The 144,179-nt window shown below is 36.1% G+C and overlaps 8 protein-coding genes and 3 pseudogenes across 18 annotated transcripts; 6 read left to right on the plus strand and 5 right to left on the minus strand.

The window, feature by feature from the left end:
* Positions 1–15,659: 15,659 nt before the first annotated feature.
* Positions 15,660–18,079, minus strand: LOC142613637 (heat stress transcription factor B-2b). 2 transcript variants are annotated; one of them, XM_075786075.1, is made up of 3 exons: positions 17,740–18,079; positions 17,157–17,533; positions 15,660–17,049 (listed from the first exon to the last, which is right to left on the minus strand). In XM_075786075.1, exons 2-3 carry the CDS (start codon positions 17,445–17,447, stop codon positions 16,222–16,224), a joined length of 1,119 nt encoding a protein of 372 aa, XP_075642190.1. In that variant the 5' UTR covers positions 17,448–17,533; positions 17,740–18,079; the 3' UTR covers positions 15,660–16,221. The 2 variants fall into 2 exon arrangements, with proteins under 2 accessions (XP_075642190.1, XP_075642189.1); XM_075786074.1 differs by having other exon boundaries at positions 17,157–17,514; positions 17,740–18,078.
* A 6,884-nt stretch (positions 18,080–24,963) lies between these two features.
* Positions 24,964–27,859, minus strand: LOC142612611 (protein phosphatase inhibitor 2-like). 5 transcript variants are annotated; one of them, XM_075784721.1, is made up of 5 exons: positions 27,704–27,859; positions 27,044–27,123; positions 25,998–26,110; positions 25,727–25,897; positions 24,964–25,556 (listed from the first exon to the last, which is right to left on the minus strand). In XM_075784721.1, the coding sequence occupies exons 2-5, from the start codon at positions 27,046–27,048 to the stop codon at positions 25,210–25,212; spliced, it is 636 nt and encodes a 211-aa protein (XP_075640836.1). In that variant the 5' UTR covers positions 27,049–27,123; positions 27,704–27,859; the 3' UTR covers positions 24,964–25,209. The 5 variants fall into 5 exon arrangements, with proteins under 5 accessions (XP_075640836.1, XP_075640835.1, XP_075640833.1 ...); XM_075784720.1 differs by having other exon boundaries at positions 27,631–27,854; XM_075784718.1 differs by lacking the exon at positions 27,704–27,859 and adding an exon at positions 27,495–27,551.
* A 24,143-nt stretch (positions 27,860–52,002) lies between these two features.
* Positions 52,003–55,014, plus strand: LOC142612915 (DEAD-box ATP-dependent RNA helicase 47, mitochondrial). Its single transcript, XM_075785087.1, has 2 exons — positions 52,003–52,115; positions 53,033–55,014. Exon 2 carries the CDS (start codon positions 53,157–53,159, stop codon positions 54,831–54,833), a length of 1,677 nt encoding a protein of 558 aa, XP_075641202.1. The 5' UTR covers positions 52,003–52,115; positions 53,033–53,156; the 3' UTR covers positions 54,834–55,014.
* Positions 55,015–55,544: 530 nt separating this feature from the next.
* LOC142612917 (CASP-like protein 4A4) lies at positions 55,545–57,467 on the minus strand. Its single transcript, XM_075785089.1, has 3 exons — positions 56,792–57,467; positions 55,943–56,078; positions 55,545–55,831 (listed from the first exon to the last, which is right to left on the minus strand). Exons 1-3 carry the CDS (start codon positions 57,076–57,078, stop codon positions 55,646–55,648), a joined length of 609 nt encoding a protein of 202 aa, XP_075641204.1. The 5' UTR covers positions 57,079–57,467; the 3' UTR covers positions 55,545–55,645.
* Positions 57,468–58,217: 750 nt separating this feature from the next.
* LOC142612916 (bifunctional UDP-glucose 4-epimerase and UDP-xylose 4-epimerase 1) lies at positions 58,218–61,701 on the minus strand. Its single transcript, XM_075785088.1, has 9 exons — positions 61,150–61,701; positions 60,857–60,906; positions 60,572–60,707; positions 59,954–60,055; positions 59,573–59,800; positions 59,246–59,327; positions 58,985–59,067; positions 58,811–58,902; positions 58,218–58,583 (listed from the first exon to the last, which is right to left on the minus strand). Exons 1-9 carry the CDS (start codon positions 61,342–61,344, stop codon positions 58,499–58,501), a joined length of 1,053 nt encoding a protein of 350 aa, XP_075641203.1. The 5' UTR covers positions 61,345–61,701; the 3' UTR covers positions 58,218–58,498.
* A 7,090-nt stretch (positions 61,702–68,791) lies between these two features.
* LOC142611885 (uncharacterized) lies at positions 68,792–74,384 on the minus strand. Of its 6 annotated transcripts, none has more exons than XM_075784035.1 (9): positions 74,227–74,366; positions 74,029–74,096; positions 73,437–73,588; positions 72,856–72,907; positions 72,384–72,441; positions 71,781–71,875; positions 71,530–71,633; positions 70,965–71,093; positions 68,792–70,189 (listed from the first exon to the last, which is right to left on the minus strand). In XM_075784035.1, exons 3-9 carry the CDS (start codon positions 73,562–73,564, stop codon positions 68,965–68,967), a joined length of 1,791 nt encoding a protein of 596 aa, XP_075640150.1. In that variant the 5' UTR covers positions 73,565–73,588; positions 74,029–74,096; positions 74,227–74,366; the 3' UTR covers positions 68,792–68,964. The 6 variants fall into 6 exon arrangements, with proteins under 6 accessions (XP_075640150.1, XP_075640152.1, XP_075640147.1 ...); XM_075784037.1 differs by having other exon boundaries at positions 74,029–74,111; XM_075784032.1 differs by lacking the exon at positions 74,029–74,096 and having other exon boundaries at positions 74,227–74,384.
* A 23,273-nt stretch (positions 74,385–97,657) lies between these two features.
* Positions 97,658–102,213, plus strand: LOC142612882 (thaumatin-like protein). The gene is made up of 2 exons (XM_075785057.1): positions 97,658–98,118; positions 101,816–102,213. The coding sequence occupies exons 1-2, from the start codon at positions 97,701–97,703 to the stop codon at positions 102,079–102,081; spliced, it is 684 nt and encodes a 227-aa protein (XP_075641172.1). The 5' UTR covers positions 97,658–97,700; the 3' UTR covers positions 102,082–102,213.
* On the plus strand, positions 99,628–101,636 carry LOC142612881 (putative transcriptional regulator tpeD). Its single transcript, XM_075785056.1, has 2 exons — positions 99,628–100,736; positions 100,827–101,636. Exons 1-2 carry the CDS (start codon positions 99,637–99,639, stop codon positions 101,485–101,487), a joined length of 1,761 nt encoding a protein of 586 aa, XP_075641171.1. The 5' UTR covers positions 99,628–99,636; the 3' UTR covers positions 101,488–101,636.
* Positions 102,214–115,435: 13,222 nt separating the features above from the next.
* LOC142614129 (dirigent protein 22-like) lies at positions 115,436–115,978 on the plus strand (annotated as a pseudogene).
* Positions 115,979–121,859: 5,881 nt separating this feature from the next.
* Positions 121,860–123,652, plus strand: LOC142614128 (protein P21-like; annotated as a pseudogene).
* A 2,525-nt stretch (positions 123,653–126,177) lies between these two features.
* LOC142612102 (thaumatin-like protein) lies at positions 126,178–126,772 on the plus strand (annotated as a pseudogene).
* Positions 126,773–144,179: the final 17,407 nt, after the last annotated feature.

Here is a 144,179-nt window from a genome sequence, read left to right on the forward strand (position 1 = left end):
TAGGAAGTTAAAGAATAATGATCCAGTGATAGCAGAGCACATTTGGGCTAGCAAAGAATTGTTGGAAGTTATAGAAGCTATGTCACATCATGAGCTGTTCATCCATAGTTCAGAGGAGCTAATGCCACGTGGATTAGGAAGTTAGTTAGGATGTATGATACTTTTAGCATGTGTGTGATTAGCTGTATCTTGTAACTGCTTTTCCCACCAAAATAGGGGAGTTTGTTATTTTGCTTTGCTTAATCAGATCATGTATATATAGGATAAATATTATTTATCTTGCTCAGTTGCTTGTATTCACACAATTCATTTTCAATGAAACAGTGAGTTCTATTTAGAGTGAGAGAGTTCTAGAAGATTTATAGGGTCACGTGGTGGACACGTGATGAGAAAAGCTGGGCTATTTCAGAGAGTGGGATCATGTGACCTGGTGCGAGGAAGGGGAGGAAGAAAATCTCTAGAGGACGAGAATGGCTGTCCATTAATGTTGTTTGTTTCAGTGAGCTAGCTAGTGAGTGTTGTATGTGTGAGCTAGCTAGTGTGAGTTTCAATGCTTCGGAATCTAGCTGCTTCTCGAATATATAACGGAGGAAGCCAATGCTAGTTAGGCCAGGTAATTCACATTATTGTATTTCTATTTCATAATTTATATATTAGTGATCACTTGGCAACTTTCTGTCTGAATCACAACATCAAATCCCAGCGGTTGTTAAAATTAAAGGATGGAGAGAAATTTTTATCTCATGACGTACTTGCTATTTATATTGAGATCCGTCTTTGAGATGTGTGATTAGTGATTGGGTTTTCTGCAGTTAATTTATCAGAGGAATAATTATTATGGAGTATGTACATCCAAAACAGTAATTATAAACTCTACGTAGTAGATACTCAATCAGATATATATTCACATGCAAATTTTGTTTGATAAAAGATATACACATGCAGCTTGATCATTTTGTAGAACTGTAGGACTTTTAGATTACTTTGCTCCCCACCACGAGAATTTCTGAGAAAGATAAATATTCCATGACAACCAGCGTCTCTTAATATCCATGCAATCCATAACAACGCAAATGATACATAAAGCTTTAATGCATGTTATATATATTAAAACTTAAAACTGAAACAAAGAGCTGGTTATATAACAGCTTTCGAGACGCTAGCTGCAGAATCAGAATTGGTGACCACGTACAATTAATGTTCAAATGCAAAGAGCTGCTTAAGTTAAGATGCTCTGAGTTCTGTCAACTACCTGATGTTCGAGTTATTGAGATTTTATATATTCTGTTGATCGAGCTAATATCATGTATGTGACTATATATGTGTGAGAGATAGTGCTGATGAGTTTAATTAGGTGGCTTGTTATTCTCTGGCAGCGCACGCATGAACTTGTAACACGTACATTTGAAGATTCATTTTATCAAAAAAGGTTTACTGATAATGTTACTAGCAGGGTCTCTAACTTGCTGCTGTGAGTGATGAGCTAGCGCTGTACCTTGTGTTTTGCTTCAATGAAACTCATCTTATTTATATAATAATAATATTAATCCTTTATTTATTAAGGGAGACGCACAACAATAGATCTAGATCTTTTTTACATCCACTGAAGTTCAATTTTGTCATATCGATCACCACGGTTTTTAAGTTCAAATAAAAATTTCCTACTAATTATATTTAAAATTTTCACGCACTCTGATTCAAAGCAGTGGGTCCATATTTTAAAATTATGTTTTATTTTTTCATGACACTATACATCCCTCCTTCCACTGATTTTTCTCCCCTTAATTTCTTGACTCTTTCACTGTTTCAAACTTTAAGTTTTGACTATATATATACTTTGAGGTTTTTCAGCAATTAATGGTGTTAAAAATCGATTATACAGTTGAAATGTTATCAGGACAACTGAGTAAATTCAACTATGTGTGAAAAGTACTTTACACTTTACATATTTATTACATTTCTTTTGCCATACATTTATATTACATTTTTGTATAATGGTTATATATTGTACTATATTAGTTTATATATTCTTATTAATGTCAGTTAATTTTATTTGTTTAATTTTACTTCAAATTTAATTTGTCTTTTGTGGCAAAGTGACCGTGACATGTGTTATGTTTTGGATACGTTAGTAGTGGCGGCTTCAAAAATTTTGTTTAGGAGGTTATTAAAAATTTTTAATAAAAAAAGAACTTCAATATATCGAGTTATCGACAAAAAAAAATAATAATAATAATATATGAAATTTTACAATTTTCTTCTACAAATTCTCAAATTTTTAATTGTTATATGATAGTTCATTATGAGTATCTATTACCAATATGAGTAGCTATGAGTCTATGACTATTTTATTTTGTTAAGTTTATCTAACATTTTTATTTTTATGCAATTGTTATTATTTATTTATTTATTTTTTTATAAAAATATTTTAAACTAAATGATTAAACTAAACTCATTAGCTTTGTATTAAATATTGACACACACAACCACACTCATTCATATATAAAATTATAAATTAGGTGTCTACTTAACCAATCAAATGCTTGGACAAACACTAACGTTACAATTTTTTTTCTTAAATTTTACTAACTTTATAACAAAAAGTTATTATAACATGATAACAATACACACATATGTAACAAACCATTTCTATTTCCTTATTATTAAATTATATAAATTTATATTATATTTATATTATACACACAAACGTCCACACACATCATAATTCACACAAATAGCATTATAATAAAAAGTAATGTAAACAATCAATATTAGACACTCACACACATAATATAAATTTATAAAAAAAAGTGATACTTACAATTCACAAACATTTACTTTTAAAGTTTAAAATACTTGTAATAAAGATATGTAAAGTTTAATTCAGGCTGTGTAAACGTATTTTTAAATTTGAAGTAAAGTTTGAAGACCAGCTGCTGTTAAAAGGATGGTGAGAGTCACATCGTGAGACATTTTTATTGAGACCAGCAGGGGAAAAATTAATTAGTCTTTGAGATGTGTGATTAGTGATTAGGTTTTCTGCATTTTCTCAGAGGAGTTTGTGGTAGTTGGGAATACATCCAAAACCGCAATTATAAACTTTTTGCAGTAACGACGGTTTTAGGAATTTTGTTTAGAGTATTCTTTAAGAAGCATAAATTATATAAATTTATTTATTTTTAGTTTTTAAATAATTAAATTTGATTCAATGTTATTAATTCCATTCCGTTCCAGCCATAACGACCGGAAAATACTGTGCCGGTAAACAAACCGGAACAGTAACCCACCCTATTCTACTTCAGAAAAAATTTCAGATCATTCCGATCTATTTTGGGTGTTTCGGTAAATACCGGCCGAAATTCAAGATTCGGCCGGTATGAAGTTTGTGCTTAAATTTTTTTTTTTAAAACCAAAATAAATTTGCATTCTGTAAACCAAAAAACCTCAAAAAGAAAAAAAATAAAAAGAAAAGAAATGAACAAATGTACCTGTACAGCTAAAAAAAAAATTCGTATTGAAAAATTTGAGACTCAAAACTTGAGAAGAGACACTGCTGCACTGATACTGATAGAAAACACAGAAGTTATGAACAAAAAGGAAGGCAAAATGTAGATGTAAAAGTGTAGATGAAGATGTGATAAGATTTAAAAGTATGAAGTGTAAAAATTGAGGAGATAGAAGATGTCTGTGATTAAGAATAAACAAGAAAAAATAATTAAAAATGAGAAGTAAGTAATATATGTCTGGTGAGGAAAAAAATACTGTAATAAAAAATAATAAAAGGTTGAAGATTGTGTTGTATTGGGCAGTATGCTTAGTTGAAGGAATCAACCCACTGTCCAGCTTGTAGTAGTTTTATTATAAAATTTTTTTTCTTTAGATTTTAGTTCAATTTATTTTTGAGTTTTTCCTTTTTGCTTGAAAGACTTCAATATATTGTTAAGTTGCTTAAATTATGGATCAAAATTTAATTTTATTGGCATAAAAAAAATCAAGGTGGTCTCAAATTTTTTTTAAAAGGTAAATAGATATAAAATTTTAAATTATTATATATAAATTTTTTTTTCAAGTGGTGCCGGCCACTGCTTCGTAGATACTCCATCAGATATTTACCTGCATTATATATATATATATATATATATATATATATATATACATATTATAATATGCACATGCTATTTGATCATGTCAAGGTTGTTGTATAATTATGTGTGATTAATGATGAGCGATAGTAAGAAGGAGAGAATACATACAAAAATTTATGTGATACTGCCTAACAAATCATTTAATTATAGGCGAGGAATTTTTCTTTTGGAGGGGGACGAGATTTTTTTTTAATAAATAAATGGTAGAAATCTTTTATTGCTCTTTTAACTGTAAATGGGGCGGTATACAAATAACAAATGAGCTTTCAAAGGGTGGTCCCTATAGACAGGATTGACAGCCCCCCTTCTGGAGGAATAGTCTGAAACCTAAAGATATATCCACACTTGAGCTCCCTGATGATGAAATTTTTATTGCCCTCAAATCTCTTAAACCCTACAAAGCACCGGGGCCAGATGGCCTTCGTGCCAGTTTTTTCCAACGTTTTTGGATGATTGTGGGGAATTGGGTGAAGGCTGAAGTTAAGCAAGTTTTCAATGCTGGAAAGGTTCCCGAGTATCTTAACAGAACCTTGATAACTCTCATTCCCAAAACCTGGAATCGCTCAACAACTATCGCCCTATTGGTTTATGTAATACGGTATACAAGGTCATAACCAAGCTTATTGTGGCCCGCATCCGACCAACCTTGGATTATTTAGGCTCTCCTTTCCAAACAGCCTTTGTGCCTAATCCAAAGGGAATCGACAATGCCATCATTGTTCAGGGGTTAATTCACCCTATGTCCAACAAGAGAGGCAGTGAAGGCACCATGGCCATCAAAATTGACTTGGAAAAAGCCTATGATCGTCTTGAATGGAGCTTCATCCGAGATATTTTAGTGATGTTTAAGTTCCCTAAACATCTCATCTCTCTTATTATGAGTTGCGTTTCATCCTCTTCCATCTCGGTGTTATTCAATGGTGGGGCTACAGACCCGTTTCAGCCCTCAAGGGGAATTAGGCAAGGGGATCCCCTCTCCCCCTATCTCTTTATACTTTGCATGGAAGTTTTAGGGGCTTTCATATTAGATAAGTGTGATGACAACCTTTGGGATCCTATCTCAGCTTCTGGAGGTGGTGTGGCCTTGTCCCACATTTTCTTTGCAGATGACTTGGTTTTATTCGCCAAGGCCGATGTTAAGGATTGTCGAGCTATTAGGTATGTGCTAGATACTTTTTGTGACCTTTCCGGTCAAAAGGTGAGTGCAGAAAAATCCCGGGTGTTTTTCTCCCCTAATTTGGCCCAACATCATAGAGAGGAACTCTGCAATATTTTAAACATCCGGTCTACTCCTTCCTTAGGAAAGTATCTTGGTTTTCCCATAAAACATAAGTCACTTCCTCAGGACTTTGGGGCTGTAGTTGAACGCATCCAAAACCGATTAGCAGGATGGAAAACGCACCTCCTCTCCTTTGCTGGGAGACTTGTCTTGACACAAGCCACCTTATCCACCATCCCAAATTATTCCATGCAATGTGTTGCCCTCCCCTCCAATATTACTCAGAGTGTAGACAGGCTTTGCTGTAATTTTATTTGGGGCACTACGGATAGCAAGAGGAAGCTCCACTTAGTTAGCTGGAAGAAAATCACGAAGCCAAATAAAGAGGGTGGGCTCGGTCTCCAATCAGCCAAGGAAAGGAACTCAGCTTTACTGGCCAAACTTAATTGGCGTTTCCGTTAGGAGAAAGATTCTCTTTGGGCTAGAGTTCTCTCCCATAAATACCCGAGAAGACGAAGGCAGCCCCGATCTAAACCCGGATCTTGCTCATCCATGTGGGCAGCTCTTAAGAAAGTCGAACCAATATTTAAGAAAGGTATTAAATGGATAGCCAGCAAAGAGAGCGGGCTATCTTTTTGGCATGATAAGTGGTTGAGTGATGGGTCGATAAGAAGTCTCATTGCAAGCCCTCTTCAGAGAAATGAAGATTCTATCCTCCTCAAAAATGTTACACAACATAACTTTTGGAATTTGGGGGGTCTTTCCTTTGTTTCCATACTTCCTTAAGTCAGAAAATCAAAGCTATCCCCATTCCCATGGTTGCTTCGGGTGTGGATCGAATTTCTTGGGCATCTTCTCCCAATGGAGAGTTTGATCTTAAGGAAGCGTACAATCTGGCCTGTGAGACTCATGACACCCTTCAATGTGAAGCTTTCAAAGGAAATTGGGTTTGGAGAACAACTACTATTCCAAAAATCAGGTGTTTCTTATGGCAGTGTCTTCATAAAAGCATTCCTTCAAGAGAGGTTCTCAATGTGAGAGGTCTAAACATTCCTCTCTCTTTCCCCCTTGGCTGTAATGAGGTGGAGCCAATCATCCATATTTTGAGGGATTGCCCTCAAGCCCGGGCTTTTTGGGACTCCTTTTCCCCTCCTCTTCCTCCCAACATATTCTATGGTACAAATTTGCTAGATTGGCTTTATATTAATTGTACCTCTCATCAAAGATCCAGCTCTAACATTCCTTGGAGCTATCTCTTTCCATTTGGTGTTTGGTGCTTATGGCTTAGGCAAAATAGAGTGATTTTTAGGGAAAGTTCCACTTGTAAATCTCTAATGGAGGAGATAATATCCAAAGTTGTTGAATTTGTTTTCCTTGGTGTGAATGAAAGGGCGGGACACCCACAAACTATCATCCAAGTTCGGTGGTTTCCCCCTCCAGAGAGGTGATTCAAGCTGAACACAGACGGGTCATCTTTGGGAAATCCTAGCAGAGCAAGAGGAGGTGAAATTATTCGGATTTCTCATGGGGAATGGGTGAGTGGTTTTGCTAGGGCCATTGGATACACCACCAGTGTGGCAGTGTAGTTATGGGCGTTGAGGAATGGAATCAATCTATGTATTGATTTAAATTTGACCAATGTTATAATTGAGTTGGATGCGAAGCTTGTAATAGACCTGTTGCAAAATGAAGACGGTAGAAAGAATGACAATGAAGTTATCATCGTTGACTGTAGAGAAGGTCTGGAGAAAATTCCGACGGTGAGAATTTAGCACTGTTTTAGAGAGGCAAATATGTGTGCCAATGCCCTTGCTAGAAGAGGCGCCTTTCTTTCCCACAATTTTGTTATTTTCTAGTCCCCCCTTTTTGGTGTTTCCCTTTTGATTAGTCTTGATGCTATTGGTACCGTGTATGAGCGTAAATGCTCTGTTTTTTTTATGTTTCTTAGTGAATGAAATGCTCTTGTTTACCAAAAAAAAAAAAAGGGTTTAAGGTTGGACTAGAATTCTACCACATATCCACCTCATCATTACTGTACTCTTTAAGATTACAATATAAAACATGAAAACCAGAGATAACGACTGCACTCTTTAAGATTATTACAATATAAAACATGAAAGACAAGATAACTCAATAATAGCATACACTTTCAGGAAAAAAAAATAGCATACACTGATGACTGATCTAAATAAAACCACCTCATATTACTGTACATTTTAAGATTACAATATAAAACATGAGACTGCTTAAGTATCTTTTATTTATTTTTATTAATGTTAGACTTGACTACACCGCTTCACAGTTGAAATTACTCACACCCCATCAAATTGGTTGATAGTTTTTTTTTTTGGGAGGGGAAATCTTTTAATACCTCTAGATAATGCTCAAAATATGAGACACTGATAAATTTATTAACAGAAAATAAAAAAATTGCATTTTTTTAATTATGTAAAAAAGACTTTATTAAACAGAAAAACAGACTACAAAACAGACTAGCTTCCTCCCTTGTAACATAAACAAAACAGGGGGATGACAGCTTCCCCAAACAAAGGAACCAAAAATATTATAAGCTAAAGACCACTTAGTTAGGGAGTGAGCTGCCATATTAGTTAGCCTAGGAACCCAAGAGATAGAAACAATAGAGTATGATATCAGAACAGACCACATGTCAGCTATGATTGAAGCACTTCTCCAAGGCGGAGGCAAAATCAGCTCAAGAATTGCAATTTGAAGTTTTGAACCTGGACTATGCGTATTTTTTATTTATTTATTTATTTTAAATCTTTGTGCAAGTTTATTTGTTCTTCCTTTTGAATTATTTTTTATGTTTCAAATTGTTGGAGCATTTTAATATTAAATAATTAAAATGAATAAATGTTACAACATAAATGTAAAGATGTGGGAGTGAATATGGAAGATAGTAAAAATGTTTAATCCCACATTGAAAAGAAGAAAGACTATTTTTTTTTATTTAGTTGTGGTGATTAATAGGCTAATATGAATTGTCTTAAATATTGGGCTAAATACGTGCGTAAGGGGGAGGTGAAGGATGGGGTATCAAAAATGGTCAGACGCCAACACATATTAAAAAGGTTTTAACCCAAGCTGCATGGATGTCTTAAAATTTTGTTCCTAGGAGATAAGCGGATCCTATAATAGGTATTTGTTGTTCAAAGATTTTTGAAACCCATCATCATGAGATATTAAAAATGCACTCCACACCTTATTAATCATTAGGAGTGTATTAAATCATACACTAATTATTGTTGCACATGCTAAATTATATATTGACATATACATTCGAGACTCCACAATAGAGAGTATTTTTTTTTGTTGTTGATGTGCACAATAGAGAGTATTGATAAAATGAAGGGAGGAAAATAAAGATACCTTTAACAGAGACAAGTCGATCGATGCCCTACAAAAGATCCACATGATACTTAGATTGAAAAATGCTAATGTCCACCACCCCATCTTATCTTGAAAAAGTGATGGTGTGAAGGATAAAGTGAATTGAAGGAACACTGGATCACGATCAATAGTGAATGAATTTTCTTTAATCTTTATTGATGATATATATATATATATATATATATATTTTTTTTTTTTGATGATATTTTGAATGTAGCTAGATTTCATTTGGTCTAAGTTTTATTTACACTTTGTTTGTTTCGAAGTAAAATATTTTCAAATGTAAAATATTTTGTATGTAAAATATTTTCTTTTACCGTGTTTGACTCTGTAACTGAAAATAACAAGATTCCATTTTTAAGTGTCTGTTTCACAGTAAAATAATTTTTTTCCCAAAATCTCACACCCCAACAAATCCAAGCAACCGTCACCAAATTGGCAAAACCCAACCCACCACCACTCCACTGACCACCCACACCACCAACAGATTGGAAAAAACCACCCTCCACCAACCACTCAAATGTTGGGTCCCAAATAATGTTATCAACAAATTAACAATCCAAAATAAAAATCACACACAAGAACTCAAATATCTACATGGAAAACTCTTTCTTCTTGAAGGGGAAAACCGTTGGACAAACTCCAAATAATTTCACTATTATCAAATCAATTATAATAATTTTTGTGCATGTCTCACGGTTAAAGAAAAAATCTCTCTTATTTTCTTTGCTCTCACACACACACTAATTTTCTTTCTTAAAGGCGGCAACACTTTGCTCTCTCCTTTTCATTTTCTTCTCCACGCACAACTCTCTTTCTTGACTGTCTTATTTTTCTCTAAGCGGCTTACTCTTGACTACTCTCTTTTTTCTTGTGTGGCAATCCTTGTTGCTACTCTCACCTTTTCTCTTTGTGCGGCAATCCTTTTTCTCTATCTCTTCAATATGCGGCACACTCTTTCTTTTTCTTCACTATGTAGCAATCTGTTTCTTTTTCTTATGCAGCACACAAAACCTAATGAACCTTATTTATATAAAATTTTGCCGCCTCACACTCCTAGGAACATATGGATTCCTAAATCAACTTTGTAACGACCCAAGGAAAAGCCTTAGCCACATCTGCACTATACCTCAAAAGGACTAGTCACAGTTGAGACTCCTTGTAGTTGTTAATAAAGCGCAGTTCAACCCAGTAAATAACCGATGTAGGACTCATCACACACCCACACACATCACACAATCAATCAAATTGGGGCATCACAATCTCCTCCACTTAAATCTCTAACGTCCTCATTAGGGCCCACTTTGTGGAGTAGTGTCTCCGAGCCCGACTTTGATACCATATGTAACGACCTAAGGAAAAGCGCTAGCCACATCTGCGTTATACCTCAAAAGGACTAGTCACAATTGAGGCTCCTTATAGTTGTTAATAAAGCTCAGTTCAACCCAGTAAATACTCGATATGGGACTCATCACACACCCACACACATCACACAATCAATCCAATTGGAGTATTGCAAACTTATATAAAAGACTTCTCATAGAAATAGAATTCTATTCATGTCCAACAAGCTCTTTATATGGGCTATTATAAAATTGTGGGCTGGATTTAATTGGTGTTGTGCACCTAACATCAAATCCATGTGTTGGAGAGGGAAAAAAAAAAAAGTCGGTCAACCACCCATCGCAACCCACAATCCTAGCCACCATCGTGTCCTAGCCACCCAACAAAAATCGACAAACCCAGCCTTAAAATCAAGATTGGTAAGTTGTAAGCCCACGCAACATTAAAAAACTAAAATTAGTAACCTCATGCAGTAAAAAATAAAAACCAAATCTGAGCTAGTGGGTGAGCTATTGAAGGTGGAGGTAGAAACGATGGAGGTAAAGCCGGTGGAGGTGGAAGATCACAAAAAAAAAAAAAAAACTCAGGAAGTTCAAACTTGAGAATCAGTGTGTTGTGTTGACCACGGTGGAGGTGAGGCTGGTGATGGGTGGTGCTAATGATCGGATCGTGGCCGGTGATGAGTGTCTTGGTGGTCTGTTGTGGGAGAGAAGGGCTGGATGGTGGGTTGGGTTATGGAGAGGAAATTAGGAGAGTGTGACTGCGTGAGAGTGAGGGAGAGGCAGGGGTATCAGGAATGAGAAAGTGCAGAAATTGTAAAATAATTTACCAATATTTCAAGTGAAAAACATTTTACACATATTTGCCTTGGTTGATTTGGTTGATTGAAAATATTTTACTTCAAAACAAACATACTAAAATGTGAAAATATTTTCCTGAAAATATTTTACATTTACGCTCAGTTTATTTTAGCGTAAAATATTTTCAAATATATAATATTTTACATGTAAAAAATTTCACATGTAAACATTTTCAAGAAAATTTTTTCAAGTGTTTGGATTGTACTCAATACTAGAAAATGCAAATACAAACTGACAATTACCAACCACCACCTACCCAATCACCATAGTCACCACCAACTACCTAAATCACAAATCGGAGAGAAAAAATCAATAAAAGCTAGCCAGCCACCACAGCCCACACACCCAACCGCTATCCACAAACCCACCGCAACCCCTAAGCCATCCCAAAAACCTAGATCGTGAAGAAAAAAAAAAACCCCACTCACTCTCAGTGATTCCAGATCAGAGATCTTAGCGGTGGCGTTTCTAGTGAAACCAAATCCGAGCAACGAGCGATGGAGTGGCGGTGACAAGGCTCACCTCGGTCCCCTCGCAGCGACTTCTCCGACGACAAAACAGGCCAAGATCTGATGGTGGTGCCACCAGAATGAAGGTGAAGGGTGCTAACGGAGTGGAGGCAAAGAGCGGTGAAGGGTGCTGGCGGAGTGGATCGAAGAGTGGCGTCACTGATGGGTGTTGTCACTGGTTTGGGCAAGTGTGACAGAGGATAAGTAAAGTATGAGAAAGGGGGAGAAAGAGTTGGGTATGAAAGACAGTTAGCTGTGATATTTTTGTAAAATATTTTACACTTGTTTTTTTGGTAAAATATTTTACAAATTTTTACTTACTAGGTTTTGGTCAAAGGAAAATATTTTACAACTTTGACTATATTTCACATGCAATCAAATATTTGAAAATAGTAAAATATTTTACAGAATATAATTTACATTGAAACAAACGGAGCGTAAAACAAATAGATTAGTAAGAAGACTTTGCTGTTCTTGTAGATATTATATAGCTAATTACTAATATAAGAATAAAAAAGTACCTAAAAGACAATACCCTAAGGATATGGCATATATTTCTTGGTGATTGAGGACGTCTTACTTCATAATTGTCAAAATTCTCCAGAAACAATGCCGAATAACAAGCAATTACAACAGAAACAAACGTGATTGTAAAGTAGAGAGAAGATACGCCCTGGAATTATCATCTAGTGGGGTCCTATTCATCAAAGTATAACCACAAGATTGTTGGGGAGAGAGCATCTCGGAAAAATTAATATAACATGTATTGATACTATTTTATCTAAAAGCTTACACTTATGAGTTTGACTTTGGGCCCTACTATTTTGTATTATCTACTTATTATTATTATTATTATTATTATTATTATTATTATTATTATTATTATATGTAAGACCTTGCTCATACTTGTATACCAACAATTATTTGAAATTTTACATGTCATTTTTGACTTTTTAGAAGTAAATTTTTGACATATCATTATACAAAAATGGACTATCACGACAATACTAGTAACACTTGCCAATGTAGCATCATGTTACTATGTGGCACAAATTGCACTAATCTGCAAAATAATTTAAAAACATTATTTTTGAAAGATTACATAACAAATGCATTAATTTTAGAAGACAAAAATAAAATATTAGAGCAAGTTCTGAATGTATGGGAGCCGAACAAGTTAGCTTAGTATCTTGAATTTGGCCTTAACTAGGTGCTATTAAATTAGTAAGTTATTATGGCTTTTGAGAGGAGTTGTGGTATGCCTTTGTGTTAGAATCCATTTTTCTTTTTCCTATGTGTGTGTGTTTGTTTTAAAAAAAAAAAAAAAAAAGCAATTTAGAAGTTAAGAGGCTTGGAGTTTAACTGGCACCTCTTGATATTTCAAACCTAGATATTCAGGGTTCAAATTCCCTCCTCCTCTATTATGATTATTGAATTAAAAATTAGTAATTCAGAAATCAATAACAACTAAAACTCAGTTATCTAACTTAGGGTCGAGACTATAGTCGTCCATGGGCTGGGGAAATTCTAGCTTCACTACCTGTGAACTCTCTTAAATGGTTACACAATAACAACCTTTGTAAAGCAGTGGAGGAAGGTACAGAATCAAGCTCCAAATAGCATTTTATTTTTATGTTATTAGTCTTTTCTTGTAAGGCCAGACCGCCGAACATAGCTATTCATCTACTACAAATTGGCAAAATAGTGAGATGAAAACTCATTAGCCTGGACAATGGATCTTAAGTTGCCAGCAAAAGGTGCACAACTGATAATCCCCATGTGAGAAAATCATCGCAACAAAAAAAAAAAAAAAAATGACAGGTGAAAAAGAATTGAGTGCCTTTTGGAAAAGTATGTTACGAGATAATCTCATAGGACCTCTCTTTTACGGTATATATAGATCTTACATATTATGATCTATTCATGCCTTTGAACTTTTCTACATGCATAAGCATATAATTGTAGATATGAGAGTCTTACTAGATAGTAAGACATTTTTAGCCACACATTTTACTATTGACTTACAGCCACACATTTGGCTATTTAAGGAGGATTGAAGAAGTCTCTTGGTAAAGGACTTTTGCTCTCTCTCTCCAAGGCTTTTTCTCTTTTACTATCTTTCACACTTTGTTCCTATTGTTAAAAATGGAACTAAGTTAAATATTAGAGGGCTTTCTTCTTTTAAAATGTTTTGCCGAAAAGCAGTTAAAGCTAACGATATATAATCTAGGAGTAGTTGAGGTATCAAGAACTAATCTTTAGTGGATGGGTGCTTCAAACAAGTTTCACATGCCAAAGTACATGAATCATATGCGAATAGAGAACAATTTGTTTGATACTACTATACTAGTACATTGGACATTCCATGGACAATATCATTAGGTAGGGGGCCACTGGAGCATAGGCCAGAATTGAGCGGTTAAAAATACTCGTGTTCTTCAAAACAAGCATAATTTGGATATGCTCCATGACTCTGTCCTTCAACAACAACTTCAAATTGAAACAACTTGATCCGATTTAAATCTTTTGGCTCAACCCGTCTAGCCCATTTTCATGAGATAATTCAAGAGAATTTTGCAAAGCGTATGCTTGTTAAGAATATAAAGTGAGAGAGAGAAAGACTAAATAGTCTATATATTGATGTATATTTTGTGTTACAATGACTAATATGATTATATATAGGCGATTAAACCCTAAATTACTAGTACAAGCAAGAGTGGGCTTGGCCTATTACATTGGGTTAATATGTTTAATATATCTCTAACACCCTTCCTCAAACTCAAGATGGAAGTTCAATGAAGGCTTGAGTTTGGATATGTATGAGAAGATTCCTTAAAGAATGTCTTTAAAGAAACCACATTGAAGAATGTGCTAATTGATCAATTTCGGAGTTTCAAATGAAGAAATGAAGTCCAAATTGAAATCTATGTGAAAAACTGAGTAAGATAGGCCCTTTTGAAAATTTTGACTTTTGGTTATTGGTCAACGCATAAGTCAAAGTTAAACAATGGAAAAGGTCAACGGTCAAGCATGGTCAATGAGTCAAAGTTAGTCAACAGGCTACACTGTTTGGGTCAGTTCCAAGTTTTCAAGTTGGGTCACGGATCGAACTGCAGAGGCGTTGATGTCATCCTATGACGTGGTGTGCTAGGACTTGCGTGGCGCTAATGTGGATAGATGACGTCAGATTACATTAGCAGTAGATTTTAGGCGCGTGGTAGTGCATGACACACTCACTGGCACATGGAGGCGAGATAGAAACTGAGGTAGTACATGGCGGCGTGTAAAGGCATGAATGAGCACTGGAGTCCTTGGGTTTGCAAATCAGCAGATGACAAGTCCAAATAGGTGGCGTGTGTGTTTGGAGGAAGATTTGGGCCTGAGGATCCTAAGCGGCGCGTGGAGGAGATTTCATAGCCTTTGGCCGCGTGTGGAATCGTGTGAAATGTCCTATGGAGATCATATTTTTGGGTTTTGGTCGCTGGAGGCCGTGGACCACATTTGTGTGGTTGGTTTCATCAGGAGAAGGCTCGATTTGCACAGATCTGAAAAAGAAGGCATGGATTGCATGGGCTGTGATCTGAGACACAGCGTCTAGACAACAGTGGTGATCTGTGGGAGCTATGTGATGCTGTGGGGTTCAAATCTTAAGACAAGTAGGGGCATTGTGGATTTGTGCTGTGCATATATGAGTCTTCTTTATTGTGTAGAGATGTTTGTTTGATGCCAAAAACAAAGTTTGGCTTTGATATCATGTTAAAAATAAAAAAAGAGAGAGAAAGACTAAATAGTCTGTATATTGATGTATATTTTGTATTACAATGAACTATAACATGAGTATATATAAGTGACTAAAACCCAAGCTACTAGTACAAGTAGGAATAAACTTGGCCTATTACATTTGGGTCAATATATCTAATATATCTCTAAGAATGCTCAAACTCGTACTAAATTTATACTTTGGAACTTGTAATAGTGTCAATGAGGTAAAAACAGGAGGATCACTAGATTGAGTTGCTCACATGTGGCCCTAGAATCCATGAAGTAGTTACTTCCAACTTTTGAGCAATTTCAAATTCTTTTTAGAGGTTACACCCATCCATTAGCAACCCGAAGCAAGTAGGAAATATATCAAATTAATCACCATGGAAATAGCGAAGAAAAAAAAAAAGATCATCAATGAAAGATTAGCATTGGATAAGAATTCTAACATACAAGTACAACATTGGACCAAATTAATGTCTAGGCGTGTTAGCCTAGACTCATAAAACAAGCTCAAGCACTTAGTACCTGAACAAGAACTAACAACAAAACAATATGTAACACTCTAAACTACAACTCCTCCTACATCAGAGTAGTACTCAGCTCATTGTTTGCATTTTTGCACTCCTGATTCCACTTGTAACCATAAATTATCATCTTCATTTTCCATTCTGGTCTTTGCTGTCCTTCATTACTTGCACAATCAGCCCCCAACTTTCTACTCCTTAATTGTCTTTTCAATAAAGCCTCTCTTACTACCAACTCCCACTCCCTCTTGCTTTTATGGGTTCCACCATATGCGGATTGAATTTGCACGCCGCTTAAGCAACAATGACCTCTTCTTTCCCACACAAGAAGGAACTTCTTACATAACTTTACAACATTCAGTCACGTGACGATTTTCGATCACGTGATCAGTTCCCACGTGTTGTTTATTTTACAACCATCAAATGAAACCAACACTGTTTTAATCATTTTTTCCCAAGCTCCAGCCAAGGAGGGTCCCGATGACCAGAGTTCCCATTCTGATCCAACGGCTCCGATTTCACCTCAGACCCAGACTCTTTCTCCTGCGAATTTTCCACTTTCTCCCCATTTTGCCCTTCTCTCTCTTCCTCTAACTCCACCTCCTCCTCCTCCACGCTTCTCCTCACGCGCTTCACACCGATTCGAAACCCGAACAGACGCGGCGTCGTTTCGTCCTCTTCTTCTTCTTCTTCTTCTTCTTCATCATCATCTTCATCCATGTGAGCCCCACCACAAATGCCAACGCCAACGTCTATGTCCTCCGTTACCGTTACCTGCTTTGACGGCAAAAGATCCAGAGGCTTCCCTTCAGGTATCGAAACCGCAACGCCGTTACGGTTAACATTACCGTTGACACCACCCCCAACGTCCAACTGACCAGATGCGTAGGTCGTCATCATAGCGAATATGTTATTGCAGAGTCCCCTCAGCTGAGTCAACTCGTGACTCAGCTGCGTGTTCTCCTTCCTCAACCGCTCGTTCTCCTCCAGGAGCTCCGGCGTAGTCGTGCAGCTCGTGCTCCGGTGAATCGCCGCCGCTGGCGACGAGTTCGACGATATCACCTGCTCGTCTCCCGAGTTCGACGGCGACACAGTTCGAACCCCCGCTAGACCCGCCGCCGCAACTGTCACCCCCGCTGCTGGCGGAACCGCTACTGCCCCAGTCGCCGGCGATATTTTACGGCGCTGTATCTCTCGGAGGAGAGCTTTCTCTCCTCTCTTGAAACAGTCGTTCGCGAACTCCCATCGATCCGGCACAACTTTCCGAAACCCCTATAAAAAAAAAATAGAAAAAAAAAAAAAAACTAAAACATTCAACACCGTTTGGTTTCCGAGAAAGCGTAAGAAAATGAAATAGGAAAATTTTAATTTAGGCTTACGTAGGTGTTGAGTTGGCGAACGAAGCTAGAGAAGTTGTTGTGCTTGAAGTACTTAGGGAGCAAATCGCGAGCGAACTCAGCGGGACGCCAAACTATGAAGGTCGATCCGTCGTCGTTCCAGGAAATGAGGTCATCAACGGCAGGGTCGTCCACCAGTTGATAAGTCTTGGTGAGGAATGGTGTGGGTATAGATCTCTGCGAGTCTCCGGATACGGATACGGATACGGATCCGGGTCCTGGTCCTGGTCCAGGTCCGGAATCGCCGCTCTGTTCCACCGGTGATGGTCCCATGGGCTTCGGTCTCGGATCCGAGACCCAAAACTAGAAGCCTGGTTTTCACTCGGCGTGGTGGCTCTATCTAATTTGTATAAAATTTACTGTTAGATCAGAATGCGATTAACAAAGGCAAAAATAACTATAATTGTGTTTAATATATACATATGTATCATAAAACTTAAAAAAAAAAAAAAAATTAACAAATATTGATTATGCTTATGGCAATAGCATGAAATATGAGAATGATAAATGAATACTGTAGAGAAACAGATAAAAAACTGAAGTCTTAGTTTTTTTTAATCGTTACCTGGAAAAAGACAAGGGTGGTTTTAGCTGAAACAGAGTGCTATGACTTTTCTCATCAAACAAACAAGGAAGTACAGAGCAAAACCAATTAGGCTCTCCGGTGAACCAAACACCACAGCAAAGGAGCTGAACTGAGAGAGAGAATTAAGGTTTTAGTTGTTTCTAGAAGGTTCTGGGAGGTGGAACTTGAAAGTAAATGATGATATGCAAGAGAGAGAAAAAAAATTTATAAAAAATAAAAATCGTGGGTTCGAGAAGAGAAGGAAAGGGAAATAAAAGAAAGATCAAGAAAAAGTAGTAAATATGAGAGTGGGCCCACAGAAAGAGAAGATGGGAAGGCGCCAGAAGAAAGTGTGTGTGTGCGCGCGCGTGGAGAGGAGAGAGGAGAGAGGAGGTGGAGTGTGTCGCTTCTTCAATCTTCTTTTGTTAATTGTTACGTGGGTCTTTTCCAGAAGCTTCTCTCTTCTTCTTCTTTCTTTCAAATTCAATTGTTTCTCCTTTTTTTTTTTTTTTTTTCAATAACGTTGTTTACTATTTTTGAGGTATTTTGTAATTACCGGTCTGTCATATACGTGTCGGTAACGTTATGGAATACCAATCCGGTGCAGGAGATAAGGATTTTATCATCATATTGCCACGTGGCTAATCTATTTATGGGATAATAATAATAATAATTATTTTATTAGGGGTTTTCCACTTTAAGACGTGGCAAAATATGGTTGGTCTAAACAAAGAGCATTTCATTTCTCTTGATTTGCTTCTTAATTAGTGGTAGGACTTTAGACCTTTGTTAATGAAATATTTTTAAAAGTTTTGATATTAATTTATAAAAAATTGTTTTTTTATAAATTTTTTTTTAAAATATTTCAAGATCCAATGCGTTGACTTTGCTCTTTTATATTTTCCTTGGTGAAGATTAGGTGTTTATTTGGCAAAGATTATTTTTATCAATTTATTTTATTATTCAACTTATTTTTACTACTGTTTATAAGTATTACTGCACTTTTTAGTATTATTCATGCATCATACAACAATCTTACACAGACTCAACGTGAGAAATGAAAGCAACTAGTGAATTTCATTAACACAATTTCATATTTAAGACTTGCGCAATGAGAACTCATCATCTGGTATGGTAAGATGATGACTAGGCATGGCAATAGAACCCCAACCGTTCACATATCCTTGATAGCCTATACTCGATCGTATTCTAGCTTCTCTAAGAATTAACGACATTCTCCTTAATTGCTTATTTATTGTCAATGTAACCTAAACAACATTGCAGTTTTTCAGCTGGTCCTAGGTAGAATTTTGAGAGTGTTTCTTTCAAAATTCAATGAAAACATTTCTCTCCACCTCTCGTTCCTGTGTTTAATCACATCAAGTACTAGTATTTCCTAAATCTATTTGTGCTTTCCAATCTATGTATTAGCCCATGTTTGACAAGTCAAGTAGACAAATGGCCTCTTCTAAATTTAAAAAAAAAAAGAAAAAAAAAAAGAAGACAAATTTGAAATGTTCAGACATCTAGGATTTAAATCACTTTTTCCATATTATTGTAACTATAATAAAAAAAAAAAAAAAAAGAAGAAGACAAATGGTCAACATGATTAGCATAATTAGAATTGGCCTAAACTCCTATAAGAGGCAGTGAGGCAATAAAGGAGATTTGTTTTTGCATGAAACGTATAAAAGTCTGATACACAATGATCAACATGTTTTTTTTTTTTTTGAAATTTTTTTTAATGAAAATGGCCAAAAGTCGTTTTTATTTTCTATATTCAAACTCACTTTTTTTAATTATTTTTTATATACTGTAAATGAAATCTTAGTACAAAATTTTAAATTAGACCAATTTTTTGTGGTGAGTTCCACAAAATACTGAAAATGAATATAAAAAACACTTTTTTTGTTTCAAACCAAACACCCTATCTTAATCTCTTTTTATAGTGTATAAATGAGATTTCTTTGTTAGGCATGTGTTAAATGTGATTCATGAAATGGTACACTTTTTGTTAGAGAGATTTTTTTTAGAAAGATAAGGTGGTACACCGTACACTTAGGTTGCGTTTGGGATATGCTGAGAAAAGATAGTTTTCTATTACTATTATTTAACTTATTTTTGTTACTATTCACGAGTTCTATTGCACTTTTTTTTTTTTTTTTTTTTTTATTTTTGGTGGGTTCCGCTGTATTGTTTTAGCTAATTTTTATCTTTATTTATGGTATTTTTAACAATTTTTTTTTTATTTTAGTTAAATAAACTGTTTCTAAATGGACCCTTAATTTCTTTATAAATAATTTTTTTAATACAAAAGTTGACGATGAACCCAATAAAATTACTTTAAGAATGCATTTAGGTGCTTGTTTAGGAGTTAGCATACACACACATGAATGACAACATACTAGACAAGGTAGAATCATAGGTGTCCTGCCCATCTTAAAACTTGATAGATTGATTGCTTTTTTTTTTTTTTCCATTTTTTACCTGGATTTGCTTTATGTATTTCTTTATTCATTTACTTAATAACTAATATAATGAACCGTTATTTCTTTTGTATGCAAAAGTAAAAAATAAAAAATAAAAAATTTTATCAAGGACTTTTAAAGATTGTAACCTATAAAAGAAAAACAAAAGTTGAAAAAAAAAAAACAAATAGAGAAGCAAGAGTTTCAATCGAAATGATAATGAAAAAGAGCACTATTATTACATTTAAAGTGATACAAAAATGATAAAAGAAACTCAAATTCTTAATGTAATAATTTATTCTTCTCTAGGAAAATTTGTATAAAAGAAACAAAATATAAGTATAATTGCATAATAAACTCCCCATGTTTATTATTTTTTGTAAATTAAATTCTGAAATTTCAAGTGAATTTATGCTTATAGTACAGTTTTAAAAATATTTTAATTTGGTTTTTTCATGAGTTTATATTAACTAAATATCAGAATTTATATGAGCTGTGGTTGAGGTTTGTCTAGCTATTAAAACTCTTTTTATGTGAATTGTAGGTGAAATTATGTATTAAAAAAATCACAAAAATAAAATATTCATATATAATCAAATCCTTAAGAGATAAACAAAATATTTCAAACAAGTTATTTTGTCCTTGGATTTTGTATTAAATGTGGCTTAATGTTTACATGAATGAATTTTTATTATTCAAATTGTCCAAAGTGCAAAGCTTGTTGTGAAACATGATCCAGAAGAGCTGAAACATGTCCTGCCAAATTAGATTACGGTATTCCCATTCCCATACGGAAAAGAAAATGTTGCCATCATAGTTGATAGTTGCTTTGCCAAAAATGAAAATGAATAAAAGTTTCCATCATGGATTACCTAAGACTTCATTGTTTGGAAGTGATCAGTGAATGAGTGATGACATATAAATCGTTTAATATAATGAAAGAATTACTTATATACATCTCCATGATGAGTGATGACATACTATTTTACACTAGTTTTTTTTTTTTGATAATCATTTTACATTAGTTTATCAATGACCACAACGGTCCTGATTACAAAGATTCAATATAGGACAGAATTCTCTTCCATAAGCCTTCTATTAATTTGAGAATTTTCATTATTTCCTATTTGGCGACCTGCAGGGTGGGACAATTTTCTTGAGCTATTTCCCCTTTTTTTTTTTGCTGAATTAGCTCTTTCCCATTTACTTTGACAACATCATAATTCTTTAATAAGTTCATCGGCCCTTTAATTTCATAGATTCATGCCCATTAGTACGGACAGGACAAATATGATGGAGATTTCATGCTAGTAGCTAATTGTTGGGTTTTTTTTTTTTTTTTGGGTACTGGTCATACGATCGCTTAAGGACTGGTCTTATCAGATTGAGATTTGTTTTTGAGAGTCAAGTTCATAACTTAACGCAAGCAGAAAGAAGATCAATGGCTATTGTTATGCATTTTGGTCTACAAAAGAAATAAAAGCCTTGTTAACGAGTGTGTGGGCCTTTTTTGCAAATGTTGGGCTGGGTTGCCTGCCGTTGCACTAGGCCCGAAGATTTCTGGATCAAGGAGTTGGGACCGGTCCAAGAGCAAATCTCCTTGGTCTGGCTTGTGCGCAAACAATGCTCCTATTAATCAGGCTTTGATCACATGCCCATGGCAAGCAGGACTGTTATGTTAACTATGACAGACATATATAATAAAGATAATAATAATAAATTCCTTTATGATTTAGACAGAAGCAAGTGATGGGCTTTGATAAGAGATGCCCGTTTAAAGGAAATGAATGGATAACAGTAAGTTTAAAGGAAATGAATGTTAGTCTGCCACATCAAGTTGTGTTGCCAAGCCTAAGTCAAGAAGAGGAACCACTTCTTCAACGCGATTAACCTCTCTGAAGGAGAAATTAGCTGCTTTGAAGGGGCGAGCCTGAATGACTTGTGTTTAAGGAGGTCTTTTCCCGTTACCAGAGAGCATGGGTTGGAGAGGGAGAGGGAGAGGGAGATTGACACATTCGGTGCATACCTACCACTCGGTTTTCTCTATTTTCTTTTTACTTCTTCTCTCTATTCCTTAATTCTTTCATTTCTTTCCTTTCGTTTTTTACTCTCCTTGTTATTTTCTCTGATTCTTTCTCTCTTTTTTCTTACTCTCACTGTCTTTGTGATTCTAGTGATTATATCCTAGACATTGCCGTCCCCTTGCCATGCACAGCAAAGGTCCCTTATATAGGGGCCAGCCGTAGTGGATTTTTACCATTTTAGCCCTTAATCGTTTTTGTCTGGTGTGGGTGTTCCCAGGCAGCGCCACTTGCCTGCGCTGGCCATGCCATTCTACGTCACTAGATAAAGAAAGCTCTTTTGTTTGCTTGCTTGCTGTGACACTTTTACCTGCCACGGTGTAAGTACTCTCCTTCTCTCCATCCCTCATGACATGCACCTAGTGGTTCCAACTGAGTTTTGACTCTTTTAGGTGGCATGTCATCCCAGCAAGATATTGCCTCCAAAAGGACTTGAGCAGGAAACACGAAAATGAGTTTTTCCCCCTCCCCACTACCAGACCTTACCCCCTTACCTCTAACTCATGACCTCATCATTTTCCTGTATTGGCTGGGTACAGGCTGGTGGTGCCTGGGCCTTGCGCGTGCCTTGCCTCATGCTCATCCAAGTTCTGCCCGCTGCTCATGTGTCTGCCGCGGTCTGAAAGTCAATTTGCCCTGTCTGCCGTTCATCTTTGGCTTCTTATAGCGTGGGTTGCTTTCCCTGACTTCGCATTTATGGTTTGCTTCTCTTAAGGGCTGGGCCTTGCCCGATTGTGGGCTGTTCTTATGCTTCCAGCTCTTGTTATTTGTTTCCTGCCGCATCATTCTGCTATGCCTGCCGTGAGGTTTGCTTGACCCAAGTCTGCTGGGCCTCTCCGGGTTATTCTATTCATTCTTTCTCTAAAGGTTCAATAAACTCATTGGGCCCTTTATTACTTGCGGGCTCTCTTGTCCCACCTACTTTCCTTTGGGGCATCTTTGGCCCATTTACTTTCTTGGGGCATCCTTGGCCCATTTACTTTCTTGAGGCATCCTTGACCCTTTCCAATTCTATGTTTCCCATGGGCTTTTACTAATTCCTTGGGCTTTCCTGGCTCAAGTGCTTTTTACTTTTTCTTTGGGGCTCATGAATTCTCCATTGCCCTTTACTTTCTTTACTTACATTGCCTTGGGCCTGCTGTGATAGCTGTGGCTCATTTTCACTTTTCTAGATCCATACAGCCCATGGGTTTGTTTTTTCTGGGTCTTTTTAGGCTCATTTACTTCTTTAGGGTCCATTTATTTGCTTTATGGATCCATTATCCATTATTCCTGCCACTTAACTTAATGACATTTCCATCCCACTCTCTTCTACCCACATCTTTGGGCATTTCCTCTTACTGGGCTTCCACAAAAAATGAGCATCTACAATGAGTAATTTTAGAACAATTGTTAACTAACTATTTTAGAAAATTGTTGACATTACTTTTATGAAAAATAGAAAAAGTTGTTAAAACATTTTTTTTTTCTATAAAAAATTTCCTAAAATTGTTAATTTACAAATCCTCTTGGGTCCGATAACATTTTCCAAGAAATAAAATCCAAAATCCAAAAAGGGAGAATGGACAATAATAAACTTTCGTTTATATTCAATGCTGAAGGTAAAGAATAGAACAATATGTCCAACAGTAGAATGAAAACGATACAACATTGAGATCTATCCTTTACAGTGAATGCTTTGTTTGTTGAGGTCGTAGCTTTATAGTGAGTGACTCAATAAGGATGGATCTTCTGTGGGGACTCAATATGTCCAACAGTTGAATGAAAATGATATAGCATTGAGATCTATCCTTTACAGTGAATGCTTTGTTTGTTGAGGTCGTAGCTTTATAGTGAGTGACTCAATAAGGATGGATCTTCTGTGGGGACTCGGGCCTTATAATGAGTCTTAATTTGAATCTTTTGGCCATAGAAATTGATCTTGATGCTAAGGTGGTGGTAAATTGGGTCCAAGGCCTTATTTGCACTATCACTACTCACTCTTCCCTTGTCACTGATTGTAGGGAAACTGATGGCCAAGTATTTCTTTCGTGGAGCAAATAAATGCACAAATGGTCTTACAAGAATAGGAACTAGCTTATATAGCAGGATTTGTGGTTTTTGAAAGGCCTCTGGTTGATGTTGTTTTACTGTTATATATATTATCACTCTTTGGATTTGTTCTATGATAGGCTTTGTCCTAACTCATCTCTGATGTTTATTTAATGGATCTTCTGTTGCCAAAAAAAAAAAAAAAAAAAAAAAAAAAAAAAAAAAAAAAAAAACAAGAAGAAGAATTATTTTTTCAGACCCTAGCATCCTCAATTGGTGTCACATGACAATTGAATTTTATGACAAGCAGAGCACGAATCCTAAAGCCCTTTCTTTTTTGCCCTTTTATTATTTTTTTTCACAATCAAAATTATGCCTCATGGTTAGGGCAAGCTGAACTTGGGGTGGATCATGGATGAGACAATTAGGACCTTCTTTTAATATTAACTTAGGAAATAGATGAAAGACATTGATTTAGAAAGTACATATTACAAAATTGAAAAGACAAAGCTCTAAGAAAGGAGAGCAAATGACAAATGTTTTGAGTGATTCATTAAAGTATCAAATGTATATGGAGATCTTGAAACACATAAACAAACTCTTGATACTGAACAAACAGTTCGTAGATACTGAAACGTGCTAAATGGTGTAAAATGTGAATGATTTCATTTAGAATACTTAAGAATTTTAGAGTTGTTCAAAGTTAATCACAAGTACTTATCATTTAGCAAATCTCTTTCCCTTTAAGTTATGTTGAAAGTGTTTTTTTTTTTCTTTTTGGTTATAAAAAAGAACAAGTCCAAAGTTCATAACATTTCAACTATAAAACACATGCAAACAATATCATCTAAAATGAAAACTTCTTTCAAGTCAGCTTCGCATCCTAGGTGCTAAGTTCTCTTATGTGGAAGAAATCGTCCTTGAGGCAGACTCTCAGCATCTTCATGAATGTCTATTGTTCGAGGCAGACTCTCAGCATCTTCCTGAATTTCTATTGTTCGCAGAATCTCATCATCCCCATCAATGTGTATTGTTCTCACCCCATTGCCATCAATTTGTATTGCTCTCACCCCATCGCTAAGCAATGAAGGTGAATTATGCTTCCTTACATTATGATCCTCATAATCTTCATCTTCAAAATATCCCTTTTGCTTAAGCTCTTTCACCCTCAAGAATTCGTCATAATGTGCTTTCCTGTGACTATTAAAGCTCATGTCTCGATTAATCTTTACAGAACCTGATAAAAGTTGCAACAGAATGGTGCAAAAGACAATGAGATATATGCTGAATTCAAAAACAGAAACATGAAAATAGTAAATGGGTAGAGAAAAAGCAAAAAAAAAGTCACTTGTATAATACTTCACTCACAATCATTTAGACCTTTCGTAATTAAGATAAATCAAGTACCTTCATCTTGTTCCATGGCATCAGCGTCGTCCTCAGATGATGATGATACAGATCTCTCTAAAGGTGCAGAATGCTTTTGAGTCGAAACCACATTTAAAGCATTTCTTATAGCTTCTGCATGTTCAGCATAACCAACGCTTGCAACAGATTCTGGTATAGGGGATGGTGTATCTATAAGAATCAACCGTTATAATTATATCATTAGCATAATGTTCAACATATTCTCAAAACAGAGCTTTAAAGGAAGAACAAAAATTACCCTACTCCTTACCATCTTCCTCGATCATTTGATGAAATGGTGTCTTGGGTTCAGAAATCTTTTGCCTTACAGGTTTGTTTGCCTCATTTTCAACAAGATTAGCTTCATTCCATCTTACACGTCCCCTAACCATAACAAAATTGATATTAGTGAACATAATTTGTTCTCATGAATAATTTTTTTTTTAAAAAATGAAATCTAACACTAAAAGTTCATGAGTTTTTACATTGCATTCAAAGCCCAACTTTGTGATACGCTCAACCAATAGAAGATCTAATTTAGTTTCTTCAGAGTATACATTTTTTGAAAGGTCTACAGGCTAGCCACTAGTAGCTGAAGGCAACATAGCTCATTACCTACCTTGAGTACCCATGTCATGTCCTTGTCTGTGTTTGTGCTTTATAGACTAATTGTAGGCAAATGCATCCAATAATCTCTCTCTCTCTCTCTCTCTCTCTCTCTTCTTGTTGTATCATGTGTGTGAATAGAATGTGTAATGATGCTAATCCATTTCTACAGTTTTAATAAATGACAGATTCTAATGCTTCCATCTCCATATCTGAAAGTTCATCTTAAGTATCAATATGAATAAAATCAAGAGTTCATGCGCATCCATTAGATGAATATCCATTTTGCAGCCTCCACTCTCTAGGGATGAAGTCAGCAACACTAAAAACTCGTGATCATCTAAGATACTCTCATAATTGATGCACAGTCAAAACTAGTCACACTGCCAATATGGATTCTTTTACAACACAAAGACCATTAAAAAAGAAGAAGACAAATGTATGATTAATGCATTATATATATTGACGTATTGATGGTTTCTTAAAATGCTGCTAACAAATTTTCATATTTCACAGTTTTCACCATTAGTCCCACTTGTATCAGGATAACCAAATAAAAAAAATCACATCTGCTAAACAATAGTCATAATATTTTTCTAAAATATACAACTAAAATAAGCATCATTCCCCTCCAAACCAAATGTATAAATAAATTTTTTTTTTATAAAGTTGATCAGGGATTCAGACATTAAAAGTAAAGGCTTGAATTACTTCATATTTTCATACTGGGTATGATAGTCGCCTTTGATGTCCAAATCACGCAGATAACACGTTGGCTTGACCTGATTGCCCTGAAAAGGAATTAGAGTCAGAGAATTGTTTGTTAGTTTCTTAACACCTATGGTGATCAGCAATGAATGCTTCGTTATAAAACTTTTCCCATATTCTAGATTAGCAACAATTTGGTCACTGAAAGTGAACCTTATGTGCCTTAAAGGCTAATACCCAACAAAGGCAATAAGCCGTGTTAATATAATGCATCACCAAAATGAAAACTTGATATATATATATATATATATATGTGTGTGTGTGTGTGTGTGTGTGTGTGTGTGTGTGTGTGTGAGCGCGCGCGCGCGCGCTGATAAGAAACCAAACTAATATGCAGAGTGAGAGATGTAAAAGATAATAGAAATGCGAATTCAATAACTAATAAATCACAAACCCAATAACTTTTCATATTGTTCTGGGCTGATAAGCAGGCAAGACAAGAAATGCAATTAAAAGTCTAACAGCGTTGTTTATAATATCTGATTCACAACTATTGATAAATAAAGCCATAGATTGAAAAGAAATCAAACCTCTAATATGCAGAATATATTCAAAAGAAAGACGAATGAAGGATTGAGAAATAAGGGAGAATGAAATTCGTACTTTGAAATGAAGAAAAAGATATGCCTTTGTAATAGATAGAAACACGTATCAACAATACATCCTTATCAAGTGGCACTACTGTGATAACTCAATACTTTTGCTTTTCATGGATTCAATGCTTGACGCACTATTTTTATTTTTATTTTGTTAATATTATTATTGTAAAGGTCCCAGGTCCCCCACAGTGTACAACTTTTATTTTTCCCCTTCAAAACTAAATAAGCAAATTTAATAAGTAACATTGGAGGAAAAAAAAAAGTTATCTTGTCCGAAAGCTTCGATATAAGACTGAGTCTGGATAGGAATATGCTTTGGGTGTTAGCAACGTACGTGTGGCACGTCATCGCGTTAGATGATGACCGAACATCTGTCTTTAGCTCTTAGTTTGTTGTTGTCATTGGTTGTCACTTTTATAAATTCTAAAAACTAAAAGGTAAGGGGTTCAACTATGTAGTTACAACTAACAATTCCCTAAAAAAAGATAGTTACAACTTACAACCCCTCTTCGCCTCTCACTATTTATCTATTCAAACTAAAAATAAAAAAAGTTAAAAATATATCAAAATCAGGACAGCCAAATTGTCAAATAGAAAATAACGCTCTTATTTCTTTGGCAAAAATAAAAATAAACTCTACTATAATTTAGGAAGGGCTTCAAATTAAACCTAATAATTTTATAAGTTACAAATCAAACCTTATAAGGATGTTTCAAATTAGACCGTTAGTTTTTTCTTTGATAATTAATTAGACTTAATAGTTTCATAACTTATAAATCAAGGGTAGAATCAGGAATTTTTGTTTAGAGGTTGGGGTTAAACTATCTTGTATTGAGTCACAATCTAAGAAAAACTCAAAGTAGATACATGTCATTGTGTATTATTTTAATCAATGTAATTTTTATTAACACTCAGCAAAATTAAATGACCAATTGAATATCCTAAGGTTATTTCCCCCTTAAGTTTCTCTTATTCCTTTTAATGATCGCAAGTCCGTAGTATTCAAAAAATTAAATATGTGAATATGACAACACTTGACAATATCTACAAGAAGACATAATATAAATATAACAAAATTATTATAAGCCAATATGAAACTATATATAAAAAGGCAAGATGACTTCTAAATCTGGTTGTTGGAGTAGAATAGAAGTCAAAATGAAATTCTGAACAAAGTCTACCAATTGCTTTAATAAATTGAAGGAAATGAAAACCATGAACCATGGGATAAATAAATACATAGAACTGAAAAAAGAAAAGAAAAAAAAGGTGAATGAGAATTTAGTACCTCTGGAGATTTATGTCATTTTTGCTAAGTTTCAAATAAGTTCAAAACTCTTTTAAGGAAAATAGAGGACCTTAATACTGTGAGGTGTTAGTATATAGCACACGGGTGGAAGCTTGAACAAGTGTTAGTACTAGTGGAAGAGCAGTTTGAAAAGGTGGGAATTTTGAGCGACATATTACATATGGAAGCTTGGGAATTGAAAAGGTAAATATATCAAGCTAATGGTATAACATGTCACTATGTCAGGGGGTTCCAATAGTCAAGGCAAAAGACTAATGGTGTAATAGGAAATCAGTGAAAATATTAAAACATGAAAAATAAGTTTTAAACGAAGAGAAGCTTGGACAACTCAAAACAAGTTTCAGGGGCCAGTTCCTTAAAAATAGCCCAAGTTTTCAAATTTAACAATTTTAGACAAATTTTAAACAATTTTGTGGGGGTTATGGCCTCTCACATATCAATATATAGTTTGCCTCTGTTATAGATTAAACTATAAAATTTAAAATTCATTTCAGTTCTCTCTCTCTCTCTCTCTCTCTCTCTCTCTCTCTCTCTCTCTCTCATTTTAGGGTTTATTTTGTTGCATAAAAAAATATATGACAATCTATTTGAAATCTCTCCTAAACTATAAAGTTTAATTTGTAACATAAAGTTTCAAACTTTAATTTGATATCCTATAAATTATATGAAGTGTACTTTTCCTTTTTAATGCATTACTTGTTTACTACTTATAATGCTTTATCTGTTTTGATTGATAATGTTTCTCAACAAATTATGATCATTTAATTGCCAGTCAAATTCTTGAGAATCTACGTCAGTTTTCTTTCCAAGTTATATATATATCAGCCATTTCACTATCGTCTACATTGATGATGTTTTGATCTTCTCCAAATCCATTAGTGAACACTGGAAACATTTGTACTCGTTTCTGGACACTATCAAAAGAAATGGTCTTGTTGTCTCTGCTAAGAAAATCAAACTGTTTCAAACCAAAGTCAGATTTCTCGGATATGATATTTTCGAAGGACAGATCCGTCCTATTGATCGAGCCATTCAATTTGCTGATAAATTTCCTGATGAAATTCTTGATAAAACTCAACTTCAAAGGTTTCTTGGATCCTTAAATTATGTTGCTGATTTTTACAAGAATCTGAGAAAACAATGTAAACCACTTTTTGATCGGTTACAAAGTAATCCTCCTCCTTGGTCTGATATTCATACTTCTCTTGTTAAACAGATCGAATCCCATGTTAAAACTTTGCCCTGTCTTGGTATCCCAACTGTTAATGCCTTCAAAATTATTGAAACTGACGCCTCAGACATTGGTTATGGGGGCATTCTAAAACAAAAAGTTTCACCTGATTCTTCTGAGCAAATTGTTCGCTTCCACTCTGGTGTCTGGAATGCATCACAATTAAACTATAGCACTATCAAGAAAGAAATTTTATCTATAGTACTATGCATTTCAAAATTTCAAAGTGATTTGTTAAATCAAAAATTCTTATTAAGAATTGATTGTAAAATTGCTAAGTATGTTATTAAGATGTTGAGAATATTGCTTCCAAACATATTTTTGCAAGATGGCAAGCTATTTTAAGTGTTTTTGATTTTGATATTGAATATATTAAAGGTTCTCAAAATTCTATTCCTGATTTTCTTACCCTTGAATTCCTGCAGTGCCACAATGGCAAGTAGAGGATCCAAGGATAAAGGTCCTGCGGCCACACATAACCAAATTGTTAAACGAGAACTTGTCTCCCCAGGAGACATTGCTAACCGTCTTACCACTTTAGGATCAATCCCTAAACCTAATTATTCCTCTGTTCTGGTTTCTGCCTATGACCCTTATGCTTTAACCCCTGTTAACCAGCTTATCTGAACTATTTACCCAAGAAAATCCAATGCTTCCCAATATGTTAAAAAACAATACTTCCAAAACCTATTTTTTGTTGAACCAAACCGAGCAGCAATTAAGAATCCTCTTCAGATTGCAAAAAGCTATTTCCCTCCTTTATGTCACTGGGTTCCTGAACATGGTGCTAAAAAGTTAGAAATATATTCTGACATTTTACGCCAAGAAGATGCTACTGTTATTAAAACTATTTTTGATTTAGATGATAAAACCAAAATTATCTACCACAGTGTTTACCTAAAAAATATTGCTACTGAAGCCAGCTGGGGACATTCCCCTACTTCTACAAAAAATCTCCCTAAGCACTCTGTTCCATATTCATACCATGATTATATTGACGCTTGGTTCAAATCTATGCTTCACCAAAATGAGACAATGACTCATTCATGGTTTATTAACTTTGATAAAGAGTTTGACAACAATGCTAATTTGCCTCTTTGGTTCATCCGTTGGTGGAATCAATTTGGTTCTGATATTGAGATCTTCTCCAAACCTCTTGTTGACTGTTTCAATTTTTGGAAGCAAGGTTTTAAGGTAAATGCTCATAATGCCAAATTTCCTGCCCTTCTCTACTTTGTTAAACGTTTTAGAGTCCCCTGGATTCTAAAGTGGCAATATGAGAAAGAAGGTGATATTCTTACTAGACATTGGTATATTAAATGGTGGGACAAATTTGGATATGTTTCACAAATATTGGATAATGTTTACCGGAGACCACCTCCCAAGCATCTAATCTCTAGTGCCCAGTCTACTTCAAAGGCTCCCTCTACTTCACAGGCCTCAGATATTGATAATTTAGGTAAAGATGGTTTATATGCCATTCTCAAGAAAAAGATTGAAGAAGAGAAGGAGGCTGAGAACAGAAATTCTGAAGAAGAAGGATTTGTTGCTGAAAGTCCTGTTGCCGAAAGCCCTTACTACCCTTATCCTCAACCTTATCCAAAAGATTGGTTTGCACATGATGAAGAATATGATGAAAATACTTTTGACCTGGGAGCCTGATTTGTTCAAAGGCTACTGATGTTATAATATTCACTCAAGAGTAAAAGTATTTACTGAACCTACCATGATTATATTGTTGACCACTTTTGGCACTACCAGCCAACCTACTTTCGGTCTCAAAAGCTGATTTGATTCCTTCCGGATATTGCGCTCCTAATGCCCCTCACGGGTCCTGATATGCATAGTAAAATGTCACTATTTATTTTGTACTATTCACTGCTTTATTCACTTATATAAGGGGGGTTGTCCCTTATTGTTAAACTCAGAATCTTTTCTAGGATTTTCCTTAGAACTCTCTCTAGGACTTCCTTAGATCAAGATATCTCACTGATTACACAAAGCTTGTAACTAGGAACCAGGACTACCTTTCAAGCCTTGTATCTGTTTACCCAACCTGTTGATCACTGTAATCTTGTTGCTACTACTACTACTGTAAGTATTTTGATGTATATTCAATAAACACTGCTGTTTTCAATACTTTGAATTATTTTGATATACAACTGCTTGGTTGGTTCTACCGCCTTACTTTCAATTATAATTTACTTTGAATTATTCCATATATTTGCTATCTGATGAGCTTCCGCCTTCTGCGCTGTCGTCCTTCACACTTTATGGTATCAGAGCCATTCTTTCCTTGGCCGATAGTGTTGTTGTGTCTTTCATATTCTGTCCGTGTCTGCCTGACCTTGTGATACTTCGTTGTTGTGTTCATCTTGCCGTCGTTGGCGCCACCGCCATTGTAAAAAGTCCCAGATTCGAACAGTAAGGCCCGTGAAGCCAGGAGAGCGTGAGGGCGTGAGAGGAATAGGGTTGATGACCGGTATGTGTTACGAAATGCAACGGCTGTGAGAAAAACATGATAATTGAGTGTTATAGCTAAGTTAGATATTGATAGGATGTGGAGATCCGACTCCTCTGTTAGCTCTAGGACTGGTTGTCCTCTTGATATTGTGAATGAAGAAGACCTTACTGTTGGAGAAAGTGAGTACCCAGATTTTAGAAAATGGAATATTCCTAAGATTTCTACTAAATCTATTTATGATCTTAATTGGACTGAAAAAAGTATTTTCTCTGAATATAGAGCTAGAACTGTTGAACAAACCTTTTCTATTTCTAAAACTCATGAAAAATGTTGTTTATTTTCCAAGAAAAATATTAACGAGTTTTTATCCAAGAAAAATCTTAAATATTTACACATTGGTTTGGTTCAAGTTGCTGTTAAACCTTTAACAAGAAAAGGAATTGATGCTTCTGTGCTTATGTGTTTACATGATGCTAGATTTAAGAAATTTAATGATAGCATTCTTGGCATGATTACTGCTTCTTTGTATGATGGTCCTGTTTACTTTGATTGTTATCCTGATCTTGATCTTGCTCTTGCTTTAGATGTTCCTAATATTATTAAAGCTTTAACTTTGAATATATTGACTTCTGGTTATGATATGGATGATGGTAGTAGACCTTTTACTCTTATTTACCGAATTTTTTATAGATTGCTTGATTCCCAGCTAACTCCTCGGTCTAGAGGACGTGATCCTGCTGGAAAAACTATGTTGATTCAATGTTCCACCCCTGATGCTAAGATCCAAATCCCTAAAATGATTCAATGGCAAGATATTACATTTCCCAAAGAATGGACTTTGGAACAAGTAGCACCACCTGTTAAACCTGTTTTTGATGAACTTGATCCTACTAAAATTGCACAATACACTGATGGAATTGTTAAAATATTTTTTGATGATACCAAATGTTTTCCTACTCACAAACCTTTAAGAATAAATGAAGGAAGAAAGTCCTTTGTTGGATATGAAAGTGTTGTTAAAAGAAATGCTGATGTTGACGAATTTTTGAAAAAGAATTTTGAACCACTTGATTTAAAGCTAAAAGGAGTTGCTAGCAACAATTCCTAGGTTAGCAATACTTATTATTCAACTAAACCTGAGTTTCTCCCAAAATATGATCAAGAAGAAGAAGAAGATGCAAAATCTGAGGCTCCTTCTGGATCTGATTTTCCACCTATTGAACCTCCTCCTCTTTTTAAACATCTGTGTGTGATAAATTTGATGGATATGGATGTTGAAACCCCTGCTTTTCAAATTGATATGGTTGCTTTAAGTAATGAATTCTTTTCCAAAGCAAACCGTGATAAAAGAAAGTATTACCAAAGTACTTTTGCTCAGTCTGAAAAAGACAGAATCAAAAGGAAATGGAGAGAAAAAATGAATTTGTTAAAGCAACATATTTTGTTTTTTGATTATCTTGAGAATTATTATGTTTCAAGAAATGAGGTTCATACCAATTATTTGAATGTAATAAAAAAATCTGCTTTTGTTAAACATGACAAAACTGTTGTTAAATCCAATCATCCACCCCTTAAAACTGTTTTGATTACTTGCAAAAATGATAAAGAAAGCACTGAGGTGAAAGCTTCCCCTTTCAAAATTGCTGATGATAAAACTCCTGTTTTTGCCATTATTGAACAAAACAATTTTACTAATGAATCTTTGCATATTATTGGTCAACAGCTTGACCAAATTGAAGAAAAAATTGTTGAAAAACCTGCTGTTTCAAAACCTGAGAAACCTTTGATTGATTTACTCAGTCAAAGAAAAAATATTGATTTTAAATCTTCTCAGAGTAAGACTTTTGATTTAGTTAATTCCCAAGGATCAACTGTTGAAAAGATTGAAAAAATGTTTGCTGATTTAAAGGTTAAAACCAAGCAAACTTCTACTTCTAGAAGCGCTGCTTGTGCTATTTTAAGAAATGAGAAAGAAATTGTTTCTGATGACGACACAAATTCTGACTCATTATCTTCAAAATCTTCTAAAAATGCTTTTGATGATGGCATCAGTTTACCAGAAATTAAAAGATTTGTTGGAAAACCCAATCCCACAACTTTTACAAAAAATTGGTATTCTAAGCCTACTCCTCCTGATGTACAGTTTGAAGAAAGATCTTCTCAAACTCAATTTTCTGTTTCTGCTGATAAACTTTATGAATGGAATATTGATGGTTTGTCTGAACAAGAAATTATTAACAAAATGGCTCACAAGTCTATGGTTGGTATTGCATACATAAATACCCATGACAATCTTGATCATCCTGATATTGTTGATTTGCTTGCATCTGGTTTTACTAGTTCTCTTCGAGGATGGTGGGATTCACATCTCACAGAAGAATCTAGAGAATCTATTAAACATGCTGTTAAAAGAGATACTGATGGTATGCCCATTTTTGATGAAAATATTAATCGTGGTGTTCCTGATGGTGTTAATACTTTGGTTTACACCATTCTTAAACATTTTATTGGTACTCCTTCGAATATTTTGTCTCGAATTTCTGACTATTTGAATAATTTGAGATGTCCTACTATGTCTGATTACAAATGGTACCAAGATATATTTACTTCCAAAGTCATGCTCAAAAAAGACTCTACGAAACCTTATTGGAAAGAGAAGTTTATTGACGGTTTACCTCCTATCTTTGCTCATAAGATAAAAAATGAATTAATTAGTAAAAATGATTCTATTGATTTTGATAATTTAACCTATGGTGATATTTTCAGCACTATTAAGTAAATTGGAATTAATATGTGCAATGATGAAAAATGATTAAAACAACAGTTAAAGGATAAAAAGAAAGCTAAATATGAAATGGGTAATTTCTGTGAACAATATGGTTTACTTCCTATTGCCCCTTCTAGGCAAAAAGGAAAAAGTAAACATGATAAGGTTTACAAAAGTTATTCCCATAAAAAGCATAAAAGATACAAAACCCACTTTGTTAAACCCAATGATTTTTATGCAAAAAACAAATCTGCTTTTCGAAAACATGATAAACAGAGATCAGGTAAAGGTAAGTGTTTTAACTGTGGCAAATTTAGTCATTTCAGTAAAGACTGTAACCAAAAGCCTGGTAAGTTGAAAAATAAGTTGAACATGTTAAACATTAATAATAATGATCAAAATGAGTTATTTCAAATTCTTGAATCTGCTGCTTCAACTGATTCCTTTAAAGATGATTTTTCCTCCTCATCTGATTCTGATTATCACTCCCGTAGTGATGTTTCTAAATCCCCTAATATTAAACTTGGCTGTAGAGATTCTTGTTGTAACGTGATTAAATATGTTAAAATGTTAACCAAAAGTAAAGAGAATGATGATCTACTATTAACAATGATAAGTAAAATTGAAGACCCTAATTTGCAGAAAGATTATCTTGACAAGTTTTTGAAAAACTTAACAAAAGAAGATAAGGTTAAAAGACCTAATTCTACGATAAGTTTTGAAGAAACTCTTAAAGGATTTAATAAAAATAAATCAAAAGAAGTAACTATTAATGATTTTCAACATGAAATAAAAACTGTTAAATAAGAAATAATTCAATTAAAAAATGATGTTAAAACTATTAAACATGATAATGATCATCTTAAACAAGAATTGTTAATTCTAAAGATTAATAAAACCATGGATAAACACCAATCTGATGATGATGAGCAAAAAGACGGAGATGAATCTGATCAACAAGCTTCTCCTTCTGGTAATGTTTCTGATCGTACCTTGATTAATTTGATTGATTATCAATTGTCTCTTGTTAGACATATGCTGCCCAAATGGTACACTGAAGTCAAAATTGTTATTGCTCATGATTATGCTTTTGATGTTGTTGCTATGATTGATTTTGGTGCCGATGTTAATTGTATTCAAGAAGGACTGATTCCTTCTAAATATTTTGAAAAATCTACTGAAAGATTAGTTTCTACTAATGGAACTAAAATGAAAATCAAGTATGAATTAAACAATGCTCACATCTGCCATGATAATGTTTGCTTTAAGATCCCCTTTGTACTTGTTAAAAACATGACTGATAAAGTGATTCTTGGTTTGCCTTTTATTAATTCTTTGTATCCTTTCCTTACTGAGAATGATGGAATTACTACTGATCCCTTTGGACAGAAAGTAAAATTCAAATTTTGTCCAAAGCATGAAACCCCAAATACTTTTAATCTGATCCATGCTAAAGTCAAACACCTCAACTTCCTTCAACAAGAAGTTAGCTACAAGAAAATTGTTGAACAACTTTCTGATAAACTACTCCAATCCAAAATTGTTAATTTTCAGAAAAAATTAATGAATGATGTTTGTTATGAAATTCCTAATGCTTTTTGGCACAGAAAGAAACACATTGTTGACTTGCCTTATGCTAAAGATTTTAATGAAAAGAATATTCCTACTAAAGCTCGTCCTATTCAAATGAATGCTAAAACTGTTGAATTTTGTAAAAGTGAGATCAATGATTTGCTCAAGAAAAAACTTATTAGAAACAGCAAGTCTCCTTGGTCTTGTGCTGCTTTCTATGTTCAGAAAAATGCTGAGCTTGAGAGAGGTACCCCTCATCTTGAAATTAACTACAAACATTTGAACAAAGTCTTAGAGTGGATCAGGTACCCAATCCCCAATAAAAATGATCTTGTTTATAGGCTGAGTGATGCTGTCATATTCTCCAAATTTGATATGAAATCTGGATTTTGGCAAGTTCAGATTAGCGAGAAGGATAGGTATAAAACTGCTTTTACTACACCTTTTGGTCACTATGAGTGGAATGTTATGCCCTTTGGTCTAAAAAATGCTGCTAGTGAATTCCAAAACATTTATAATTGAAAGTAAGGCGGTAGAACCAGCCAAGCAGTTGTATATCAAAATAATTCAAAGTATTGAAAACAGCAGTGTTTATTGAATATACATCAAAATACTTACAGTAGTAGTAGTAGCAACAAGATTACAGTGGTCAACATGTTGTGTAAACAGTACAAGGCTTGAAAGCTAGTCCTGGTTCCTAGTTACAAGCTTTGTGTAATCAGTGAGATATCTTGATCTAAGGAAGTCCTAGAGAGAGTTCTAAGGGAAATCCTAGAAAAGATTCTGAGTTTTCAATAAGGGACAACCCCCCTTATATAAGTGAATAAAGCAGTAAATAGTACAAAGCAAATAGTGACATTTTACAATTCACATCAGGACCCGTGAAGGTCATCAGTAGCAATATCCGGAAGGAATCAGATCAGCTTTTGAGACCGAAAGTAGTTTGGCATGATGTGCCCAAAATATCAGCAAAATAGCAAGTAAATAGCTTTATCTTTTGGAGAAGTCTTCATCTTGGAAAGTCAACAATGGAGGAAAGTTAGTACGTAGTGATGGTGCGAGAATGGTTTGTCTTATAGATAAGGAGAAATCATTATTATCAGGAAAGCATCTTCGGCAAATAGTAACTAGTGAATATTGTAGTATCATCTGGCTAGACCAATAAGAAAGTCTTAAACTGGGATCACTATGCTTCTAGGTAGAAGCTGCATCAGATGGGTAACCAGCATAAGGGTCCCCTGGAGAGGGATCCCATGGGGGATCATCATTGCATTCATGTTCATGATAAGTTGAATATTGGTTACAGAAATCACAATACATTAATGGTTCGTAAACAGGATCTCTTGTGAGAAATATTCTTGGGTCATCATGTTCTACCCATTGTAAGTGCCGGACCGCAGAAGCATAAGGTTTGTTAATAAAAACTGAAATTCTGTTTGTACAACCAAAGAAATGGTAGTCTTTCCATAATTCTTCAGAGACATCAAGAATTCGATTATTAAAGTAACTTCTCCAACATTCAGCAAGAGCATAGGGGTGCCTATGTGAAACATAAGCATTTCCTTTATACCATTGGCCTTGGTGAGTATATCCATTGATTAAAACAAGATGCTTGGAAGGTTGAACATTCATCCAATTATTCTTTTCCCATTTGGGCAAAGTACTCCAACATCGGGTGGAAACATAAGGGGTTACTGTAACATCTACAACAGCCTTTTGGATAATATCAGGAAATTGGTTAATTTGATCATGGCTTGTTAATTTGATGAGTCTGATAAAACCAAATTCAAACATTTGAGAAAGCCAGAAGGGATCATTATCAGAACCATCTTCATAATTAATCAAAAGGCCAGGGAAAGGATGGGTTTTTTCATGTACTCTGAGACTACTCCCAAAGTATTTTCTCCATTTCTTTTTCAGGTAGCTTTTGTTGGGGCCATCAAGTTCAACAATGGTAGGGGCAATTGAGACAAGGGTTTTGAAATGTTTTAACCAAAGATCAAGATCTTTAGTCATAGCTTTGCTTTCAAAAATACAAGTTTGTACTTCTGGAGGCAAGTTGGCAATAGCACTTTTAAGCAAAGATTGGTTTTTTAGACTCAATATAGCAAAATCAGTACCCATTATAGTCTTTCTATCCATTGAATGGATTTCCTCTTTGCCAAAGAGTTGACTAATCAGGCTTGATTCATCATGATGGTTTTGGGCGTAAACAAGGCAATTAAAAAGTTGGTCGGCAAAGGCTGAATTTTCAGTAGTAGGGTCAAAAATTTGGGTAGTAATGTTAACAAGGTGAATTTCAAGTGCTCTCATGGTTTTGTTGAATAGTTTGTGGTGGTTTGAAGAATGGGCAGCTTGAAGGTTATCTAGAATGAATTTAATGGAATCTAGTAATTCACTATAGACTCCATTATGGAATTGCAAGTCTTTGTTCAATACTTCCTGTAGGGTTAATATGATATCACCACTGGAATATGTCACCTCCGCCGGGACAAATTCCTGAAGGGATGTTGCATTACTGGATTTTACTCCAGAAATGCGCCTTCATGCATTACAAAAGGGTATCCTGCTGGGAACCTTTCGTCTTGAGGAAAGTCCTGTGCAGGTGCTTTCCCCTTGTCCCTCTTCTCTGCCGAAGAAGTCATAATATTCCACTTAGTAGTGGTAGTATTAAATCTTACTTTGTGCTGCCAAGTAAGGGAGAGGATGTTAAGCCAGTTGGCTATAGTTAATAATATGATTGAATATTTTTTTTGAAAGGTGAGAGTAAATAGTATCAATAAAATTCTTTTGAAAAGTATGTTTCAAAAGCCAAAGGTCAATAGTAATATATATTGGTTGTGCCGGACAATGAGTGTTAGGATGACAATGATTAGTTTGGAGAATATTGGAGTAAGAGGAGAACATGCTATGGACAAATTTGGACCAAAGCAAAGACTTGGTCAAAAGCCTAATGCAAAGAATGCTTTTTTGAGTTTTAGCATCCGTAGGGCATACTTTGGTGAAGATATGCTTTTCACTAAGGTTTTTGTCATCATGCAAGTAGTCAACAAAAGAGATATTCATATTGTCAGGGTAGCTATCCTTCATTAGGACACTGTGACAATTGGCAATAATTGTTGGCAACAAATGAGCATAGAGTTGTCAACTAGTCTTCTTAGAGCTATCCTTTTTAATGAAGCTAAGATGTTTATTATTATCAATATGAGTTTCACATTTTGAACAATATTTGAATTTTACTTTCTGTCCAAAAGGATCAGTAGTAAGTCCATCATCTTCAGTAAGAAAAGGGTACAAAGAATTAATAAAAGGCAAACCAAGAATTACTTTGTTAGTCATGTTTTTAACAAGTACAGAGAGGATCTTAAAGCAAACATTATCGTGGCAAATGTGAGCATTGTTTAATTCATACTTGATTTTCATTTTAGTCCCATTAGTAGAAACTAATCTTTCAGTGAATTTTTCAAAATATTTAGAAGGAATCAGTCCTTCTTGAATACAATTAACATCAGTACCAGAATCAATCATGGCAACAACATCAAAAGCATAATCATGAGCAACAACAATTTTGACTTTAGTGTACCATTTGGGCAGCATATGTTTAACAAGAGACAATTGGTTATCAATCAAATTAATCAAGGAACGATCAGAAACATTACCAGAAGGAGAAGCTTGTTGATCAGATTCATCTCCGTCTTTTTGCTCATCATCATCAGATTGGTGTTTATCCATAGTTTTATCAATCTTTAGAATTAACAATTCTTGTTTAAGATGATCATTATCATGTTTAATAGTTTTAACATCATTTTTTAATTGAATTATTTCTTGTTTAACAGTTTTTATTTCATGTTGAAGATCATTAACAGTTACATCTTTTGATTTATTTTTATTAAATCTTTTCAGAGTTTCTTCAAAACTTATCGTAGAATTAGGTCTTTTAACCTTATCTTCTTTTGTTAAGTTTTTCAAAAACTTGTCAAGATAATCTTTCTGCAAATTAGGGTCTTCAATTTTACTTATCATTGTTAATAGTAGATCATCATTCTCTTTACTTTTGGTTAACATTTTAACAGATTTAATCACGTTACAACAAGAATCTCTACAGCCAAGTTTAATATTAGGGGATTTAGAAACATCACTACTGGAGTGATAATCAGAATCCGATGAGGAGGAAAAATCCTCTTTAAAGGAATCAGTTGAAGCAGCAGATTCAAGAATTTGAAATAACTCATTTTGATCATTATTATTAATGTTTAACATGTTCAACTTATTTTTCAACTTATCAGGCTTTTGATTATAGTCTTTACTGAAATGGCCAAATTTGCCACAGTTAAAGCACTTACCTTTACCTGATCTTTGTTTATCATATTTTCGAAAAGCAGATTTGTTTTTTGCATAAAAATCATTGGGTTTAACAAAGTGGGTTTTGTATCTTTTATGCTTTTTATGGGAATAACTTTTGTAAATTTTATCATGTTTACTTTTTACTTTTTGCCTGGAAGGGGCAATAGGAGATAAACCATATTGTTCACAGAAATTACCCATTTCATATTTAGCTTTCTTTTTATCCTTTAACTGTTGTTTTAACCATTTTTCATCATTGCACATATTAATTCCAATTTTCTTAATAGTGCTGAAAATATCACCATAGGTTAAATTATCAAAATCAATAGAATCATTTTTACCAATTAATTCATTTTTTACCTTATGAGCAAAGATAGGAGGCAGACCGTCAATAAACTTCTCTTTCCAATAAGGCTTTGTAGAGTCTTTTCTGAGCATGACTCTAGAAGTAAAAACATCTTGGTACCATCTGTAATCAGACATAGTAGGACATCTCAAATTATTCAAATAATCAGAAATTCGAGACGAAATATTAGATGGAGTACCAACAAAATGTTTGAGAATGGTGTAAACCAAAGTATTGACACCATCAGGAACACCACGGTTAATATTTTTATCAAAAATGGGCATACCATCAGTATCTCTTTTAACAGCATGTTTAATAGATTCTCTGGATTCATCTGTGAGATGTGAATCCCACTATCCACGAAGACAACCAGTAAAACCGGATGCAAGCAAATCAACAATATCAGGATGATCAAGATTGTCATGGTTATTTATGTATGCAATACCAACCATAGACATGTGAGCCATTTTGTTAATAATTTCTTGTTCAAACAAACCATCAATATTCCATTCATAAAGTTTATCAGCAGAAACAAAAAATTGAGTTTGAGAACATCTTTCTTCAAACTGTACATCAGGAGGAGTAGGCTTAGAATTCCAATTTTTTGTAAAAGTTGTGGGATTGGGTTTTCCAACAAATCTTTTAATTTCTGGTAAACTGATGCCATCATCAAAAGCATTTTTAGAAGATTTTGAAGATAATGAGTCAGAATTTGTGTTGTCATCAAAAACAATTTCTTTCTCATTTCTTGAAATAGCACAAGCAGCGCTTCTAGAAGTAGAAGTTTGCTCGGTTTTAACCTTTAAATCAGCAAGCATTTTTTCAATCTTTTCAACAGTTGATCCTTGGGAATTAACTAAATCAAAAGTCTTACTCTGAGAAGTTTTAAAATCAATATTTTTTCTTTGACTAGGTAAATCAATCAAAGGTTTCTCAGGTTTTTCAACAATTTTTTCTTCAATACGGTCAAGTTGTTGACCAATAATATGCAAAGATTCATTAGTAAAATTGTTTTGTTCAATAATGGCAAAAACATGAGTTTTATTATTAGCAATTTTGAAAGGGGAGGCTTTCACCTCAGTACTTTCTTTTTCATTTTTGCAAGTAATCAAAACAGTTTCAAGGGGTGGATGACTGGCTTTAACAACAGTTTTTTCATGTTTAACAAAAACAGATTTTTTTACTACGTTCAAGTAATTGGTATGAACCTCATTTCTTGAAACATAATAATTCTCAAGATAGTCAAACAATAAAATGTGTTGTTTTAACAAATTTATTTTTTCTCTCCATTTCCTTTTGATTCTGTCTTTTTCAGACTGAGCAAAAGTACTTTGGTAATACTTTCTTTTATCATGGTTTGTTTTGGAAAAGAATTCATTACTTAAAGCAACCATATCAATTTGAAAAGGAGGGGTTTCAACATCCATATCCATCAAATTTATCACACGCAGATATTTAAAAGGAGGAGGAGGTTCAATAAGTGGAAAATCAGATCTAGAAGGAGCCTCAGATTTTGCATCTTCTTCTTCTTCTTGATCATATTTTGGGAGAAACTCAGGTTTAGTTGAATAATAAGTATTGCTAACCTGGGAATTGTTGCTAGCAACTCCTTTTAGCTTTAAATCAAGTGGTTCAAAATTCTTTTTCAAAAATTCGTCAACATCAGCATTTCTTTTAACAATACTTTCAGATCCAACAAAGGACTTTCTTCCTTCATTGATTCTTAAAGGTTTGTGAGTAGGAAAACATTTGGTATCATCAAAAAATATTTTAACAGTTCCATTAGTGTATTGTGCAATTTTAGTAAGATCAAGTTCATCAAAAACAGGTTTAACAGGTGGTGCAACTTGTTCCAAAGTCCATTCTTTGGGAAGAGTAATATCTTGCCATTGAATCATTTTAGGGATTTGGATCTTAGCATCAGGGGTGGAACATTGAATCAACATAGTTTTTCCAGCAGGATCACGTCCTCTAGACCGAGGAGTTAGTTGGGAATCAAACAATCTATAAAAAATTCGGTAAATAAGAGTAAAAGGTCTACTACCATCATCCATATCATAACCAGAAGTCAATATATTCAAAGTTAAAGCTTTAATAATATTAGGATCATCAAGAGCAAGAGCAAGATCAGGATAACAATCAAAGTAAACAGGACCATCATACAAAGAAGCAGTAATCATTCCAAGAATGCTATCATTAAATTTCTTAAATCTAGCATCACGTAAACACATAAGCACAGAAGCATCAATTCCTTTTCTTGTTAAAGGTTTAACAGCAACTTGAACCAAACCAATGTGTAAATATTTAGGATTTTTCTTGGACAAAAACTCATTAATATTTTTCTTGGAAAATAAACAACATTTTTCATGAGTTTTAGAAATAGAAAATGTTTGTTCAACAGTTCTAGCTCTATATTCAGAGAAAATACTTTTTTCAGTCCAGTTAAGATCATAAATAGATTTAGTAGAAATCTTAGGAATATTCCATTTTCTAAAATCTGGGTACTCACTTTCTCCAACAGTGAGGTCTTCTTCATTTACAATATCAGGAGGACAACCAGTCCTAGAGCTAATAGAGGAGTTGGATCTCCACATCCTATCAATATCTATCTTAGTTATAACACTCAATTATCATGTTTTTCTCACAGCCGTTGCATTTCGTAACACATACCGGTCATTAACCCTATTCCTCTCACGCCCTCACGCTTTCCTGGCTTCACGGGCCTTACTGTTCGGATCTGGGACTTTTTACAATGGCGGTGGCGCCAACGATGGCAAGATCAACACAACAACGAAGTATCACAAGGTTAGATAGATATTGATAGGATGTGGAGATCCGACTCCTCTGTTAGCTCTAGGACTGGTTGTCCTCCTGATATTGTAAATGAAGAAGACCTCACTGTTGGAGAAAGTGAGTACCCAGATTTTAGAAAATGGAATATTGGTGGTTTGTCTGAACAAGAAATTATTAACAAAATGGCTCACATGTCTATGGTTGGTATTGCATACATAAATAATCATGACAATCTTGATCATCTTGATATTGTTGATTTGCTTGCATCTGGTTTTACTGGTTCTCTTCGAGGATGGTGGGATTCACATCTCACAGAAGAATCCAGAGAATCTATTAAACATGCTGTTAAAAGAGATAACAACTGCTTGGCTGGTTCTACCGCCTTACTTTCAATTATAATTTACTTTGAATTATTCCATATATCTGCTATCTGTTGTGCTTCCGCTTTCTGTGTTGTCGTCCTTCCCCCATTATGGTATCAGAGCCATTCTTTCCTTTGCCGATAGTGTTGTTGTGTCTTTCATATTCTGTCCGTGTCTGCCTGACCTTGTGATACTTCGTTGTTGTGTTGATCTTGCCGTCGTTGGCGCCACCGCCATTGTAAAAAGTCCCAGATCCGAACAGTAAGGCCCGTGAAGCCAGGAGAGCGTGAGGGCGTGAGAGGAATAGGGTTGATGACCGGTATGTGTTACGAAATGCAACGGCTGTGAGAAAAACATGATAATTGAGTGTTATAAATAAGATAGATATTGATAGGATGTGGAGATCCGACTCCTCTGTTAGCTCTAGGACTGGTTGTCCTCCTGATATTGTAAATGAAGAAGACCTCATTGTTGGAGAAAGTGAGTACCCAGATTTTAGAAAATGGAATATTCCTAAGATTTCTACTAAATCTGTTTATGATCTTAACTGGACTGAAAAAAGTATTTTCTCTGAATATAGAGCTAGAACTGTTGAACAAACCTTTTCTATTTCTAAAACTCATGAAAAATGTTGTTTATTTTCCAAGAAAAATATTAACGAGTTTTTATCCAAGAAAAATCTTAAATATTTACACATTGGTTTGGTTCAAGTTGCTGTTAAACCTTTAACAAGAAAATGAATTGATGCTTCTGTGCTTATGTGTTTACATGATGCTAGATTTAAGAAATTTAATGATAGCATTCTTGGCATGATTACTGCTTCTTTGTGTGATGGTCCTGTTTACTTTGATTGTTATCCTGATCTTGCTCTTGATTTAGATGATCCTAATATTATTAAAGCTTTAACTTTGAATATATTGACTTCTGGTTATGATATGGATGATGGTAGTAGACCTTTTACTCTTATTTACCGAATTTTTTATAGATTGCTTGATTCTCAGCTAACTCCTCGGTCTAGAGGACGTGATCCTGCTGGAAAAACTATGTTAATTCAATGTTCCACCCCTAATGCTAAGATCTAAATTCCTAAAATGATTCAATGGCAAGATATTACTCTTCCCAAAGAATGGACTTTGGAACAAGTTGCACCACCTGTTAAACCTGTTTTTGATGAACTTGATCTTACTAAAATTGCACAATACACTGATGGAACTGTTAAAATATTTTTTGATGATACCAAATGTTTTCCTACTCACAAACCTTTAAGAATCAATGAAGGAAGAAAATCCTTTGTTGGATCTGAAAGTATTGTTAAAAGAAATGCTGATGTTGACGAATTTTTGAAAAATAATTTTGAACCACTTGATTTAAAGTTAAAAGGAGTTGCTAGCAACAATTTCCAGGTTAGCAATACTTATTATTCAACTAAACCTGAGTTTCTCCCAAAATATGATCAAGAAGATGAAGAAAAGGCAAAATCTGAGGCTCCTTCTGGATCTGATTTTCCACCTATTGAACCTCCTCCTCCTTTTAAACATCTGCGTGTGATAAATTTGATGGATATGGATGTTGAAACCCCTGCTTTTCAAATTGATATGGTTGCTTTAAGTAATGAATTCTTTTCTAAAGCAAACCGTGATAAAAGAAAGTATTACCAAAGTACTTTTGCTCAGTCTGAAAAAGACAGAATCAAAAGGAAATGGAGAGAAAAAATGAATTTGTTAAAACAACACATTTTGTTTTTTGACTATCTTGAGAACTATTATGTTTTAAGAAATGAGGTTCATACCAATTACTTGAACGTAATAAAAAAATCTGCTTTTGTTAAACATGATAAAACTGTTGTTAAATCCAGTCATCCACTCTTGAAACTGTTTTGATTACTTGCAAAAATGATAAAGAAAGCACTGAGGTGAAAGCCTCCCCTTTCAAAATTGTTGATGATAAAATTCCTGTTTTTGCCTTTATTGAACAAAACAATTTTACTAATGAATCTTTGCATATTATTGGTCAACAGCTTGATCGTATTGAAGAAAAAATTGTTGAAAAACCTGCTGTTTCAAAACCTGAGAAACCTTTGATTGATTTACCCAGTCAAAAAAAAAATATTGATTTTAAAACTTCCCAGAGTAAGACTTTTGATTTAGTTAATTCCCAAGGATCAACTGTTGAAAAGATTGAAAAAATGCTTGCTGATTTAAACGTCAAAACCGAGCAAACTTCTACTTCTAGAAGCGCTGCTTGTGCTATTTCAAGAAATGAGAAAGAAATTGTTTCTGATGACGACACAAATTCTGACTCATTATCTTCAAAATATTCTAAAAATGCTTTTGATGATGGCATAAGTTTACCTAAAATTAAAAGATTTGTTGGAAAACCCAATCCCGCGTCTTTTACAAAAAATTGGTATTCTAAACCGACTCCCCCTGATGTACAGTTTGAAGAAAGATCTTCTCAAACTCAATTTTTTGTTTTTGCTGATAAACTTTATGAATGGAATATTGATGGTTTGTCTGAACAAGAAATTATTAACAAAATGGCTCACATGTCTATGGTTGGTATTGCATATATAAATAACCATGACAATCTTGATCATCCTGATATTGTTGATTTGCTTGCATATGGTTTTACTGGTTCTCTTCGAGGATGGTGGGATTCACATCTCACAGAAGAATCCAGAGAATCTATTAAACATGCTGTTAATAGAGATACTGATGGTATGCCCATTTTTGATGAAAATATTAACCGTGGTGTTCCCGATGGTGTCAATACCTTGGTTTACACCATTCTCAAACATTTTGTTGGTACTCCATCTAATATTTCGTCCCAAATTTTTGATTATTTGAATAATTTGAGATGTCCTACTATGTCTGATTACAGATGGTATCAAGATGTATTTACTTCCAGAGTCATGCTTAGAAAAGACTCTACGAAGCCTTATTGGAAAGAGAAGTTTATTGACAGTCTGCCTCCTATCTTTGCTCATCAGGTAAAAAATGAATTAATTGGTAAAAATGATTCTATTGATTTTGATAATTTAACCTATGGTGATATTTTCAGCACTATTAAAAAAATTGGAATTAATATGTGCAATAATGAAAAATGGTTAAAACAATAGTTAAAAGATAAAAAGAAAGCTAAATATGAAATGAGTAATTTCTGTGAACAATATGGTTTACCTTCTATTTCCCCTTCTAGGCAAAAAGGAAAAAGTAAATATGATAAGGTTTACAAAAGTTATTCCCATAAAAAGTATAAAAGATACAGAACCTACTTTGTTAAACCCAATGATTTTTATGCTAAAAACAAATCTGCTTTTCGAAAACATGATAAACAAAGATCAGGTAAAGGTAAGTGCTTTAACTGTGGCAAATTTGGCCATTTCAGTAAAGACTGTAACCAAAAGCCTGGTAAGTTGAAAAATAAGTTGAACATGTTAAACATTAATAATAATGATCAAAATGAGTTATTTCAAATTCTTGAATCTGCTGTTTCAACTGATTCTTTTGAAGAGGATTTTTTCTCCTCATCTGATTCTAATTATCACTACCGTAGTGATGTTTCTAAATCCCCTAATATTAAACTTGGCTGTAGAGATTCTTGTTGTAACGTGATTAAATCTATTAAAATGTTAACCAAAAGTAAAGAAAATGATGACCTATTATTAACAATGATAAGTAAAATTGAAGACCCTAATTTACAGAAAGATTATCTTGACAAGTTTTTGAAAAACTTAACAAAAGAAGATAAGGTTAAAAGACCTAATTCTACGATAAGTTTTGAAGAAACTCTGAAAAGATTTAATAAAAATAAATCAAAAGATGTAACTGTTAATGATCTTCAACATGAAATAAAAACTGTTAAACAAGAAATAATTCAGTTAAAAAATGAAGTTAAAACTATTAAACATGATAATGATCATCTTAAACAAGAATTGTTAATTCTAAAGATTGATAAAACTATGGATAAACACCAATCTGATGATGATGAGCAAAAAAGCGGAGATGAATCTGATCAACAAGCTTCTCCTTCTGGTAATGTTTCTGATCGTTCCTTGATTAATTTGATTGATAACTAATTGTCTCTTGTTAAACATATGCTGCCCAAATGGTACACTAAAGTCAAAATTGTTGTTGCTCATGATTATGCTTTTGATGTTGTTGCCATGATTGATTCTGGTGCTGATGTTAATTGTATTAAAAAAGAACTGATTCCTTCTAAATATTTTGAAAAATCCACTAAAAGATTAGTTTCTGTTAATGGGACTAAAATGAAAATCAAGTATGAATTAAACAATGCTCACATTTGCCATGATAATGTTTGCTTTAAGATCCCCTCTGTACTTGTTAAAAACATGACTGACAAAGTAATTCTTGGTTTGCCTTTTATTAATTCTTTGTACCATTTTCTTACTGAAGATGATGGACTTACTACTGATCCTTTTGGACAGAAAGTAAAATTCAAATTTTGTTCAAAATGTGAAACTCATATTGATAATAATAAACATCTTAGCTTCATTAAAAAGGATAGCTCTAAGAAGACTAGTGGACAACTCTATGCTCATTTGTTGCCAACAATTATTGCCAATTGTCACAGTGTCCTGATGAAGAATAGCTACCCTGACAATATGAATATCTCTTTTGTTGACTACTTGCATTATGACAAAAACCTTAGTGAAAAGCATATCTTCACCAAAGTATGCCCTACGGATGCTAAAACTCAAAAAAGCATTCTTTGCATTAGGCTTTTGACCAAGTCTTTGCTTTGGTCCAAATTTGTCCATAGCATGTTCTCCTCTTACTCCAATATTCTCCAAACTAATCATTGTCATCCTAACACTCATTGTCCGGCACAACCAATATATATTACTATTGACCTTTGGCTTTTGAAACATACTTTTCAAAAGAATTTTATTGATACTATTTACTCTCACTTTTCAAAAAAATATTCTATCATATTATTAACTATAGCCAACTGGCTTAACATCCTTTCCCTTACTTGGCAGCACAAAGTAAGTTTTAATACTACCACTTCTAAGTGGATTATTATGACTTCTTCGGCAGAGAAAAGGGACAAGGGGAAAGCACCTGCACAGGACTTTCCTCAAGACGAAAGGTTCCCAGCGGGATACCCTTTTGTAATGCATGAAGGCGCATCTTTTGGAGTAAAATCCAGTAATGCAACATCTCTTCAGGAATTTGTCCCGGCGGATGTGATATATTCCAGTGGTGATATCATATTAACCCTACAGGAAGTATTGAACAAAGACTTGCAATTTCATAATGGAGTGTATAGTGAATTACCAGATTCCATTAAATTCATTCTAGATAACCTTTAAGCTGCCCATTCTTCAAACCACCACAAACTATTCAACAAAACCATGAGAGCACTTGAAATTCACCTTGTTAACATTACTACCCAAATTGTTGACCCTACTACTGAAAATTCAGCCTTTGCCGACCAACTTTTTAATTGCCTTGTTTACGCCCAAAACCATCATGATGAATCAAACCTGATTAGTCAACTCTTTGGCAAAGAGGAAATCCATTCAATGGATAGAAAGACTATAATGGGTACTGATTTTGCTAGATTGAGTCTAAAAAACCAATCTTTGTTTAAAAGTGTTGTTGCCAACTTGCCTCCAGAAGTACAAACTTGTATTTTTGAAAGCAAGGCTATGACTAAAGATCTTGATCTTTGGTTAAAACATTTCAAAACCCTTGTCTCAATTGCCCCTACCATTGTTGAACCTGATGGCCCCAACAAAGGCTACCTGAAAAAGAAATGGGGAAAATACTTTGGGAGTAGTCTCAGAGTACATGAAAAAACCCATCCTTTCCCTGGCCTTTTGATTAATTATGAAGATGGTTCTGATAATGATCCCTTCTGGCTTTCTCAAATGTTTGAATTTGGTTTCATCAGACTCATCAAATTAACAAGCCATGATCAAATTAACCAATTTCCTGATATTATCCAAAAGGCTGTTGTAGATGTTACAGTAACCCCTTATGTTTCCACCCGATGTTGGAGTACTTTGCCCAAATGGGAAAAGAATAATTGGATGAATGTTCAACCTTCCAAGCATCTTGTTTTAATCAATGGATATACTTACCAAGGCCAATGGTATGAAGGAAATGCTTATGTTTCACATAGGCATCCCTATGCTCTTGCTGAATGTTGGAGAAGTTACTTTAATAATCGAATTCTTGATGTCTCTGAAGAATTATGGAAAGACTACCATTTCTTTGGTTGTACAGACAGAATTTCAGTTTTTATTAACAAACCTTATGCTTCTGCGGTCCGGCACTTACAATGGGTAGAACATGATGACCCAAGAATATTTCTCACAAGAGATCCTGTTTACGAACCATTAATGTATTGTGATTTCTGTAACCAATATTCAACTTATCATGAACATGAATGCAATGATGATCCCCCATGGGATCCCTCTCCAGGGGACCCTTATGATGGTTACCCATCTGATGCAGCTTCTACCTAGAAGCATAGTGATCCCAGTTCAAGACTTTCTTATTGGTCTAGCCAGATGATACTACAATATTCACTAGTTACTATTTGTCGAAGATGCTTTCCTGATAATAATGATTTCTCCTTATCTATAAGACAAACCATTCTCGCACCATCACTACGTACTAACTTTCCTCCATTGTTGACTTTCCAAGATGAAGACTTCTCCAAAAGATAAAGCTATTTACTTGCTATTTTGCTGATATTTTGGGCACATCATGCCAAACTACTTTCGGTCTCAAAAGCTGATCTGATTCCTTCCGGATATTGCTACTGATGCCCCTCATGGGTCCTGATGTGAATAATAAAATGTCACTATTTGCTTTGTACTATTTACTGCTTTATTCATATATATATATATATACACACACACACACACACACACACACACACACAAGTTTTACTTACTACAAATTTACATTTTTTTTTTGTCTCATTTTTTTAAAACAACTTATTTTTTTGGGAGGCATTTTGAAAATATGTTCTTTTATCTTTTATCTCTAATTTCTTTTTATTTATTTAAAAACGACGTCGTTCCTTTCAATCTGTTTGTGGGGTATATAAATAAGGGAAACCGATTTGCCAACCCTTTGCCTTTGATACTCGACGACGCTCAGCTGGGCTCCGCTCTACTATCTGCAAACTTCGGCCACAACATGTCAACAACAACGAAAGCAACAATGAGCTTCTAACAACGTCATAGGTTTGTTTCTCACGTCACTTTTCTCTCTCTCTCTCTCTCTTTGTAGTTATTGAAGTATGATAATCTTGCTTCTTAATTGTACCAACAAATTTAGTCCTACTATGTTATCTACTTTTATTTGACTACTTCGTTGCTATGGAAAAAGAAAATTCACAATTTGAAAATTTCATAGTTTTTTTTTTTTTTTTTTTGGGAAACCAAACAGGGCCTTATTGTTTGTATGGCTAAAAGTTTCACTTTCACCTCAGTTCTTTTCCTCACTGAAATACAAAATTTCTGTTAGTTGGTACAGCCATTGTTCGACAAAATGCCTCAATCAGTGTGGAAATGGGTTTTGTTTGGTTTCAAGTGTTAAATAATAAGAGATTTCATTGTAATTATAGTGGTCATAATAAGAAACTATATAGTGAATGATAAGTTGTAAAATTTGCGTTTTGCATGAGCTCCACAATCTGGGCGTTGAAGAGATGAAGCCCTGAAAGTTACACATTGAAAAAATGATGATGTTATTACTTTGTTAAAATAATGAATATATGGTAGCTTGATTCTGTTGTTATAAGAGGATTGTAATTTCATGGAAACTTTTGGATTATATATTTGTAATGAAAATGCTTAGCATTGTCTGCTCTAGCTGATCTACATTTATGAATTTCTTGGTTGAACATGAGAGCTGAAATATTGAGTTATTAGTGCCCATTACTTAATTTTCATTTCTTTATTGAACTTAATTGGTGGGAATATATTTCTTTTTAATTGGTATTCATATCTTACAACCATTTCAGTGTATTTTGTATGTGCTTTTGGGTCGTAGTTGAATAACTTGCTCTTGCATGCATAGAAGCTAGAAGACATCTATTTTGTTGCATTATTGTAACACTGACTCCTTTGTATTTGCTGTTATCCATTTAAAATTGCAGCTTGAGGGGTTCTAGTCTCTGTTTAGGTTCAAAGGCTATTAGCAGCCATTGATTTTCATATGCTGCTGGGATAAGCTATTGCATACAGGCAAAATAATTACTGATAAGGAAAACTTTACAAAGGATGCCAACATTAGCTGCATCCAGGTTGCTCCTTGTTGGAGAGTCATTTCCTTTCCAAAAGTTATCACATGTGTCTAGGACAGCTTGGTTACACAGAAGTATACGTTTTCTAAGTAGAGTTGAGCGGGACCATGGGCCCCTCACTCTTACGAACCTTGGGTTCAAGAGTGAATTTGAAACAACAGACAAGAACAATACCCAAAAACCTAAGCAGATGAGTTCTCCTGTTGAATTTCCTAACAGAAAGCGCAATGCAGTTGGAAGCAAGGGAATCAAGGCAGTTGGGACAAAAAAGTTGCTTGGAATAGAGTCTGCTCCATTTTCAGCAAAGTCATTTTCCGAGCTTGGCCTCCCACCTCCATTAATTGAGAGGTTAGCAACTGAGGGCTTTGCAGTTCCTACTGATGTACAGTCTACAGCAATTCCTACCATACTTAAGAATCAAGATGTTGTGATTCAGTCTTACACTGGTTCTGGAAAGACATTAGCATATCTTGTTCCTATACTCTGTGAAGTAGGTCCACTGGGGAAGAAACCTTCTGATGATAATAGCAAATCTGTGAAGAAAATGGAGATAGAAGCAGTAATTGTGGCTCCCTCTAGGGAGCTGGGCATGCAAATAGTAAGGGAGTTTGAGAAGATTTTGGGACCTATAAACAAAAAAGTGGTTCAGCAGCTTGTAGGGGGTGCAAATCGATCAAGGCAGGAAGAAGCTCTCAAGAAAAACAAGCCAGCCATTATTGTTGGTACACCAGGTCGGATTGCGGAGATCAGTGCAGCTGGAAAGCTTCACACCCATGGGTGTCGTTTCTTGGTCTTAGATGAAGTGGATGAGCTACTTTCATTTAATTTTCGAGAGGACATGCACCGGATACTGGAACATGTGGGTAGGAGATCAGGTGCAGATCCACATGCGCCAAAAAGCCCACTTGCCCAACGGGCTGAGCGTCAGACTATCATGGTGTCTGCAACTGTGCCATTCTCAGTAATAAGAGCAGCTAGGAGCTGGGGGCATGACCCACTTCTTGTCCAAGCCAAAAAGGTCATCCCACTTGAATCCGTCCTTCCCTCTGGTCCGGTTAATTTGACCGAGCCTACTTCCAGTTCAAGTTCAAATTCAAATTTGCAGGCTCAGGCAACTGTGGAAAGCCTACCGCCCTCCTTGAAACACTACTATTGTGTAACAAAGTTACAGCACAAGGTTGATACATTGCGAAGATGTGTACATGCGCTTGATGCCAAGTCTGTAATAGCTTTCATGAACCACACTAAGCAGCTGAAGGATGCTGTCTTCAAGCTAGAGGCACGTGGGATGAATGCTGCCGAGCTACATGGGGATCTTGGAAAGCTTGGTAGATCTACAATTTTAAAAAAATTCAAGAATGGGGAGGTTAGGGTTTTGGTGACAAATGAACTTTCAGCCAGGGGTTTAGATGTGGCAGAATGTGATCTTGTGGTTAATTTGGACTTACCCACAGATTCCATTCATTATGCACATCGAGCTGGCCGGACGGGTCGGCTTGGCAGGAAGGGTACTGTGGTGACCATGTGTGAAGAGCCAGAAGTTTTTGTCGTGAAGAAGCTGCAGAAGCAGCTCGGAATTCCCATTCCAGCTTGTGAGTTCAAAGAGAGCCAGCTTGTTGTCACTGAAGAATTGAAAAATCCAGTTGTAAGGTGACCATACATTTTACCCTCTCCTTGAATCATTCTCTCAGTAAAATCTAGGGGGTAGTCCATTCTTGTATCAGTTGCTAGTTGCAAAGATCAATCCACCAAACAGAGGCTCCATATAATTTACAATTTTGTGTAGAACTTGAATTTCATAATGACTTATTGAATACCATTGATTCAGACAAAAATTGTTAGAATAATGGTTAAATGATTAGTTCGCCATTTTCTAATACTTAAAGCTTTTGGAACAAGTGGTAATTTATAATGATATCATAGTAGGTGGTTCTAACTTTGAATCCTGTCTCTGCTATTTCCTAATAGCTTATGCTTTTGAGGCAAGTGGTAAAAATACACTGGAATTAGATTCTGGTCACTGTTTGACTGTCATAACATAGAAGTTACCATATAACTTGTTTAGCACGTTCTAAACTTCCTAGTTGAAAGATAAGGTTCTAACTTGCTGTTTACCCTGAGATGACCTAGATTATTTCTGAAAGGTAATGTGATTTTTTTTTTCTAGATCTTTCATTTTTATTTTTTAATTAAATTGATTTGAATGAATGAAAAACAATACATTGATAATTTTAGCAATTTCTTGGACGATGAGACAATGACGAATCAGCATTCAATTGTATTGAAAGCTATTCCATTGGAGAAGTATCATAATTGATTAACATTACAACATAAGTAAGAAGAAGAAGAAGAAGAAGAAGAAGAAGAAGAAGAAGAGAGGATTATTCTGCTGTTTTCTACTAAAGCAGAGAAGTTGCTCGAGAAGCTGATCGGGTTATACAATATTTGCACAAGCAACCTGAAGCATCACCAGATGATCCTCTTACAAAGCTTGTAGCCTGAGAAGAGACCGCAAGTGGCAATTGCAAGGAAAGTTACAAAGGACATACTCATGGCAATGATGGTTGCCTTCCAGAGTGATTCAGTGTGCTCAATGCGTTGAATAGCTGGTATTGCTACTGAGGATGACGAAATGAGAAGGTAACCCACCAACTGTCAAATGCTACCAATGAATCAGCCTTCTCAGGGAGATATTTTATGCTTAGAAAATGGATATTTTAATTATTGGAAGAAACTTTTCTTAATTGAAAGCATTCCAACTACCTGATCAAGAATGAAGCTAATGTAGTCTGAGATAATATCTGGGATGAGAATGCCTCTATAGGTAATGTCACAGACACCTTTGAAAAGTTGGAAAGCCGAGTAGATGAAAGTAAATATGGTTACAATAAAGCAGTACCTACATAGAGATAATCAACGAAATAATATTAACTTGTACTATTATAGCAAAGATATTCCCATGCACTGTTATGCGGGGTTCACCTAGTGAAGTAACAGCGAGCTTATATGGTAGCCTGATCGTTTTCTTGTGAGTAGGATTTGAACCAGCTTGATTCTTGTTATAAAAAAGGTGTCGTTAATTTATTATTGTACCTGGTTTTGCTATTGATGTGCTAGATGTAAGGTAGTAGGATGTTAATCACTAACCTCAAAATCTATCACCCAATATGGTACTTTATACCGGAATCATTTCTGTTTTACAATTCTACACATAATTCAACATCGATCAGAAAACAAGGATCTAATTGGACGCTGGATTGGACCAAATTTTACATATATTGGATTTTGATTAGAAAGTCTTTTAACTTTCAAAAAAGTTTGGCCTTGTGAAAATGGACTTGGCTTGGGTCTAGTGTCTAGTTGCATTGAACACATAAAGATAATGACACGCTTTCACTTTGGACATGTGTCATCATCTTGACAAGTTCAGTGTAACTGAACACTGGACCTAAGCCTTGCGAAAATAATCCTTGGAAAGTAGGTTTTTGCCTAACCATAGGTCAAATTGGCTTCCACGTCCCAACTCCCCAAATACACCAATACACACCTAACAAGAATTAAATGAAAAGAAGCCTCTCTCTCTCACCAAGGAAGTTAATCATTTGTGCTTACATTAATTCTGGGTACTCATTGAAGCTAGAAGGTGCTCTGCCTTTTTTCTTTGGTGTTGATGTGGTCAGTGAGAAAGCGCACGCAAAGGAGAAAATAAGTGCTGAGAACCGAAGGATGAGAGAGCAAAGATGGATAGAAGGTCTAGTGTTCGACCTGGCAGAGGCAGTTGAGAAAGTGAATGGCGATGGCGTTGGGAATGGCTGTTGGGCAAGAGAACTAGCTGCCATTGGTGAAACACCGGCCATTGATCTAGAATCAATCACTAACACATCACTTTCTTTCTTCATTGTATTCTTCTTTTTCTTTGCTTCTGATGATTTCGGGGACTACTCTCTAAGTTTGATTTATGTTAGAGCTCTGTTCTCCCAATAATGGGTACATTGATAGCCATTTCCATACAACTTCAAGGAAATCAGCTTGTTATAATGGTTAATGGTCACTTGTCCAAGGTTAATAAGAAAATATAAAGTTAAGAATCTTTTTAGAAAAAAGCTCTGAAAATTCTAAACAAAAGAAGACACATGAGCAAGAAAAGACTGCTTTGCCAATGCTAGCTTACATAAGCATGCTAGAGATGGGATGGGATCGCCAAATCACTGCTTAATTTAAAAAGGAGGCAGGTTGTGGATTGGAAAGAGAAATTTAATGTCGACTTTCCTTGGTCAACTTTAATTTATCGTTTATATTGTAATGTGAGCCATAAACTTCTTGCACTCAATATTCTACTCAACATTATTATTATTTTAAAGAAGTTTATCCATGCTTCGTCATCATCCTAATCTATCGGTTTCCTGCAAGAACATTATACTAACAAGAAATACCGATAAAAAGGTAGGTTTATCCAAAGTTGCGTAGAAAAAAGAGACCTGCCATGTCAGCTTTGTAGTTTTTTTTTTTTGAGAAGCGTTAGCTTTGTAGTTTGTTACGCAATTTGCACGCACAATTTCAGGATGCATTCAGCTACCTACTTCCCCAAACAATAGGGCATAAGATAAGATGAGAGGTTTTGCTATGTGATTTGCATCATTACCAAGAAGCTTATTTTTGAGTGTGAAATTCAACCTCCATGGTCAGCAACTGGGACCGAATGCTGATAAGGTTTTGGTAGTGGACAGAAGCTAGGAGAATAATTATAAAGATATACCTCAATCACACACCTAATTTCATAATTTTTCATAACTTGTTGACTTATGTGATTGCAAGTGGACACTTTCTGCCCATATAGACCCACCACTTTTTGTCAACTACTCACAGTTGCAAAAGTCAACAAGTTGTGAAATTGTGCATGGAATGGTTTGTAACATAGTATTGTTGATTCATGTGTGGGAATGGTGTGTGTGAAATTGCACAATGACAGAACTCTGAGCAGAGTTCTACAATCTCTAAAAACAATTTAGCATCTGGTTTGAAGTATTTCACTGAAGCATTTGGGTTACTCAGATCAATTTATAAAAATTAAAAAGAGTCTAGGAAGATTGGTGAAAGATCATACAGCATCAATTTCATTAAAAAAAATTGAATTTCCTATCTGTTTGCTAAAATGAAGTTTATCCTCAACATTGGCAGAAATAGAGAAGTTGATACAGTTGAATTCTTTATTTTTTGAGATGGCAAGGCATGTAGCTCAATAAAATGTGGGATGCGGTTTTGCTAGAATGTCATCTAAAGAATTTCTACAATTGCTTATTACGCCCTTAAGCATGCCATTCAAGGCTTGGACTGGTATCCCCACGGATTTTTGCTTGCCCAATTCCATTGGTCTCTGCACATCTCCGCAATACCATATTTTGCCCTGTAAAAAGGCACCAAAGTGGCTGTAAGAACAAGCTAAGACACAGAGATAAACATTATAAGCCCTTTTGTCAGCTACGTAAACACAGCCATAGCATGGTTACGATAGTACAATCAGGTATGTTATAAAGGATCCATCTCATAGTGAAAGTTGCATCAATAGAAACATGATATAATATCAATGTAATGTACTTCTAACATATAAAAAAGAATAGAATAACAACATACTTCCAACCAAGTTCTCGCTCAGCTTTCTCTGTAGAAGCATAAACAGCTGTAGCATCTCCCGCCCTCCTTGGACATAGTTTGGCGGGGATTTTCTGAAACATAAAAAGAGAGAAGTTTCAGCATATACCCAATAATTACATGAGAGAGAGATCTGCAGGGGCATGTGAGAGTCACCTTGCCAGAAGCTTTCTCAAATGCAGCCACCATTTCAAGCACAGATGTACCACATCCAGTTCCCAAGTTGTAGGCTGTACAACCTAAGAGAGTAAACTGTCTTTTAATTCACTTTTACCCTTCCTAGATATGCTAAAACAAGATTTTCATAGAAATCCCACGATAAAAGCATGAGTGTGTTAAATAAATGCCTAATAAACTGTTAACAGGTGACAGAAAACTCATTGACATACAAATACATATGCAAGGAAGAATGATCACCTATATCCTCTTTAGTAAAAAGCTTCCGAAGTGCAGCAATGTGACCATCAGCTAAGTCCATGACATGGATGTAGTCTCGGACCTGTTTAACACAAAAACATTTGATATTTTGTAAGCGCAAAAAAATTGTCAGTTTAATTGAATTTTATGTAATGACAGAAAGTCAAATACTACTGCCATGGTTATAAGGGATTATAAGTGGAACACAAAACTATACACAGTCTGTGTCAAAAAGGCCCATGAGATGGGACTAATGGATATTACTGAAAAAATAGGGAAATTCCTATCCACTACTACTCAACAATATTTACACAAAAAGGAACATACCGCACTACCATCCTTTGTGGGATAATCATGACCATACACGTTAAGCTCAGCCAATCTGCCAACAGCTACTTGCTGTATGTATGGCATGAGATTGTTTGGGATGCCCTTTGGGTCTTCACCAATACTACCACTCTCATGAGCCCCAACAGGATTGAAGTATCTGAGTAATATAATTTTCCAATCCGGCTCCGCCTTCTGAATATCTCGAGCAATTTCTTCAAGAAAAAGCTATAAATATAGAATATATTAAAAGTCAGGAAAGAAAATAAACTGCATTCCTATGAACACAAGAAACAGCAAATGGGATTATCCAACTTCATAGACGAATCCTATGTGTGGTATGCCCAAAAAAAACATTACTAAGCACCCAGTGATACATACCTTGGTCCGTCCATAAGGATTCATAGCTTTCAATTCGAAATCCTCAACACAGGGTATTTTTTCAGGTTGACCATAAACTGTTGCAGATGATGAGAAAACCATCTGTTTGGTCACAGGATAACATTACTTGTGTCAGTAGTGGGCAGAGCATGCCAACATGTGATGTAATCAATAAAAAAATGGCGCACATTCTAAGACTAAACAATTCTCTGTTAAAGATTCAACTGGAACTTGAATGCAATAACCACTTTCGACAAACAAATAATTAGACATATTTTTTTATGATTTGATGATTACAATGGTGGGTGATTTACAAGGCCCGTGGTGACAAAAGAATTAGACTTCAAACATAAAAACTTCACAATTTAGCAGTAAGACACCAAAAACACCAATATTACTACCACAGATATACAGCTACATATACAAATCATAGTTTATGCAGTTATGATTTGAAAGAAATATACTGGAATCAAAGATTTAGCAAAATCAAATACAACTAAAATGAACATTTAATACATAACTCAACAGCAAAAAATTCTTTAAGACAGATTATTTGTTACAAGCGCAAGATTCAGAAACAAAATCAAATGAGTTCAAGAAATTAAATTGCGGGCACACCTTTTTGCAATCATGTTTTGCCATAACCTCATAAAGATTAATAGTGCCAATCAAATTGTTATCGAAATAACGGCGAGGGTTTGCAACACTCTCCCCAACAGCTTTTAGGCCAGCAAAATGGATCACAGCATCGAATCTGTCTCATACAAGCCAATGGCACATAATTAAGCCAACTCTTAAAAAGTCTATAATTCTGTTTGTTTCCGCAGAAAATATGTAACAGTAAAATTGAATGAAAACAGCGAAAAATCATAGCACTGCTAATGTAATTGAAATTAAACATACTGTGTTTGAGAAAAGAGCTTCTCCAAGTCCTCCTTATTCCTAAGATCACCCTGCAATCAAACCAACACGTAATGTAACCAAAAGCCAAAAACCTCAAACGCCACCGTTTGGTTGCCAAGAAACTGTTAAAAAAAAATTAAAGAAAATACAAATCTCCCGAAACTAAAACCAGCATTGCTCAAGATATTCAAGAATCTCTAATTGATAACCTTCTTTTCCCTCATTTTCTCAGCAACCAAACAAAACAGAAATGTACACACACACACACACACACACACACAAAAGAAAGATACCAGATGGAATTCAAGATTCTGAGAACGCTTAGGTCCGACCAAATCACGAACCCTATCAACAGCTTCGATGACGGAATTATCAAGATTGTCGATGATCGAAACCCTAAAGCCTTCATTGAGAAGCTGAACCACAGTGTGAGAGCCAATGAAACCGGCTCCTCCGGTAACCAGAATCGTCTTTTCCGAGAAAGTCATTTTCAACTCGAACTACAAAGAATTTCAGAATTCCTTTTTCTTTTTTAGAGAGAGAAGGGATTTGTCTGGAATGAGAATTTAGAGAGAGAGAGAGAGAGAGAGTGAAATATGTACGCAAGTGTAAAAGAAAAATAGAAAGGGTAGTGAGTCAGAAATAAAAGAAAGAGAGAGAAATATATATATATATATATATATAGATGGAATTGTGATTCAGTTGTTTTTATTTTTTGGTTAGCTGTGGTATCGAATTTTGGTCTGTTTTGTTGGCGCGCTTTCCATTAATTTCATTTCGGATCTGTCAAAATCGAAATCGCGCGTTCAATTATCTGGTGAGGATGACTGTGATACCGTTACCGTAGGAAAAGGAGGTGACACCGTCACACGTCAAATTTTAAAGCCTAAAATGGTTAGGGAGAGACATCTGTCAATTCCCCATAATGTTGCCGTCATTGATTAGCTTCCTCTCCTAATTATTGCCAAATCCCATATAATTAGATTTTTTAAAATGAATATTTCTTTGTTTTTTTGGTGAGAATCTAAATTCAATCAGTCTATATTTAAAATAAGATAAATGAACAAGGTGATAACAGAGAATCCTAAAAAAGAAATATCTTAATCAAGTTGAGATTGTCTTAAAAAAAAAAAAATTTCTTTTCGTCATGTGTGATAAAAAGGTGGGAATAGAATTTATAAATCTAAGTTCTTTTATCCACATATTTTTTCACTAGTTTTATTACCTGGTGATATCTTTTTTTTCTTTTGATAATTCACACCTTTTCTTTTTGAGTAAATAATAATCTATAACTTGAGGATATGGTTGATTGTAATTAATGAATTATTATTTTCATATGAACCTACAACTTTTATCTCTATCGTTCACCGCTAATCACATTAGAGTAAGGCTAAAAAATTGTGTTCACAAACTTTCACATAAATCAGGAGATTGAAAAGTTAATTTTCTTTATCGTTATAATATAATAAGTAATGTGATAGTTGTTGTGGGGAGTAAAAAGACCCTGATGGGGATGTGGGCCTTTAGGCCATGCTAAGAAATGCCGACCTGCTCTTGGGTTTAGAACTTGTTAGTACTACGGGTCGGCCCATACGCCGAGGATCCGAGGATCCAGCTGAGGGTGAATTTCCCTTCGGACGGACACCGGAGAATTCGAGACTTCATGATAAAGGTTAGGGAATGACACGGTCAAGACTAATGGTTAAAGGGGGTGAACCCTTGAATGTCCTAGAAGCACCGATATTAGAGAAATACCAAAGATAAAGGCTGCACCTCTACATTAAAGACCCTGCACCTACTACCCTGGCCGCATTAATGGGGAAGTGACACCTGAACAGTGGAAGGGAAACTTCTGGTTACTATTCAAAGGCACTGAGAAAAGAAATATCTAGGCTAAGGGGGAGTTGGGGCAACACGTGTACAAAGTATCAAAAAGAGGAGTATTTAAGAAGCAACCTAGAACAGGAATGTGGGCGCCCTTCTTTGTAATCTAAAAGAAAAAGAAAAAAGAAAAATAGATAATATAAGAACAGCTCTCGGCTTACGTCCAAGCAGGTTGATTTACAATATTCCTTGTTGTTTTCAAGTGTTTGCAATCTTTGGCTTGTCATTTAATTCTCAGACACTTCTAACCTGGGTTTCAAGCCCACACTCTACAAATTCATATTGTTTAAGGCTCATTGGGCCTGAGCCCGTAACTGTTCTTGGGGCCAGGTGCAATTGTGCACTTACAGTTGTTTATCACTTTATTGGTTTAGTAGTTTTTAATGTCGTTATTTTTATTTAGTTTTTATACTAATTAATATTATGAATTGTTTGAGAACCATATGCAAAAAGGTTGTGAGTTCACATAATTATGCATTCATAAACCAGGTGTGACAATTTTTTTTTTTAGTTGTCACAAAATATGAATGTCCAAATAAAATTTATCTTTGTATTAGTTTTTATTTTTAGAAAGTATTTTTGTATTAGTTAAAACTTAAAAGTCTATATGATACACTATTTTGATTATGGAAAAAACTTAGGTAAGTACCTTAGGTGCTATTCCTTAGGTTCTCCTCTTAAGATTCAACTATATGGCTTCTTAACTAAAAAATACACTTCTATCCCATGAGAAAAAATTCATATGATTGAATCTTAAGAGGAGAACTTAAGAAACAACATCTAAATACTTTACTTAAATTTTGACCTTTGATTATAAACTTATAAAATATATAATTTTATCGAGACATTATAACTAAATTAATAATAATTATTACATAATTTCAAAATATTCATAACATTTGCAGTCTTCTAATTAATATTAAAAAATTATCCCAAAAAAAAAAAAAAAATTGAAGGCATAGCTAAATGAAAATCCCAATTCAATAATTAAAAACAATCCAAATTTTTAACCTTTAAAATTATGGAAGAGTTAAGCGAGGCTGACATGGTGATTATTCTATAAATCTAGATGCGGCTCCTATTGGACATGAGTTGGTTGTTTAACCTTGTAGAGAATGAGGACTAATATGTGTTCATTAAAAACTGAACACAAGCCAAGCCCTATAATCAAAAGAAAAGAACATCTTCATAAGCAGGAAAAACATGCGGAAAAAAAAATGCAATATAATAATCAGGTGTAATGTTGAAAAAAAGAAGAAGGAAAGAATGAAACAAAATTATTTGTAGTTGAAATTTAGTATAATGTTGTTCCTTCAATATGTACTTGAGCACCTTTAGTCGGTAACACTTCAATCAATTTGAACCGTCCAATCAGCTGAGCAAAATAAAGGAGTTCATGAAATCAAAATCAGAAAGTAAAATAGGGGAATAATAATATTGCATCAGTGAAAAACTCTCACCGACATTTTCGGCAAGTTCTTATTACAGTGAAAAAAATTTGATGCAGGAAGAAATTCACACAACTATTGACAAACAACGAAAAAATAAATCAAAGAGCATCTTTTCGTTCATCTTCTAGTGCTAACTAATAGTGGCGACTTTAACTATGAGTTTTAGGTTGTTTTGTAGCGGCTTTCCTATAGTTTAATTCCTGATGTAGATTCTAGATATCAACGGCACCTTTCACTTCATTGTGTAATTTACAATGTAATTTTCAATCCGAGGTCTCTCATCAATGGTAGATTATTCCGCATTTATGATTATGACCTGCGAGAGAGAGAGAGAGAGAGAGAGAGAGAGAGAGAGATAATCAGATGTAATTGAAATTCATGAGGGCTTATGAGATCGAGTTGGAGGGTTCTATTGGATCTTAGGAATGTGGAAGTAACCCTCTTTATGGTCTGTTTGGAAGTTTAGAGAGGGAGGAGAGTAGAGGGGAATTGTTATCCTCTACCTTATTTGGATGTTTATAAAATTAGTGAGGGGGAAATGAGTAATTAGCCATTCCTCTTATTTGAATATTTTAAAAATTAGGATGAAATGAAATAAAATAATTTAAATAGACAAATTTACTCCTATTTGAAAATAGACTTGCAACATTAGTCTATATTTAATTTGTTAGATTAAATAATTATTTAATCAACATTATCATTCCATCAAATACCACTACTAATAAAACTACTATTAACTATTTTTATTACCTCAAAAAAATTATAATAAAAATACAAATAAATTTTCTTTATTTATGGAAAATTTTCCAGAAGCTTCACATAGGAAGCAAGTCAAGCAACCACGACCCAAACTAATCAAACGAAAACCCTAACGTCACATCCGCCACGACATCGACGCCGCCATCTTGTGCCCTCGATTAACGGCCGGTTTATGTGCAGAGTTTTGGCGTTGACAAACGGTGCGAATGTACAACTACAAAAGGTGTGAGGTCCTATTTATTAGCAAATTATTTTTATTTTTATTTTTTTTATTCACCTTAAATTTTCTCAGGGAACAAACAAAGATTATTTATATAATCGGTTTGTAATTTTATTAATTTAGAAAGGGTAAATTAGAGAATTCATTTGGTCAATAATTTATCTACTCTACTCTCTCTCCAAATCTCTCCAATTTGGGGAATTAAAAATGAGGAGACCCCTCCAAACCCCTCCCCCTTCTTCCTTAAAAAACTTCCAAATAAGGTAATTAAATTACTCTCCCTCCCTTTACTCTACTCCCCCTTATTTTTTAAACTTCCAAACATGCCATTAATTTTAATAATTGATTGTTGAGGGTGGGGAGATTTGAATTGTGAATATTGGAAATATCAGAATGTGAGTTGAGTTACAAGATTTTTGACAATGAGATGGAGATTTAAATGCAAGAAAATCATTCACCAGAAATGTATTAAGCGTGATAAAAGCCAGTACTCTAAGGTGGTATTGGAATAAACTGTAAAGGACTACCCCATGGGGTGTTCAAAACAGGGGGTGAACTAAATCACACCACCACCGAAATCTGACTCTGCTAAGGATAAGGAAATCTGACTCTGCTAAGGATAAGGATAATATGCAGTCTACTGATTCAAGGAAAAGGAGATTACAATCACATTCAAAATGACAGGGATAAGATAGATATAAAAAGACTGTACAGACAATCATGTATTCCATCCATACTTTAGACACATACAAAATGCAAGAATCAAAACATTTAGAACTATGAGATACAAAGACAAGTCGCGTGAGGACTGCTGTGCTTGATGGGGCACACACATAGAGATGGCAATTTTGCCTCATCTCGCTTGACTTGTCTCTCTCCGCTTTGCCCCACACAGGTTTTCCTCCACCCGCAAAGATAGTGGGGCGGATACGGTGAGATTTTAGCCTTGCATCATGGGGTGAGATAGGGATGGGTTTAGACTTTTTAGACCTGTGTTGTCTCGTATTGATAAAGGTTAAATTGTAAATTTTTCATATCTTAATATTTAAACAAACATATCATCAACTTATTTTATTCTACCCAACAAGGCTTTCTGCCTCTTTTTATTAACAAAATAGGTTTTATTAAAAACAATTGTAATAGTTGTGGGCAAATTAACAAAAAGTAGAGTTTTAAGGAATGGGGTGAGCTTCCCTGAGCCCCAAGGGACGGGAATAGAGCAAGAAAATTTTCATCGTCATGTAAGGCGGAGAAGAAATGGGGTAAGAAAAAACCATGTGGGTTGGGGGTAAAAAATCTATCCTTTGGACTCACCCCACCCCATTGCCCCATATATATATATATATATATATATATATATATATAAAGAGTATTGTTAATTACACACCAGTTTGTACAATATGTATGCACTACGTCTATTGAATCTTGGGTTCAGAACATGATTTTAGTTAAATTATGCAATTGTGTTTTCAAGATACAATTTTATCATTTTAAAATTATATCGCGTTTTGAACACAATTTCCAAGGTTGTGTGTAGGAACTAGGAATGTATGCAACAAAATTAACATTTTAAAAAAATTTCCAATCAACATAGATTCTAAGAAGAATATAGTACAGTCGAAGTCCCATTTAGCTTTTATAAAACCACACTAGCACTAGTAGCACAGCATATACCATATTTAAGCACCATATGTGAAAGCACTGGTCAACTTGGCAATGTTGGCATACATGATATCCCTGCTTTGAGACTCAAGAAACAAATCTGCAGCCTCGATATAATTAAAGGAGAAAAGACTTTCCTTTCCTAGTAAAAAACAGCAGTCTCATTATTCATATAGAAATGTCGTTGTTTACAATGGGTAAAAGAGAGGAGGGAAATCCTCTAACCACCTGAGGCCCCTCTCTCAACTGAGCCTCCATGGCTAAAGCATGGGCAGCTCCATTACAATATTTAAACGTGCATATAAAAGAAATCTCCCTCATACTCAGCCTCATGAGTCATGCCTAATGTCATCAACCAACAATCCTAAATAATAAAAAGCATGGATCGTAGAGTTAAGCACAGCAACCAGTTCTGCATGCACTATCACCTCCACTACCAGCTTTTGCATACCAATAAGGTCCACTGTTTATTTGAAGTTAATCTGTCAAACCTGCTTTCATTTAATACAGGCTTATGAGCTTTGATACTGTTGATGTTACCTCTTAGAGTCTTACATTTATGCATTAGTACAAAACAAAAGTCAGTGTCATCTAAAATGCCCATTAGACGTTGAGGGCACACGTCCACAAATCTAAGAGTGCAGAATAAGGAGCAACTCCTAAATTTCAATATGATGCTGCAGGCGCGCGCGCGCACACACATACATACACACACATATATATATATATATATATATATGTATATATATCTTTTAAAATTACCTTCTCTCATTTGGGAAATCAATATAACATAGCAAAAAAATTAATTTACTTTAACTTTGATTGTATAATAAGGCAATATGAAAAAGTTGAACTAAGGTCCACATAACCAAAATGGATAAAAGATTATCTACTAAACTCTCAAGACTTACTAGCATATATTCATTATGAAGATATAATGGATACACAACCATGACACACCTGGTGATAAAGATGATGAGCCCTTCATGAGAACAAAGGCAAGAGGGCAAGGTTGCCGGAGCAGTTAGAATAGTGTGCGTGTAGTGTGGAGAGTGAACTACTACTATTCACTTGCTATTCTCTCCACACACTCAGTGCCATCCACCAACACAATATATGACGTGAATATATATGTGTATGAGAGCACCATGATATATTGGATTTTAATGTGCCAAACCAAACCTTTGACAAGCAGAGGATAGGGACCTTTTCATGTGTGTGAATCCAAAATGCGTTCTCATCCCATTAAGAGTTTGTTTATGACCAGACAAAGACATATTAAAATAAAATACATAATGTTAATTATAAGTTGCAACAAAAGGACCCAATGTTGTTTATATTAACATGTTGTAATCACTATCCACTATTGGGTCTAACATATGCTCAATAAAATACATTTCAACCAATCCAGATTTATCAAATACACAGAAATGACTATGCTAGCCCACAAAACAAAATAAATAATAATAATAATAGTAGTAGTAGTAGGCAATTCTGTTTAAAAGATTATTATAATAAAAAAGTTAACAGTAGTTTCAGGTGACACTTTGTGGATAAATGCCCAGTTTCATAGAATAGAGGAGCAAATGCAATAAAACCCCTCCATACCCGTTACTATCCATTGAATGCAGTTCACGAGCCTATCGTAGCTTTGATAGAATATACAAAATCTCTACCAAGAAAAGAGATCAATTGCATCATGACACAATTCTTTTTTTTTTTTTTTTTTTGATGAACGACACAATTCTTTTTCGATTTAATCATAAAGGACACTTATAGAACCAGAAGATAGGATGATCAACTTAAAAAATAGGGATCTCCATTTCACACCAATCAAATCTCCAAAGTTTTGGTTTTTCTGTCATATAAATGTAGGGCTAGTAAGAAGACAAAGGCACCAATTTAAGACCTAAAATATATATAAATGTCATCTCTCATTCCCAAGCATGCCTATGAAAATGCAATTCAACATGCCTACCAAATTGGGAATATCATACGCAATCAAATCTTATGCACTAAGGTAATGTACGTATATCTCTGTAATACATGTTTTATGCTCCATTTCATAGCCAAAAAAGATGGGTAAGAAATCTAAAAAGAAGGTTAATTACAACTCAATCAATTCAAGGAATCTACATTGTATTTGCACAAATATCAATATTTGGAGGAATGCTTGCAGAAACAGATTTGCCACATTTAACAGCAACTGATTCCTTTTCCAAGTCAAATGCATATTCCAGGCATCTTTCCAGAGATTTAACAGCATCTGATGTTTCAGTTTCACCAAAGAAAGAGAGGAAACCCCGCTTTGTGTTTAGGAAGTTGGTACTATCGACATATTGCCTATCACAAATAGATGGGACTGTGCTCTCTGGCGTGCAGGTAACATCAGGAAGGTTGGCAATGCCAGTCTTTCTTGAAGTTCTCTTCCTTATTATAGAAGGAGTATTTTTGAATGTCATGGCCGAATTTCTTAATGTAGATTCTGGACTGCTACCATTAGCATACATACTTTGTCCAAGGTATGTTGGAGTAGAATAGCAAAATGGAGTGTTTGGATGCCTAAAATGAACATATGTGCTAGGTGATCCACCACTATCTTCTATAGCATTAACCAAATCATTCACCAGAGGTGACTCTGATGGCAAGTAAGCATGATTTTTATCCACTGCATGTCGCGAAACCCTATGGACTTTGTTTTTCTTGCCAACTTGACCCATGTGCTCACCAAGTCCCAATGTTAAGGAAGTTGAACATGGATTACGAGATCCATTGGCCATTCTTGAATTCATAACACCTGACGCATATTCCCGTAAACTCTTAGGAGTTTCAAGTATTTTGTGAGCAACAGGAATATGATTTTGTTTGGTGTAAGTGGATGAATCCAAGAAAACATCCAAAAAAGTGGCTACCAAGGGCCCATCTGTTTCATCATGGCTAACATTGTGTATGTATGATCTAGTGGTGATACTGCTTGTAGCAGCACCTTTGTGGTTACTCTGTGTCCCATTTAGTGGATCTACCAGTTCAGTTTCCCCTCTTTTTGCCATTAAATGAATTTCTCTTCCATAAGCATTTCCAAGAACCAAATCTGTAGAACAAGTGTCAACATTGTACTCCGACTCCATGCTGTGATTGAGAGAGAACATTTTATTGAAATTCAGTTTCTCTACTTTAATCTTCGTGCATTCATGTTTTGTACTAGAACTGCAGAAATCAGGAGATGTAGATTTTGATTCAGGACTGCTGAAATCAGGAGACATAGTTTCACATGTCATGTCACAACCATCAGTTGAGTATGAATCCAGTTTCTTCTTCATTGAGCAATTCCAATGATTCTTAATCGCATTATCAGTCCTGCCAATTCTCGACATCAATGAATTATGAGAAGATTATGATATATCCAATAGTCGGCCTCCATCTCTCTATTTGATAATTGCAAGCAAACATATTAACCGATGCGATGGTACAAATGCATACATAAGTGCAGTAATTTTGTCATTTTTCAATTCAACAAGGGAATGTTAAATTAACCCACAAATACCTAAGTAATGCACATTTAGTTATTCAAGGTCCAAACAATAAAAAAATGGACACCAAAACTATAACAACGTTTTAAAGCTTGGTGCAAGTTAAGAAGGTGGAATTCATTATGTAATGGTCCCTACCCAGAAAATATCTTTTCCAGTTTATTACTTTCTTTCTGCACTATTTGCCATATTTTTAGGATCCCTAAAACTGTCATGGCAAAGAAAGTAAAGGTTATCCCGCTACTGTGAAAAAATATGCTTGACGTGCTTAATTGGGCGAAAAGTTTGAATTAAATTGTGCTACACTACCACCAAAACTGACTAACTAGTGAACACCTGGCCACAATAACTCAATCCAAAGAAGAATTCTGCCACTTAATTTTAAAGACTAAAAGAACTAATATAAGCTGCATTTTTTTCCCTTTGTTATTAAAATATATCCAAAAGAATTTACTTTTTTGAAGCTACAAAAGACAGAATTGGTCAATCTCAATGGGTATCTTTCAACAGTAAATTCTTTGCAATGATAATGTGTGTATTCCAAGAATGTTAGTACTCTATTGTAAGTGATCTATTGTAGTACATTGATCTCAGATACGTACCTTCCAGGTAGAAACCTTGCTATTTGTGCCCACTTGTTACCATATTTATGGTGGTAATAAGCAATAACTGACTCCTCCTCTTCTGTCCATGCATCTTTGTTTATAGCTGGATCTAAATGATTGAACCACCTGGAAAATAAATTACAATTTACAAGCTTCATAATCCTCTAAACAGATATAGCCAGTGAGCTCTAGCTCTAATGGCACCTCCTCCCCTTGTCAGGGTAAGGTGGAGGATGAGGTCATTGGTTCAAAACCCACTAGGTGCACATGTAACTTACCAATAACACACACACACACACACACACAACTGACATGCATCACAACATAACATGCATACAAATTGGATTTCTAAAAAATAGGTGGATAAATATGAAGGTCTCAGCCATCGAGCTGCCTTGAGACTGAAGCGAGTTCTATTGTACTGAAGTTTCTATCCTCATAAAGGAAAACTAACAAATTGCACATGACAGTAATGATGTGAAACAAACAAACAGGACATGTGCCTTTCAATTAGCATGGCCTCCCATAATTGATGCACTAATTAGATATCTACAGAACCTACCTCTCTCGACATTGCTTGCCTATGCGACCAGGTAAGTTCTTCGCAATAAGAGACCATCTCTTGCAACCATAATTTTTCACAAACTCGATTATACAATCATCTTCCTGAAAATCCCAAGATGAAATCCGCCGGTTGGGGGGGGGGGGGGGGGAGTTAATATAAGTGCCGTGATAACTTATCAATGATATAAAAAATGAGCACACGTAGTTTTAATCTGGCTACCAAAACAAGTAGCAGTATATGATTTATACCTCCTTTGTCCAAGATCCCTTGACAACTTCAGGATTCAAAACCTTTTGCCAGTGATGCAAGCACTGAACATCTGTCCGCCCAGGTATATGTGCAGCTGTACAGGAAATGTAAATAATTAAATGAGGAGCTTTGAATAAGGCAATTAACAACTTATATTACTTCTGTTGTATCCTATCCAATGATGCCTTATGATAATAATGACAATCAAGGAAATTCTTGCAAACTGAAACTTAATGAGGAAATTTATGTGCGTATATATATATATATATATATATATATATATATATATATATATATATATATATATTTTTTTTTTTTTTCACATTTGAGAGTAGCTCTAAGCCTCATTCCATTTATCTAATAATGCAGCAAATAATTTTAACAGGAGGATTGACAAAAGTGCTAGTGCCACTAATATTTTGATCATTCCGGCTAAAGAACAGATCAAAGCAACTGAAGCCAGATGAATGAGGGTTATGACTAGCTCTTAAAACATTCTCCTTAAAGATAAAAGACTATGGTTGACATCAGAAAACAAATAGATAGGCCACTTAATACAAGCACAAAGTTGAAAGCAAGGGAAAAACATGTCATGCCAATACCTATTTGCTTCCACTTCTTCCCATTGTACTTTTTGACTAATGCGCTTAGAAGATTATCCTGCCCATCAAAAGTCATGTTGTATTTAGGTTAGAAAACTTTTACAGCCGCAAATTCCAGAGATAGCTTAGGCCAATGTTGGGAGAATGTGCACTCAATAAAACTATGTAATACCATTTTTATTTTTTTAAATCCCAAGAGATGAAACTATATTTCAAGAGAAATTCAGGGGAAAAACCAAGGAAACTAAATGTTAAACGATTCAATACTGTGGCTTGTTGGCTTCCGAAATACCAGCAATTTATTATGAACAAGCAAGCTTTGCATTATAGTTCCTCCAAGAAGTAGTATCAGTGCTAATTCAATATTCTCCAAGTCATAGTACAAAGTTTATAAAGCTATTGGTAACCTCTAACTATTCATTTTGCATATAAAAATAGAATAATAAACTAGAGTTTCCTTTGATTGACTGACCTCTTTTTCTGACCAGCCTCTCCTTGAACGTCTGGTTGGACCAGTTGGTCTCCTTCAATAACATGACAGCTTGTATCAATATACAAATTGAAACTGTTTTACTCATAAATTAAGGTTGATGGCATTATCTGCTTTGCATGCCGATTGTTCCCATTGTCTTTCAACAGCCAGATGGCCATATTAACCTTTGCTTCACTCCAAATGTGCTAGAACATAGTCCACATGTGGAAAATCTCTATGAACCAGCAGTACTACAATATTTTTTTTCCCCTTTCAAGGGTTATAGTTAGATTTTAGAGACCCAAAAAAGTGAGGTGATATCTTGCCTAATGGTAATGGGTGCATGAGTCACAGTCTCTCACATATACATGGAATAACCATTGTTGCTGGTACCACTACAATGTGGCTTTACCAAAATATGCTAGGTGACATGTTCACTAATAGGATAAACTTGGTAGTATTCAACACAGTGAATGTGACAAATTCCCATATGAATCCTATGCTTCAAATGTAAAGAACCTAGATAACCAATTCAGAAATGAGAAATTATTGTAAAAAAAGCCATAGCCAGAACAACATACCCTATAACAGAACTTCTTAGAACAGGGGTATCACAATTGCCACAGGATGACAAAGAACATGATGCGAATCGAACTTCTTTAGCTGAATTTGCAGCAAGCTCCTCTTTCTCCTTCTTAACCTTCACCATGATCAACCTCCTCAACCAGTTATCCTATCGCATTCACCAAAATTAAGCAAAATCTTAACCACAAAACAAAGCAAAAATCCAGCAGCAGATAAGGAATATCAAAACAAATCATCAAGAAAAAACAACACAAGCCTCAAAAATCACTCCTGTTGACCAAAAAAAAAAAATTCTGGTTTTTTTCCCGGGAAAATTTATGAGAATTAAAAAGCTACTAACTTTATGTTTGCTTCATTTCAACTACACCTTCTTTAGTCTGATTTCGAACATTTGACTTCCTCAAGAGTCAAATTGTTCAAAACCTAGAATCTAAAGCTCAATTTAGTCTCATTATCTAACATTTTCTAGGTAACCAAACAGAGCAAACCAACAAAAAATATTTTATAAAAAAAAAAAAAACCATCAACAAGTAAAGGGCAGCGTAGTGAACAGAAAAAAAAAATGATCATGCATAAAAGGAAACGAACCACAAATTAAGAAAAACCTTGGAGGGTTTGTAAGAGCGTTACTCTTTCTCTCTCTTAAAAATGAGACTCTGAAAGTGTAACCGCTGAGATAACAATAAGACCAATATACAAAAGTAGTAAAAAATAGAAAAAACAAAAAAGAAGAAGAAGAAGAAGAAGAAGAAGAAGAAAATGTGAGAGAAGGATGAGTTATATTACTATAAAGGAACGACGTCGTTTGAGGAAAACAATAGCTTGCGAGGGAAGGAATTGCTATTAGTGGAGAGTGAGAGAGAATAGAGTTATTATAGATATATGGGACTGGAAGAAAGTGTGTGTGTGTGTGTGTGTGTTTTTATGCGTTTGAGTTTGGTGAGAGTGATGAGGAGGAGGAGGGGCTTTTTTAAATGCTGTTTGTAAATAGTACAGACTACAGAGAGAAAAGTAGCTTACGTTGGAAGTTAAAAAACGAAAGGGACTGACTAGTAAAGTGTGCTCACACTCACTACTACACTACACTACACTACTCAATGGGATCAAAATCAAACGGTGGGGGTTATGTCACGGCTGGTGTCATAAAAACGGTTTTGAGAAAAAACGTTTATTTTATTTATTTATTTAAGAATCACTTTTTGGTTGTTTACGAAAATCACCTCTGGTTTTTGTTTATTTACGCAAATGGACTAGGGCCTGCGGGGCTCACGTGATGACACTCCCTCGGTCTGGTGTTGGTGAAACATTTTGAGAGTATGATTTTTGGGCCTAGCTAGGATGATAACTGGAGGATTGCCTTATATATAAAATTTAACATAGAGTTAGGGTTATGCTATAATTTCATCTCTCTATCTCTCATTGCATTTTCATCTGTTTCTTTTGGAATATTGAACTAAGGAAAGGATAGGAACACTAGCTGTTTGAAAGAAAAAACTGTTATCTACTAACCCTATGTTTGGATGGAGGAAAAAGAGGAGAAGCCACCTCTCCTCTACTCCCCTCCATTCCAAACAAACCCTAAATAAATTTATCATTTCAGCTAGCTAGCATATCACAATTCATATCTATGTTGTTTAATTAATGAGTGACATGTTGCATATAAGTGAAGTTTTTGATAGAATATTGGATGCTTTTTAAGACCATGCCTTTCTTATCTCAATATTCTAGTTGGTTTACATACTAGACAAATGAAAACGAGGTTGTCTCCGAGGGGTGATTCTAGCTATAGTGTCTTTTATCTTTCCCTCGGAGACAAGTTGTTAGGACCTATGTAGACATATAGATAATCATTGTTGTAATGTTGCATTTAGTTAGTTAGTTAGTTGTAGGATTGCACCAAGTTGAGCCAAGTTAGTTACAAGTTGTAAGTTGGTTATTTGGCTAAGCAACTTGTATAAATACTTGTAATTCATAGCATTTTGGATATTGAAGTATAAACCAATTTCTTAGTGCATTAGTGCATCTCTCTCTCTCTCTCTCTCTCTCTCTCTCTCTTAATCGCTCTCTCAATATTTCTCTAAAGAGGGTGACTACCTCGAATTAAGTCAATTTCCCTACAATTCATATCAATCCCCTTATAATTCCTATCCAATTCTATTAGAAACCACTAGGTTCCTAACATTTGATATCAGAGCCGTTGATCTCAAGACAGGTGAATCTGATAGACAAGAAATCTTGAAGGACTTGCAACAAATGGTGAATGAAGTTTCAGAGAAGGTCAAGGCCTTGGTTGAATCTAACATGGCCATGAAAGAAGAACTCTTAAGATTGCAAGAGGATCTTAAGAACATGACGGAAGAGGAGTTACAATCTCTTAATTCAATGGAACTTATTGAACAAATCAAGTTCCAAGAATCTACTCTATTGTTGCAAGCTAGGACATTGATTTCTATGTAAAAGTGGATGATAATGTTCATTTGCGCATTGCCCATGAAGGCCAAGTGCAATCACGCTCATCCTTTATTGTTCCATTGCAGCTGTTTAGTGAATCCAAGAATGAAATTGCTTTTGCATGTCTAGTTCAGTCCATAAAGCCAACAAAGAAGGTAATAAGAATCTTTCAAGAACAAAAAAGGCCACAAGAACAAAAAAATGTTGGTCTTGAACAAGGACCAATGAATGCAAACTGCACATATGCTACAAGGGAAGTCATAGATGACATTTTTTATTTTTTGTCATCCAGCTCTTTCAAAAAGGGGGGGGGGGGGGATCTATTCTACTGTGATGGCTATCCATGAGAAAGAGGACGAGTTCCTGGTGGTAGCAGTACCATAAATATCAGGTTCTATAGCCAAGCTGATCACAATTTTTTTAAGGAATCAGGTATGAATTGGGATCAACATTTTGAATTTGATCGTAATGAGATAATTACTTATGACGAAGTTGCTCTCGTCAAAGAGGAGGAATTAAAGAAAGTTTGTTGGGGTCCTAACCATCAAGCTAAGGTCCCTAAATGTACTGGTGTGGTTTTAAGAAATGACTCAAAGTCATTAGGGACATGTGTATGGACTTCGCAACAAGAAAAGTGTAGTTTCTTAATTGGAACAGATCCTGTTTTTAGGAAAGGATCAGATTTATATGGTTATTAACTTCTAAGTTCTGTTGAATGTGTTAGAGTTCATTTGGTTAAGAAGCGGTTGAAGATTGAGCTGGGAGTGCCATTTCCAATGTTTAATGGTGATGTTTTGGAAGAAGACTTAGTGGGAAGGATAATTAGAAGTGTGATACAACTCATTTCTTCCAATTGGTCTTACAGGAATTGGACAGAAGGAGCTGATCAATTTTTCATAAAAACAAGGCTTTTTCCCAAGGAAAACTCTTGGCATTGTGAGAATTGTACAACAAAAATTTGTGATTACAAGTGTCACAATCTTGAGCTTATGGTGCATTGTTGTCCAAAAAATATTTGGCCATTTGCATATTTTTGCTTGGATGGAAACTTTGATCAGGCGTACTGTTGTTATCATGAAACATATTATCTTAAAGCAACCCATTCAATTAGTGGCTGTCCAAATTGTGTCAAACAAATACTTCAGGTCTTGAAAGAACTTCCTAGAAGATCCAACCATGAATATTCATGTGGAGGTTTGGACAGTAATTGACAAGGGTGTTTTTAGGAAGAAATAAACTTGTTGCATACAAAGAAGCCGACGACTCCATTGAGCCCGTCAGCTTCATATACGTGTGAAGTAGTACGAATTTGACAACGCTATAAGTCGATGACATCACCTCAATACCCGGTGGCATCTACATGAGGCGACTAGAATCCCCAGGCCGACGAGAAAAGAGAGGCCTATAAGAGTAAAAGAAGCTGACGGGAATAAAAAGCATGACGAGTCCAGCATGGCTTTGCTTGACCTCCACAAATATCTATACAAGGAAATATCTTGTACCCCGTGATTAACCCTAATCAAGGGAATCCCTATAAGGAAAGGATCCTGCAAGATATGTGTATTTATAAGGGTCTTCCCTACAAGGAAAGACCCTCTCTGCCAAGAAACAAATGCCAGTTCTACGCTACTATAAAAACTCCAAAACCCTCACAAACCAAGGTATGTATAATTCACCCTAACTCTAGCACTCTAGAGTTGTGAAAGTTCTCTAACTTAACCTTTGGAGGGTATTTGGCCGGTACCACACCAGTACTCTTTGTATGGTCTTCTTCTTCTTCTTTTTTGTGTTGCACAGGTTTTGTCTAGAGCACATGAACATTGTGCAGCTTACTGATGATTTTCGGCATCATTAGTTGGCGCCGTCTGTGGGAAACTTGTAAGCCATACTAGCGCTTCCTAGACAAAGAGTTGCATGGTACTTACTCACTCGATGACGACCACCAACAATAATCAAGGAGAAGAACCACGTACCACCACCCTCGAGAAACAGGTTCAGACTTTCGTCGTGGCCGTAGAATGCCACACCAAGCAAAACCATGATCTAGAGGAGCAACTGCGCCAAAAGAACGCAGGGCTTAACACTCAAGAGGAGGACCAAGAAGGCATCAGTGTTAAGAGAAGGGACCAAGAAGGGTCAGAGGGCAGCAACGCCCCAAGTAGACAAGAGCGACAGGATACAAGTCGTCCATCCACCGCAGATACGGCTCCACCATACATGGTAGCAGAGATGCAGATGATGAAGGAACAAATGGACTTTATGATGAAAGCCCTCACAGTATGGGTGTTGAACGACCTCGACGAGTTGGTCCATCGAATGGATTCACCCTTTACTGCATCCGTCACTTTATTCCCCCTTCCGTCGAAATTCCGCATGCCACAGGTAGAGGCCTATGACGGATCTAAGGATCCTTTAGATCACCTAGAGTCTTTCAAAACCCTAATGCACTTGTAAGGCGTGGCAGACGAGATCATGTGTCGAGCCTTTCCCACTACATTGAAGGGCCCCGCAAGGGTATGGTTCAGTAAGTTGACACCAAAATCCATGAGTACTTTCAAGAAGTTGAGCGCCTAGTTTGCCTCACACTTTATTGGGGGGCACAAGTATAAGAAGTCCATTGCATGCCTGATGAACATCAAGTAATGGGAGGATGAGACGCTGAGGTCTTACATAATCCTCTTTAACAAAGAGGCCCTCTTGATTGATGAAGCTGACGATGAGATACTCGTGGTGGTATTCACCAATGGGTTACAGAAGGGGAGATTTTTGTTATCCTTATACAAGAATGACCTGAAAACCATGACAGATGTATTTTATAGGGCTTCTAAGTACATGAACGCGGAAGATGCACTGCTTGCCCGAGAAGAGGGAAAGACAAGAAGAGGCATGGCAGGACAGGGGACGGAAAATAACTAGGAGTGGAGACTGACGGGAGGATAGGCGCTTCAAACTCTCCATTGGGAGGTTCGCAAGCTTGACCTTGCTCAATGCCTCAATTGATCAAGTCCTGATGCAGATCAAGGACGAAGAGCCTTGACATTTCCTGGCAAGCTGAAAGAAACCCTAGTAAGAGATCTAGAGACAAGTACTGTCGTTTTCACCGTGATCATGGTTATGATACATTTGACTGCTATGACTTGAAGCAATAAATAGAAGCTCTTATTAGACAAGGAAAGTTGCAAAGGTTCGTCAGTAAGGAAACAACTGACCCACCACAAGAACAGGCTGCCTGAAGGGAGAACGAGCGTCCTATGCCACCCTTAGGAGACATAAGAATGATTATGGGAGGCACTACAACTTCTGGCTCATCTAAAAAGCCCCGTAGGACTTACCTCAGGATGGTTCAGAATGTCCAATTGATGGGCCTCATCCCGAAAATGGTGCGAGTCGACAACCCCATAATTGGTTTCTTAGAAGAAGATGCTCGACGTCTCTACCACCTGCACGACGATACACTCATTGTTAGCATACGGGTAGGGGACTACAACACACACTGGGTTCTAGGTGACAACATAAGCTTTGCTGACATCCTCTACTACTTGGCGTTCTAGCAGATGAGGATAGAGAAAGAACGGCTGGTTCCGACCAACGCCCCGCTCGTTGGGTTCGGAGGAATAAGAGTACACCCCTTCGGCGTGGTCATATTGCCTCTATCGGTTGGTGATTACCCTCAGCAGATCACTAAGGATGTTGCATTCCTTGTTGTCGATTGCTCATCTGCCTACAATGCCATCTTGGGTCGACCTACTCTCAACTCGTAGAAGGCCGTGACTTTGACCTACCATCTAATGATCAAATTCCCCACCGAGTACGAAGTAGGAGAGGTATGTAGGGACCAAGTGGTAGCACGCGAATGCTACATAGCGATGCTAAAAATGGACGACCATTTATAGAATATGAGAATAGAAGAACAGCAGACGGTTGTAGAGCCCGTCGAGGGATTGGAAGAGATACTCCTTGATAATGCAAGGCCTGAACGAACGACTAGAATCAGCACTCTCATTAGCCCGCCAATCCGTCAAGGGTTCACCACATTTCTAAAAGAAAACCAAGACGTCTTTGCCTAGAGCCATGAAGACATGCTCGAGATCAACCCTTCAGTCATGGTGCATAGGTTGAATGTGTCGCCCACTTTTCCCCTATCCGTCAGAAGAAGTGAGTGTTCGCCCAAGAACTAGATCGAGATATTGCAGAAGAAGTCCGCAAGTTACAAAATGTAGACTTCATTAGAGAAGTATACTACCCCGACTGGCTGACCAACGTGGTGATGGTCAAGAAAGCCAACAGGAAGTGGAGGATATGCGTAGACTTTACAGACCTGAACAAGGCGTACCCCAAGGATAGCTACCCCCTCCCATGGTTGACGTCCTAGTAGACTCTACAGCTCGACACCAATTATTGAGTTTCATGGATGCTTTTTCTGGCTATAACTAGATCAAACTGGACAAAGTTGATTAGGAGAAGACTTCGTTCGTCACCAGCCATGGCCTCTTCTGCTACAAAGTAATGCTGCTCGGCCTTAAGAACGCGGGCGTAACATATTAAAGGCTAATGAACAAGATGTTTACACATTAGATTGGAAGAAATGTCCAAGTCTACGTTGATGACATGCTGGTAAAAAGCAGAAGGGAGGACGACCATTTGGACGATCTCAGGGAGACTTTTGACACCCTCTGCTCTTACAACATGAAGCTCAATCTAAGCAAGTGTGCATTCGGGGTAATGAATGGAAAGTTCTTAGGGTTCATGGTGTCTTAGAGAGGTATCGAAGTCAATCCAAACAAGATCCAGGCCATAATGGAGATGTCACCACCAAGGAACGTGAAAGAAGTACAAAGCCTCAACAGCAAGGTAGACGCGCTAAATAGGTTTGTATCAAAGGCAACGGACAAGTTCCTACCTTTCTTCCGCACGCTGAAGAAGTCTTTTGAGTGGACGGCTAAGTGTCAATGAGCATTTGAGGATTTGAAGGCCTACCTCTCTTCATTGCCATTGCTAAGTCTCTCCAAACCAGGGGAAGAACTATTCCTTTACTTGGCTGTATCCCCAGCTGTGCGCGGCCTTAGTTAGGGAAGAAGACAGGGTGTGGAAGCCCGTATACTACACTAGTAGAGCACTCTGAGGCGCGAAGGAAAGATACCCACAGATGGAGAAGCTCGCTTTCGCTTTAGTTACCATGACCCGTAAGCTCAAGCCATACTTCTAGGCCCACACTGTGGTCGTCTTGACTGACAAGCCTCTACGGTGAGCAATGAGTAATCCCGAAGTCGCCGGACGGATGGCGTTATGGGCGATAAAATTGAGTGAATTTGACGTACAATACCGCCCACGTACTACTATAAAGGGACAAATAGTCACCAATTTCATTGCAGAGTTCACTAATATGGAAGGCTAGGGGACAGAAGAACATCATTAGTGGAGCGTCCACATGGATAGATCGTCTAACAGGCAGGCTGGCAGAGCCGGTGTAGTGCTCTATTCCCCAGAAGGGAATGAGATCGAATGTATGGTTCGTCTCGACTTCCTAACAACCAACAACAAAGCATAGTATGAGGCCTTAGTGGCGGGGCTAGATCTTGCGAAAGCCGCAGGGGCTATAAGTGTGATTGTATATTATGACTCTCAGGTGGTCATCAGTCACGTGAATGGTGACTACGAATGCAAAGGGAATATGAAGAAGTATCTGGAGCAGGTGCTAAGACGAGTAGGCGAGTTAAAGGCCAAGTCCCTAGCGAAGAGAATGAGCAAGTTGATTGCGTTGCCAAAGTTGCCTCAACGGAACACATGTTTATCCCCAGTAAGGTACTTTCTTTTATTCAGTTATCACCTTTGATAGATGATGTTGGCATGCAAGAAATAGACTCGAGAAACAATTGGACCATACTGATAGTTTCCTATTAAAAAAACGGCTCACTACCTGATGGAAAGGAAGCCGCAAGAAAGCTGAAGGTCCAAGCAGCACGATTCATTCTTTTAAAGGACGTCTTATACAAGAGAGACTTCTCCCACCCGTACCTAAGATGCTTAAGCCCTAAAGAAGCAAACTATGTCATGAGAGAAGTCCATGAAGGGATTTGCGGGAACCACTTGGGGTCACGGTCATTGGTGCACAAACTATTCGGGCTGGATATTACTGAATCACTATGTAGAAGGATACCCAAGCTTATGTCAAATCCTGTGACAAATGTCAAAGGTTCAGCAACGTCATCAGATAGCCAACAGAAGAGCTCACTCCAATAATGGTCCCGTGGCCTTTCGCTCAATGGAGTTTGGACATCATGGGCCTATTCCTAACAGCAATGAGATAGCTGAAGTTTCTAGTGGTTGGCATAGATTACTTCACCAAATGGGTAGAAGCTAAAACTTTGGTCAGCATCATAGAAAAGAATGTACGAAGCTTCATCTGGAAAAACATCATTTGTAGGTACGGGATCCTTAGAGTCTTGGTTTTCGATAACAGAAAGCAATTCGACAACAACTCATTCAGAGACTTTTGCTCATAGTTAGGGATCAAGAACCACTACTCCTCCCCCACCCACCCTTGGGCCAACGGGCAAGTTGAGGTCACGAACCGATTCTTGCTCAAAATTATCAAGACTTGGCTCGAGAGGGCAAAGGGTATATGGCTAGAAGAGTTTCCAAGTGCACTATGGGCATACAAAACAACAGTTAGAACGCCTACAGGAGAGATGCCATTTCGGCTGACATACGGAAGCGAAGTAGTTATCCCAGCTGAGGTTGGACTCACAAGCTATAGAGTGGACAACCATGACGAGAGTAGAAATGATGAGGCCATGTGTCTATAGCTTGACCTAGTGGACGAAGTCAGGGCAACAGCTGAACAAAGGCTAGCATGATACCAAGATCTCATGGCTAAGCACTACAACTCCAGAGTTAGACACAGAGACTTCTAAGTTGGAGACCTCGTCTTGAGGAAGGTGACGGGCCCCGCTAGAGATCCCTCCCAAGGAAAGCTCGGTCCTAACTGAAAGGGACCCTACAGAATCACTTCATGGCAGAGAAAAGGCACCTACCACCTAGAGACGCTAGATGGATAGAAGTTGCACCATCCATGGAATATTGAGCATCTCGAGAAATACTACTAGTAGATTACAGCATGAAGGGCACTACTCCTCATTTCCAGTTTATTTCTTTTAGTTAATTTTTATCTACAGTACTTTCTAAGCCCAAAGGGTAGGTTTTTATTTTTTTTAAGAACAATTTTTTACTTATGCACGTATTTATCACAATAAGAGGAGTTATTCAGATATAACATGTGTATGTATTCCTTTCTACAAAACTACGTCCAAAAGTGGATAGAGCATTCCAATGGAGGCCTACGAAATAATTGAGTCTACAAGTGGACGAATTTACTAAGTCCACAAGTGGACGACTTCAAAACCACGTCCACAAGCATGAATCATCCTAAGGGATGCCTACAAAATAACTAATTCCACAAGTGGACGAATTCTCTAAGTCCACAAGTGGACGAGTTTAAAACCATGTCCACAAGTGGATGAATCATCCCAAGGGATGCCTAAATGGACAAAGTCCTTAAGTGGACAAGTTCATTACGAAGTTCACAAGTGGACGAGTTTAATACGAAGTCCTTAAGTTGACAAATTCATTACCAAGTCCACAAGTGGACGAGTTCATTACGAAGTCCACAAGTGGACGAGTTCAATACTGTTAGGACATATGTGATTGATGTTAGGAATATATGTCAACATTTTTATGTATTGGCTAATCTTTTGACAAAACGCACTTTACTTGTATTTGTGTAGATCTAGGATGTGTTTAATATTTCAAGGAACAAGGTTTTAAATTCAAGTGTTAAAACCATGCAAGTCTGTTCAAGAATCAAGTAAGGAAATTCTGTTCATTAAAACTTGATAACTAGTATCATCAAGGTTTAAAAGAGCTGTTTCAGCCCTAGGCTCGACATCTGCTCGATAGATAGGGTATCTATCGAGATTTATGAAGTTTAGTTTTTCAAAGCTGTTTTTCATCCAATTCATAAGTATGTGTTTAGGCTTTCTTTTCTCACAACCCTAAACATATATAAGGATTATTTTAAGGGCTGTCAGAGGTAGCACAGTTGCACAAGAGCTCAATTGCACAAGTGTGAAGAAAAGTGTGACCGAAAACCTAGTTGCCCTAGTTCATCTTGAAGAAGTTGCTGTGTTTGTACACCGTAGGGTTTTGTGATCAAGCAACTTCATGATCTTCATTAGTTGATGAACTGAAGAACTTTGCAGCCAATATCCTTCTTAAGTTGGTGATCAAGTCGCGTACTGGGATCCGCGCATCTATTGGTTAGTCACGTACTAGGAGTCGTGCATTGAAAATGAGAGATTGTCACTACAGAACAAGTCCAATTAGGCATATAAGTAAGGGTTCAACTGTAGGTTGATATAAGGTATTGTGATTCATTTACTTGTAACCACTTATTTTGATAATAATAGATTCTCGAGAGTGGTGACCTTAAAATCACTAGTTGGGGTTTTTGCCCTACAGGTTTTCCCCATTCGTAAACAAATCACCGTGTCATTTAACTTCTGTTGCATATTTAGTTATTGGTGATTTGTTTGTGCTGCCACGTATTTTGTATGTTAATTTGATCAATTAATCAAAATTGGCTAATTAATCAATTAATCCATCATAAGGGGTCAATACATTTTTGGCCTATCAAGTGGTATCAGAGCAGGCACACTTTGATTAGGATTTAATCATTTCTGTGTAATCCATTGACCCCAGTTTGTCATGGATAGAGGATAGTCACTCATTGTACCTCCTTTATTTGATGGAACTAACTATGCATATGCATGAGAGCTTTCTTGCAGTCATTAGATGAGAAAGTGTGGCAAGCTATAGAGATAGGCTGGACCAAGTCTAAGGAAGCGCCGGCTAACTGGGATGATGCAAAGATCAAGGTGGCAAACTTCAACAGCAGGGCATTGAATGCTTTATTCAGTGCAGTTACAAATAAGGAGTTTAAGAAGATATCCTCCACTAAAACTGCAAAGGAGGCGTGGACCATTCTCCAAAAAACCTATGAAGGAACCAAGACTGTCAAGGATTCGAAGCTTCAGAGGCTCACTACTAGCTTCGAAGAAATCAAGATAGAGGAGGATGAGTCATTTGATGAGTTCTATGCCAGGCTTAAGGACGTAGTGAACTCAGCTTTCAATCTTGGGAAAACCATTCCCGAACCCAAGATTGTGAGAAAGGTGCTCAGATCTCTGCCCGAGAGATTTCATGCCAAGATCACCGCTATTAAGGAATCAAAATATATTGACAAGATACCTTTGACAGAGCTCGTTGGAAACCTACAGACCTATGAAATAGGTTTGACAAGTCAGGTAAGGGCAAAATCATGGCATTGAAGGCCATGAACAGTGACACGGATAAGTCTTCAGACGATGAAGATTCTAAAATAAAGTCCTACATCACTTGGTAGTTTAAGAAGTTCATGAAGAATACAAATGCAAAGGGCTTCGACAAGGACCGTAGGCAATCAAGTTCTTTCAAGTTCTTTTCAGTCTAAGAGCCAAGACAAAGGGAAGAAGGATGCTAGGGATGGCGGTCAGTACACTGTTCCCTCAGGACCTAAGTGTTTCGAGTGTCATGGATTCGGCCATATGAAACAAGAGTGCCCTACCTATCTTAAGTTCATTGGGAAAAGTAAGGCACTTGCTGCAGCATTGAGCGACACTAAACCTGACGATGATTTCGAAAATGAGGATGACAGAATCCTAAATGCCTTCACCGCCACTATCAATCCTACTGAGGGGATTGTAGAAGATGTGGATGAAGAAGAAAACTTGGTGGAATCAAAATTTGAGAAGATGGATGAGCAAGATGACATCCATATTGCCTATGCAAAGCTATATAAGGTCTCTGAAAAATATGAGAAGTTGTATAGGTTGGCCACCAAGAAGCTCAGTGATGTGGAGCTCGAATGAGAAAAACTCTTTACAAAGTTTGATGAAATAAATTAGACTATTTAAGCACTAAGATTTGAGAATAATTTCTTGGCTGAGAAGACTAAGAAACTTGAGGCGGAACTATTCCAAGTGAGAGCTCAATTGGAGAGGACCTTGAGTGCAAAGTTTGATGAGATGCTCAGCATGTAAAAATCTGCCTCCGATTGATCTGGTTTAGGGTATGATTTTTCTTCTCCTAATATTGCTTCTTCTAGTACTACTGTTTTTGTTTCTTCAGATAACAATATTGATTATGAGAATAATGATGCTAAAACTGTGATAGCTAGTGAGAACATAGATAAGGGTAAATCTATCTTAAGAGCATATTCTAAGCTTGCTAAGAAAGAAACTAAAAACCCTAGGGCTAAGAAGAGTAATGCTCAAAAGTCTAAAGAGAAGAAGTAGCAGCTCTGTCATCACTGTGGAGAAGCTGAACACACTTGACCAAATTACTACAAGTGGCAAGCCACTTAGCAGAGCAACAACATGGTCTTAGCAGGAAACCTGAGTCAGTTTCTATCCTCTCTTGCTCCTCTTGGAGATCTCCTCAAAGCCCTCATGTTCCTTATGAACTTGAACGGTTGCAATTCTTCCCCCTCTCCTCCGATTCAAGGGTTTGCCAAAAGGAAAGGTTCTTTCAAGGTGTGGAAGGAAAAGGGTTCCAAGTGATTTAGCCACTTTTTCTCTCTCTTCCTCTTTTTGTTATGTTTGCATTACTTGTGTGTTTTGCTTTTTTATTTTGAGACAGTCTAGTTTTTATACATTGCTTTATTTGACATGTTTTTGTTTGGCTGTTTTTTAGTTTTTTTTTTTTATTTTGTTTTTTCATTCATAAAAAAAAAAAAATACAAAAACAATGTGTGTTTGTGTACATTGGTACTTGTGTACTTTGAGTGGCCAATGACACAAAGTTTTCTAAACTTTGTATTATTTATAACTTAGATGAGCATCTCTCTGCACAACTAAGTAAGTGAGCTTTGTGGCTCGTGTTTGTGATGAATAAGGTTAAGTGATCTCTTGTACTTAACACTCGTATCACTCTTTTTGACAAGAAGGACTAGAAAATTCTAAGAGAAATGCATAAATAATCATTTCACCACTGTTGCCTGCCAATCATGAAATGACATCGGTATGTTTCGGCATAGCAAAAGTGCAATGTCAAAAAGTTCAACATAATTGGGTATTTCTTTTCCCTTTCTTATATGCCCATGCATGGTATGCTTAATAAAAGAAAAATAAGCAAAGAAAAATGAAAGCAAAAAGATCAAAATGCTTTACATATGATTGTAAGCGTGTATTCTAGGAGATATGGGAGTTATAGGATGTACCTCTAAGGTGATAGTCCTCATCAAATAATTATGATTTTGTGTGAGTTAAAGTGATTTTCTCATACCTTAAATCGTCATAACATGTAGGCACTTATGCAATCTTGCGATGTTTTCACACACAACACGCAATATTCTTTGCTACTTTTGATACATGTGCAGGTACAATGTGATTTGACTATCACAAGGTTTACATGTGTTAATGTATGCTCACTAAACTGTCTTAAATTATTTTTGAAATATAAAATTGGTTAGACGTGTTTAGTGTGTGTGTGTGTGTTTTTGGATCTATGTGATTACATTTTTCTTGATTGAGAGATGATTTTGAGAGTTTAAAATGTTGTTTGGATCCTTGGTTGAATTGCATGCTTGATTGCATTCATGTTTGTGTTTTTCTCTTCTTGAAAAACTATTTTTTAAAGCAATCTTGACAGCTCTTCGACACCTCTCGATAGCTAGGCTATCTATCAAACTCTTCAGATTTTCTTTATCGCAATCTTGGTAGCTCCTCGATCCATCGAGAAAGTCTCTGTCTCCTCGATAGATGTTCGACAGCTCCCTGATCCATCGAACTTATTCTTGATATGGAAACCTCTAGACAGCTGCTCGATAGCTATATCTCTCCAAGCTTTTAAAGCTTGACACCTCTCGACACCTCTCAATTTGTCGAGATTTAAGAGGTTCTATAAACATATTCTTCGCGATACCAGACTCACTTCTCTCGATCTCTCTCAATTGTTTTCTATCTTTTCACCTCCCAAACACCTCTCTCTCACTTAAAACTTCATTCCCAAGAGATTTTCGGCCTTAGATTGATCTTTCTTCTTTTGGTAAGATCTTGTTTGCATTTCATGTTTTCTAACCTAGCTTTTGGGATTTTGAGAAAATTTTGGGGTTTTTTAAAAATTGATGAAGTTTTGTGAAATTTTTGGTATGGTCTTTGTGTAAATGATTTTAAATCATTATGCATTGCATCACATTTGCATTATAACAATGTTTTATGCATCTTAGATGTGTATTTACCTTTTTGCAATGATTGTGTGCTGGTTGGTTTGGATTGAGCCCATGATGTATTTAAATTTGCATGTCACATATTCATGCATTTTCACGCATACGTACCTTCAAGTTTCTATATTTGTTACATTGTATCTTGTTGGTGCTTTTCTGATTGTCTCTCCCTCTCTCTCTCTCTCTCCTTCTTACATTAGTTGCATCATGGCATCTAAACGTAAATCTATTCCGTACCGAAATCCTCTTTATTCTGGGGCATCTACCTCTTCTAATCCTACCCCCTCTCATATTCGGTTCTGTGATGATAAAGCTCGCAAGGACTTTTCGAAGAACTTTTCTAGATTAGGCATTCATTCCGAACGCCAAGTCATTTTGTCAGACTTCTCTGACACTGACCTACCCATTGTCATTCACAGTAGGAGTTGGGAGTCACTGTATGACATCCCAGTCACTTGTTCATCTGTGCTTATACAGGAGTTCTACTCCGACACGTATGGATTTGATTATTCCGTACCGCATTTTTTTACTCGCGTTTGAGGTACACACATCGTGATCACTCCGGATATTGTATCTGACGTGCTCCATGTCCCTAGGGTAGCGCATCCTGACTACCCTGGTTGTGATCACCTTAAGACTGTGTCTAAAGACGAGCTTATATCCTTTTTTTGTAAGCGTTGCTCTGATTGGGGTGAGTGTTGGTTCACTTCTTGTTCGACCTTTGCTAAAGGTCCTAGGTTCATTAACATGGTTATGACCTTTGTTTTGCATCCTCTCTCTCATTATAACTCCATTACAAAGCCTCGTGCTCGATTTTCTTTCACTCATAGATGTGTATAGGGATATGGCAACCCGTGATAAGCTCATCTTCCCTTCGGTTATCACGAGGATCCTACGCAATTTGTCTGTTCCCTTTCTCGTTTTCGACCATTTCCATGTTATGTGTGTCATAGAAACCGCTACCGTTAAACTGAGCGAGGCGCAGCTACATTCTAGGCGGTCTGAGACGGTGGTTCCTCCAGCTTCTATTGCTCCATCCACATCCGTTCCCTTTTCTTCTATGGGCGGTGTGACTCTCGAGGACATCATGGCACAACTTGTGCGAATGGATGCTTGCCTCGACACTCTCAATGATGAGTTATGTCAGGTGAACACTTGTGTTGGTCATATTGCACGGCGACAGGCTGTCATGGGTGGCTTCGTTGCTTCTCCTCCTTCTACTCCAAAGGCTTCTCAGAACGAGGATGATGATGGTGATGGTGATGCTTTTGATGCCGAGGATGGTGATGCTAGCTCTTCCAGTGCTGATGAGATGTCTACTTGATAAAAGGAGTGTTCATATCTTGAGAGATGTAGTGAGGATTTCTATGTATCTATTTATTTTCTTTCTATTTTAGATACATTGTTCATGTACCTTAGATCTTATGATCATATTGTGATAGCACACCTTGTACTTATTGATATATATATATATATATATATATATATGTACATTTGAGGTTGTTATTACAGTCCTTTCACCTATCTCTCCATGTGTTGTTTTTTTTCTCTCTTTATGCACATACTTCTTATATCTTGTATGCAATCTTTTATTTCTGTTTCACACTAAGATGCCTTGATGAGTTTTATTTAAAGTGTTTCAGAAATACAGGTTGTCAAAATCTACTTGCCATGAATTCTCTTTTTGCAAAGTTTTTCAAGAGTTTGTATTAGGTTAGTTTTTATTGTATTCAACAAGTGAGTATGAGTTGAGTGATTTATGACTTCTTTCATATGTTCATTTGTTTGTTGTCGTTTTGTCACGGATTTTCAAAGGGGGAGATTGTTAGGACATATGTGATTGATGTTAGGAACATATGTCAACATTTTTATGTATTGACTAATCCTTTGACAAAACACACTTTACTTGTAATTGGGTAGATCTAGGATGTGTTTAATACTTCAAGGAACAAGGTTTCAAGTTCAAGTGTTAAAGTCATGCAAGTCTGTCCAAAAATCAAGTAAGGAAGCTCTATTCATTAAAGCTCAACAGCTAGTATCTATCGAGATTTAAAAGAGCTGTTTCAGCCTGAGGCTAGACAGCTGCTCGATAGATAGGGTATTTGTCGAGATTTATGAAGTTTAGTTTTTCAGAGTTGTTTTTCATCCAATCCGTAAGTATGTGTTTAGGTTTTCTTTTTTCACAATCCTAAACATATATGAGGATTATTTTAAGGGCCGTCAAAGGTAGCACAGTTGCACAAGAGCTCAATTGCACAAGTGTGAAGAAAAGTGTGACCGGAAACTTAGTTGCCCTAGTTCATCTTGAAGAAGCTGCTGTGTTTGTACACCGTAGGGTTTTGTGAGCAAATAAATTCATGATCTTTATTGGTTGATGAACTGAAGAACTTTGCAGCCAACATCCTTCCTAAGTTGGTGATCAAGTCGCGTACTAGGATCCGCGCATCTACTGGTTAGTCACGAACTGGGAGTTGTACATTGAAAAGGAGAGATTGTCACTACATATCAAGTCCAATTGGGTATTGGAGTAAGGGTTCAACTGTAGGTTGGTAGAAGGTACTGGGATTCCTTTACTTGTAACTGCTTGTTTTGATAATAGTGGATTCTCGGGAGTGGTGACCTTAAAATCACCCGGTAGGGTTTTTCCGTGTAGGTTTTCCCCATTCGTAAACAAATCACCATGTCATTTAATTTCCACTGCATTTTTAGTTATTTGGTAATTTGTTTGTACTAACACATATTTTGCATGTTAATTTGATTGATTAATTAAACTTGGCTAATTAATCAATTAATCCATCACAAGGGGTCAATACATTTTTGGCCTATCAATTACGAAGTCCTTAAGTGGATGAATTCATTACGAAGTCCACAAGTGGACAAGTTCATTATGAAGTCCTTAAGTGGATGAATTCATTACCAAATCTACAAGTGGACGAGTTCATTACGAAGTCCACAAGGGGACGAGTTCATTATAAAGTCCATAAGTGGACAAATTCATTACTAAGTCTATAAATGGACAAGTTTGATCTAAATCCTCAAAAAGAACGAATTAGGTCCAAAGTGGACGGGTTCACGCCTACAAGTTATTAAGTACTAACAGACAAGTTACTAAGTACTACGTGGATGGGTTCATTCCTAAAATGCATCAAGTCCTCAAAAGGATGAGCACAACAAGGTGGACGAACATATGCACATCTCAAAATATGAAATCAACACATAACAATAGCATACTAAAAGCAATGGATGTAAAAATATTAAATAGAAGCCACATATCAAAGGAAGTATTTACAACAAAGCCTAAAAGCCCAAGGGGTGCTTAACATCGTTTGAAAATAAGATACAAGAAAGTTAAATTTTTAAAAGAAAACTAGGCTGAAGGATTCTGGACATCCTAAGCAAGAGGGTTCTAGTAATCTTTGGCAGGAGAATTCTGGGCATCCTGGGTAGAAGGGTTCTCGGCGCCTTTAAGAGGAGGATCTTTAGTAGACGGGATCACGGGAGTGATGGGTCTCTCCAGAGTAGGTTGGGCAAGCACCACACCGTCGTCTTTTGAAACCTGCTCAACATGAGTAGAGTCGTCAGTCTCCTTATTGGTGGTATCGCCACTAGCAGGGGTTGTTGGCAGTGGATCATCCATGGTGACTTTGGATAGGTCAAGATTTGGGTGGACGGACTTGACCTGCTTCAGGCAGTCGTCAAACCTGTCACCATAGTAGACTGCACATGCATCAATGAAGGGCTGGGAAGCCTTATACTCTGCTATGGCATCAACCTTGGCTGTCTCTACCTGCTCACAAAGAACTGTCAGCTCTTTCTTCATGTTCGCCTTTGCCTTTTGCGCCTTTTCTTGGAGACTGGCTTCCTCCTTTAGCTTCTCCTTCAAAACCGTCACCTCCTCGTTAAAAGTACGAAAGGCCCCCTTATATTGCTCATGTTCATTGGTCAAGGTCTCATTTTGCTCCCTAAGTCGACTGATCACCCCTTCCTCGGCAAGGCACCTATCTTGAAGCGCCTTTATATGCATCGACGCTTGAAAATAAAACAACCGTCAGCTAATGAATGAACAACATAATGGAAGAGAGTCTAAGAAAAGGACATACCCTAGAAAGGTCAAAAAAACCCGGCGCCTTCAAATCTTCTTTCTCTTGCTTAGCACAAGGGTCCAAGTTCGTCTCCTTGATGATTGACTCAACCATCTCAACGACATATCCCTTATGTGTGAGAAGATGACGAGAGGTTCCCTAGGTGACGGGGCCCGTCGCAGCCATTAAGCCTTTACTAGCTCCATGACTTCTTTGACTGTTTGTCGCCTACAAAAGTCACTGGTCCTTTCTTGAGTGGATAGTCGTCCTTCCCTTCACTTTTTCGTTTGGACACTCCCTTGCCAACGACCTTGGGAGTCGACGATGATGCTCCCTCCTTCTCCTTCTCCTTCTCCTTCTCCTTCTCCTTCTCTTTCTCCTTCTCCTTTTGCTTTCGAGTCGCGACTGACGCTCTTACCAAGGCTCTTTGCCTCCCTGCCTCCATTTTTGTGAAGGGTAAGAGACCGACATTAGATAAAGCAGACAAAAAGAAGATGACGGGAAGAAAAAAGCAAAAAGAACTTATAAGGACGGGAATATGTGTTTAGTCTGCGAGCTGCAAGCGTCGGCAACGGACCACCACAATAGATGTGTAATGTGTCAAGGGCGATCCGGTCCTTGTACTTCTATTTGTCAAAAGGGATATCAAGCACCTGATGGATGAAAGCCTCCTGCTCGTCGGTTATACTTAGACGGACGCTAGCTAAAAAAGAGAAAAAGTAGACGATGTTAAACCCTTGAACAAATAAATAATTAAAAAGTGAAAATGTAGACGGTGCCAAACCTGAATCCATGACAATACCCCAAGTAATGTCAAAGCCATGAGGCATCGTCACCCACTCTTCCAGTTGGCATACCCAATTTGTTCCCTGAACGAAAAAATGTCTACTCTTCCAATTTCTATTGGAGTCGGGCATGTCCGGCACCAATCTAAGCGACTTCTTCCTCACCGAAAAATGATATATCCCCTGAGATGAGGTGATATGTTGGGGTCTGTAGCACCAAAAGAACTCATCAAGGATTTCAGCCTTCGCCAAAAAATGATATATCCCCTAACGGTTTCCCCCACTTAGACGACCCCAAAGGATTTCAGCCCCTATAAATATCCTCCAAGCATTGGGGGCTATCTAACTGAAAGACAAACCTAAATAATTGGCTAGTTGACGGTGCAGTTCCATCAGTGGCAGTCTCAATCCTGCCACAAACATAGCGTTATACATGCCAACGTCCGCGGTCTTCTCAGAATAGCATCGTTTAAACTTCCTAGGCAAACAGATGGGGATGTTTTCAGGGATTTGATAATGATCCCAAAGTTCCTTGAATATTCTGGTCGTCATCTTTGGGTAAAAGTCATTGATTGTCCACATTGCAGGAAGAATTAAGGGACGGGTTCCGTTGTCCTCTTGACTTCCTGAACCTCCCTTAAAGGATGTTTCCCCGTCATCCTCACTCTCGTCCTCATCACCCTCCTCTACGCCTTCCTCTTCCACTCCATCCCCTTCTCCCTTGTCGTATTCGTCCTCCACATCTCCCTCTACTTCCTCCCCATCATAATTTTCCCCTTCATCATTAGGAGAATGGGCAGATGGTTCCCTCTCTAACGACCAGGATAAGTCCTCATCGGGCCTATGACTTGACGAGTAGACTTCGTCGTAGCTCGCTCCCTCACGGACTGACGACGACTGCTCATTCTTCGCTTCTCTATCACCTGACATCTATTCGCCTACAAGCGATAGAGTTATTCTAAGAACCTATTTGATGGGTCTCTTTATAGAAGTGACGACTGACTAGAAAATGGAAGTAAAAAAAAATGAAAGAAGAAGAGAGCTTACAGGATTAGTTGACGGCTCTATAGAGGTGACGGGATCTGCAAGTTGACGGCAGCAAAGATGACGGAACGACATCTCTCCCTTTGAAAGACTTGTAATGATGAAAATAAGAAAAATGAGAGGAGGAAAAGAGCTATTTATAGGATGAAAGAGCACGGGAAATGAAGCGACGCCTTTGTTCAGAATAAAGGCCAACCAGCCTGTGCCATGTGTCCTAGCATTTAATAAAAGTTGTTCAAGGAGCCATTAATGAACACCCTTTTTTCCAACGGATAAATAATAATAGGAAAGCTACACTCCACGACCCGTCAGCTAAAACTGACGGAGCCATGGAGTAGGGGGCAGCTGACAAGGGTGTTTTTAGGAAGAAATAAACTCGTTGCATATAAAGAAGCCGATGACTCCATTTAGCCTGTCGGCTTCATATACATGTGAAGTAGTACGAATTTGACAATGCCATAAGCCAACGACATCACCTCAATACTTGGCGGCATCTACATGAGACGAAAGGAATCCCCAAGCTGACGAGAAGAGAGAGGCCGACAAGAGTGAAAAAGGTCGACGGGAGTAAAAGAAGCCAATGGGAATAAAAAGCATGACGAGTTCAGCCTGGCCTTGCTTGACCTCCACGAATATCTATACAAGGAAATATCTTGTACCCCATCATTAACCCTAATTAAGGGAATCCTTATAAGGAAAGGATCCCGCAAGATACGTGTATTTATGAGGATTTTCCCTACAAGGAAAGACCCTCTCTGCCAAGAAACGAATGTGAGCTCTACGCTACTATAAAAACCCCAAAACTCTCACAAGCCAAGGTATGCATAACTCACCCTAACTCTGGCACTCTAGAGTTGTAAAAGTTCTCTAACTTGACCTTCGGATGGTATTAACCAGTTCGACACCGATACTCTCTCTTCTTCTTCTTTGTGTTACACAAGTTTTGTCTAGAGCACGTGAGTACTGTGCGGCTTACTAATGATTTTCGGCATCATCAATAATGAAAAATACTTGCTCAAGTTATGGGTTGTGATTAATTGTTGTGGAGTTCTTGGTGTGTTTGATGGTCAAGATGCCTTTGTGTACTGGTGTTGTGGCCGATCACCCCTCATGAATATTACAAAAAAAACTTTGAGGACAAGGTTTTGTAAAGGGGAGGGAAATGTTAGGAACTCTATAGACATATAGATAATCATTGTTGTAATGTTGCATTTAGTTAGTTAGTTAGTTGTAGGATTGCAACAAGTTGAGCCAAGTTAGTTACAAGTTGTTAGTTCGTTATTTGGCTAAGCAACTTGTATAAATACTTGTAATCCATAGCATTTTGGATATTAAAGTATAAATCAATTTTTTAGTGCATTAGTGCATCTCTCTCTCTCTTAATCTCTCTCTCAATATTTCTCTATGGAGTGTGATTACCTCAAATTAAGTCAATTTCCCTACAATTCCTATCAATCCCTCTATAATTCCTATGCAATTCCATTAGAAACCACTAGGTTCCTAACACAAGTTGTCTCATCAAAGCTTAGTCAAAATCAGAAAGCAACATCAGCTTCTTAATCGTCTCCCCTACTTATCTCTTAGAGCTTCCACAGCAGATGTGGTATATGTGCTAAATGTTATAATATGGCACATTTGGTACACCAAATACCAAAAACGGAGCTTTGTCAGATGTGCTAAATGTGCCAAATTTTTGTAACATTGAACAGTATCCTTAAAATTTTGGCATGGTACGAACAGGAAATGGCATATGGTTTATTATTTTTTTATTCATCTTTCTCTCTCCTCTCACTTCTTTAATTGTTTTTTCTCTCTCCTCACAATCTGTCTGTCTGTCTGTCTGTCTCTCTCTCTCTCTCTCTCTCTCTCTCTCTCTCTCTCTCCTCTTTAGATGAGATTCCTAGCTCCTCCCTCAACCTCAAACTTCAGCTCCTCCCTCGACCTCACAATTTGCCGATCTCGATCTCGGCCAGCTCGATCCGACGGTTCTCGCTTCCTTTCCCTTCCACTATCAAAAATTAAGGGTCCAAAATTCCCCACGCGAACTTAGACCCATCAAATTTGATTCTACACCACAAGACCATCCGACAGCCAAGATTTCTCGGTGCTCCCGTATGACGTGTTGACGAAAATCGTGGCGTTGTTTAGCCTCCAAAACCTTTGAGCCGCGTCGTTGGTGTGCAGGTCGTGGAGCGAGGCACTTAAGTCGTTGAGAGAGGCAATGCTGTTGTTGCATTAGGGGAAGCGGTTCAAGCACGGTCAAGGTGGAGTAACCAAACACCACAAATGGGACGGCGTCGTTCTTGCCTCGATCTCGCCTCTGTCAAACTCTGCGCGATCTAACCTGCCACTGTCTCGCCGTCCAGGTCTCTCTGATCTCGCTTGCCACCATCTTGCCGTCTAGGTTGTCTAGGTCTCTCCGATCTAACCCTCCACCATCTCGCACACTGCAAGATCTCTCTTCTTTCTCTTGCGGTGGTTGTGGCGGTGTTTTTTAGGGTGGTTGTAGTGGGTTGTGTTTGGTTAATTTGAGTCGTGGTTGGCTAATTTGAGCGGTGGTTGGTTGATTTTGGGATTTGTGGTTGTGCCAATCTCTCTGGTTGTTTTAATTTTAATTTTAATTTTTTTTAAGATGGCATTGGTGGATGTGGGTTTGTGCCAGTGGTGGCTGGTCGGTATTGTTGTTGTTGGTGGCCGTTGTTGCGGCAGTGGTGGATGTGCCGTTGTTGTTGTTGATGGTGATGACAAGGGGAAATAATATATTATTTTAATGTGTAGTAAATATTATTTTAATATGTAGAATTGAATGATAGAACATTTGATAAATGAGATGATGTAAAATGGTGTGGTAAAATAATAAAGTAAACTTTTGGTGTTGTAAAATGGTATTTTTTATACCACATCTGCTGTGAATGCTCTAAGGTCATTCTATATATTGGACCAAAGAAGTTTACGTACCTTGAAGACATACTACAAATTTTCAGTTCTAATTAATACTGCATCAAACATAATTTAAATTTTAATCTGACTCCAACCTAGCTAATTTTCGAAGTGGGGAATGAAAATTCAAAGGATCAAATCAGTACTCCGTGTGCAATATGTAAATTAATTAGAAGCATATATATAAATTCAATATACCACCTTCTCAGCTAAAAAAAAAAAAAAAAAAAAATCAATATACCGCCGATTGAGAGTAATAGTCCGTAAAAACTGCATAGCAGCCCTTGCGTTGGACTTGGATTTCCAACTACTCTCTTAAAATTGAACATAATGTTGGAAGTTTGTGAGTTTATAGTAAAAGATAAAGCCTAAAAACAATGCCAAGTGTAACTTCATGCTGAATTTAGATAGGTTGGGCACGTGAACAGTGTAAGATATGAGCTCCATATCTTGACTTCTTCATGTCCAGCCGAATGAGACCTCATCATCATGAAAAATTTTCAACAAAAAATTTGGTCACGTAACTACTACACTTGTGTGTCCTATAGCCGCATCCCAAACCCATCCTCACCAGTCACCAGTATATAAACCTTTGCCATTTTCTCACAAACACATATATCCAAGCACAAATTAGCAATAATGAGTCTTTTCAAAAACCTCTCCGTAATCTCCTTCCTTTTCATCACTCTTTGCTTTGCCTTGGCTGATGCAGCCAGATTCGATATTAAAAACAATTGCCCTTACACTGTTTGGGCTGCGGCTGTGCCTGGTGGTGGCAAGCAGCTCAACCGAGGAGAAACTTGGACCCTCAACGTCAACCCTGGCACGACACAGGCTCGCATATGGGCTCGAACCAAGTGCACCTTTGATGGGTCAGGACGTGGCAAATGTGAGACTGGTGATTGTGGGGGGCTCCTACAATGCAAAGCCTACGGTGTACCCCCCAACACCCTAGCTGAATACGCCTTAAACCAATTTGGCAACAAGGATTTCTTTGATATCTCCCTTGTTGATGGGTTTAATGTCCCAATGGAACTTAGTCCCACATCTAATGGGTGCCTGGGATGCACGGACGCGGCACCGGAGGTGCCGCACCCGCGTCCGACGCGGCGGGACTCGCCGACGCGCGAGGGACGCCGCTGCTCGCGCGTCGGTGCGGCGTCCGGCCGCGTCGGCCACGTGGCAGATGGATTTTCACGCCGACTCGCGCCGACGCGGCGTGGACTCGGCGCGATTCGCGCTGACTCGGTCGGAATCGCGCCGAATCGGCCGGAATCGGCCGTATCGGCCGTATCGGGCGAAACCGCCGAAATTTCCGGTTCAGCCCGATATGGCCGATTCAGGCCGAAATTCAAAAAAAAAAAAAAATAGAAAGGTGCGAAACGCACCGTATGAACTAAACCTAAACCTACTTCAGCCAAAACAGAACACTGCATTCTCACTTCACCAAATTAACAAAAATCTCATCCGTGCTCTTATTAGCTCTCTGCCTCTCTGCCTCTCTGCCTCTCTGCTCTCAGCTTTGTGCTCTGCCTCTCAGCTGTGAGCTGTGTGCTCTGCCCTCCATCTTGGTCTTTGCCTTCAAGCTTCAGCCCTCCATCTCTGCCTTTACTCTCTCCGTCTCCCCTGTTCAAGCTTCAAGCCTTCAACCCTTCGGCCTTCACTTTCAAGTTTCAAGTTTCAATCTCTCTCACGCATTCTCAACTCTCTCTCACGCATTCTCAAGTCTCAACTCAGGTATTAATAAAGCTTTCACTTTCAATCTTAGTTTGATTTAGTTTGATTTGTGATTTGTGAATCTTAGTTTGTGATTTGTGAATGTGATTTGTGAATCTTAGTTTGATTTAGCTTTCACTTTCAAATTCTTAGTTTTATTTAGTTAATAGTTATCAAATAATAGTTTGAGTTGAGAATAATAGTTTGTGAATCTGTAAACTTGGTTAATATCATGAACTGTGAATCTATGAATCTGTGACACTGTGAATTTGTGAACTTGGTTTGATTTATTCTAAATTTATTTAGTTAATAGTTATTATTTGTAGGTTAAATTCAATTTATTGAATTTGCAATGGACGAAGTTACTAGCACAGAAACTTCACCTTCGTCTAATCAAGAAGTGCCAAATGATGAATCTTCTCTTTGGCAGTATGTGACTAAAGTAGAAAAACCAGCTGGTGCATCTGTTAAATCAGGGGGAAACACATACTTTAAGTGCAATTATTGTGGTGTAGTTTATATGGGATCTTATTCTAGGGTTAAGGCTCATTTGTTAAAAATTCCTAATAAAGGAATTAAACCGTGCCCTAAGGTGACACCGAGTCATAGGCTGGAAATGCAGCAAATGTATGATAAAGTTGAGAATGATAAATTAGAGAGGGAACGGAGAAGTCAAATTCCCTTACCCCCACCTCCCCCAGGCCGTGGGCCTATACCTATTTCCCAATTTCGGAGACATGAAAGGAGTGATAGTACAAATCCGATTGATGGTAAGAGGAGGAAGGTGGCTGTAAATAATACTTTGGAGAAAGCATACCAGAATAATGCTAGACATGAGTTGGATAGTACAATTGCTAGGATGTTTTACACCGCTGGGCTTCCGTTTAACTTTGCAAGGAACCCATATTATCGTAATTCCTATGCATATGCTGCTACTCATAGCATTCCGGGTTATGTTCCTCCTGGATACAATGCTTTGAGAACAACACTTTTGCAAAAAGAAAGAGCTCATGTTGAAGGACTTCTGAAACCAATTAAGGACTTTTGGCTTGAACATGGTGTAAGTATAGTTTCTGATGGATGGTCTGATCCACAAAGGAGGCCTCTTATTAATATTATGGCTGTATCAGATGGGGGTCCAGTGTTTATAAAGGCAATTGATGGGTCAGGTGAATTCAAAGACAAACATTATATTGCTGGGGTGTTGAAGGATGCTATAAAAGAGATTGGACATGAAAAAGTTGTCCAAGTCATCACTGATAATGCTAGTGTGATGAAGGCTGCTGGATCTCTTATTGAAAGTGAGTATCCTAAAATATTTTGGACACCCTGCGTTGTCCACACTCTCAATCTAGCTTTGAAGAATATTTGTGCAGCAAAAAACACTGAAAAGAATGAAGTTACATATGAGGAATGTAGTTGGATTACACGTATTGGTGATGATGCATCCTTCATACGTGTTTTTATCATGAACCATTCAATGAGGTTGGCAATGTTTAATGAATTTTGTCCATTAAAACTGCTCCAAGTTGCTGATACTAGATTTGCTTCAGTTGTTGTAATGCTAAAAAGGTTGAAGTTGATAAAAAGATGCCTTCAAGCCATGGCTATTAGTGACCAATGGGCTTCTTATAGGGAGGATGATGTTGGAAAAGCTCAAAAAGTGAAAGATCTGATTCTAAGTGATCTTTGGTGGGATAATATTGATTATATCCTTGAATTCACAGCACCTATTTATGATATGCTACGAATGGCCGACACAGATAAGCCTTGTCTTCATCTTATGTATGAAATGTGGGATTCAATGATAGAGAAGGTGAAAGCAGCAATATATCGGCACGAAGGCTTGGAAGATGATCAGCATTGCTCATTTTGGAGTGTGGTGTATGATATACTCATTGATCGATGGACTAAAAACTGTACACCACTACATTGCTTAGCTCATTCCTTAAATCCTAAGTAAGTACATTTATTTTTTATTTTCTTTAGTTCCCCTTTCTAGTAAAACACACCTTTTATTTATATTTGTTTTTTAATCTTTAACTCTAGGTATTACTCCATTGAATGGCTTTCGGAAAATCCAAAACGCGTTGCTCCACATCGAGATTATGAAATTTCTATGGAAAGGTGCAAGTGTTTAGATCGATACTTTGAAGATGGGAATGAATTAAGTGTGGTGAAGTTTGAGTTTGCAGCATTTTCAGGAGGGAGGTTTCCTTCACCAGCTGCCTTGACAGATAGGTGGATCTTACAACCTTTGGATTGGTGGCAATACCATGGTACCGCATTTCCAACTCTTCAAACCCTTGCCCTTAAGCTTCTTGGACAACCTTGTTCATCCTCATGTGCTGAGAGGAATTGGAGCACATACAAATTCATTCATTCCTTAAAAAGAAACAAAATGGCTCCTGCACGTGCTGATGATTTGGTATATGTGCATTCTAATCTTCGACTCTTGTCAAGGCGCAATGCGGAGTACATACATACCGCAACAAAGATGTGGGACATTGGAGGAGACTCTTGGAATGAGAGCGACATACATGGAGGAGCTGGAATTCTTGAGAGTGCAACCCTTACTCTTGATGAGCCAGAGTTGGAGGCCATAGTTATTGGGAATGTTAGCACTAGTGCTACTACTAGTGAAAGTGAAGTTCGAAGTGAAGTTCGAAGTGAATCTATTGATCTTGATGATGAAGATGTTGGGATTTGATTGTCTTGTTGATTGTCTTTTATTTAGTTTTAGTTTCAAACTTATGAGTTGTATTCTAATTTCTGAACATCTTGGAATGTTTTAGTTTCAATCTTGTGGGTTGTATTTAATTTATGAACATCATGTTTTAGTTATTATCTACTGTTGTTCTTAAATTTGGTATATGTTTATATAATGTGAAAAAGTATGCTTAGTAATATATTAAAAATATAAATAAATATATTTTTAATAATTTTTTAATCGCCGAGTCCCGCCGCACCCGCACCCACCTTTTTCAAAAATTGCCGAGTCCCGCACCCGCACCCGCACCCGCACCCGTGCTTCATAGATGGGTGCACCCGTGGAATAAAATGTACTGCTGATATCAATGGGCAGTGCCCAAGAGAGTTGAAGGCTCCAGGTGGGTGTAACAATCCATGTACTGTATTCAAGACTGATCAATATTGTTGCAATTCTGGAAAATGTGGTCCAACAAATTACTCTAAGTTTTTCAAGGATCGGTGCTCAGATGCTTACAGTTACCCTAAGGATGACCAGACAAGCACATTTACGTGCAATGCTGGGACTAACTATAAGGTTGTGTTCTGCCCTTGAGTAGCTGTTTCCTTTGGTTTAGAGGGAAAGAACTAGTAGTTAGTTCTAAGCATGTAATGTAATAAAAGCTTGTAAGCCTCTTGTAGGCACACGTTGTGGTGTGCTCTTGTTATGTTATTAAACTTCTAATAACGTCTCTACGTAGTTAAGCCAGGATATATATATATATATATATATATATATATATATATATATATATATATGTTTTATGAGCTTATTCATATTTTATATGCTAATTCTTATGAATAATTAAACTTACATACCTATGGTTTAAGCTAATTACTTTACACATTTAAAGCTAGCTTTGTTATGCAATAATAACTTCCATGTGTGCCCCCTTAAAGAACACATCGATCATTGTATGTATATTAAATTGGAAGCTCAATCAAGAATTCAAATTATATTCTAATTACATTCCCATAGACACTCAATCTTGCCCTCATAAAATTTTAGAAGATAACTAAAATGATCATTCGAAATATCTAATAACCATAATTGCATTTCATGCATTGAATCATCCATCACATTTTATAAAAATGATTTTGAGATTCTAAAGATTACAACAATATGTTCGGTTACCAAATTGAATCGTCAGATTGGAAGATATTACGAGATCAGGTTTTCACAGTCTGCATGCATTTCATTTGGGTGAAGTCGATCACGTGTGATTAATTGAAATTAATTTTTATTGGTCAATAATTAAAATTAATTAAATAATTTATGTGATTGGTTATTGATTTTGAGTAAAAATGAGTTTGGTTGCATAGGAATAAAATGAATAATCTGATAATGTGGAAATTGTTGATAATTAGGCTTTTAGGGGTAATTATCTTTTAGATAATTATTCTTTTAAGGATTTCATTATCAAATTAAAATGGATTTTATTTGGAATATAAGTTTGAAAAATGTCCAAGTACAATTTCCGGCCGAGAAAATGCCCAAAAAAGAGTCCAAAACGAATTAGAAGAGGAAACCGAGCCAAGCACTGAGGAGTGACAATCGACACTTCATCAGTGCCAATCGGCACTTAAGGAGTGCTGATCAACACTTCCACAGTGCCGATTGGCACAGGTTGTGAATTAGGCCTAGAAACGATTAGCTTAGGCTTAGGCCTATCAGATTCGATTTTTTAGGGATAAAACTTGACCTAATTCGTATAGGCTGATTTTCTAAGCAACTCTAGCTTATTTTTTAAGCATAAACACCTCTATAAATAAAGGAGAAAATCCAAAATCCAACACCTCTAACCCCTTTGCCCCTTAACATTAAAGAAACTCTGAAAGTTTGACTTTAAGAGTTTCTTTTCTGTTAAGTATTAATTCTTTAGAACTTAGAGAGACTCATTCTCTCCCCTGTAGAATTTTTTCATGCATTGATGTAGGTATCATTTCTACTCTCTTATTAACATGTTTATTCTTTCATTAGCATATGTATCTAATTATATTTTCTATGTAATTTTAATCTCTAAATATGATTTTCTTGTTTTGAACCTTTATTTCATAAAAAATGTAATGATTGTTTGTTCATCTATGTCATATGTTTAATCATATAGGTGTAGGATGTATATGATATTATCTTAGATCTGTTGTTCTTTTTTAATTAAAAAAATAAGATTTGAAAATGCTTTTTAAAAATCTATTCCTGTTTTCGAATTAAAAAAAATAAGATCTTAAATTTTTATTTCAAAATCCACTTTGTTTTCTAACAAAAAATCAGATCTAAAATTTTATTTCAAAATTCATTATGTTTTTTAATTAAAAAAATCAGTTGCGATTTCTCTTTGAAGCTCATTTTTTTTAATTAAAAAATCCGGTTTGAAAATTCTTCTTAAAATCCAATTTGCTTTCTAATTAAAAAAATTAGATCTGAATTTTTTTTTTTCAAAATACATTCTGTTTTCTTAAAAAAAAAATCAGATCTGAAATTTTATTTCAAAATTCATTATGTTTTTTAATTAAAAAAAAAATCAGATTTGTAATTTCTCTTTGAAGTTCATTTTGTTTTTTAATTAAAAAAATCAGATCTAAAATTTTTATTTAAAATATATTCTGTTTTCTAATTGAAAAAATCAGATCTGAGAATTTTACTTCAAAATTCATTGTGTTTTTTAATTAAAAAAAATCAGATTTGAAATTTCTCTTTAAAATTTATTTTTTTGTTTAATTAAAAAATCAGATTTGAAAATTCTCTTTAAAATTCATTCTGTTTTTTAATTAAAAAATCAGATTTGAAAATTCTCTTCAAAATTCATTCTGTTGTTTAATTAAAAAATCAGATTTGAAATTTCTCTTTGAAGTTCATTCTGTTTTTTAATTTAAAAAATCAGATTTGAAAATTCTCTTTAAAATTCATTCTCTTTGTTAATTAAAAAGTTAGGTCTGAAAATTCTCTTTAAAATTCATACTGTTGTTTAATTAAAAAAATCAGATTTGAAAATTCTCTTTAAAAGTCATTCTGTTTTTTAATTAAAAAATCAGATTTAAAAATTCTCTTTAAAATTCATTCTGTTATATAATTAAAAAATCAGATTTGAAATTTCTCTTTGAAGTTCATTTTTTTTTTAATTAAAAAATCATATTTGAAATTTTTCTTTCAAATTCATTCTCTTTGTTAATTAAAAAAATAAGATCTGGAATTTTTCTTCAAAAATCATTCACTTTGTTAATTAAAAATCATATATCTAAAATTCTTCTTTAAAAATCATTTTTTTACAATTAAAAAAAAATCAGATTTAATTTCATCATACAGAAGAGCTACATATCTAAGATTTTTGTATAATATCTAACCATAAGTGTAAAAATATTCATACAACATATTGCATGTCATTATAAGGGTATTTAAATGATCATTTAAAATCTAGAAGACTGAACACTATCCGGGTAGAATGGTGCCTAACACATTCCTATTTTGTAACCTAGCTCCTGAACATTAGAATCTTAAGTTCATAGAGATAATGTCTTATTTTCTTCTGACATATTGTAACTAGGAAACAAAGCCTTGTATTTTTTTTACTAGATTGTAACAAGGAAATAAAGTTATGTACAGTTCTTTTTATCAAGATGTATGTATTCAAGCATATGCTGTGTATCTAAGAGTTAAGCCTTTTTTAGACACTTTTGGATATACACCACTGCTAGTTTCTTTAAAACATTCTCTTCTTTCCCCTTGTGTGTGTGTGTGTGTGTGTGTGTGTGTGTGTGTTAAAATACTTTGTATTCTTAAAAGAAAAAACAGTGGGCTAATCCCACATGGGAAAATGAGTGTGAGTTATAGAGGTTTAAAGCATGTGTTGTGTATCCAAGAGTTAGGCAATTTTTAGGCCTTTTTGGATATACACCACTATTAGTTTCTTTAAAATATTCTCCCCTGTTACCTTGTGTGTATGTGTGTTGTTAAAGTACTTAGTATTCTCAAAAGAAAAAACAGTGGGTTAATTCCATATTGGAAAATGAATGTGAGTTATTGAAGTTTAAAGTATGTGCTGTGTATCTAAGAGTTATGTCATTTTGGATATACACCTCTGTTAGTTTTTTTAAAACCTTCTCCTCTCTCCTCTTGTGTGTGTGTGTGTGAAAATACTTAGTATTCTTAAAAGAAAAAACAGTGAGTTTATCCCACATTGGAAAATGAGTGTGAGTAATAGAAGTTTAAAATATGTACTGTGTATTTAAGAGTTAAGCCATTTTTAGGCCTTTTTGGATATATATATATATATATATATATATATATATCTATCTATCTATCTTTTAGAATACTAAGTACTTTAACACACACACACACGTACAAGGGGAGATAGGAGAAGCTTTTAAAGAAATTAATAGTGGTATATATATTCAAATCAATGAGAATATGAACTATTAAGATATTTTGTATTTTTTAGTATAGTTTTCTAATTTTTCTTATAAAATAAGTGGCGACTACACATAATCTCGAAAAAAGAGATACCGATGCCTATCTCTTTTTGAGAGCTAATTCTAGTCTCTCACAATTCCAAAATCTATATATCTATATATATAATAATAGGTGAAACTGAGAGAAACTCAAATTAGAATTCTAATTTTGTGCCATGTGTCCTAAATTATTTACTCTTCAAAACTTTTATTTTTTAATTTTAGAATCAAATGTGGGACCACATCATAAATATTCATCCAAGTGAGTTATCAAGTACAAAAATCAAAGGGTCTAGAATAAATGAATCGTAAAAAAAAAAAAAAAGTGCTCCACATTAATTAAAAAAATGGACAATTTACATTTTATACCTAATAATATCCTTACAAATTTTTTTAAAGAGTTAACAAAATATAAAAATAACTATCAATAATATTTTAATTATATATATAAGAATTATTGTTGGGGACATATTTTTATGTAATTGGCATATCCTTTGACAAAACGCACTTTACTTGTATTTGGGTAAATTTAAGTAGGTTTAAGATGATCATTACAAGTGGTTAAATTGAAAACATGAAGATTACTCAAGAATTGCTCAAGAAAAGTGAAAATTGCAGGTCTCGATACCTCCTCGACAGAAGCTTGATCTGTCGAGATTCATTAAAACTCGACAGATGTCCCGATCGATCGAGCTTACGGGTTCTAGATTATAGCCAGCAACGTTTTTACTCTAAAAGACTTTGTATAATTCTTATAGGATTAGGAAAGCCCAAGGTTTGTGTAAACCTATCTGGAATAGGAGAGCCCATTAAGCTCCTATTTAAAAGAGGTGGAAAAAGAAAAACCTAACCCTAGAGAGCTTCATTAGATTTTCTTTTTGAAACCCTAGCCTCCTTCTACAGAAGAAAGAGTTCTTGCTGCGTTTCTTGTACGCCTTTGGGTTTTGTAACCAAGCAAAGTCTCTTGCACCAACATTGAAGATCTTATTGGTGTTTCTATGTGAAACTGCTGCAAATCAATTACAATAATCAAAGGGTTGCTGTGGAGTTAGTCACGTATTGAGATTTATGCAAAGGAATAAGCCACGTATTGGGATCCACGCATCAAATTGGTTAGTCACGTACTTGTGAGCTGTGCATTGAAATGAGAAATTGTCACTACAGAACAAGTTCAATTGAGTATCGGGGTAAGGGTTTAACTGTAGGTTGGTAAAGTACTTGAGATTCCTTTACTTGTAACCGCTTGTTGTGATAATAGTGGAATTTCGGGAGTGGTGATCTTAAATTCACCCGGTGGGGTTTTTGCCGTGTAGTTTCCCCATTCGTAAACAAATCACTGTATCATTTATTTTTCGCTGTATACTTAGTTTAATTGGTGATTTGTTTGTGCTACCACGCGTTTGCATGTTAATTTGATTAATTTATAACTTGGCTAATTAATCAACTTAATCCATCACAAGGGGTCAATATGTTTTTGGCCTATCAAGTGGTATCAGAGCAGGCACACTCTGATTAGGGTTTAATCTTTGTGTGTGATCCATTGACCCCTGTTGTCATGGAAACTCTTGATTGTTTTGATTTGCATGATCTTATGTTGAATGATGATGATGATATTCATGATGCCTATTGCAAGCTTTATAATTTTTGTATGAAATCTCTTGAATGTTCTACAAAATTAAAAGCTAAATTTAAAAAGGTCAAGCTTGAAAAAGATGATTTGATTGCAAAATTGGATGAAGCCAATAATTTGAATGAGAATTTTAAAAATCAAATTTCATCTCATGTGGACAAAATTAAGAGTTTAGAAGAGCAACTAGTTAAATTTAAAACTAAAGTTGAAAATTTAACTAGTGTCAAACTTGTTGTTAAGCCTAACTCAAAAGAAAAAGATTTTTATATTCCTCCATTTTAAAGGAATAATGAAGAGTTGAAGGTTAATATTGCTAGGATAGACAAAGGTAAACTTTCTGATGTTAACGTTGAAGTTTTTAAACCTATGTCTAAAATTCCTCCTAGGTTTAAACAAAATTCTGAATTTGTCCCAATTTGTCATCATTGTCATATTGTTGGTCATATTAAGCCAAATTGTTCCAAGTTGAAGTCTCTATCAACCTCTAAGATTAGACCTCCTTCTAGGAAGCATAGTAGTTCTAAAACTGCTCATGTTTGTCACCATTGTAGTGCTTCTGGTCACACTCATCCTAATTGTTTCAAGTTGTTTCCTCACAAGCGAGTGTCTAATAGGTCTCATCCTTTGTCTAAAGGCTCTGTACCTATTCTTGGTGAGTTATTAAAAGTTTTGAGTTTTTTAACTCAATTTCAGGGGAATTCTAATTCCTCTATGTCCTTTAGTAGTCATACTAGGACACGTGCCTTTTCATCTTCACGGCCAAAGACTCGTGTTGTGTGGGTGAAGAAGGATCCTAAGACTTAATTGTCTTTTCTGTTTGTCTTCTGCTTTAATTCTTTCTATCTAAAGTTGGACTCTCTTTCCTTGATTTCTTATTTGCTTTTGAAATCATGCTTTCATGCATTTGTATTTTTTCTATCTTGCCTTCATGCATTTGCATATTTCTTTTATGCATTACTTTGCTTTGTTTAACATGTTTTTGTTTGTTTGTTTTCAGTTTTGTTTTATTTTGTTTTTCAAAATAAAAAATGGGAAAAATAAAAAAAATACAAAAACAGTGTGTTTGTGCACATCGGTTCTTGTGAACTTTAAAATGGCATTTGAAACAGAGTTTTCTAAACTTTGTATCTCTTGTAGCTTAGATGAGCATCTCTATGCACAACTAAGCAAGTGAGCTTTGTGGCTCTTTATTTGTGATGAGTAAGGTTAAGTGATCTCTTGAACTTAAGACTCGTATCACTCTTTTTGACAGGTAGGACTAGAAAATCCTAAAAGAAAGGCATAAATAACCATCTCACCACTGTTGCCCGCCAATCATGATATGACATCTGTATGCTTCGGCATAGCAAAAGTGCAATGTCAGAAACTTAACATAATTAGGTATTTCTTTTCTCTCCTTTGTATACCCATGCATGGTTTGCTTAATAAAAAGAAATTATGCAAAGAAAATAAAAGATAAAAAATGCTTTAAATATGATTGCAAGTGTGTTTTCTAGGAGATATGGGAGTTATAGGATGTACCTCAAAGGTGATAGTCCCCATCAAACAATTATGATTGTGTGTGAGTTAAAGTGATTTTCTCATATCTCAAATCGTCATAACATAGAGACACTTATGCAATCTTGCTATGTTTTCACACACAACACACAATATTCTTTGTTATTTTTGATACATGTGCAAGTACAATGTGATTTGGCCATCACAAGGTTTACATGTGTTGATGTATACTTACTAAACTGTCTTGACTTGTTTTTGAAATATAAAATCGGTTAGACTTGTTTAGTGTGTGAGTGTGTTTGTTTTTGTTCCATGGGCTTAAGATTGTTATTGAGAGATGATTTTGAGAGTCTAATATGTTGATTGGTTCATTGGTTGAGTTGCATGCGTGATTGCATTCATGTTTGTGTTTTTCCCTTCTTGAAAAACTATTTTGAAAAGTTGGCTCGACACCTTCTCAACACCTCCTCGATACCTGGCCTATCTGTCGAGCTCTTCAGTTGCATCTTATCGCAATCTTGACACCTCTCGAAAGATAGGTGGATCGATCGAGATATCTCCTGTCTCCTCGATAGCTTCTCGATAGCTTCTCGATCCATCGAGGTTGGCTTCTTCTCGATAGATTCTCGACACCTCTCGATCGATCGAGATACCCTTGCATGCATTTCATTTTTCTTTGTTTTGCATTTTTTTCCTTTGTGTCCATAGCATCTTGTTTTTCTTTTTCTTGCAGGTTTATGGTTCCTTGTTCTCCTCGTTCCCTCTGTATCTGTTTTCTGTCTATCTCTGGTCAAGTCTTTTGGCTTTTTATGCCCTTTGACAATCGTGTCAAAAAGGGGGAGAAATTTGAGAATTGAATGTCATTTCTTAGGGGGAGTAATAGACTTAGGGGGAGAACTTCATGTTAAAGAGAAGAAAGTTTTTGATGTAACTAACTTAGGGGGAGTTAGTTTGATACACATTGATATTGATATATTTTTGTGTTGTGCATCTTTTTAGTTTTGTAATCATTTTTACATACATGATGCTTATCAAGTGGTATATGTGATGATGTATGTGTTTCACTTTTTATCTCACATGTGTTGTTTCTTTTCTCTTTTTATACACAAGTTTCTTGTTTATTTAACTTGTCATTGTTTTCCACATAGTACCTTGATGTGTTTTGTTTAGTGCCTTTTAGGAAAGACAAGTTAAAGCCAAGTCAAGATTCCGAACATTCTTCTTGTAGCAACTTCCAAGGTTCAGATCTTTTAGACTAGGCTTATTTATTCTGTAATCTTGAGTAGAATGTATTCTAGGACATTCAATGTACTCTTGTGATTTTGTCACGGATTGCCAAAGTGGGAGATTGTTGGGGACATATTTTTATGTAATTGACATATCCTTTGACAAAACTCACTTTACTTGTATTTAGGTAAATCTAAGTAGGTTTAAGATGATCATTACAAGTGGTTAAATTGAAGGCATGAAGATTACTCAAGAACTGCTCAAGAAAAGTGCAAACTGCAGGTCTCGATACCTCCTTGACAGAAGCTTGATCTGTCGAGATTCATTAAAGCTCGACAGATGTCCCAATCGATGGAGCTTACAGGTTTCAGATTATAACTAGCAACGTTTTTACTCTAAAAGGCTATTTGTTTTATGAGTTTGTATAATTCTTATAGGACTAGGAAAGTCCAAGGTTTGTGTAAACCTATTTTTAATAAGAGAGCCCATTAAGCTTCTATTTAGAGGAGGTGGAAAAAGAAAAAACCTAACCCTAGAGAGCTTCATTAGGTTTTCTTTTTGAAATTGTAGCCTCTTTCTACAGAAGAAAGAGTTCTTGCTGCGTTTCTTGTACGCTTTTGGGTTTTGTAACCAAGCAAAGTCTCTTGCACCAACATTGAAGATCTTATTGGTGTTTCTATGTGAAGCTGCTGCAAATCAACTATAACAATCAAAGGGTTGCTGTGGAGTAAGCCGCGTATTGAGATTTGTGCAAAGGAGTAAGCCATGTACTGAGATCTGCACATCAAATTGTTGATATGACAAATTCTTATTAGTTCTAATATGGGTTCACTACTAACATCACATTTATATTTACCAATAATTTAAAAAATACTAAAACCACATCAGTAGTTTGTAATAATATTATAAATTAGTTTTTGTTTGTAGGACTATTCTTTTTTTTTCCCCACAACTCCGAAGTTTACGGATTTATTTAATATTGTACTGATTGTGGTCCTTGGTTGCTTATTGCTTATGAGTTTCGAATCTTTTTCGATTATCTACAGGTTCCAACATGATGTGTACATTTTTCTTATTTTGTCTATTTTCATTGCCTACTTTGTTTTCTATTCCTCTATGTGCCTCTTAAACTAAGGATTTCTTTATACATGGATGGTGGTTTTGTCATTTACATTTATAATATTTTTGTCTCTTGGCAATTTTGTCCATGTGTAATGCTATAACTACATACTATTTTACAATATTTTTACAAATTGTTGATGTGTTCAATATCTTATTGATTTTCATTTAAGCTCAATATTAATATCATTTTTTCATTTACTAATAACTACTCACTACATCAACAATTTGTAATAAATTTTATAAAAAAATTTGTATCTCTAGCATTAATCTTTTGACTATAGGCCACCTGAGATCAAAAATATAATTACCAAGTCAGCTTTGATAAGTGATTCTCAAAAAAAAAAAAAAAAAAAAAATTGATAAGTTTTTCAAAACATGTATTTTATTGTAAAATCATGAAATTCAACATTCCAGTATCTTTCTTTTTTTAATCTCAGGTGGCCTATATAGTCAAACCTGGTCAATCATCTACTGAAAGTGCAACGAATAAGGGTTTGGCCTTTTAATTGGTGACACTTGGTATTTTTCATCCGATCGATTTTAATTGACTCAATTGGCTTCATTCCTAGGGTTCTTAGTGGTATTTTAGAAAAATACAATTAGGATCTTCACAAGCCAAAACAAAGATTTTTTTTTTTGGGTAACAATTAAGGCGGACGAGGTATTATTATATCATCAGCTATTAATAATACGAACAGTAGTGATATGTTTGTTAGCGATCTTGCTGGAAGAATGGCCAAATGAATATCCACTGTGTTTCATGGCCCCGTTTTGGCAGCTGTGTCTCAACTTTGATGCATTGGTGTGTAGAAGTGGAATTGACATGTAATACCCATAAAGAGATAAAAAATAACAGATGCCTTAAGACTTAAAAGAGTATTGGTTTAGATAATATTTGCAGAAACTTTTTATTAAAAAAAAAAGATAATTGATATTTTTTACTGTTTTTTTTATTTATTTTAATATTTATCATAAAAGTGGTATTTAAGAAATATGGTTGTTGTCATGAGCATTAACGAAGCCCATATAGAATTCAAATGGCCTGATGAGAATATTGTTAAGTCTACGGTGATATCAAGAGTCTTATAATTTAACAAGCACTTTCTGACATTTTTAATAAAAATTTAGGGTTAAATTATCATTTCACGAAGTTTTACTTGTAACTTGGAACTATAAAATCATAAGTAAATAAAAGTTTATGGTGACAGGCTAGCCTAGATATAGGTGAAGCTGAGGATGATATACGTATGTGGGCCTAGACAGTTCTAGGTACTGCTCTTATAATATAATGAGTAAAAATACCAGTACACATGATGAGAAATGTGGTATACTACGAGGAGGTATGTTAGTACATTCTTCTCACATGGGAGTGAACCCCATACATGTGGTCCACCTTCATGTGAGAGAGGGAAGACATGCATCGGATGGTGTATTTTTTAGTACACAGCCTTTACATCACATTTGAAATGCACTAAAATAATGAAGGAAGTCATGATTTCAATGTATTCAAATGTGTGTATTATAAACTCTACACATAGTGTGAAACCAGGAACCAAAGGAGGAAAGTGGGTTGTTCAAATGCAGCCGGAGTTTTGTCCTTGTTTGCATTATCACAAAGGAAATTCTGTTCAGTTATTCTATCATGTCCCTTTGAAGATTTGACCCAATAATTTACTATACTTGGACTGCTCTTGTTTTTCTGCTGAATTAATTAGACTGTTTTTGGAGTTAACTAATGTGGGCTTCTGATGATATATATGTTTTTGTTTAACTAAAATACACTTAGGGTCACACTTTTTATTTGTCACTAATTGATGATGTATTATCCTTGACATTATTCGTTTAATTATAACAAAGCATTTATACTTGTCCATTCCAACCTATCCTCTCTTAACCTTATTAGCAATCTTACCCCAATAAAGAATGTTTTATAAATGAGATTAACACTTACGCACTATCTTTCTTAGATCTGCAACGTTTAAGAATTATTTATAGATATGACCCCAGAAGGATACAGAAAAAGCCCCCATTATAGGCGACCACTCCTTAAGCATACACCCAACTAGCTGAGAAATTCTAAGACCACGTCGAAGTACACAATTTGCATCACAATTATTCATGTGGTAGACTGTGAATGGTGGAGAAAAGTGATGAGTTCATATAAAAGTAACATGCAACCAATCACAATATAATATATAATTTGACATGTAAAATACTTGTGACAAAAGTTATAGTAATTTATATGGTACTAGAAAGTTTAGCGTAGTCCACACATTTTCTAAAAAAAGTATTGTATTAATGTCATTTGGTCACATTTTCTAAAAAGAGTACTGTATTAATGTCATTTGGTCACAGTGATTATTATAGACTTGTAAGTGGTATAAAGTTTCAGTTACAATGTCTACTATAATATAAATGAGAAAAATTAAGATAATCAAATAGTTCTTGAACAAATTCACTTACGTTGAATAAGAAAATGAACTAAACTTTTATATTATATATATTTCAATTTTGTGAAGAATTCAATTTTGACTCATGTTTATTTAAATAATTTTAAATTTTTAATACTTTCAAGTTTGTCCAAATAATATTAGAATCTTAAGCTCTCTCTTTTTTTTGGTTGAACAACGTTAAACTCTTAAGCTGGTATAAGTAGCGCTTTTGGGTATTTGAGGGTATTTTCGTTCCATCGTTTCCTGGGAAGTGCCTACACTGCCTAGGTAGGTGCATGTATGATTTTTTGGATAAACACAAAGCTGTTATGGATTACGCATATGTGTCATATTTAAATAAATAAAGTTTTTTAAAAAATTTAATAACATGTGGTGGGCATCAGTGTAGGCAGCTGCTGTTATAAGAGTAAACAAGAAGTCAAAGTAGCTCATGAGGTCTCGAAAGAACTTTGATTAACTTTCAAAGTTGTTGGGCGCCCGCCAGATGGGTAACTTTGGTTTGAGATCGATGAACTTTGGATTAAGCATTTTATATAGAACATGATGCGGATTTCAATAGTTTGCCACTATATTTTCCCTCAATTCTAAAAATCTATCGATCTATTTTTATTTCATTTTATTTTTATTTATCATGTATTATTGCCGATGCCTGACATTTATTTCTACGATAATTTACGTGTAACATTGAGTTGAACTTGAATAATGCAGGTTTTACTAGCAGAAACGCACAGATCAGCCAACCAATTAGCACATAAGCTTTTACATATATATGACATGCAATACAACATGATTGAACTGAAAATAATGATGGAAAATGTTAGAGACACAATTTATTAGCATTGCCTAATGATATTTGGCCAATAATTAACTATGGGCATGTGAAATGATTCATCCCATTTACTAAGAAAATAATTTTTAATTCTAACTTTCTCTAACCTACCAAACTCATACAATTCAGTCATAAACTTCCAAAGTATTCCAACCCAGCACTAATATGGACAATCAATCAGTTACCAAACCGGCGTGAGCACGTGACGTAGATATACCACTACAAAAAACGAGGGCTATAGTTGCTTTTCAAAAACGCAGCTATAGACCCTAAAAACGCAGCTATAGGCTATAGCTGTGTTTTCAAAGATGCGTTTCCAAACACTGCCTATCCTGCGCGACAATAGCCCCCTGCGGGGTCTAAAGTTGCGTTTTTATAAACGCAACTCTAGGTTACCCTATAGCTGCGTTTTTTATCCCCTATAGCTGCGTTTTTTCCACTCTTATAAGCTGAGACCTATAGCTGCGCTTTGTAAAAAAAATGCGGCTATAGACCCGCCTTGAGCTGCGTTTTCTAAACGTAGCTGTATACTCACTCTCTCTCTCTCTCTCTCTCTCTCTCATTATAAGTATATAGAACCCCTTGCACCCTCACCATTCATCACCACCTTACACAATCAACTTCATTCACCCTCTAAGAGCTTAATTGCTTGCAATTTTAGTTAGCTCAATCCACAGTGGCAACTAAAATTGTCACCTTGTCTTTCATGTTCCTCCTAGCTCTAGCCACATCCACTGAAGCCTCAAAGTACCAGTTCCAAAAGCTCAAAGAAACCAACATGGTGTTCTACGTGCAAGATTGAAAGACGGGCGCCAATGCCATCACCATCCCAGTCGCTGGCATCCCCCACAAGCGGTGGTGGATCCTTGGCTTCGGAACGATCTATGCCACAGATGATAAGCTGATAGTAGCTATTGAAAGGAACTCATCTGAAGTTGGAAGGGCTCATGGCATTTACGTGAACTCAGCATTGGATGGCTCTGATTTGCATCTATTGATGTCATTTGTGTTCACCAACAAGGAGTACAATGGTAGCACCTTAGAAATACAAGGGGCAGACATGTTCTTCCTAAAGTATAGAGAGGTATCCGTGGTTTCAGGAACTGGGTTATTTAAGTTGGCTCGTGGATATGCTACTTTGGAGACTGTTTTTATTGACATTCCCAATTCTAATGCAATCATTAGGTGGAATGTGACAGTTTTTCACTACTGAGTTGTTAGAATATTAATGCCTATTTGGCATGACTAATTTTGCCAACTTATATTACTATTCAGCTTATTTTTGCTATTATTTATGATCTCCATTGCACTTTTTGGTATTATTCATAGGTCTTATTGTACTATTTCAGCTAACTGTTACCTTTATCTATAGTACTTTCAGCAAAAAATTTTCAATTTCAATAAAATAAGCGAATTCCAAATATACCCTTAGTATGGAATTCGTGTAAAATAGAAATGGAATGGTTTGTCATATTTTTGATTTACCATAAAATAAAATGATTGTAATAATTTGTTTTGACAAGTACCTTAATGTTTAAGGAACAAAGTTTTCTTCTTATTAATTGGTACTTGACATACTCTCCATTGTTCGATTGGAATGAGCTTTCAACTTTCTCAATGTGTATGGAATGTTTGTTCGATATTCTACAAGCCTAACGTTAAACAATGGCACCAAAATCATGCCCATATCATACAAATCGCTCACCCTATAAACCTTTTGTTTGTTTATTTATTTATTTATTTTTATTTTTGACTCTTCCCCTAGAATAATCTGTTCTCATCTGGAAGAAATTACTTGGCTTTTTTGTGCAGCTACAACTGGGGTGAAAGTCATTATATGTTAAGAGATTATTTAATTGGAAGGATGGAGAAGTGGGAGGATAGAAAATAGTGAGAGGATAAAAAAGATTTAATTTTCCCTTGAAGTGTGTTTAGTTGGAAAGATGGATTTTTTTTTTTTTTTTATTTGGTTGTGGAGAAAAGTGGGAGGATAGAAAATATAGTTTAATTATATAAATTTACTATTATGTCCTTAGTACATAATATGTAAAATATAATTTCTTTGTCATAAAAAATACATAATTTCTTTGTACTCATTAAAGAAGAAGAAAATATTAATTATTAATAATTACAATTAATAACATAACATTATATGTAATATAATATATTAATTAATATTTTTGTACTCATTATATTATTTTCCTCTATTAATATAATATATTATATATGATATATTAGTGGCTTGAAAAAAAAAAAAAAAAAACTTGGCAAAGAAATAACAAACTTGGAGCTGGACATGTTATTGTTTGATTGTTTCACGTGGTTGTGGTTGTGGCTATGCAAAGGAAACAAAGGAGAAGCAATTGGGAGAGAGATATCAGATGTATTTCACATGTTGGAGGAGCGTAGGTGTAATTGGGCAAGCAACAAGCTTTCCATGCTTGTTTTCTCTCTAATTTGGAGAGAGATTTTTTGTGGGCTCAAGTGGAAAATGCCTAGGCCCCACTAAAAAATTTCCTCCCCTTCTCTTCTTATAAAACAGCAACCACTTCTATTTCCTCTCCTATTTTCTTTCATTTATTTTCTATCCACCATTTTTCACCTCCAACCAAACATACCCTAAGGGATTTCTTGGGTGTTTCTTTTATTTATTTTATATGCAGTGTATAAGAAACATGAATATCAGAAATATAACCACTTTACCTTAAAGGCATGGTTATTAATGAAGTTGAATAACATGAGTATGAAGCAATGATCAAAAAGATATTTTGACAGTATTAGTTTGAGTTGTGTATTAATTGTTTTCTAGTTTCCACCTAGAGTTTGCTATCAAGTTAAGAGCAGTTCACCTCCATGATATAACAAAATCACCAATAACAAACAACAATTCCAAAGTTTCTATTAAAGAGAATTATATATGAAATTGTATATTTGACTATGATTTAGGCCTTAATATATAGACAATGAAGAGTCAAACTCTTCATTTGATTTGGTACCTTTTTTTACTGATAGAGAATATTTCACCATCATCATATTGACGATTACGTATACTTAGTTTCACACCCTCTGCGTGTCCTACACTCCTATGTCTCCATATGAAAAGAACTTGCACACTATGCTCAAAGATCCTTATACATATTCATATCCTCCAAATATGAGAAACTAGGCCCAAAGATCTCGGAACATTAACTTCATATCTTCCCTACAAGGGAAGATCCTACATTTATGAGATCTTGGCCAGCCTTATACTACTATATAAGCACAAAGCCTCATCTTCTCCAAGGTATGTAGAATTTCCTAGCTTTGATACTTTAAGTTACTAAAAATTATTTAGTCACCGATTTAACAGTTGGAGGGTATTTCGCAGGCTCTACACTAGTGCTCTCTTTAAGTTTTTCACCTTTCATTCTTCAGCTACACCACCCATGATCTCTTCATGTTCTTCACCTTTTGTTCTTTAGCCACCCCTTGTCACTACGCATCTAGACGATCGATTCATTGATGATTTTTGTGCATCATCATTTACTATCAAAGATTTTTAGGTTAATTCATAATTCTTCAAAAAATAGTTATATTTAAAAAATAGTTATTTACTTATCAAAACATTACTTTAATGGGTTATGATCCAAAATAAAATAAAATCATTGCCTGATCTTGATTACACGCACATGTTGTGCCATAAGCCATCCACAAGCATTTGTCCATGTTCTTTAGCCACTTGTCTATAAATTCTCTCAAGTATTTTATTGTAGGTATTGGTATTACTTTCCTTCCTTCCATATCACAATCTACAACATATATATATATATATATATATATATATATATATATATATATATATATATATATATATATAATTTTAACAAGAAACATAAAATTAAGAAACTTTTTATTGGAGATGATAATAGAAACATTGTGTTTGCACCTTGCAAATGCTAAGAGGCAAGGTCAAGATAGTACCATAGTCCTGTACCCTTCCCCTACCCACCATCATGTCTACCCCCTTAGAGTATTCACAGTAAAAAAGCTAAAAAGTATAGCTTTTAACAATTTAAAAAGTCACTTTATCTATTTTAACAACTCACTTTTTAATACATCCAACATCAAAACATCTATTATTTTAGCAACTCATTTAAAATAGTATAAAAAATTCATTAAATAATAAAAAACAATAACCACAAAAACCAACGGCAACAGCACCTCCACCGTCACCCCCACCAGCTAGTCAGCCACAACCACAAACCACATCCAAAAAAAAAAAAAAAAAAAAACCACAAACCAACAACCTTCCGCTTCCATTTCTTAACCCACAACCACAAAAAAAAACAACTAAATCAGGGAATCATGACCCATCTAGCCCGGCCCATCCACCCAAATCGGGATATCGAAGCAACCTCACTGTTACCCACGACCCAATCACCCAAATCAGACCAACGAACCACTGCATCGTGACGCACGAACCAATCAAACCACCAAAACCCACTAAAAAAACTGAGCGAAAGGCAGAAAAGGCTGGGCGAAGGTGATGGGGAGATGGGATGGGCGAAGGCAACTGGGAGATGGAATGGCGAAGGCAAGAGACTTACGTTGTGAGAGAGCTCTGTGGGTGAGCAAAACAATTAGGAGAGGGCTCTGTGGAGAGAGCAACTTTTGTCTATGTCTGCGTGAGGAAGAGAGAGTGATAGTGAGATAGGGTAAAATCAATTCACACGTGTGAGAGTGTGTCTAAGTGTGTGTGAATAAAATAATATTTTTAGCAAATAAATTTCAGCTACATTAGGTTGTTATCTCTAGCAATCCACTGTAGCAATGAGTAAAAACAACAACTTTGTTGTGGGGTGTGTTTTTAGTGTTTGGGTTGCTAAAATGACTATTTAGTCATTTTAGTAATCTCAATGTGAATGCTCTTACTCATCATAGGGTATGTGTACGGTGTCTTCAAATTGATCTCATATCTCACTCTTTGTCTTCTTGGCCAAATCATTGTTGGGAAGCACCATGCTTGGGTGTACTCTAAAACAAGACATGATTCTGCCACGATCTTTAGTCTAAAGAAAACTTACAACCATTTCCCAAAAAAGACACCAAATGATGATGTAGTTGATCACTAGGTTGACCTTAGTCCATGAGCACTAATAAAGAAAGAGGAAAACATCTAAAGAGTAGTCATGCATTTTTTGGCAAGGGTTTCTTTGATACTTACGTTAATAGGGTTTCCTAGAAGTTTTGAAAATAAGTATATTTTTTTGGGTGTGGCTAAAGATTGCTTATACCTTTCCTTGTAGATCGCTTTTCATTCATTCTCATCACATGAGAGATTCACTCTGTGATTCCATTATGAGGTTTGAAATTTGAATCTTGGCGTGTCCTCTAACTTATATATATATATATATATATATATATATGCAAGATAGAAATTCTACTTTAGTTTAATCTAAGTGTATATGTGTGTGAAACTCCCTTTTGAAGACTTGAACCTCGGCCCTTGCCCCCCACACCCACAAACACTTATACTTGTGGATTGACCATCGCACCAAGGGTGTGCGGTGGTGATACTATCCTGTTAGAGTAGTGGTTTTGTCTTGAAAATTTTGATTACCAATTAGGGTTTAAATGCTTTTCTATAGGGAGAACTCATAAGCCTTCTTTGCTTACTTGTTAGAGTGAAAACTGACTTATTTGAGTTTGTCTCTTTCATGAATGGCCGAGTTGCCTCGATCCTGATGCCAAGCTACTAACTTGCCAAGGCTAGGGTTTTATGTTATTATCTCTCTTCTTGAGGTGCCACTTCGACACCATGCTTGTCAAAAATGGTTAACTTGGTTTAAAAAATTGTTAGGATCGCAACTTTTGCTACAACTTACTCATGTGGCAAGTTGTGAGGAGTAATAGTGATGGATCCACAACTCCACTACTCACGACTTGCCACGTGAACAAGTTATGACAAAAGTTGTGGTCTTAGCATTACTCTTTAGTTCATTGCCACATATTCAGAATTCTTCATCCATGATGCCTCTAAATATGATTCTTAAGCTCACCATGCATACTTTAATGAATTGTATTTTAGACTACCAAAGACAACTTTATTGAGTTGATACTAAGTCAAAGCGACATATCTTAGATATACCTTTACAAAACTCAATGTTAATACTCTAAGAGTAATAATAGAGACACAAAAAATGACACAATTTGTGCCACAACTCGCCCATGTGGTGGTTGTGAGTGGTAGAGGTGTGTTACCATTACATCTCTACCACTACAACTCTCCACGTAGGCTGTGTCCCTAGCAGTACTTATAGTTTAATGACCACATGACTTATGAAAAATGCTAAGACTACAACTTTTGTCATAACTTGCTCACATGGGAAGCTGTAAATGCAGGTTGAGTAAAAGTGGTGGGTCACAACTCTACCACTCACAATTTACCATGTGGCAAATTGTGACAAAAGTTATAGTCTTATTATTACTTAGTTGAGAAAGTACTTTTGGCTCTCCCCATAGGGGACAGTTCGGGTTCAACATCCTCCCGAGCAATAGGTCCCACCTCCTCTACATGAAACCTTGGGATTTCCATTCAAAAACCAACTTGATGAACACTAAGCCTAACCCTAATTGGGTTCTCAACAAAACAACTCCAAAAAGTAGTAAATTTTATTTGGTGGCTTAAATTATATTACATGACAATACATGAGATAAAATAAGTGACATGAGGAAGGATAATGAAATTTAGAAGAGCATGCTGAACGTTAGCTTATTTAGACAAGAGAAAATAAATTTAGTTTGGACTTTATTCCAAATTCGGGTTGGGATTATGTTTTGAAAGCAAGTAGACTCCATTACGAAATTATGGGACTCCTGGAATTTTCAGCCTTCTTCTCAAAAAAAAAAAGGGATTCCTTTAGTCAATCCAGAGCTTTGGGCTTGATAAGAGATGGTGCTATTTAGTGGTGCTACACAGTGGTGGGTTTAGTTAAAATTGAACAAGTTCTTCTTTCACTAACAAGTGACCCAATTGGGCTGAACCCAATAAGAAGGGGCTTTAAAAATTCCGATCCATTGTTTTGAGTAAAACAAGAATAATAATCTTTTTTTGGTGCTTAATTATAAAGTGACAATGTATCTAACTTTATGATATCCTTGACCTCCGAGTCTCTCAATCTACTCGGGCTCTAGCTCAACCCAATTTCCAACCTCACATAATTCACGCTTAATTTGCAGAGAGGTTTTAGGTTTTTTCTTTTTGGATTTGATTGTTTGAGGTTGAGGCTGAGGTTGAGGTTGATGTTGAAGGTGGAGAAGTGAAGTTGATGAAGTTGGCTGTTTTGTGAATCCAAGAGACGGTCATGGCAGAGCAGCTGAGGGCCTGATCAGTACCGATTTTCTCCGAATATGTTGATTTTTATTTTTAATTGAGTGGAGAAGATGTTTGAAAATTTTTGGTATGTTTTCTCTCTCTGACTGTTGAACTTTGGAAATTATTCTGAAAATCTACTTCAGAGGTATATTGCATGCTCTCTTTTTATATCTGGATTCAAATCAAATCTCTCTCCTTGTAACTATCAAACTACCATCGTTCATATATTATAATAATTTTATAGATATTTAATATATATATTTATTGAAATGAACATATTTTTTTCTAGATAGGTAGATTAATAAAAAGAAGGAAGATTAAAAAACCCAAACCCTTTGTGGAAAAACCCAGCCACTTAATGCAGGAACCGTCTTTGTCACCCTTTTTCCCAATTTCACATCCTCTTCATCTTCCAATGACATCATGGAAATACCTCCACCTCCACCACCAATATTCCCTCTGTGGTTGATGAGTAGGTTAATCTTGTGGAAGCACCATAAAATAAATATGTGATTCTCACTTGAACCCACAAAAAAGAAACCAACAACCCCTTTTCTCAACGGACTGGCTGGGTTTTGACTTTTAACGTGGCATCCGCCGCGTGGACTCGTTTGTCGACTAGTCTTCAACTCAAGCCAATTAGCCACATGCAATGCAATATATATATATAAAAAAACACAGCCAAATTTTTGAACAAAGAAGCTTAGAAGGCACTAACTCGGAAGGTCTCTCCCTGCGTAACATATCCCATAGCCAACTCCAAGGCCTATCTGCTATCCTATCTCTCTCACTTTCCAAAATGAAGCCCTTCAAAAATCTGTCCATTTCCTTCTGCTGCTTTGTCAATACTCTTACTTTCATTGCCTTATTAGCCCATGCAGCCAGATTTGATATTAAAAACAATTGCAACATCACAATTTGGGCTGCAGCTGTGCCTGGTGGTGGTGGGCAGATTAACCCAGGTGGAACCTGGAGCCTCGAAGTTAGGCCTAACTCAGCAAGGGGTAATGGTCGCATTTAGTCCCGAACTGAGTGTAGTTTCAATGGATCCGGGGTTGGTACATGTCAAACTGGTGACTGTGGTGGGCTTATTCAAAGCCAAGGCAGTGGATATGGTGCAGCCCCACACACCCTTGCCGAATTTACATTAGGCCTATTTGAAAATTTGGATTTCTATGACATCTCTCTTGTTAATGGGTTTAATGTGCCTATGGTTTTCAACCCTACGTCTCAATGGGAATTGCCCAACTGAGTTGAAAGCTCCGGGCTGGTGTAACAACCCTTGTACTGTATTCAAGACCAAGGAATATTGTTGCAATGCCGGTCCTGCAGACTGCAAAGCTACAAATTATTCCATGTTTCTCAAGGGTGGGTGCCCGGGTGCTTACAGTTTTCCTCTGGATGATAAACTAAGCACATATACGTGCCCTAGTGGGAATAAATATAACGTAGTGTTCTGCCCTCTTGGTTCCCTCTAGTTTGAGGCATACAGCTAGTAGCTAGCTTGTATACAAAGAAGGGGTGTAATCAAAGCTCTTAAGCTTTGTGAGCATATGCCTAATTATAGTGTGGCGCAAATGCTCTAATATATATGTATTCACTTTGACATTGTAAGTTGTTACAATATATCTATGAAAGCTTGTGCCCCATAAAATCAAGATTTCTATGACATTAATTAACGTTCATAAAAAAAAAATAAAAAAAAATTCAAATTTTATGATAAAATTTCATTAAACCTTCTAATTTAAGAGTACAAATTAAACCTTATAATTTCAAAAAGTAACTAATTGAATTAAAGTTTTGAAAAGTAATAAATTAAACACTACAATAAATAAATAAAATTAAAAATTGCTGGGCTTGGCGGACTCATTACCCAATAACTCATGGTACTTGCTAAATAAATTGAACTTGAACATTTTCCCAAAGCTCAATTTGTGTAAATATGGACTGTAATTGAGGGAAACTATTTCATGGATAGAGAAAGAGAAAAAATATGGGTTGTGAGCCTGAATCTTGAAATAAGAGAAAGTAGGGCTGTAAGCCCAATAGCAATATGTGAAGTGAGAGAAAAGCCCACACCATGAAGTAAAGTTTGTGTTTGTGAAGCCCATATAGTGAGGAAAATTTTGAGTTGCGATTCATGAAGTGATTAGCCTTCATAAGAGACATCCATAATAATTTGTGGTAAAAACTTTTAGATGTCTTAATTGAAAACAACAAAAAGTGCCAACTAATTGAGTTACAAGCCTCTTGACCATCCAAAAGTATTGGAGTAATTAGACTCATCAACCAACTCATATTTTTTATGGTATTGTAGTTATTTTGTTGGGTAAATTTCAATTTAAACCCTATAATTTCGGGATAGTCTAAATTAAAAATCCTAAACTTTAGAAATGAAACAAATTAAACCTTGGAAGCTTGGCAATATAAAACCATCTCCCACCAAGAGTAAAGGTATACACTCACAATCATACTAGATTCTTGCAGTATTTTGAAGCTTTGTCAACTATCTAACTGAAGCATTGGAGGGTCCTTGCCAAGCACCACCTTGGTGTTGTTTCTTCCTAGTTACATTCTTTTGCAGAAGGTCATTACTCTTCCATTTGACTTGGATGAGAAATTCAATTGATGACCATTTTTTGTTTCATCAGTTTGGCACTGTATGTAGGGAACGACATAATTTGACTTACAAGCCATCATGAATCCATCTAAATTCCTCACCACTAATGGACTAGAATACGTCAACCTAGCTTGATCCAATTTAGATGTCTCAACAAATTCAAACTCTCATCGCTAGTGTAGAAGAGTTGGTCAGACGGAATTAAGAGTTGATTTAGCTAATGTGCCCAAAAAATGGTAACACTCCACTAAGACGACGTAATCGGAGGAACAACAAAGAAGAAGTTCATAGTCTGAAAAACAGTTACAAAGGAGGAAGTTTCGAGCATTCGTAGCAATCCAATCAGAATGATGATGAGTTGTTAAAGAACATGAGAAAAGAAATGAATGAAATGAAGAGTGCTATGAAGGGAAAGACATCCATTAACTTAGATGGGATGATAAAAATGATTAATTCACCTCTCACCACCAGTGTTTAGGAATGTCCACTACCTCCAAAGTTCTGACTTCCTCAATTGGAGACATATGATGGTTTGAAGGATCCTCCTGATTATATAGAATCCTTCAAGATGTTGTTGAATCTCCAACAAACTCCCGATACGGTAATGTGTGCGCAGATCTTTCCCAATCACACTTAAAGTAGTAGCTCAAGTTTGTTTTAGCAAGTTGGCACCCTCGTCAATTGCAAGCTTTGAACAATTAAGTGATTCATTTGTATGACAATTCATTGGAGGACAAATAAACAAAAACCAACTGCTTACTTACTGATGACAAAACAGTAAGAGGGGGAAATCTTGAGCTTTTGTGAAATGTTTCAACAGAGAAATCTTAGAAGTGTATGAGGTAGATGATCAAGTCTTGCTAATTGTTTTCCAAGCAGGGCTAACATCAGAAACTTAATTTTTGCAATGGCAAAGAGTCCACCAACCACGATGACAGATCTTATGTTCAAAGCACAAAAGTACATGAATGGAAAAGATACATTGACGGCGAAATAAATAGTTAGTAAATGAAAGGAAGAAGAAGAAATGGACAAGGAATTCAATTGACGACCATTTTTTGGTTTCATCAACTTAAAGGCATTGGATGGAAGCAAATTGCCTCATCCATGGAATGTTAAACATCTCAAAAGGTATTATCAATATAAGTGTTATTAGCATTACTTTATTTCCTTGTAATTCCCTGATAACTAAAAAAATAAGAGGACAAAATTCCTTTGAGCAAATAAAACTTCCTCAAGTGAAAGTATTATCTTTTCTTAGTTTATGCTTCCATTATTTTTGATAATGTAAAAGAGTAAAATCATTAGGATGATAAATTCTTAATACAAGACTAAAATCGTCACAACAGTAAATTCTAAACACAAGAGTAAAATCATCACAACAGTAAATTTTAAACACAAGAATAAAATCGTCATAACAGTAATTATTTCAAAAATGAAATTGTTACGAAGGTGAAGAGTAAAATCGTTACAAATGATAACGATTTTCATTGCCTTATTAGCCCTTGTAGTTAGATTTGATATAAAAAACAATTGCAACAACACAATTTGGGCCGAAGCTGTGCCTGGTGGTGGCAGGCAGATTTACCTTGGTGGAACCTAGACCCTCGAATTTAGGCCTAACTCAAGAAATGGGTGGTTGTCGCATTTGGGCCTGAACTGGGTGTGGTTTTAATGCGTTTGGGCGTGGCAGTTGTCAAACCAGTGATTGTGGAGGGCTTCTTCAATGCCAAACCTGTGGTGCACCCCTAAACACCCTTGCCGAATACTCACTACGCCAATCTCATCACATGGATTTCTATGACATCTCTCTTGTTGATGGGTTTAATGTTCCTATTGATTTTAGCCCAACCTCTAATGGGTGCACCTGAGGAATAAGACATACAACTGATATTAATGGGTAGTGCCTAACTAAATTGAAAACTCCTAGAAAGTACTGTAACTACCCTTGTACCGTTTTTAAGAATCTGTGCCTAGATGCTTACAGTTACCCTATGGATGATGCAACGAGCACATTTACATGCAATAGTGGAACTAACTATGAGGTTGTGTTTTGCCTTTTAGCATAACAGGCACATCACTAGTAGCTAGTATGTAATAAAATCTTGAGGGCTTATGAGCACATGTAGTATTGTGCACACTATATTATAGGTTGCTATAAGGTTATTGATATCTACCCTTGAAGAAGTTCATTCTTTTGGTAAGAGGCATAGAACTATCAACCAGTAGTACTTTTTTTCTTTTGGTAAATGAAGAAATTATTTTGCAGCTTAACCTAGTAGTGCCTTATTTGATTTACTACCATGTGTTTGCAAGTTGCAACTCTCTATGTTTGTGCTATTTTTTGATTGATTCTTTGGTTGACGATACATAACGTAACTATTGTGAATAGGAGGTAATAAATGAACTTGAAACTTGTGTTGTGGACACACGTACACCTTACAAAGGAGCTAACCTATATAGATTTTTTTATTTTATTTGAGATTAAATTGGGCCAGGAGTTGGCGTAAAAGGTGTGTTTTACGCCAGCCAATCCTGATCTGACACATTAGCTAATTAAGTCACGGTGCTTTTCTCTTTCTCTCATGACAAAAGCTCATCTCACTCTTCCCTTTTCTCTCTTTACCCCTTAGTTCATCTCTCACACCTCTGATCACAACACCTTTCTTCTTCATCTTTTTCCTTAGGTCCCTGTTTTTTTTCTTCTTAAATTCAAGATTCACAAGTCACTTTTTTCTTCTGTTTTTTTTTTTTAATTACTTTTTTTATTTATTTATCATTATTCAAGTATGCATTTGAAGGTTTTTCGTTGCAAGGCCTGTGAAGTGAAATTGCTTTATATTGTGGTTTTGAGTCTATTTTTAGTAATATTATTGACTATGTTGTTCTTTGTGGCTTGGGTATTGCAAGATTGAAGTAAAATTGCTAGTTGAACTGTTGGGTCGATTCTTTTTTTTTTTTTTGGGTGGATTTGAGTTTGTGGCATAGGTTTCTCACTATATTTTGTTGTGAGTTCCATTGATGGTTGGTTTGGGTGCATGAACAGCCCATTTGTTGGGATTTCTTTGTAAAATTTGCAACTCTTTCAGAGGATTTTGCAGAAGAGAGGGAGATATGAAAGAAGAAGAAGAAGATATTGTGGCTCCTTTAACGTTGGTTCTGTTGGAGTTTATGCCCTAAAATCCAATTTATTGGCATGTCATAAATAATTAAATTGTTTAATTATATGAGATTATTTATAAATGAACTAATGTGACATTATCATAGTTCATGAGATGCATTGTATGTGATTTATGTGATTTAGTCACAGAAGATGTAAATCACAAGTTTCTTGTAAACTCAAAATGTAGTTCGTAGTCGATGATGAAAATGGACGTTTCATCTGCGAAGACTATAATATATCAACTAAGATGATTTGTCTTGATCATGGAAGTGGAGACTTCTAGTTGGTATGTTGATATGTTTTAAGAGTTAAGACATATTGAACTGGACCTCTGTGAGATTTATTATTCTCCTAACGACTGTCAAATGAATAATAAATCTCACGACTTCTATTTACATCAACTCTAAATCCTGAGAGAATAATGGACCTGATCATGAGATGTAGGTTGCTTTGATATATCAGGAGTGAGATCTATTAGTTACGGTCAAAACCTCATTATGTTGGGCAGCCACATTTAGTGTTGATGTAATATATATTCTCAAGATGGAATTCATAGTCTCTTAACGGAGATACAAAATATTCCCTTGAGATAAGTTTAATGGGCTTAGTTATTCAGAGATTGGGCCCAACCACTTTAGTAAGGAGTTACTAAAGTATATATTTATAAAATTGGATTTCATAAATATATGATGAATAATATAAAGGATTAAACCGGGTACTTAAGGATTAAGATGTAGTAATCTTCAAAGTGGCAATCTTTATATATGACTTTGTATTACTACGAATATTTTAATGAAGGGGTTGCATGTATAATAAAGTCTTGGGATATAATTTATTAATAAGGCCTAGAGTGCAATTATATTTATATAGTGGTATTAAATATAATTAATGGTAACTTTGGACTTGTCAAGATTTGACGGAAAAGCCCAAGGCCCATTGGAGCTAGTGTCTTATTGGTCCCTTTTGGTCCTACTCCAAGCCACACACTAAAACCCAATTGGAAAGGCCCAATAGGTCAGCCCAATTAGATAATCAGTTAGTTATAAAGGGAGAAACATACAGAATTTTTATTTAAGATATAAGAAATGGTGTGTATGTGAGAGTAAAACACACTTTCATTCTCCCTTTGAAAATTGATTGAGAGACCACACATCTTGGGCGTAAAGTGAAATTGGAGTGAAGATTAAAAGTGTTCCCAAGTGCTTCTAATCTTTGTTTTGGATTTCTCCACACCAAGGTACGCTATCTTGTTCTTAAATTCTGAAATTTACATAGTGCATGTTATCAATCATGAATGAAATAGATCCTTATTTGTTGCTTTTGCTATATGTTTTGTATGAGATACAAAAGCAGTTTTTATCCAACAGGTTCAAGCCTTCAACATTTTTGGAAAAGTGAGGGAGATAGGAAGAGTTTGTTTGAGATCTGCTTACTTTAATGAAACTGAAATTTTTTTGCTGAAAGTAATGTAGATAAAGGTAAATGTTAGTAAAATAAGCTAAATAGTAAAATAAGTTGGCAAAAAAATAAGCTAGCCAAACAAACATGAAGAGGAGAGAGAAAGAGAAAATGATTTTTTATTATTTTGTTGACGTGTCGAGTCAGGATTGGCTGGTGTAAAACACACCTTTTACGCCAACTCCTGATTGAATTTAATCTCATTTTATTTTTGCTTATTTAACCTATATAGACTTAACCAGCATCTTTCTAAATATACGTATCATATAGACTTAACCAGCAGCTTTCTAAATATACGTATTATAGTTGCTTTCACCTATTGTTGTCAAACTTTGCTTGCGTTAAATATAAGGTTAAATATTCTTTCACATTTTGTTCACATCTATTATTTCACACATATTTATGATTGATGCATACATATTTAGATTTTAATACATACTATACTAATCATAACTTATCACCTTAATAAGTTATAAAAAAAAATTGCCTTTTGACATTTGCTCTAAATTATGTACTATAATTGAAGAATATAAAAACAAATTCCATTTGACCATCATTGGTGTTTGATATTTTTATAAAAAATATCATATTTATTTTTAATACTCAAGAGAAATTTGAATGTTCAACATCTACTTCTTGAATATTTGAATGTTGGATATTTGAATGTTAAACATCTAAGCTAAAAGATGTTGATGAATATGAGATTGAGCCTAGGATGAGTAAAAGACCTAGAATTGAAAAGGTTTTTTGTCCTGAATATTATGTGTATAATTTACAAGGTGACCCAACTTCTTTAGAAGAAGCTTTATCTTCTCCTGATTCAGGTTTTTAGAAAGAAGCCATCAATGAAGCCATTAATGATGAGATGGACTCTATTATCTCTAATAATACTTGGAAACTTGTAGATTTACTTCCAGGTTGTAAAGCAATTAGATGTAAATGGGTATTTAGAAGAAAATTAAAACCTGATGGATCTATTAAGATTCAAAGCAAGGCTCGTAGTTATACGTTCTAAACAAAAAGAAGATATTGATTTTTTCCATACTTTTTCTCCTGTTACTAAAGTTACATCTATTAGATTATTGATTGCTATAGCAGCTATTCATAATTTAACGATACATCAAATGGATGTAAAGACGACATTTTTAAATGGAGATTTAGATGAAGAAATCTACATGGACCAACCAGAAGGTTTTATAATGCAAGGTAATGAGCACAAGGTATGTAAATTATTAAAATTTTTATATGGTTTAAAACAAGCATCTAGACAGTAGCATGAGAAATTTGATCAATGTTTACTTTCTAATGGTTTTAAAAAAAGTGAAAGTGACAAATGTATATATTATAAAACTTTTGATGATGCTCATGCTATAATTTGTTTAAAATGTTGATGATCTTCTATTTTTTGGTCCTAATATGGATATTATAAATGCTGCCAAAATGCTTCTTAAAAATAACTTTGATATGAAAGATTTAGGAGAAGCTAATGTGATTCTTGGTATGAAAATTTCTAGAACTTCAAATGGCATATTTGTAGATCAATCTCATTATATAGAAATTTTTTTGAAAAAATATAATTACTTTGGTTGCAAACCTGCAAGTATTCCTTTTGATTCTAATGTGCATCTATTTTCTACTAAAGATGAAAATGATATTTACAATCAAAAGGAATATGCTAGTATTATTGGTAGTCTTAGATATGCTACTGATTGTGATAGGCCTGTTATTGCTTATGCCGTAGGAGTTCTAGCAAAATTTACTAGCAAACCTAATTTTTAGCATTAAAATGCCATGACTCAATTAATGAGATATTTTAAAAAAATTGCACACTATGATATAGTGATGCTAGTTGGAACACCTTATCAGGTGATTCTTTGTCTACCACTAGCTATGTATTTATAATAGGTGGTGGAGCAATTGTTGATACCATATTTTGTCCGCCCTCAATTTGCATGCTGAACCTTGGAAAATCCAAAAATATTATTTTCTCTCCATAGGGCTGTGAGAAAATCTAGAATGACGTGGCGCAACTTGTTCGAACACCGGAGCACTCAAAGTGCCTCTTTCAGCCAAAATGCCCCTAGTCAACCTGGATTTGATCGAAGGTCAAACAAGGTCAAAATCCTTACAAAACAACACTTTTCATGATCTTACATCAAACCCGAGCTTCTTGGAGACTTTTAGCAACTTTGACCAAGTTTGACTTGGAGTTGACCCTTGGTGAGCCCTAGAAACCCTAATTTTGATCTGGCCGTTAAAACAGGTTGAAACCAACGCCATCGTGAATATTGTCAAATTCTCATTCCAACAAATATTCATGGGTCGAAATCGGAGTTAAAACGGGTTGAGATATCGAGAAAACTGTGAAAATTGTGAAATTCGCGTTTGCTAACTTTTTGGAGCCATAACTTTTGATCTGACCGTTGGATTTTTGAGTTTCATACCTTTTTAGAAACTAAAAATGAAGATCTATCCAAGGGTGTCAAGATCAGCTTGATCAGAGGAGTTTTGAGGTCGGTGGCCCTTTAAGGGCCACTGCCTCGAAAAAATGTGCCCGGGATTATAAATAGCCCCAGGCGGCCCTTAGACCAAAAGAAGAAGACTTCTAGGCTCCCTCCCCTCTGCCTGAATGAATTTTGAGCTCTTTTTCTCTCTTCCAAATACAAAAAATACAGAAAAAACATATCAAAACTTCTTGATTTTTGCATCTTCACCAACAATACAAGGTAGTGTTCTTGTACCCAATCTTCTCCTCCTTGATTCTACATCTTGGATTTGGGGTTTAGGGGTGTGGATGTAGCTTTTTAGCTATCATCCGCACCCCTAACCTTCTAAATTTTTTTCCTAGCATGTTCTTGCTCTTTTTTGCTTGAATAATATGTTTTATTGCTTTCTTTGACATGTTTCTTGCTTTATCTTGTTTCTAGTATGTTTTTAGCATAGATCCATGTCCTTCTATGCTTGTTCACATGTTATTTGTCCCGATCTACGTGCTTTATGCTTTGTGCTATATGTTGTGCCTAGATCTATCTTTTCCATGTGTTGTTTGGCTAGATCCATGTTCTTTCTATGCTTGTTGACATGCCAGTTGTCTCGATCTATGTGTTTATGCTTTATGCCATGTTTTTCCGTGCCTTGTTCATCTGTTTGCTTTATGTTGAAGTTAGGGTTACATGCTCACATGTTTGTATGATGTTTTGGCTATGCCTTGCTTGGATCTATATGTGTTTATGCCTATTTTGACATGCTATAGGGTTAGATCCTTGTCTTTACATGCTTTTGCTTGGATTCACGTTCTTCCATGTTTATGTGCTAGGATCTACATGTTTACATGCATGTTTCTATGCCTATATGTCTCGATTTATGCTTTTACATGCTTGTGTGCTTGGATTTATGTTCTTTACATGCTTTATGCCATCTTCCATGTGCTTATGTGCTCCATACCACGCTTATGTGCCTAGACCTAGGCCATGTTTTTCATGCCATGTGTTATTGTAGCCCTTTTGTCGTTTTGTCTTTCTTTCTTGCGTTTTGGCCTATTGGTCTAGATTTGATCTCGACCCCATGGTCCTCATCTGTGCACCTTGGCCCATATCAAAGGGTTTGGATCATCCTTTTTTACATGTCTATGCTTGCTTGCTTTTATGCTTTATGCTTGCCTCTTTAGTTCCAGACTTTGCCACGCTTGACACCCTTAGCGGGTTTTTGGTTGTGTGGCTACGTCTGACGCCTATAAGGCCTTGTTTGGATGTAACCGCTTGGGATGCATCTCCAGACGCTGGGTTGCTTTGTGCATACTTTTTCGCTCCGTGCAATGATATACTTGCCATGCTTGTTTGCGCCACCCGTTGGCTTTCTTTGCATCTTTACACGCTTGCTTACATGTCTATGCATGAGTCTTTCTTGCTCCATACTTCAACACAATGAAGCTATGGACATTCGATCCAAACCAACATTTGTCTCTCGCAAACACCACCTTTTGTTTGCCTTTTTGCTTGTTTGCTTTCTTGTCCGCTTGCTTTCTCATTTGTCTGCTTATTTTTGCTTGCCATGTCTCCCGTCACATGCTATGCTTACTATGTCTATCATGCTTATCGCTTTGTGCCTCTCTTATATGCTCGTTGCATCTTTCCCTTCCATTGCTTGTCTGCTGGTTTCTTGTCTTTGCCTTTGCATGTACACACATGGAGCGAGGACACTCGGAGCTAGGGCACGGCCTCCCAGGCGCAAGCAAAAAGGGCACGGATTCAAGCATGTAGAGTTGAGCCAAATGGCTATGTTCAATAGGTTTGGGAGCCTAGTTCATCCCTTTTTGGTTATGTACAATTTTAAACCCCCTTTCCTTCCTCCTCCCTTTCTCTTTTAGATGGTTTGTATAAGGTATATCATGCCGTGTGCCATTCATTCTCATATCTAAAGTATGGCGACCCCTATTTATATTCCTGCACTTATATTTTGTGATAGGCCAAAAACGTATTGACCACTTGTGATGGATTAATTAATTAATTAGCCAAGTTCAATTAATTAATCAATTTAACATGCAATGAGCGTGGTAGCACAAATATATCACTAATAAACTAAAATGCAATGGAAAATAAATTTGACACGATGATTTGTTTACGAATGGAGAAAACCTCCAAGGCAAAAACCCCACGGGTGATTTTAAGGTCACCATTCTCGAGAATCTACTATTATCACAACAAGCGGTTACAAGTAAAGGAATCCCAGTACCTTCTACCAACCTACAGTTGAACTCTTACCCTAATACCCAATTGGACTTGTTCTATAGTGACAATCTCTCATTTTCAATGCACGGCTCCCAGTACGTGACTCATCAATTGCGCAGATCTCAGTACGCAACTTCAATCACCAACTTGAGAAAGATGTTGGCTACAAAGTTCTTCAGTTCATCCTCATAATGAAGAACAAGAAGATGCTTGGTTACAAAACCCTATGGTGCAAAGACACAACAACTTCTTCACAAAGAGATGAACTAGGGCAAACTTTGTCTTCGATCACAAATTGCTTGAACAGACTTTGCTCAATGCTTGTGCAACTTGTGCTTACTTTGACGGCCCTTAAAATGATCATTTTATATGTCTAGAATTGTGAGAAAAGAAGGCCCAAATACATATCCACGGATTAGAATCAAAACAGCTTAAATCTTGATAGCTAGAGGTGTCGAGGTGCTGTTGAGCAACTGTCGAGCCACGGGCCTAGAACAGCTTCTTAAAACTCGATAGATGTAGTTGTCGAGCCAGCTGTTGAGCTTTAACGAAGAGCACTTCTCAGCTTGTTTCTTGGATAGACTTGCATGGTTTTAACACTTGATCTTGAAACCTTGTTTCTTGAAGTATTAAAAACATCCTAGATTTACCAAATTACAAGTAAAATGTGTTTTGTCAAAAGATTAGCCAATTACATAAAAGAATAACATATGTTCTTATTAAGTGAATGACATATGTCCTAACATTTTGAGCCATGATCTAGGGATGTAGGCATTTACTTTCTTGCTCTATGTGCTGGCATTGTGCATGATGTATGTATATATATACTTGTTTGGCCCTTCTGGTGTGATTGTCACAGTACATGTCACCTAAGGCAAGTAATGCCTAATTTCCACAACGAAAGCAAGGTGAAATGTCGCCGAGTTTTCGACGTGAAAATCGGGTACTTCACCCGAATGCCTTAGGAAAGTATAGATTGGGACCACACCCATTCAAAAGCCAAACCTCAAAGCCCCATGAGTGCAAAGCCTCAAAATCCAATGCTGAAATCATTTTTACGGCCAATTTCAGAAAATTTAGGCTTTATCAAAACAAAGGACTGTCCTTGGACATGCGTTGTGGGGTGCCTAACACCTTCCCCATACGTAACCAAACTTCTGGACTCAAGAATCAAGATTTTTTGCAATCCACTTTAGATTAGGAAAAATAACATTTTTCTTAGCCTAGGATTGGTAACAAAATCAACTAGAAACAGGTGACCAATCACACCTTAGAAAAATCCAATGATTGGTGGCGACTTCACTCACCTTTGGTAATCCTTTAAAATTTGGCACAGATTCCTACCATAATGCCAAAAGTAGACCTACCTTCCTCCACCAAGCGAGAGAGGGCACCCGAAGCTCTGCGCGAACACACACAACCATTATCGAGAGGGGCCCTCCAACGAGGCCCCTCGCGCGTGGGAGTGTCGCCACGGCGGGTGGTCAAACGAAGGAAAGGCTGTGGCGGTTTTTCCGCTACCGATCAAGGCTGGGCGTCGACAGACTAGCGACTTCATAATCTCTGGACATTGGCTTTCAAAAACACAGAAATTAGCATTGGCCTCCGAGGCTTTCATTTTGGAAAAAGGCTTATACTATATCCTAGTAAACTATTTCCAAAAGAGCAAAAATCTTTTTCCAAAAAACCTTTTTTCAAAATGGCTGTGAGGTATTTTTACAGGGGGTTTTACCGCTTTCCTCACATGCTTTACCACTTTCCTCAGATGCTTTACAGCTTTCCTTCACATGCAAACATAGGGTAGCAAAATTTAATTTCCGTTACACTTTGAAAAAGTCTTTCCCCTTCATTATGAATTGCATGACATATACACCCTTTTGAGCCGAACCCGGGCTCCGCACTGCTGGCGTGGTCACACTTCTTTGGGGATTTCATCACCCCTCTACAGATGCCCTGACGGAAAACATCGGTAGTGTTACCCATAGTTAGATTCTGGGTTGATGTTATAGGCACTTCTGGGTCCATGGGTGGACAGGAGTAGCTGAAAAGGCCCCCTCGATCCTTCCTGCCCTGTAACTTCCATGAAGGGAGGGGTATGGCAATTAAGTACCCTAAGACAGGAACAACCTACCAGTTAAGCCTTTGCATACAGTTGGCCTAGTTATGTCAACCCCGTGAGGACTAGATCAAGCTAGAGCCCATCAAGACTAGGTGAAACCCAAAGAGTGAACATCTAAGACTAGGAAAGGATACCCTTTTTAGACTAGAGGTTAGGGGAAAGTGTCCTGTAACAGGTGCGCCCTTTTTGCTTGCACTAAAGAAATTGTACTCTACTCTAGGTTCCTTCTATCCTGATAGCACAACATCCATAGTTAAACCCCTAGGGAAAGCAACCCCGTTGCTTGTATATGCTAGATCATACCTTATCCCTAAGGGTTTACAACCCTACAAGGGCGCTCATGCATACACTAAATGGTTCTGTCACCTAATTGTGCAAAGATAAAATTTATGGCAAATAACCGAAACTCCGTTCTGGGGGAAATGTTGCCGAAAAACTGTCAAAATTCCAAAGCGTCAAGAGTTCAAGAACATCCTTGTAACGTTATATAGGATGAGTTTTTATTTATTAAAAAACTCTTAATGTGGACTATAGCTCTTATGAATGGGATGTTAGAGTTACAAGAACATCCTTGATAGCCACACCTAAGTGGGCATGGAAGTGAGGCCGCTTCCTTTGAGAGTAGGGCTAGTTCTCTAAATATCACATGGATGCTGGGATTAAGCACAAGGCCGTAATGTGCTGGCTTAGAAGCTCGTAATAGAATACTGGAATATTGTATGTGTGATGCAATGTTTTGTTTCCATACAAAAAGTTATAGTTCAAGACTTAGCTCACTATTAACTTTGGAACAATGTTGTTGAAACACTAAATGAGGGTTCAAGCCATTGGCACTCCCATTATGCATAATGTTCTACTTAACCCAGAAATTTTTTTCTTATATATATATATATATATATATATATATATATATATATATATATATATATATATATATATTTACCTATATATTTTTTATAAAAATAAGTGGGGGATTGTTGGATATTTTTATAAAAATATCATATCTATTTTTAATACTCATTTATGTGAATTGGGGAAATCAATTATCCCTTAATGTCAGATTTGTTAATTGCTAAATTTTGAAATTCAAATATAATTCAAAATTTATATAGCTATTGTCAATGGTTTTAGTTAGGAAAATTCTTGAAAATTAATGTGATTTTTAATACCATATATTGGTAGCTTTTATATACTTTCCTTTATAAACTTTTTTTTTAAAACGTTTCTTTTTAATATATTTAATAGTAACTGTTGATACCATATTTTGTCCGCTCTCGATTTGGTGCCGGACCTCGAAAATCCAAAAATATTATTTTCTCTCCATGGGGGCCACGAGAACATCCAGAATGACATGGTGCAACCTGTTCGAACATCGGAGCTCTCAAAGTGCCTTTTTCAGCCAAAATGACCAAAACGCCCCTAGTTAGCCCTAGTTTGACTGAAGGTTGAACGAGGTCAAAACCCTCACAAAACAACATTTTTCATGGTCTTACATCAAAATCGAGCTTCTCGAAGACTTTTAGAAACTTTGACCAACTTTGACTCGGAGTTGACCTCGAGTAGGCCCAAAAACCTTGATTTTGATCCAGCTGTTAGAATGGGTTGAAACCAACGCCATTATGAAGCTTATAAAATTATCATTCCAACAACTATTCGTGGGTCGAAATCAAAGTAAGAACGACCAAGATATCACGAAAGTTGGGATAACGCTCTGATCGATGCATCGCTAACTTCTGGGAGCCATAACTTTTGATCTAACCGATGGATTTTTAAGTTCCATACCTTTTCAAAATTAGGAGATCAAAATATGTCCAGGGGTGCCAAGATTGACTGGGAGTTAACCTCGGGTAGGCCCAAAAACCCTGATTTTGATTCGGCTATCAGAATGGGTTGAAACCAACGCCATTATGAAGCTTATCAAATTATCATTCCAACAACTATTCGTGGGTGGAAATCAGAGTAAGAACGACCACGATATCACGAAAGCTGGGATAACGCTCTGATCGATGCACTGCTAACTTCTGGGAGCCATAACTTTTGATCTAACCGATGGATTTTTAAGTTCCATACCTTTTTAGAAACAGGAAATCAAAATATGTCCAGGGGTGCCAAGATTCGCCTTGAAATCTGCGTTGGGGCTATAAATAGCCCCAGTCGCTCCCCAAACCAAGGAGGATCATTTTTTGCTGAGTTTTGCTCTCTGCCTGGTTTTTCTACATGTTTTTCCCCTCTCAAACACAAACACAAAAAAAAAAAAAAAAAAAACACACAAACACACATAAAAAACACATCAAAGCCTCTTGATTCTTGCTTCTTCACCAACAATATAAGGTAGTGTTCTTGCGCCCAATCTTCTTCTCCTAGGTTCTACATCTTGGATTTAGGGTTTAGGGGTGTGGATGTAGTTGTTTTAGTTATCATCCACACTCCTAACCTTCTAAATTTTTTTCCTAGCATGTTTCTTGCTCTTTTTGCTATAATAATATGTTTATTTGCTTTCTTTGACATGTTTCTTGCTTTATCTTGTTTCTAGCATGTTTTTAGCTTAGATCCATGTTCTTCCATGCTTGTTCACATGATTATTTTGTCCCGATTTACGTGCTTTATGCTTTTACTATGTGTTGGTGCCTAGATCTATCTTTTCTACGTGTTGGCTGGCTAGATCCACATGTTTCTATGCTCATTTACATGCTAGTTGTCTTGATCTACATGTTTATGCTTTACACCATGTTTCCCATGCTTTGTTCATCCTTTTGCTCTATGTTGATGTTACGGTTATATGCTCACATGCTTGTATGATATTTGGCTATGCCTTGCTTGGATCTATGTGTTTATGCCTTTTTTGCCATGCTATAGGGTTAGATCCATGTATTCCATGCTTACATGCTTGGATGTTATTCCATGTTTATGTGCTAGGATCTACATGTTTACATGCATGTTTCTATGCCTATATGTCTAGATCTATGAGTTCACATGCCTCTATGCTCAAATCTATGATCTCTACATGTTTTATGCTATATTCTGTGTGCTTATGAGCTCCATGCCATGTTCGTGTGCCTATGCCTAGACCTTGTTTGTCATGCCATGTGCTATTGTAGCTCTTTTTTTCCTTTTATCGCATTTTCTTGTATTTTGGCCATTTGGCAGGATTTAGATCTTGACCCTATGGTCTTGATCCTTGTCCATACACCTTGGCCCATATCAAAGGGTTTGGATCATCGCATTTGCATGTTTATGCTAGCTTGCTTATATGCTTTATGCTTGCGCTGGCCTCTCTAGCTCTAGGCTTTGCCACGTACGACACCCTTAGCGGGTTTGTGGTTCTGTGGTTACATCCAACGCCCATAAGGCCTTGTTTGGATGTAACCATTTAGGAGGCATCTTCGGATTCCAGGTTGCTTCATGCATACCTTTCCCCTTTTCTGCTCCATGCGATGATACGCTTACCATGCTTATTTGCCACCCGTTGGCTTTCTATGCATCTTACATGCTTATGTACATGTCCATGCATGAGTCTTGCTTGCTAATATGTCGTCCATACTTCAACACAATGAAGTTATGGACATTCGATCCAAACCTAAATTTGTCCCTCACGGACACCATCTTTTGTTTACTTTCTTTCTTGTTTGCCTTCTAGCTCGTTTGCTTGCTTCCTTGTTCTCTTGCTTGCCTTGTCTATCATGCTTATCTGCTTTACGCCTCTTTCGTATGCTATTTTCATCTTTTTCCTTCCATTGCTCGCCTGTTGGTTCCTTGTCTTTGCCTTTGCATGTACACACATGGAGTGAGGACGCATGGAGTTAGGGCATGGTCTCCCAGGCTCAAGCAAAAAGGGCAAGGATGCAAGCATGTCGATATAAGCCAAGCAGCTATGTTCAGTAGATTTAGGAGCCTAGTTTATCCCTTTTGGTTATGTACTCTTTTAAACCCCCTTCCTTCCTCCCCCCCTTTCTCTCTTAGATGGTTTGTATTAGGTATATCATGCATTGTACCATTCGTCCTCGTCTCTAGAGTATGGAGACCGCTATTCACTTTCCTGCACTTATATTTTGGGCCATGCTCTAGGGATGTAGGCATTTACTTTCCTGCTTTGTGTGCTTGCATTGTGCATGACGTATGTATTTATATACTTGTTTGTCTCTTCTGGTGTGATTGTCACGGTCCGTGTCGCCTAAGGCAAGTGATGCCTAATTTCCGCCAAGAAAGCAAGGCGACATGTCACTGGATTTTCACTGTGGAAATCTTGTACTTAGCCCGTATGCCTTAGTAAAGTATAGATTGGGATCACATTCATTCAAAGCCAAACCTCAAAGCCCCCATGCACGCTAAGCCCTAAAAGCCAATGCCAAAATCATGTTTTTACTGTTAATCTCCAAAAATTAAGGTTTTATCAAAATAAAGGACTATCCTTGGATAGGCGTTGTGGGGTGCCTAACCTTCCCCACACGCAACCAAACTTCCAGACTCAAGAATCAAGATTTTTTTCCATCCACTTTAGATTATAAAAAATGGCATTTTTCTTAGCCTAGGATTAGTAATAAAATCAACTAGAAACAGGTGACCAATCACACCTTAAAAAAACCCAATGATTGGTTGCGACTTCACTCACTTTGGTAATCCTGTAAAATATGGCCCAAAATCCTGCCACAACACCAAAGGTAGAACACCTACCCTCCTCCACCGAGAGAGAGAGAGAGAGAGAGAGAGAGAGAGAGAGAGCACTCAAAACTCCTCACGAAAACCACACAAAAGAGCTCCATTATCGAGAGGGGCCTCCAACGGGCCCCGCGCATGTTGGAGCATTGCCACGGCGAGTGGTCGAACAAAGGCCCAGCGGCGGTTTCACCATCCGCCCGTGGCCCGGGTGTCGACAGTAACGTTATAGATGGAAGGTATCAGAAAAGTATACAACTATATATTTATATAATTTACTGTTGATGGTTTATAGCATTACAACTTGCTTTCCATTCTTGGTTGTAATTATTGTGTATAGTCAAAGTTTCAAAGGAAAATATTAATTGATATCTAAAGGTCAGCCACGTTAGGGGCTGTTATTGTTTTCAATAGCATTATGACACTAAAAGACAACATGATTTTGGCTATTAACTTGCCTCAAAGTATATATATTGGCAAAAACTTTTGGCCGGTTTATATATATAAAGAAACCTATTGATCATATATTGATTTCAACAGCTTTATGACTATTTAAAGTTAGCATACATTTTTTGATTCTTTGGCTAAGGTGGCTGAGCTGTTTTATCTTGGGGACAATGTGCAAAAGTATTTTGTCTAATTACATTGGATATATCGTAAACGGCACGATTTGTTTCAAGATAGTGATTTAGTTCACACCTCATCTACACCACCTCTTTTGGTAAAATCAAATTGTGTAATTTCAAAGTAAAAGTCAAGTATTATCTCTCCTTTATTTCCAATAATTGGTATTTTTTATTATTATGAAAAATAGTCCATTTTATTCAGACAAGAATAAAAACATTACATCTTAAGACGCCAAGTGCTCAATGATATATGAAGTATCCTTTATCCAAGTAGTAAAATTTGTCAGGTTTCTAGCATGCTGAGCTAGACCATGGGTAACTTTGTATCATCCCGTGGAACAAAAGAAAATTTGAAATCACTAAACCTCTGAGCTTGTACCAAGGACCCTGAGATGATGTTAGAGATACTAGATGGTGGAGTGGTCGAACCAAGAAGGGAGTGAAAAGCCACTAGTGAATCACCTTAAAAAATTGCAGTTCTAATACCCATCTTCCAAGAAAACCGCATTATAACTCGTTCAAGTAGCTAGTCCTTAGTCCAGTGAGCAATAAGGGAAGCTGAATTACGAGTTTTGCCTGTCCAAATTTCATTTCTATTGGTCCAAATCGCCCATGCCATCATGAACAATTGGGCCAGAGCTTGATCTGTCATCTGCTTCACAGTCCGAGCATACCATAAGATCCATAAACTCATGTATCTCTACCAAATTGGTCTCTAACTCCAGGTCTGAAGCTAACCATACCTCTTTAGCTCGGTTACAGTGCCAAAATAAATGGCCAGAGGACTCCACTGCCACAGCACACTCCTCAAAGGTATTATCTTAAGTCATTTGCCAATGAAAGAGCTTGATATGCTAAATGACCGCCATTGGTATTTATTGCATTATGAGCTTGATATACTAAAATATCCAAATTTTTAGAGAATATATATATATACATACACATATATGACAAAATTTAGCCACAAAATTGGTTATAGCCTTAGGCTACAAACTCACTCAATAAAATAAATATTACTGCATATTTTGAAAATCTAACCGTTAAATTGCATGTTCTTTACGCTCTAAATACGTATATGTCAAATTTTATGTCAATTGGATATGATTTACTATATAATCTATAAACTTATATTTTATGCATAATTTTAAATTATAAAAACTTGCAATTTAAATATGTATTGATAACATAGCTATTGATCTTTAATTTTCTTGAAATTTTGTAAACATGGAGGATATAAGAAGAAGATGCAATCCAATGGTGGATTTGTCAAAATTCACTTCCAATAAAAAGATATTGAGTGAGTTTGTAGTCTAAGGTTACAACCGATTTTGTAGCTAAATTTTGTCCATATATATATATATATATATATATATATAGGAGCTTGATGATCCCCATGTTTGTCTGGCTTGCACAATGGCTAATGATGTTTCAATATTCACCCAAGGGTAAAAGTATTTACTGCTACCATGTTCTCTTTGTTGACCACTTTTGGCACTACAAGCCAAGCTACTTTCGGCCCCAAAAGCCAACTTAATTCCTTCCGGATTTGGCACTCTTGTGGCTCCTGTTACCCCTCACGGGTCCTGATAGGAATAGTGAAAAATGTTACTATTCACTTTTGTGTATTACTTTATTTTCCTATATAAGGGGGGTTGTACTTATTGTTAAACTTAGAATTCTTTTCTAGGATTTCCTTTAGAACTCTCTCTAGGACTTCCCTTAGTTCATAATATCTCACTGATTTCACAAAACTTGTAACTAGAACCAGGACTAGCTTTCAAGCCTTGTACTACTATCCCTGTTGGTCATTGTGATCTTGTATCTGCTACTACTACTATTGTAAGTGTTTTGAAGTACATTCAATAAACACTTCTATTTTCAATACTTTGAATTATTTTGATATAACTGTTTGGCTAGTTCTACCGCCTTACTTTCAATTATCATTTACTTTGAATTATTCTATATATCTGTTATCTGTTGTGCTTCCGCCTTCTACGCTGTCGTTCTTCCCCCTTTATGGTATCAGAGCCATTCTTTCCTTGGCTAATAGTGTGTATATATATATATATATATATATATACACACACACAATATCATAAAAATAAAAATCTATTCATTTGATTAATATATCCACTATAAAAAAAATACGGGCTTTATGGACTCATTACCCAATAAGTAGGGGTGTCCAGGGTCAGTCCGAGTTAGGTTTATGCCCAACCAGTGACCAACCCGATGACATCGGGTTTTCGACTAGAAGACCCACCGCCGACCGCAAAAACCCATGGGTCAAGTCGGATCGGACCCAGTTGGTTGGTGGTCGGGTCGGTCGAAGCTGAAAATATTTTGCAAGAGGTTCAAATCAACAACAATTACATGTTTTTTTAGCCAGATCTTCATCGGATTTGAGCAAAACCACTCGATCTGAGCAAAATAACACCATATCTTTGTCGAATTTGAAGAAAACCCACCAGATCTTAGCAAAAAATTACCTGATTTTCATTGGATTTGAGAAAAACTCACCAGATCTATGCCGTATTTGAGCGGAACCTAGTAAATCGTAGCTGGATGTGAGCAAAAATCAGTATGTTTTCGCCAGATTGGAGGTAGATCTGGCCTTTAGCGGGTCGGATCAGGTGGCTCGATTTTTGGAGAAGGAGATCTGCCACCTGACCCGTAGGCACCGATTTGAACCTCTGAGACCCGCCACTAACAGCCTCTCTCCTCAAGTCG

This window comes from Castanea sativa, chromosome 10 (assembly GCF_040712315.1).
Source record: "Castanea sativa cultivar Marrone di Chiusa Pesio chromosome 10, ASM4071231v1".
Classification (NCBI taxonomy): Eukaryota; Viridiplantae; Streptophyta; class Magnoliopsida; order Fagales; family Fagaceae; genus Castanea; species Castanea sativa.

What these genes read in the sequence shown, in the direction of transcription:
- LOC142613637 (XM_075786075.1), bottom strand. Translation starts at nt 17,447, where the DNA reads ATGGGACCATCACCGGTGGAACAGAGCGGCGATTCCGGACCTGGACCA. An exon ending in TTCGCCAACTCAACACCTAC is followed by an intron (nt 17,050 to 17,156) that starts GTAAGCCTAAAT and finishes TTTTTTTTATAG; the next exon opens with GGGTTTCGGAAAGTTGTGCC.
- LOC142612611 (XM_075784718.1), bottom strand. An exon ending in TCAAATGATCGAGGAAGATG is followed by an intron (nt 25,898 to 25,997) that starts GTAAGGAGTAGG and finishes TGATTCTTATAG; the next exon opens with ATACACCATCCCCTATACCA. An exon ending in TGCCATGGAACAAGATGAAG is followed by an intron (nt 25,557 to 25,726) that starts GTACTTGATTTA and finishes AACTTTTATCAG; the next exon opens with GTTCTGTAAAGATTAATCGA.
- LOC142612915 (XM_075785087.1), top strand. Translation starts at nt 53,157, where the DNA reads ATGCCAACATTAGCTGCATCCAGGTTGCTCCTTGTTGGAGAGTCATTT.
- LOC142612917 (XM_075785089.1), bottom strand. Translation starts at nt 57,078, where the DNA reads ATGAAGAAAGAAAGTGATGTGTTAGTGATTGATTCTAGATCAATGGCC. An exon ending in AATGAGTACCCAGAATTAAT is followed by an intron (nt 56,079 to 56,791) that starts GTAAGCACAAAT and finishes ATCTCTATGTAG; the next exon opens with GTACTGCTTTATTGTAACCA. An exon ending in TTAGCTTCATTCTTGATCAG is followed by an intron (nt 55,832 to 55,942) that starts GTAGTTGGAATG and finishes AGCATTTGACAG; the next exon opens with TTGGTGGGTTACCTTCTCAT.
- LOC142612916 (XM_075785088.1), bottom strand. Translation starts at nt 61,344, where the DNA reads ATGACTTTCTCGGAAAAGACGATTCTGGTTACCGGAGGAGCCGGTTTC. An exon ending in AAGCTCTTTTCTCAAACACA is followed by an intron (nt 60,708 to 60,856) that starts GTATGTTTAATT and finishes TGTATGAGACAG; the next exon opens with ATTCGATGCTGTGATCCATT. An exon ending in CCACAAAGGATGGTAGTGCG is followed by an intron (nt 59,328 to 59,572) that starts GTATGTTCCTTT and finishes TGTGTTAAACAG; the next exon opens with GTCCGAGACTACATCCATGT.
- LOC142611885 (XM_075784032.1), bottom strand. Translation starts at nt 73,564, where the DNA reads ATGGTGAAGGTTAAGAAGGAGAAAGAGGAGCTTGCTGCAAATTCAGCT. An exon ending in GAAGAAGTGGAAGCAAATAG is followed by an intron (nt 71,876 to 72,383) that starts GTATTGGCATGA and finishes TTTCCTGTACAG; the next exon opens with CTGCACATATACCTGGGCGG. An exon ending in AGGGATCTTGGACAAAGGAG is followed by an intron (nt 71,634 to 71,780) that starts GTATAAATCATA and finishes TGGGATTTTCAG; the next exon opens with GAAGATGATTGTATAATCGA.
- LOC142612882 (XM_075785057.1), top strand. Translation starts at nt 97,701, where the DNA reads ATGAGTCTTTTCAAAAACCTCTCCGTAATCTCCTTCCTTTTCATCACT. An exon ending in TAGTCCCACATCTAATGGGT is followed by an intron (nt 98,119 to 101,815) that starts GCCTGGGATGCA and finishes CGTGCTTCATAG; the next exon opens with ATGGGTGCACCCGTGGAATA.
- LOC142612881 (XM_075785056.1), top strand. Translation starts at nt 99,637, where the DNA reads ATGTTTTACACCGCTGGGCTTCCGTTTAACTTTGCAAGGAACCCATAT. An exon ending in GCTCATTCCTTAAATCCTAA is followed by an intron (nt 100,737 to 100,826) that starts GTAAGTACATTT and finishes CTTTAACTCTAG; the next exon opens with GTATTACTCCATTGAATGGC.